This window comes from Bombina bombina, chromosome 2 (assembly GCF_027579735.1).
Source record: "Bombina bombina isolate aBomBom1 chromosome 2, aBomBom1.pri, whole genome shotgun sequence".
In the NCBI taxonomy this organism is placed as follows: Eukaryota; Metazoa; Chordata; class Amphibia; order Anura; family Bombinatoridae; genus Bombina; species Bombina bombina.
The window spans coordinates 991892044-992036222 of NC_069500.1; positions in this window are offsets into that span (position 1 = coordinate 991892044).

A 144179-nucleotide genomic window follows, 5' to 3' on the forward strand; every position below is an offset into this window, starting at 1 on the left:
GGAATTAGAGTTTTTATAATTTCGTCATTCTGGGCATAAGTGTACGTGAAACATGCCCCCAAATGACCATGACTAGTCACTTTTGTTTAAGCCAGAGAGACTATTTTAATGTATATTTTATGTTAATATTTTACAGTTACATAAACTGATTTACTAGAGCTTTTTGCGTTTGTAATTATTAATTTCCCGCATTGTTAGCAGTTCGCGTTTGATGTGTGAGATATCACACGCAGCTATAGACGTTAGTCTTCACGATACTCAATGAATGTTAAACACAATCACTCTTACAATGAAACACATCTCAAACCTCACAAGCGTCTATGAATCCAAGTGTTTTCAATAAAAATCACACTCACTTAGAACCTACCATATACTACAAACAATTCTGTATACTGTACAACTTTGAGCTTGAAATCAAATTTTGTAGCATTTTTATTTATTTAATTAGCTTCTGAATGGAGAATAAACTACTATACTTAGGAGAGACAACATATAATATCCCTGTGTTACTAAAACTCAGAGCCACGCACAAGTAAAATGTTTCCTAATTCTATCTTGATAGAGCCATATCTCTAGCGAGACCACGGTAACCGTATTGAAAGCTCATATGGCCTGGGGCAGGAATTACTATATTCTATTCCCCGAATACCTGAACCAACCCTCTGAGTAATCTGTAACGCATTCCAAGTTTGTGTCGGGTGATCCTAATTGGTCTTATGAAAATAAAGCAAATGTTGTGTTGCTTTGTTAATTAGAACTCTTTCTCAGGCATGCCTTACGGCTGTCTCTGAGCTATAGTACAACCTAAATTCCTAAGAATAACATGTCTTGAATGGCTGCTCATAAAAAGATCAAAACACAGCCCCTATTTTTTCTGTTTTTCTTCCATATTAATGTATGTAAGTCAGGGTTTGTTCAGTCGGATAGATATCTCTCACAGCTATGTAGAAGTCAAATTTAATCTGTTATTATCTAGTGGTCCTTTGTTGTTATATATAATTTATTTGCTATTAAAGACCATAGAAGCCCCTGAGCTGGTATAAAACACTTAGGGCTAGATTACAAGTGGAGCACTAATTTATTGCACGCCCATTTATGGGCACACAATAAATCCCCAGCCATTACAAGTGGCTGGTTATTGCTACCGCAAGCTCGCGGTAGCAATTAGTGCTCAAAAAATTAACCAGAGGTCAGACCTCTGATTCATTTTTTAAATGTGCCCTATTCCCCCCCCCCTCCTAAAAAAATGTGTAGTGTAGTGATTAATAATTAAAATAAAGGAGCATTTTTAATTTTAAAAATAAAAGTTGCCCTACACAGTTTTTAGGGGTTAAAAGTGGCGGGTGTGGAGTGTTAGAAAAGAAACGGCACTGAAAAGTGCATTTACATTGCAGTCTATGGGGACTGTGTGTTTGCTATAAATATATATATGCATATGATTATATACATATATATTTATGTGTTAATATCTGTATATACACATATTAACACTTAAATATATATGTATATATTCATATACATATATATTTATATTTGCTGCCCATCGCTGCGCAACTTACCCCCTTTGCTGCGCTAGTTCTCATACCGTGTCTGACGTCATGAGAACAAGGCTCCCATTGGAGCCTATGGAAGCTCGCTCTATTGAGCGCAAAACTTCCATTCAATGCGAACATGAGGTCACATTTGCATTGCGGGCCACTTCAGATACCAGCGCACATGCAGGTATTAAGAGTGTAGTGCAAATATTGTGCTTGTGAAAGCGCAATTTTGCGTTGTACTCGTAATCTAGCCTTTAATACAATTTTTTTTAATTATTGAAGGGACATTATACTCAAAATGTTCTTTGTTCCACAAGAAAAAGATTATTTCAAAATATATTACTTTTTTTTTTTAAAACAATGGATGCTCTTGTGCTAAATTGTTACTGACAGCCAGTGAGCAGTAGATACATAGGTATCAATTGCTCTTCCTATATATACAGTCATTTCTACATTTTTTTTTTAATTTTAAACCATAACAAATGAAGTCTTTTTAATACATTTATTACAATGATATTCATTTTCTGCTAAAGTGTATAGACAGCATTTATCTCCCTCTTACATGATGCAAAGAGTGTAGACAAGGGCAGGCTCAATCTAAGGCAGCAGAGGCATGAAAAAACTGTCTAGCATCCAATTTGCCTTTTTATTTAATTTTACATGGGTCGTAACCAGGACAACTAACCATGGGTGGCCTTCAGCGTGATAAAAGGGATAGCCAGTGAAAATAGCCGAAACTGACCTTGTCAATACTGCAGTATTTGTTATGGAAAAAATATGTAATCTACAGGTAGTGCGGGTAGAAGAAAGACCTCAGCCAATTTAAAAAAGTGCCCCTGCAGGTACTGCTTGCTTGAGTACATATCCCTTTATTCATAGCTGCTACTTCATTGGTACTGAAGGCAAATCAACCTTCTCTATTTACCCCACTCATTTTGTATTTCCTACATACCTGGGCCCTCAGCCACACTCCTGATGACAACACAACATTCACTGACTTTTTTTTCACTACTCGCCCCTGTTCAATCTGAGTGGAAATTTTGAGCCCAGTATAAAAGCTTCTCTTTCTGTATATGTTTGTAATATAACCCTAAGGGTCATATATATATTATTACAATATTTTTAACTGTTGCTCTTTAATATACGTGATAGTAAAAACTCGAGTTCAACTATAAACTCCTCACCAGTTGGTATCTTACACCTAATAGATTGAAAAGCATTTTCCCATCCTCTTCGGATCTATGCTGGAGGGGATACGGGAAAAAAGGTACACTAATACACATCTGGTGGGAATGTCCCAAATTGAAACATTTCCGGGAAATTATCCGAAATAATATTAAAAACATAATAGGGCAAGATGAACACTTTATACTCGAACCAACGATTTGTTACCCCAGTGCAAATGCAAACTCAGACTCCGTCTAATTCAATTGACTTTAAATTCTGCCAGATCCTTGATTGCCAAGTTATGGAAATCCCAAACGAGTATTCTTTCATGATATGAAATTAATTTAGGAGGACATCCAACACGAATTGCTCCTCAACTCACAAAGTTTCTCACAGGATTCTAGTGTAACGTGAAGGTTTCACAATATTAATATCAGAAACTCCAGGTGGAGTTGATGTTGTGGTCTCGCCTCTGTCCCTTCCCCTTCCCCCCCCCCCCTCCCCCTACCCCAACGCATCCCATAGCCCTTAATCAAAATGACACAGAACTAAGATGATAAAATGTCAAGCTCTTTAATCATCTACCTATAGATCCGGTAGTATTTTTGTTATGTTTTGTTTTTTTTCGTTGCCTTTATCTACATATGGACATTTAAAGTGAACAGATTTAACAGAAAGATACGATTCAGCATTTAAAATGAGTTAAAATCTAAAATAACATCACTTGTTTGGAAGCTTTTTGTTTTGTAACAATCTTATCTGTATCACCTGTGAATAAAAATAAAACAACAATAAAAACAAAAAAACAAAACTGGAGTTCAAAGTCAATTGAATATTTTTGTAAACATTTATTTCAATTGAACAAAGAACATTACTTTTTTAAAAAAAAAAATGTAATTCCATAGCCAACTATGATTGGATTGAGCTGGAAAATTTGTACACAAGAGTCTGCGAATGCTCTAGGTGGGTATTGGCATAACCCCTCCTGTCAGTACTGTTACTCCCAAAATGTCAAAGGTGCCAGCTGCCCCTATCTGTAGTGCACATCCTGCAACCCTGGTGTTGAGCTTTGTCATCAGTTTTCCAAAGACACTGGGGTAGGGGTAGTGTTTACAATTTGAATGACAAAGATTGAAATGCATTGGCATCTAAGGAGTTAACAGGATTTTGTCCCCAGTATCAGGATCACTATTGGGACCATCATGGTCACATTTTTGTGTGTAACATCAGTCGATTATGCACTTTTATTGACGGTGTTATTTAATTCAAACTGTATTGGATTTGTTTGTGTGTTTTCTAGGTGCGCTGTTTCGTGTCTGATCCTCGGTTGCTGACTTTGCTTACTTTTGACCTGCTGGTTTCTGATTGGCATCCGTTCTGCAATGATATGCTGCCATTCTGGACTGATTGCTGTGTATAAAGTTTGCCTGCATGTGACCCTACAACTATTTATCCACTTGCTATAGACTGATTGCTGTCTATGACCTTGGCCTGTAACTGACCTTGCAACTTCTTTTCCAATCACTACAGTTCTGGACTGATCGCTGTACATGACTTTGGCCGGCACTTGACCGTGAAACTGCCTATTCCTTGTTACCATTCTGGGCTGACTGCTCTATATGACCATTGGCCTTAATCAGTCAAGCCCCTCTCTCCAACTTACCCTATGCTTCTAGTGTGTCACATCCTGAAGTATATTCAGGGGCTATGCTCAGTGTATTCCTCTTTCTCAGGTCTATTTCTGGACTGACATATTTTTATTTGCTTTGATATCCAGCAGCAATGTAGCCAGTGACATTGTTATAGCAATGTTGTCTCCATGGTGACTCCGCGGCCATGTCAAATCGACAGCATCTGCAATATTGCTGACTGACATCAGCTTGTTACAAGGACCAATAATATTCCTAATGGTAGCTCCTGGAAAAAAAAAACAACAAAAAGAAAAACTAACAACTAACAAATTATATTTCACCACATTGGGTAGTTCAGTTTTTCAAATGAAGTAAAACATAGCCCTATTTAATAACTACTCAGCTAGTAATATGGCTTAATTTAAATGGAGGGTTAGTGAGCCGTGTGCTAAATATCAATCTAACTGGTGGTGGAGGGCAGTGAAACAATAGATAAAAGGGTGGAACAGGAGGAGAGACATGAGCAAGTAAGAGAAGAAACGGAGAAGAGTGGTGAGGTAAATATGAGAGATTTAACGTGGTTGAGGGAGAACTAGAGAATGAATGAATAAATGAATGAATTAATGAAAGAATGAATGAATGCAGACAATAGAAAGATGACTGGTCTCTTGTTAAATCCAGCCCAAGTTATGCTTCATAAACAAGATACAATTCTGAAAACTTGTCACAAATTATAAATACATGGCATATCCTAATTTTCTACTGCAAATGTAGTTAAGCTGCTCTAACTGAAGTGGATATAACAAACTGAACTCAGGACACTGTGCATAACAAATCAAGACATGCAAGTCAATAGAACTAATTACTTTCCCTTTGGTGAGAAAACTATGCCAAACTCAGTTAAGTGCCAATAGCCTTAAGCAGCAGGAAATTCCCTCTCATATCTGTTACAGAGCCTGGCCTACATCTCACAGCTCCACTGCACATATTTCCTAAACCCACTGCTAGTGATGGTGAGTCTCCACAGATATAGATATTGAAATACAGATATTTATGCATAGATATGTATGTTTATAAAGAGGATAGGCTTATTTGTGTGATGATTTTACTTCTTGAGAGAACAGAGAGTTATTGTCCTAGATTTAATAAAACCTGTTAATGAAACTAATATCTCACCACAGCATTGTGTTATTCATAAAGATTTGTACCGCTCCTTGTCACAGCGGCGTGTTGCAAGTTTAGCTCCTTTATGATCAGTGAAGCTGCATTTATTTTGTAACCGTTCACTTCCTGCAACATAGAAGAAGCACCACTGTCACACAAAAATGCATTTGATACCTTACAAAACAAATTAAAATGGGGGGAACAAATAAACCAGCTATAAAACAGTCCATTCCATGCACAAAAGAAAATATTTAAAAAGCAAAAGAAAAATGAGACAACCTCATCAGATTTGAGATAATAACAAGATACTGAGGCAAGATACTTAACAGGGCAAAAGAGTCTTTATACATTCTGCATGCTTGGCCATGGTTTAGGTGAGAAATCCCGATCATGGCCAAGGAATATCTACATTCAGCCCTTTATTCTGTCCGCGAGCTAGCCAAAATGCCTGTACTTCTAACTAGTGAGATTAATTTTTTTGTTACAAGAAAGAATTTAGAATATTTTTCATTTACAGTCATTTACATTAAGATTTCAAGAGTGTTTCTGAAAGTTGTTGCAAATGTAGTTATTATTATAATTATTATCAGTTATTTTTAGAGTGCTAACAGATTCCACTGCGCTATAAACATTGGGGACAAATGGGTAGCGGGCCCTGCCAAGAGTTGCAGTGTTGTAAATCAGCTCTCATGATGGTGATCTACAAAACATCTGGGCTTGTAGGCTTACATGCCAAGGGGTTCAAGGAGATGAAAAGAGGAGGAGAAGAACTAAGGTAAGAAAAGGTTTGTGTGCATTGTATGCATCCCTGAACAGTAAAGTTTTTAAGGAGTACTTAAAACTGAAAATTAGGAAAGAGTTTTGTGGATTGAGGCCGAGAGTTCTTCTAAATAGGGGTCATTGTAGATGGGAATATGAGGAGGTAACAAGAGAGGAGGAGAGCAGGAAGTCAGGAGCAGAGCAAAGTGGATGGAAGGGAGAGTATCTGGAGTTGAGGTCTGAGATAAATGGGGAGCAGTGTTATTGAGGGCCTTGAATGTTAAAGTCAGGATTTTGTGTTGAATTCTGGAGGCTAGAGGTAGCCGGGGAAGGGATTGGCAGAGAGGTGGAGCAGATGAAGATCAGCCTGGCATTCATTATTGAATACAAAGGAGATAAACTGCAGCTAGGGAAACCAGAGAGGGTGGGGTTCAATAGTCAAGGAGGGAAATGACTAGAGAGAGAATTAAAATCTGTGCTGTGACTTGTGTGAAGAGGTGGCAAATTTTGCAGTTATATGAAAATTGGTGTATGCTGTCCCTTTAAAGTGGAAACAGCAGGACTTGGCTAAAGACTGCATATGAGGAGTGAAAGAAAGATCTGAGTCAAGTATTATTATCAATAGTTTTAGAAATATGGGGGGTAGAGATTTTGGAAGAAGAGTGGGGGGGATAAGGAGCTTGGTTTTGGAGAGATTTAGCTTAAGGTATTGAGAGGATATCAAAGATGAAATATCAGAAAGACAGTTAGTGACACAAATTAGAAATTAGAGGGATAGGTCTAGTGCAGAAAGGTATATTTGGGTGTCATCAGCATACAAATTAAATTGAAACCCGGGGGACTTTATTAAGGAACCTAAGGATGACAAATAAATTGAGAAGAGAAGGATATGAAGGACAGAGCCTTGTGGTACCCCAACAGAGTATTACAGGGGCAGAAGTTGCACCTGGGAAGGCTACACTAAAAGTATGGTAAGGCACGTAGGAGAAGAACCATGAGAGGACTGTGTCTCAAATGCCGAAGGATTGGATGGTGTGGAGCAAGAGAGTGTAGTACCAAAGGCTGCAGACAGATTGAGAAAGAGGGACAGAGATAAGCGGCCTCCCAATTTCGCTGTAAGTAGGTCATTAGTAAACTTAAGGATTGCTGTATCTGTGGAGTGTTGGGGGCAAAAATCCAGATTGCAATGGATCAAGGAGGAAGTTCGACCTGAGGAAATGTGATAAACGTGTATATACAAGCTTTTCCAGAAATTTTGAGGCAAGGGGGAGTAGGGAAATAGTTTGGTAGTTGGATGAGGAGGTTTGGATTGAGAAAAGGTTTTTTGAGGACAGGTGTGACTAGTGCATGTTTAAGAAATGAGGGGAAAATACCAGTGCTGAGTGAGAGGTTGAAAATATGTGTGAGGAATGGAGTAGGAGAAATGGAGAAGAGTAGTTGTGAGGGGATTGGATAGAGGGGACAGGTAGTGAGGTTAGAGGAAGATACAAGGGCAGAAACTTCTTTCTCAGTAACAGAGGCAGAGTTTGTGACTTTGTAGGCTTTGGATGATTGCAAGTTGTTGAGGGGGTTGGAGACTGGTAGTATGTTGAAAGATGATTTTGTTTCTGACAGAATCTATTTTGTTTTTGAAGCGGCTGGCAAAATCTTGAGCTGAAAGAGCATTGAAAGTGGAGAACAGATGGTTTGGGTTTGAAGAAAGAGTAGAGATAAGAGTAGAGAAGTAATCCTGCTTAGAGAGGTTAAGGGCAGAAAAATAATGGTTCAAGATGAACTTGTAGTGAAGAAAGTCAGCTGAAAACTGAGACTTTCTCCAAAGTCTCTCAACAGTGTGTGAACATCTGCTTAGGTAGCGTGTCAGATGAGTATGCCATGGCTGAGACTGAGTGTGTCACTTCTGAGCTATGGTAGGAGGGGTCAAATTGTCAATGACCAATATAAGTGAATTATATAAGTGTAGTGAAAGATAGATTGGTCAGGGAAGGAAAAGGAGGAGATGGAAGAGAGAAGAGGTTTGAGAGAGTTTGAGAGATGTTGCTGATCTAGGGACTTAATGCTTCTGTGGAATTTGGAGTGAGGGTTAGCGTGAGGGAGAGTAGTAGGAAGTGCTGTGATGTTGCAAGTGAGGAGATTATGGTCAGAAAGAGGAAAAGGGGAATCTGTAAAGTTTGAGAGAGTGTATCGAGGGGCAGTGGGATTGTCAATATAATTAGTTCTTGTTTCATTTGTGAGATTTCATGTATTATGTATCTTAATGCAAAGGTAGATGTTAATGGAAGGAACCCCCACTAACAATATGCTAAGAAAGATGAGTGACGCGAATCTCAATGACATTTACAACAAGGGTTCTCGGGAACATCACAAGCATCTATGAATCTAGCCCATTTGTAAAAGGTACAGGCTTATTTGTTTGATGCGTTTACACCTTGAGGAACAGGGAGAGTAATTCCAAATGTAACATGAGAATAGAAGAACATCTAAGAGAATTATATATACTAAAATACTGAACTTGATTTCAAGCTTTCCAAAATTTGAATTGGCCATTTTTAAAATTATTTTTATTAAAATAATCACCCTTTTTGAGTTAAACACACCTGGGTTTGATAACTCCCACAATATTAAATTCCCATTTCCACACATTAGCACCTTTTACTAGCGATAATGGCTGTTGAAAACTGAATTGATCCACAAAAAATATAAATGCTCTTCATGCTGCCCAGCTGCTCTCACCAACTGGCCAGGCATCTCATCCTTATTTTGCAGGTCCAGCATTTTCTCTGATAGTCTCTCTCTCTCCTCATGTTGCAGCTGTCAATATCTTGTATATATATTTTTTCTTTGTTTTTGTATTAAATTGAAGATGATGATAATGATTTGTTCAATCAATTTTTTATTTGGTGTGATTGAATTGTTATCAAAAAAGGCAGTTGTCCTGGGCAGCAACATTTTGTTTTTTCAGGTCTGAGCATAGGTAGAAAAGTTGCCGATATTGTGTCAGATTACGTGGAGCGGTATTTTGTGCTCTCGCTCTAACTCCGCTAGAAGTAAGCTTTTTGCAAGCGTCGGGTAGCACTCGTATTACAAGTTGAAGTAAAACATTTTCACACATGAGCTAAGCCAAAATTAAGATATAACAAGTGCATTAATGTAAATCAATATAAATTGTTGCATAAGAAATTAACACATCTAGGCAAGTATCTCTGCTTGCTTTTACCCAGTAACACTCCATATACACTGTTGCCAATGCACAAGAGGATTCTGGGTAAGATATGCAAATTAGATATCCAATGTCTCAGACCTTAGAGTCTTAAGATCGCTGCTTCTTAACTGCTGTTTCTGGCGAGCCTGAAGGCTCACGCGGAAACAGATGTATTAGGCACCATACGGTGCTTAAAGGGACAGTTAAGAAATTTTTTTTTTCATGATTTAAATAGGGCATGTAATTTTAAACAACTTTCCAATTTACTTTTATTACCAATTTTGCTTTGTTCTCCTGGGGCGCGATCCGATATATGGCGTAGTTTGCGGCGCAAGCGAGGGAACCCGCGTCGCCCGCAGTTTCAGCTCGCAACTCGAGCTATCCAATATACGGCGCCGTCAGATGCTAACATGCCATAAGTCGGATAAACCAGCGATGTCCAGAAATCTGCGCAAGTACAAATTTCTGGCGTCGCCAGTGACTTGCGCCACGTTAGAAACTGCCGGCGCCTACAAAACCTGACTAAAGTATGAAATCACCCGCACTGTCTAACACGCCTCCTAAACATAGCCCGACACGTCTAACCCTCTATCCGCTATCCCCCCTGACTAGCCTAAAAATAAAAAATGTATTAACCCCTAAACCTAAGTCTAACCCTACAAATAGCCCTGAAAAGGGCTTTTTGCGTGGCATTATCCCAAAGTAAACAGCTCTTTTGCCAGCCCTTAAAAGGGCTTTTTGCGGGGCTTTGTCACAAAGTAATCAGCTCTTTTGCATCTAATCTAAATCCCCCTACACCGCCGCCAGCTATATTAAATACATTAACCCCTAATCTAATCCCCCTACACCGCCGCCAGCTATATTAACTATATTAACCCTAATTATATTAGGGTTAATATAGTTAATATAATTATTATATTATATATATTAACTATATTAACCCTAATTATATTAGGGTTAATATAGTTAAAGGGCCATAATACCCAAATGTTTAAACACTTGAAAGTGATGCAGCATAGCTGTAAAAAGCTAACTAGAAAATATCTCCTGAACATCTCTATGTAAAAAAGAAAGATATTTTATCTCAAAAGTTCCTCAGTAGCCACCTCCCATTATAAAGGATTTCTAAGCAGCATTTTAGTGTGTTTGTCCTGGGACATCTGAAGGGACTAGCATCGTGCACTCTCATATTATTTCACCAATCAGGTAAAGGAAGCTTACTATGAAATCTCATGAGAGTTAAGTCAAATCTCATGAGATCACAGTAAGAGTTCATGACCTCAGCACTGCTGATGCTGATTGGCTGCTGTTCATTTCTTCATTTTTTTTAATTTTTTTACCTGCAGCTGAGAGCAGCTGAGTATAACTTTTTACACAGAACTTACTCTGCTGAGCTGAGGAAATTGTGAGGTAAAATATCTTCCTTTTTTACATAGAGATGCTCAGGTGATATTTTCCTGTCAGCTTTTTACAGTTATACTGCATCAGTTTCAAGTGATTTAGCATATGAGTATTATGTCCCTTTAATATCGTTATTATATTATATATATATTAAGTATAATAACCCTATCTAACTCTAACATCCCTAACTAAACTCTTATTAAAATAAATGTAATATTAATATTATTAATTAAAATATTCCTATTTAAGTCTAAATACTTACCTATAAAATAAACCCTAAGATAGCTACAATATAATTAATAATTACATTGTAGCTATGTTAGGGTTTATATTTATTTTACAGGTAAATTGTTAATTATTTTAACTATGTATAATAGCTATTAAATAGTTATTAACTATTTAATAGCTACCTAGTTAAAATAATTACCCAATTACCTGTAAAATAAATCCTAACCTAAGTTACAAATACACCTACACTATCAATAAATTAAATAAACTACAAATATCTATCTAAAAATACAATTAAATAAACTAAACTAAATTACAAAAACAAACAAACACTAAATTACAAAAAATAAAAAAAAGATTACAAGATTTTTAAGCTAATTACACCTATTCTAAGCCTCCTAATAAAATAATAAACCCCCAAAATAAAAAAAATGCACTACCCTATTCTAAATTAAACAAGTTCAAAGCTCTTTTACCTTACCAGCCCTTAAAAGGGCCCTTTGCGGGGCATGCCCCAAAGAAAACTGCTCTTTTGCCTGAAAAAAAAAACACAATACCACCCCCCAACATTACAACCCACCACCCACATACCCCTAATCTAACCCAAACCCCCCTTAGATAAACCTACTACTACCCCCCTGAAGATCTTCCTACCTTGTCTTCACCCAACCAGGCCGAACTCCTCATCCGATCCGGGCGATGTCCAATAAAGCGGCAAAGAAGAAGTCTTCATCCCGGCGATGTCTTTCTTCAAGCGGCAAAGAAGAATTCTTCATCCCGGCGATGTCTTTCTCCAAGCGGCAGCAAAGTCTTCTTCCATCCGGCAGCATCTTCAATCTTCTTTCTTCGCTCCTCCACCGCGGAGCATCCATCCCGGCCGACGACTGAACGACGAATGAGGTACCTTTAAATGATGTCATCCAAGATGGCGTCTGTCGAATTCCGATTGGCTGATAGGAGTCTATCAGATTCAAGTTCAATCCGATTGGCTGATTCAATCAGCCAATCAGATTTTTCTACCTTAATTCCGATTGGCTGATAGAATCCTATCAGCCAATCGGAATTCGACGGACGCCATCTTGGATGACGTCATTTAAAGGTACCTCATTCGTCGTTCAGTCGTTGGCCGGTATGGATGCTCCGCGGCGGAGGAGCGAAGAAAGAAGATTCAAGATGCCGCTTGATGGAAGATGCTGCCGGATGGAAGAAGACTTTGCTGCCGCTTGGAGAAAGACATCGCCGGGATGAAGAATTCTTCTTTGCCGCTTGATTGGACATCGCCCGGATCGGATGAGGAGTTCGGCCTGGTTGGGTGAAGACAAGATAGGAAGATCTTCAGGGGGGTAGTGTTAGGTTTATTTAAGGAGGGTTTGGGTTAGATTAGGGGTATGTGGGTGGTGGGTTGTAATGTTGGGGGGTGGTATTGTGTTTTTTTTTTTCAGGCAAAAGAGCAGTTTTCTTTGGGGCATGCCCCGCAAAGGGCCCTTTTAAGGGCTGGTAAGGTAAAAGAGCTTTGAACTTGTTTAATTTAGAATAGGGTAGGGCATTTTTTTATTTTGGGGGTTTATTATTTTATTAGGGGGCTTAGAATAGGTGTAATTAGCTTAAAAATCTTGTAATCTTTTTTTTATTTTTTGTAATTTAGTGTTTGTTTGTTTTTGTAATTTAGTTTAGTTTATTTAATTTTATTTTTAGATAGATATTTGTAGTTTCTTTAATTTATTGATAGTGTAGGTGTATTTGTAACTTAGGTTAGGATTTATTTTACAGGTAATTGGGTATTTATTTTAACTAGGTAGCTATTAAATAGTTAATAACTATTTAATAGCTATTATACCTAGTTAAAATAATTAACAATTTACCTGTAAAATAAATATAAACCCTAACATAGCTACAATGTAATTATTAATATTGTAGCTATCTTAGGGTTTATTTTATAATTAAGTATTTAGATTTAAATAGGAATATTTTAGTTTATAATATGAATTAGATTTATTTAATAAGAATTTAGTTAGGGGTGTTAGATAGAGTTAATATAGTTAATATAAATACTATAGTAACTATATTAACTATATTAACCCTAATATAATTAGGGTTAATATAGTTAATATATATAATGTAATAACTATATTAACTATAATATACTTAGGGTTAATATAGATAATATAGCTGGCGGCGGGGTAGGTAGATTAAATTAGGGGTTAATAATTTTAATATAGATGGCGGCGGTGTAAGGGGCTTACATTAGGGGTTAATACTATTAATATAGGTGGCGGCGGTGTAGGGAGGGCAGGTTATAGGGCAAAAGAGCTGTTTACTTTGGGGCAAAGCCCCGCAAAAGGCCATTTTAAGGGCTGGTTATAGAGCTTATTACTTTAGGGATATTAGATTAGGGGTTAATAATATTAATATAGCTGGCGGCGGTATAGGGGTATTAGATTAGGGGTTAATCATTTTTATATAGGTGGCGGCGGTGTAAGGGGTCAGATTAGGGGATAGATAAGGTAGATGGCGGCGGTGTAAGGGGTTCACATTAGGGGATAGATAAGGTAGATGGCGGCGGTTTTAGGGGTTCACATTAGGGGATAGATCAGTTAGATGGTGGCGGTTTTAGGGGCTCACAGTAAGGGTTTAGTTTATGTAGATGGCGGCGGGGTCTGGGAGCGGCGGTTTAGGGGTTAATAACTTTATTAGGGATTGCGGCGGGGGATCGCGGTTGACAGGTAGCTAGACATTGCGCATGCGTTAGGTGTTAGGTTTATTTTGCAGGTAGTTTAGGGAGTTACGGGGCTCCAATAGTCAGCGTAAGGCTTCTTACGGCTGCTTTTTGTGGCGAGGTGAAAATGGAGTAAGATTTCTCCATTTTCGCCACGTAAGTCCTTGCGCTGTATATTGGATACCAAACTGCGCTGGTTTGGTATACCTGCCTATGGCCCAAAAAACTACGGGCGACGGCAGAAATATACGCGCGTAACTTCTAAGTTACGCCGTATATAGGATACCAAACCAGCGCAAATATTGGCGTCGCCGGCTTTTGCGGGCGACGATTTTTATCGGATCGGGCCCCTGGTATTCTTAGTTGAAAGCTAAACCTAGAAGGTTCATAAGCTAATTTCTTAGACCTTGAAGGCCGCCTCTAATCTGAAAGCATTTTGACAGTTTTTCACCACTAGAGGGCTGCTTCATAACTGGTGTTTCTGGCGAGCCAACACGGGCCCTCAAGCTCCGTACGGAGCTTGATAGATAGGCCCCAATGAATTAGATTAGAATAAACCATATAATGTTCACGCACCTATACAAGATACACCATTACTATCTAAATATACAGTATCCCACAAAAGTGAGTACAACCCTCACATTTTTGTAAATATTTTATTATATCTTTTCATGTGATAACACTGAAGAAATAACACTTTGCTACAATGTAAAGTAGTGAGTGTACAGCCTGTATAACAGTGTACATTTGCTGTCCCCTCAAAATAACTCAACACACAGCCATTAATGTCTAAACCATTGGCAACAAACGTGAGTACACCCCTAAGTGGAAATGTCCAAATTGGGCCCAAAGTGTCAATATTTTGTGTGGCCATCATTATTTCCAGCTCTGCCTTAACCCTCTTGGCATGGAGTTCACCAGAGCTTCCCAGGTTGCCACTGGAGTCCTCTTCCACTCCTCCATGACAACATCACAGAGCTGGTAGATGTTAGAGACCTTGCACTCCCCCACCTTCCGTTTGAGGATGCCCCACAGATGCTTAATAGGGTTTAGTTCTGGAGACATGCTTGGCCAGTCCATCACCTATACCCTCTGCTTTTTTAGCAAGGCAGTGGTCATCTTGGAGGTGTGTTTGGGGTCGTTATCATGTTGGAATACTGCCCTGCGGCCAAGTCTCTGATGGGAGGGGATCATGCTCTGCTTCAGTATGTCACAGTACATGTTGGCATCCATGGTTCCCTCAATGAACTGTAGCTCCCCAGTGCCGACAGCACTCATGCAGGCCCAGACCATGACACTCCCACGAACATGCTTGACTGTAGGCAAGACACATTTGTCTTTTGTACTGCTCACCTGGTTGCCGCCACACACGCTTGACACCATCAGTCTCATCAGACCACAGGACATGGTTCCAGTAATCCATGTCCTTAGTCTGCTTGTCTTCAGCAAACTGTTTGCAGGCTTTCTTGTGCATCATCTTTAGAAAAAGCTTCCTTCTGGGACGACAGCCATGAAGACCAATTTGATGCAGTGTGCGGCGTATGGTCTGAGAACTGACAGGATGACCCCCCACCCCTTCAACCTCTGCAGCAATGCTGGCAGCACTCATACATCTATTTCCCAAAGACAACCTTTGGATATGATGCTAAGCAAGTGCACTCAACTTCTGTGGTCGACCATGGCGAGGCCTGTTCTGTGTGGAACCTTTCCTGTGAAACCACTGTATGGTCTTGCCCACTGTGCTGCAGCTCAGTTTCAGGGTCTTGGCAATCTTCTTATAGCCTAGGCCATCTTTATGTAGAACAACAATTCTTTTTTTCTGATCCTCAGAGAGTTCTTTGCCATGAGGTGCCATGTGGAAATTCTAGTGACCAGTATGCGAGAGTTTGAGAGCGATAACACCAAATTTAACACACCTGCTCCCCATTCACACCTAAGGCCTTGTAACACTAAAGAGTCACATGACTCTGTGGAGGAAAAATGGCTAATTGAGCCCAATTTGGACATTTCCACTTAGGGGTGTAGTCACTTTTGTTGCCAACGGTTTAGACATTAATGGCTGTGTGTTGAGTTATTTTGAGGGGACAGCAAATGTACACTGTTATACAGGCTGTACACTCACTACTTTACATTGTAGCAAGTGTCATTTCTTCAGTATTGTCACATGAAAAGATATAATAAAATATTTACAAAAATGTGAGGGGTGTACTCACTTTTGTGGGATACTGTATATTAACATACTTTGCATGTATGCACAATTTGTTCCTAAACTATTTGTTTCATTGGGGCCGAATTATCAAGCCCATTTTTCCGTGCGAACATTCAAGTTTGGCCAGAAACAGCAGTTATGAAGCGCGGTCTTAAGACTGCTGCTCCATAACTAGCCCGCCTGCTCTGAGGCTGCGGACATCAATCTGCCTGATCCAATACGATCGAGTTGATTGACCCCCTTCTGCTAGTGGCCAATTAGCTGGGAATCTGCAGGGGGCGGCATTGCACAAGCAGAACTGCTTGTGCAATGATAAATGCCGACAGCGTCTGTTTGTTGGACATGATCCGCTGATAAAGGCACTGCATGTTGTAAGTAACTGATGGTTTGAATAAAAGTTGACTTTAAAGCTTAAAAGGACTCTAAAGTCAAAACTAAACTTTTTATGATTCAGATAGATCATGCAGTTTTAAGAGACTTTCCAATTTACTTCCATTATCAAAGTGTGCCCAGTCTTTTAACATGCACACATGCTCCTACTGAGCATGTGCAAGAGTTCATAGTGCATATGAGTCTGTGATTGGCTAATGGTAGTCACATGCTACAAGGGGCCAGTAATTTGAAAAAGATTTTAAGCTTTTTTAGAACATCTACTGCTAATTTAAAATTTAGAGTAAGTGCTATTGCTTTTTTATGTGTTCTTAAATTAAACGTTACATGATTGAGATAGAACATGCATTTTATAAAACAGACTTTCCTATTTAAAGGGACAGTCTACCATAGAATTGTTATTGTTTTAAAAGATAGATCATCCCTTTATTACCCATTCCCCAGTTTTGCATAAACAACACAGTTATATTAATATACTTTTTACCTCTGTGATTACCTTGTATCTAGGAACCTTCTTCCAGCCCCCTGATCACATGACTGTGACTGTATATTATCTATTGTCTTAAATTTAGCATTGTTTTGTGCTAAATCTTAAATAACCCCCTGTGCCTGAACACAGTGTTATCTATAGGGCCCACGTGTACTTTCTGTCTCTTTGTGTTGAAAAGAGATTTAAAAAGCATGTGATAAGAGGCAGCCCTCAAAGGCTTAGAAATTAGCATATGAGCCTACCTATGTTTAGTTTAAACTAAGAATACCAAGAGAAAAAAGCAAATTTGATAATAAAAGTAAATTGGAAAGTTGATTAAAATTAAAAGTCCTATCTGAATAATGAAAGTTTAATTTATACTAGACTGTCCCTTTAATTCCAATATTGAATTTACTTTGTACTCTTGGTATCTTTTGTTGAAGAGAATATCTAAATATGTTCAGGAGTGTCTTGAGCTCTATATGGCACATGTGTTTCTTCTACCTTTTTCCACTATGCCTTGGTGCCCATGTACCTTTTAATTGGATTCATTAAAGTCTACCGGTTAGATTGCGAGTTTTGTGTTAGAGGCTATGCGGTGTTAACGAGCAGTTTATGCTCACCACTCACTTACAGACAGCGCTGGTATTACGGGTTTTTCCAAACCTGGCGTTAACCGCAAAAAGTGATCGTAGAGCAAAATTTTGCTCCACATCTCACCTCAATACCAGTGCTGCTTACGTTAGCGGTGAGCTGGCTAAACATGCTTGTGCACGATTTCCCCATAGGAATCAATGGGGCAGATTTGGCTGAAAAAAAAACCTAACACCTGCAAAAAAGCAGCATTCAGCTCCTAACGCAGCCCCATTGATTCCTATGGGGAAATAAAAGTTATGTCTACACCTAACATCCTAACATGAACCCCGAGTCTAAACACCCCTAATCTTACACTTATTAACCCCTAATCTGACGCCCCCGACATCGCCGCCACCTGCATAATATTATTAACCCCTAATCTGCCGCTCCGGACACCACCGCCACCTGCATTATACTTATGAACCCCTAATCTGCTGCCCCCAATATCGCCGACACCTACATTATATTTATTAACCCCTAATCTGCTGCCCCCAATGTCGCCGCAACCTACCTACATTTATTAACCCCTAATCTGCCGCCCCCAACGTCGTCGCCACTATATTAAAGTTATTAACCCCTAAACCGAAGTCTAACCCTAACACTCCCTAACTTAAATCTAATTTAAATAAATCAAATTAAAAATAACTATCATTAACTAAATTATTCCTATTTAAAACTAAATACTTACCTATAAAATAAGTATACATAGTTACATTGTAGCTATCTTAGGGTTTATTTTTATTTTACAGGCAAGTTTGTATTTATTTTAACTAGGTACAATAGTTATTAAATAGTTATTAACTATTTAATAACTACCTAGCTAAAATAAAGACAAAAGTACCTGTAAAATAAAACCTAACCTAAGTTACATTTACACCTAACACTACCACTATAATTAAATTAATTCCCTAAATTAAATAAAATTATCTAAAGTACAAAAAAACAAAACACTAAATTGCAGAAAATAATAAAAAACATTACAAGATTTTTAAACTAATTACACCTAATCTAATCCCCCTAACAAAATAAAAAAGCCCCCCAAAAATCAAAAAGCCCTACCCTACACTAAATTACAAATAGCCCTTAATAACTATTTAATAACTATTCTACCTAGTTAAATAAATACAAACTTGCCTGTAAAATAGGAATAATTTAGATAATGATAGGAATATTTATTTATATTTATTTAAATTATATTTAAGTTGGGGGGGTAAGGGTTAGACTTAGATTTAGGGGTTAATTTAGTGGCAGCGACGTTGGGGCGGCAGATTAGGGGTTAATAAATGTAGGTAGGTGTCGGCGATGTTAGGGACAGCAGATTAGAGGTTAATAAAATGTAACTAGTGTTTGCGAAGCAGGAGTGCGGCGGTTTAGGGGTTAATATATATATATTATAGTGGCGGCAATGTCCGGTTCGGCAGATTAGGGGTTAAAAATTTTATTATAATGTTTGCAATGTGGGAGGGCCTCGGTTTAGGGGTTAATAGGTAGTTTATGGGTGTTAGTGTACTTTTTAGCACTTTAGTTAAGAGTTTTATGCTACAGCGTTTTAGTGTAAAACTCTTAACTACTGACTTTTAAATGCGGTACCAGTCTTGACAGGAGAGGGTCTACCGCTCACTTTTTGTCAGACTCGTAATACAAGTCCCATTGAAAAAAGAGGATACGCAATTGACGTAAATGGATTTGCGGTATTTCCGAGTCTGGCCAAAAAAGTGAGCGGTACACCTGTACCTTCAAGACTCGTAATACCAGCGGGCGTTAAAAAGCAGCGTTGGGACCGGCCAACGCTGCTTTTTAAGCCTGACGCAAAACTCGTAATCTAGCCGTACTTTTTTTACATTTTTTTTTTTACATTTTGTTATTTTTGTTATTATATTATTGGAGGGAGAGGGGCCTTCCTATCTGTTATACCTACTTTTCTCCAGCTAATAATCGTCTCTAAGATACCCTTTCAGCGTAATTGTGGAGTAAGCCTGGTTACTTGTTCAAGCCATCCTGATGTGGCACCTGACGTCACCAGGAAGCAACAACTACATGTGCTGAATGGCAAATACTATTGGAGGAGAACCCATTGATCGCAGCAGAACCGGAGGTATATCGGAGCGTAAGGGGTAGGGTTGACTACTTGCCACATTCCCCCGCTGGCTGTAGTTAGTTCTACTGACTTCCTTGGGGTGGTGAGTCGGGTTCCATTACACGCCATATTCTATACGCTAAGCACTTTATATTATATGCAGTTATCAAGATTTTACTGGGACTGTGTTTGCTACTCAGCTTCATATTCTACATGTGGATAATTGTTCTTGTTTGGGCACTATATGGCAGCAATGTTTTCAACAATGTTTGTGATAGTGTTATACACACTTCCGATAGCCGCATTTACTGGCGATGTGGGCGGATTGTTGAACAGGCAGCAACCCCTATTGTTTCCTATGGATAGAGTGGCATTTGTTATTAAAATAACGTTTTAATTAGGGATGTGCATTCGGATCCTTCATGAGAATAAAAATGTAGAAGTAAGCAGCTGCTCGTACCCTTCGGATATTTATAGCTGGATTGATTCCTGTAAAAGATCCTCACTTTGTGCAAATCCAAATCTTAGAGTTGGGATCTTTTACAGGAATACCTATTTTTAATGCAGTTTACTTATAGGTATACATTGGTATTGATTTTGCACATATGGCGATACTGGTGAAATATTGTATATAGGTTTCATTTATGTTTTTACAGTTAAATATTGATAATGATGACATAGTCAGTATTGTTTTTTATTTGTTACGCATCTATTGTCATCAAAAGGCTGTTACCGTTGTTGGCATGGCTGCGCCATCTTGTTTTTACGGTCCCAGCATGTGCAGTCGATAACTTGTGGTCAGGTGAATCCTGATCAACAAAGTTGATGCTATCCATGCATCATATGGGTTAATTTTCCCATATCTGCTCAGATCTTTCTTACAATATTGAAATGGTGTTATTGTTTGCATTGTAATCACACCAATGACAAATAAGGCATACAATTCACACAATACAGTCACAAATATGTATAGACAAACTAATATAGGCTTGCTATTCTCACCTTATTTTTTAAAAACATCTTTGCTATGGAAGTAACTATATTAGAGACATTTGTTCTAAAGTTAATATTTATGTAAAAAATGTCAATATAAATATTGTTTTTTAATGTTGTGGCTGCAAATCAGCTCCTAATATGTTCTTAAATACTTTGTATTCTTTATACTACCTATATTTATGTAGGCTATTGTGGTAAAATTATAAATATCTGATTTATTGTCTTTGTTCATTCATATTTCAATTTCTTAAACTGATATGAAACCCAACAATTTGCTTTTGTGATTTAAACAGAGCATACACTTTTTAAAACGTTTCCAATTTGCTTCTATTATCAAATTTGCTTTGTTCTTAGAGTATTCTTTGATGAAGAGATAGCTAGGTAGGTTTCTGGGGCACTACATGGCAGGAAATAGTGCTACCATATAGTACTCCAGACACGTGCACGCTCCAGATCTTATGTCCCTGCTTTTTAAGAAAAGATATCAAGAGAAGAAGAAAATTTGATAATAGAAGATGATTAAAATTTCACACACGGGGGGGCGGAGCCTACAGCTGTTGCGGCAGGAAGTTTGTGTGAAGAGCTCCTGGACTCACTCAGCTTATCTAGAATTATTTTCTAAAATTCACCTACATTTCTTGACTACGTAAGTTACAAAACCTTGGATGACTTAAGAGGAGTCTGGAGATATCAAACATAATACAGACCTGCCTATGTTCCTCAGCTAACTCCACAGCGACCAGCCACGAGGTTGTGAGGCCTTACTTGTAAGTCTAATTGTCTGTGTTGTTAGGGCTGCCGCATATATTCATACCCCCCCCAGGACCCTGGGTTACCAAACCAGTTCACTTGTAACTGGATAGTTCTCTGATACACTCTAAACTCTGCTAATGAACCATGTCAAGCCCCTCTGAAGCAATGGAGGTGTGCCTTTTGATGGAGATCAACAAATTATTACAAAGCTATCAAGCTGCATTCCTTGAAGATTGGCAAAGTTCTCTGCCTACCCTGAGACAAGAACATCCAGTCTGCTCTGATACTACATGTTCCGGCAGCGGAGATGCCTTGGGACCCTGGCGGACCATGCCGCATGACGATGTTGCCAAGACAGCTCTGGATCCTATGCACACCATGCACTTTGAGAAAGGAGGATGCTCTCTGCTGGTGCCGAGTAATGGCGGGGAGAAATTTGAGCTTCATAGCAATGCTAGTCTGCCTCCTATACAACTAGGCGGTCTGAGAACAGGAGCCTATGGAAACACCCCTACGCTTGCTAACCTCTCCAGACCATGCCATGCAATTGCCAAGTCTTCTGAATACTTGCTCGCTCTCGATGTACAGAAGCCTTTTTCAGCCTGCGACCTGTTTCTTGCCCTCCTTGGAGAGGAGGATTACTTAGAGACACTCTATTATCAGGGGGAAATCCGGCTGGCACAAATACCTTACCTGTAGCTGATCCTGGAGAGTCTGGACACTTGTGAGCGCTTCTGAGGCAATATGATGCAGAGTGGCACTGCCTGGAATAGCCGGCTTTTTATGGATCGACTTTCAGCGATGCATCTCTGGAAATGCGCACATCAACAGAATAGCCTTACTAAACAAGGTATAGGCTAATGTCACTGTGCCCTGACTTTTTCTAAGCGCTCTCCGGATCGCTTCTTTATAAGACATAGTTCCTCCTCTTTGATGGCATGTAAGCCTCGACCTGGGACTGATTAGGTTTTTAAGAGGGCTATAACTTACCAACCTTACCTGCGCTCTATTGTATTGTTTTATACTGAATGTCTGAACATGATACATAACGTTTTTATTGCACCTTCTACCACTCCAATAGCATTGAACTTGCCACAGCGTCTGTTAGTGCCCTCTCCCAGTAAAGTGCTAAGCATGTTAATGTTACATACCTATTCTAGTTATGTCTATAATTAATTCTCTACATGTAGGATTGCATGAGGTAAATAGTAAGCACCCAACAGTGGTATTAGTTTTTCAGCTTAGGCCAATCTGCTTGTTGGTCTCTGATGTTACATGCAAATACAGTTTAACATATAGTCTAGGTAATAGAAGGGAAATGGTATTTGGTCTGGGTGATGATTGGACAAAGGCGTAGCCCACACAACATTTGAATATATATCTTATTTTCTTTTCTGTTTCTAGCGCTTACTAAAAAGTAGGATTAACCACTTAGATCCATAGTAAGATTATTTACAGGGTGAAACTTCCCCCCTCTACTTAACTTGTGCTTTAAATTCTTTTAATTTGCCATAGCTGTCATTGTCCTATGCATAAGAGACCATGTACCGTTGTTTAAATGACTAATTTGTGCACCCATCTCCCTCATGATGATTGTAAGCCTGTTATGCTCCCTCACTTGCTTACCAGCTACAGTTATTTTATAATCCTTTATGAATAGCCTCCATTGCAGCTCCACTTTTAATATTTGTTTATTGGGTTAGCAGATGTCACAGTCTGTCAAACACTTTTCACTTTACTCTCATGGATAATAAGCCTATTATATATATAACCAAATGGTCCAAAAATGACCTCCAGTGTAACTACCATGTACGCTATAATACTAAGTTTCCAGGTGGTCCATTAGTGTCCACTAAGGTAGTTACTCAAATGCTAATGTTTTCCTATAACACAAAATCGAGGTCTCTGAGATATGTCGTAATGGCTATAATTGAATGCCTATATTGTTCACGTGTTCTAAAGTTTGTCATTACCTTTATCATTTATGTGCATGACACTATTTTCTAAGTGGCCCTGTAGTGCCTTTTCCCTTACATTCCCCGCCCCAATCCTACCTGGTTGCCAGCGACCCAAAAGTGTCCGTTTTCTTTCATTAAAGGGAAGTTGTTTATTACCAAGTTTATAAATACAAAAAATGAGGTCTTTTAATGTACACCTAACTTTTGTTATATAACATCAAATAATAATGTTAGTTTTTGTACAATTGTTATGTCATGCCTCTTTAATGTCTGGAATTCTGTTTATTTGTATCCGCATGATGCATGTTCATGAAATTTTCATTCCTCAATAAAAAAAACTTTTTTTTTTTTTTAAATAAAAAAAATTCACACACAATCTAAATCATGAAAGAAACATTTAGTGTTTCATGTTCCTTTAACCCCTTAACTGCTGAACCATATCCATCCCTGTGCTGAGCTGCTTTGGAGTTTTTAAATGCTGATCATAATTAAGCCCTACTTTAGAACATTTTTCACTGAGAGACCCACAGATATTATATATTGCTTTGTTTTTTTCAGCAGGCCCAGCAGATTCAAGCCATACCATTATTTCATGTGTATATAATTACATGTAAGAACTCTACATCAAAATGTGTGGAAAACTTATATTTTCATTAAAGTTTTATTAAACAAGGTTATAAAAAATTGTGTTTCTGTTTTTTTTTTTCTTCCTCCAAACAATATAGTACAAAGAAGAAGTGGTTAAACATAAATAAGCGGCTTTAGGTATAGTTATTTAACTTCTACCTTGAGCCTCTACTTAAATAAATGCACATTTATTCACACCAGGTGATTTCTATTACCATGGTTATCACCTGGCTATTAAAACTTGTATAGAGGCTTTATTTTAAAGAGGAGCTTTTGGGCTTTAAAACAAGGGGTTTTGGGGGTCTCTAGGCTTTTTGATGACCTATTATAAGCATGGTGAGACCCCCTCATTTAAAAAAATAAAAAAATAATATATATATATATATGTATAACATTTTAAAAAACAAGGTTGCAAATGATGATGTGTGTATTTTTTCAAATAAACTTTATAGTAAAATAAAGAAAGGGTAATCCTCATATAAATTAGGGCCTCTGCATATTTCTTTAACACTTTGATGTGCACATAGGGGCACCAATGAGCCTCTATTAAATAAATGCACATGTATTCATGCCAGGTGATCACTATTACTGCAGTGATCACCTGGCGATTAAAACTTATATAGGGTCTTTATTTTAATGAGGGGCTTATTGGCTTTATAATAAGATATCATGTGGGTCTTTAGGTCTTTTTGATGGAGAGGTATTAGTAGCTGAAATAGCAAGGTTATTATGCCACTTTAACCCCTTAACGACCAAGGACGTACGCCACACGTCCTCAAAAAAAATACACTTAATGATCGAGGACGTGTGGCGTACGTCCTTGGTCTGGAAAGCAGCTGGAAGCGATCCTGATCGCTTCCAGTTGCTTTCCGGTTATTGCAGTGATGCCTCGATATTGAGGCATCCTGCAATAACCTTTTTTAGCAATCCGGTGCAGAGAGAGCCACTCTGTGGCCCTCTCTGCACCGGACATCACCGGCTAAATTCGTTGGTGGGTGGGAGCCGGTTCGGGAGGCGGGTGGCGGCCATCGATGGCCTTGATGATGTGTAGGGGGGGCGGGATCGTGGGCGGGGGTAATCGGAGGCGCGCACGTGCGCGCGTGTGCACGGGAGGGCGCGGGCGCATGCACGGGGAGGGAGCGGGTGGGAACCGCTACACTACAGAAAAAAAGTTTGTATTAAAAGTTATAAAGTTAATAAAAAATAGTTTTTATATATATAAAATACTTTAATCAGGGGGTGGGGGATTGGTCTGTGGGGGGGGGGGGGGGGGAAGCTACACTACAGAAAAATAACATAATCATTAAAAAAAACCAATTTTTCTTGCAAACTGGGTACTGGCAGACAGCTGCCAGTACCCAAGATGGCCCCCAATAAGGCAGAGGGGGGGGGGGGGTTAGAGAGCTGTTTTGGGGGGGATCAGGGAGGTTGGGGGCTAAGGGGGGATCCTACAAAGTAGCATATGTAAATATGCTAAAATGTATTTTTTTTAAAAAAAAAAAACACTTTTATTTTAGTACTGGCAGACTTTCTGCCAGTACTTAAGATGGCGGGGACAATTGTGGTGTGGGGGAGGGAAGGGAGCTGTTTGGGAGGGATCAGGGGGTCTGATGTGTCAGGTGGGAATCTGATCTCTACACTAAAGCTAAAATTAACCCTGCAAGCTCCCTACAAACTACCTAATTAACCCCTTCATTGCTAGCCATAATACACGTGTGATGCGCAGCAGCACTTAGCGGCCTTCTAATTACCAAAAAGCAACGCCAAAGTCATATATGTCTGTTATTTCTGAACAAAGGGGATCCCAGAGAACCATTTACAACCATTTGTGCCATAATTGCACATGCTGTTTGTAAATAATTTTAGTGAGAAACCTAAAATTGTGAAAAATTTTGCGTTTTTTTTCATTTGATTGCATTTGGTGGTGAAATGGTGGCATGAAATATACCAAAATGGGCCTAGATCAATAGTTGGGGTTGTCTACTACACTACACTGAAGCTAAAATTAACCCTAGAAGCTCCCTACATGCTCCCTAATTAACCCCTTCACTGCTGGGCATAATACACGTGTGGTGCGCAGTCGCATTTAGCAGCCTTCTAATTAGTAAAAAGCAAAACCAAAGCCATATATGTCTGCTATTTATGAACAAAGGGGATCCCAGAGAAGCATTTACAACCATGTATGCTATAATTGCATAAGTGTTTTGTAAATAATTTCAGTGACAAACCTAAAGTTTGTGAAAAAAATTGTGAAAAAGTGAACAATTTTTTTTTATTTGATCGCATTTGGTGGTGAAATGGTGGCATGAAATATACCAAAATGGGCCTAGATCAATACTTTGGGATGTCTTCTAAAAAAAAATATATGCATGTCAAGAGATATTCAGGGATTCCTGACAGATATCAGGGTTCCAATGTAACTAGCGCTAATTCTGAAAAAAAGTGGTTTGGTAATAGCAAAGTGCTACTTGTATTTATGGCCCTATAACTTGCAAAAAAGCAAAGAACATGTAAACATTGGGTATTTCTAAACTCAGGACAAAATTTAGAAACTATTTAGCATGGGCGTTTATTGGTGGTTGTAGATGTATAACAGATTTTGGGGGTCAAAGTTAGAAAAAGTGTGTTTTTTTCCATTTTTTCCTCATATTTTATAATTTTTTTTATAGTAAATTATAAGATATGATGAAAATAATGGTATATTTTGAAAGTCCATTTAATGGCGAGAAAAACGGTATATAATATGTGTGGGTACAGTAAATGAGTAGGATGAAAATTACAGCTAAACACAAACACAGCAGAAATGTAAAAATAGCCTTGGTCCCAAACGGACAGAAAATGGAAAAGTGCTGTGGTCATTAAGGGGTTAAAGATCATTAGTTATGCCTCATCTGGGATATTGTGTTCAGTTCTGGAGACTATGGGGTCAATTTATTAAACCCCGGGCAGACATGATTCGCTATAGCGAATGATGTCCGCCCTGCATCACATACGCTGTCGGCAGTTATCATTGCACAAGCATTTCACAAGAAATGCTTGTGCAATGCTGCCCCCTGCACATTCATGGCTCATTGGCCACTAGCAGGGAGTGTCAATCACCCTGATCGTATCTGATCGGGATAATTGCAGTCTGCCACCTAAAAAGTGCAGGAAACTTTGGGCGGATTAAGCAGCATCCGCTGCTTATTTATTCGGCCCCCATATCTCAAGAAAGATATAAATAAACTATAAACTGTCCAAAGGAGGGCTACTAAAATAGTACATGGTCTAAATTATAAAACATACAAAGAAAGACTCTATGGCCCATATTTATCAAGCTCCATACGGAGCTTGAAGGGCCGTGTTTCTGGCGAGTCTTCAGACTCGCCAGAAACTCAAGTTATGAAGCAGCGGTCTAAAGACCGCTGCTCCATAACCCTGTCCGCCTGCTCTGAGCAGGCGGACAGGAATCACCGGAAATCAACCCGATCAAGTACGATCGGGTTGATTGACACCTCCCTGCTGGCGGGTCAGCAGGGGGCGGCGTTGCACCAGCAGCTCTTGTGAGCTGCTGGTGCAATGCTGAATACGGAGAGCGTATTGCTCTCTGCATTTAGCGAGGTCTTGCGGACCTGATCCACACTGTCGGATCAAGTCCGCAAGACCTTTGATAAATAGGGGCCTATGAATTAAATATGTATAGTTTAGAGGAAAGAAGGGAAAAAGATGACATGATAGAAATCTTCAAATATATGAAGGGACTTAAAAAAGTGGAAGTTGAAAGCATTTCCATATAAAAAACAAATACCAAAACAAGGGGTCATGGGTAGCAAATTCAGGAGAAATGTGAGGAAGCATTTTTTTACAGAAAGGGTGGTAGATGAATGGAACAAACTTCCAATAGAAGTGGTAAGCGCAGGGGCTCTAAAAAAATTAAAAATGCCTGGGACATGCATAAGGCTATCCTAGAAAACAGATATATATATAATATGGGTAGACTTGATGGGCCTTTTGGTTCTTATATACAGTCAAATTCTATAATTCTGTTACACTTTTGAGCCCTTCTCAGTCAAATACCCTGAAAAATGCAATATCATTTTAAATGTATTTTTGGTTTAGTGAATTGATCTAGCGCAAGTGATCACTGATAGTTTTTTGTAGCACACTCCATAGACGTATATGGGGATTAACGTTGATGCGATACACAAAGTCCACTTGTAATCTGGCCAATAATGTGGATAACAGACACGTGTTGTCATCCACGCCCAAAGGGTTAACATTTTAATGCACATCTTACTCTGGGTACATAGATTTATGGTACATATCTTGGTAAATTATTATTTTAAGTTTGTTTCCCAACATTTTTCTTTTTTGGATTCTTATGAGCTACTTTTTTGATTGTCTGATTTATTCCTACACTATCCCAACTTGTTTCTCATGTGCTTTTATTACAGTTAATTTACCTGCAGGCGACACAGTAACTGAACATTTATAATGACTAAAAGAGTTAGTTTAACATTAAAAGGGGAATCCCAAAAATATGTAGGTCCTCGAAGCATGTGTAAAATATATATGGATCAGGAATCTAAAATCACACAGTGATAAAAAAAGGAAGAAAGGCTGTCTCTGGTGTGTTACGCTCCATGCTACATAGTCACAAAGCTCTAGGAGTAAAGCCATTTTATATCCCCCTTTTGATGTTTTATTCCTGAAGAAATCAATTATATATTTCTATGCAAAATGTATTTTAGGTCTTTGGTTTTGGTGGACTGGTGGACTGTGAGACCATGTGTTATGACAGCACCCTGGTGAAGAACAGAGAACCACTTTACCCCTGAGGAGCTTGCGTATGATGTAAAATGAGTTGACTGTTGAACTAACAGAGGAGTGTTCTGAAACAGCATTCTGTAACTGATTTTTTAATATATATATATAGATGGTTAGATATAGATAGAAAGACAGATATATAAAGATACATAGATAGTTATAGATATATAGATGGATTAATAAAGATAAAGATACATAGATTTGAATATATTAAGTGCAGTATGGCATTGGTTGTTTGTCACAGCTTTTAATAAAGGACCAGTAAATACAGTAGATTTGCATAATCAACATATGCATGATAAAAGGACAATGCAATAGCACTTAGTCTGAACTTCAAATGATTAGTAGATTTTTTTCTGACAAATGTTTAAAGTTATGTCAATTTCCACTCCTCCTGTATCATGTATCAGCCAATCACAAATAAATGTACGTATATTCTGTAAATTCTTGCACATGCTCAGTAGGAACAGGTGACTCAAAAAGTATAATGGGCCTATTTATTAATGTGTGAGCGGACATGATCCAATATTGCGAATCATGTCCGCCGCACATCGATAAATGCCGACAGCATACGCTCTCGGCATTTATGATTGCACCGGCAGTTCTTGTGAACGGCTGGTGCAATGCTGCCCCCTGCAGATTCGTGGCCAATCGGCCGCCAGCAAGGGGTGTCAATCAACCCGATCGTATTGAATCGGGTTGATTTTCGGCGATGTCTGTCCGCCGCCTCAGAGCAGGCGGACAGGTTATGGAGCAGCGGTCTTTAGACCGCTGCTTCATAATTTGTGTTTCTGGCGAGCCTGAAGGCTCGCCAGAAACATGGGACTTCAAGCTCCATACGGAGCTTGATAAATATGCCCCTAAGTATAAAAAGACTGTGCACATTTTGTTAAAGGAAGTAAATTGGAAAGTTGTTTAAATTTGCATATTCTTTTTGAATCATGAAAGTTTACGTTTGACTTGAGTGTCCCTTTAAGTGAAAATTAAAGGGACACTAAATCCAAACATTTTCTTTCGTGATTCAGATAGAGAATTCAATTTTAACCAACTTTCCAATTAACTTCTATTATCTAATATGCTTTATTTTTTAGATATCCTTTGTTAAAGAAATAGCAATGCGCATGGGTGAACCAATCACATGAGGCATCTATGTGCAGGCACCAATCAGCAGCTACTGAACCTATCTAGATATGCTATTCAGCAAAGAATATCAAGAGAATGAAGCAAATTAGATAGATAATAGAAGTAAATTAGAAAGTTGTTTAAAATTGCATGCTCTATCTAAATCATGAAAGAAAAAATGTGGGTTTAATGTCCCTTTAAGGAACAACAGGAAAACTGCACATTTCATGCCCATAGGTGCTTTTTCAGAGACAGATAGATAAATGATAGATAGAAAAATTGATGGATAGAGATAGATAGATGATAGATAAAAATAGATTAGATAAACTGCTAATTATTTTTATACAAACATACTATATTGAATAAGTGAGGCAAGAGTGTGTGTGTGTTAATGGATTTAGAATAAAGTAAATGCACAATAACTTTACACATCAAGCACATTTTAAAGTTTAACTAGGTGTATAATTGAATCTGCTTGTTAGAAATTTCCCAGTTATCAGCATTCTGGTGTAAAATTGTAGCTAACAATAATGTAGGCTCTGTTACAGTATTATGTACACATTATTACTTTATTTCAAAACGCGATACACTTGTTAGCGCACTTGTTACTAGAAGCACAAATTAATTACACCTTTTGGCAAGAAATCTAAATACTGATGACGGTTGCATATGTATTTTAATTGGTTTTCATGCTTCACTTTTTTGCCATATATTAGATTATTCACAAACAAAATAAATAACCATTTTTATAGATTAATTAAAGTTGGAATCATACTAGATGGTGTGCGTTTTAACTCCAGGGACAAACATTTTAGATAAATGCCCATTCTTAATATCTTTTTTATTTTTGATGACTGTAAAACACATTTTTTTTTGGAATGATAAAAACCATATAATTATATATAAGCAAACTCTAAAATGTAACAATGTTTTAGCAATATATATATATTACATTGTTTTTCTTAATACTATTGTGAATATCTTCCTTGTAATGTGAAAAGAGAGAGATAAAAAATTAATAGATATAAATAAAAAGAAGCAAGACTAAAATAATTAAAACATTTTTTAGTGTTCTACTTCTTTGCATCTAATCTTTCTCAATATTGAGCATATACGATTCCCTCCAATCCCATAAGCAATGGTTTTGTTTATTGCCAATGGAAAGAGGCTGAGGCTTTGTATGACTGTGGGAGTGGTGACTATTTACATTGGTTTTAGTCACATTCCGGGTGTAAAAACAACAGAAATAAGTTAAAATGGGCACTATAAAATGGTCTCCAAAAAATCCCCCCGGTACTACTAGAAATGAGGAAGTGCCTCTGCCCCTTCCTGTGTGATGCCATCAATATCATTTAAAGGGACACTCAGGTTAAATTAAATTTTCATGATTCAGATACAGCATGTAATTTTAAACAACTTTCCAATTTACTTCCATTAAAAAAAATGTGCACAGTCTTTTATATTTACAATTTTTGAGTCACCAGATCCTACTGAGCATGTGCAAGAATTCACAGACTATACGTATATGCATTTGTGATTGGCTGATTGCTATCACATGGTACAAGGGGAGTGGAAATATATATAACTTTGAAATTTGTTATAAAAAAATCTACTACTCATTTGAAGTTCAGACTAAGTGCTATTGCATTGTCTTGTTATCTTGCATTTGTTGATTATGCAAATCTAATGTGTTGACTGGTCCTTTAAGTGTAGCTATTTAGTGAAAGAGTTAACTGTAATATTCTAATGTTTTTATGTGCAGTTTAGGTCAGACAAAAATCTGGCCTTCATTTCTGTTGTAAATGTGATATATCAATAAGATGACTTAAAATTGTATTCTCATTATCATCAAGCATGCAGTTGACAATAACGTTTCACAAAAAGCAGTTCAAAGTATTAGACATATTCTAGAACTCCCCTTCATGATTTATAATGAGCTTCTGGCCTTTCTGGTATCCAAGGTGATAACCCTAACACTTACCCTAGGCTGATCTCTAATGTTTCCCCTTATCTGTTATCGAGAAAGGTGCTCTATGAAATTTTATAATGGGTTGATAATCTGCATGTTGTACTAAATGTCAGGATAAAGGTGGAGCTAGACACTGGGATCAAAATGGCACAGTACGGCATAATTGCCAGTCAGTGTTTCAATCACTTACAAAAGGAGAATTTACAGACTTTGTTAAATAATAAAAAAAAAAAGTTGCAGCCAAACTACTGAGGATATCCCTATAGTGGGACATTGCACAGCAGATCTTGAAATTAAAGCCGAGGAGCTTTGTGAATCCTAAATTAACTCAGATCTTGGTATTCGAGTGCTACACACAGAACTAGAACTTCAAACAGAAGACTATGAAGACAAAGACAGGTTGAACCAATATAATACTTTATCTCAGTGGTTGCTGCTGATTTACATGGATATCTTCAGAGACTGCGGTTATTTACTTAAATGTAATAGTGGCCAAACAAGAAATAGACAAGGCACATGGATAAGGCAGACTCCTCCAAAATGCCAAATATCACAGGGGCATTCCGCTCTCTAACACAGGGGTACAAGGGGGAGTGTGGTGGGGGGCTAGTTTGTAAAACAATGATGGGCAGCAACTGTTTGTGTGTTCTATGATGCTGGACTGGATAGGTTTCCTGAAGGTTGGTTTGGGCAAGTGCCTCTTAGGATGTGCCTTAGGTAGACTTCACTTAGCACTGAGTCTGTACTACTGGAGATAACAGACCCTCTGTTCAGTATATAAACACATACTCACACTGTGGGGCTGATTTAAGAAGCTGCGAATGCAGCTGTTTCCATGCGGGCCTTCAGGCTCGCCGGAAACAAAAGTTAAGATATAGCACCTTAACTCATCCGCCACCTCTGAGGTGGCGGACAGCAATCATCCCGATCATATACTATCGGGATGATTGACACCCCCTGCTAGCAGCCGATTGGCTGCGAATGTGCAGGGGGCGACATTGCACAAGCATTTCACTAGAAATACTTGTACAATGAGAAATGCAGACAGCGTATGCTGTCGGCATTTAGCGATGTTGGGCGGGCATGATCCGCTACAGCGGATCATGTCTGCCCCACAGTTGATAAATCTGCCCTTGTGTGTTCTCACTAACTTTCTAATTTGAGCACAACTATACATATTCTGATAAATCCTGTATATTAACCAATAGTATATACATGTGAAAATTCCTATTTCTATGGAGAATAGGGTTATGGGAATACAAGTCAGACTCACAAAAGGTTTATGTAAATATTGGTAATTTAGTTCCCAAGGCTGCTGAGTGCAGTATGTGGCACCATTGTACTATATTTCCATAATATAAACATAGTTTTAAAGTAAACTAAAGAAGCTAAATAGCTGTTTAAGAGTAGTCCGCTATATGCTGTGTCACAATGTTTACCAAGATGCAACCATTAAAATGTCATCCTCAGTAATATCTAATAATGTAAGGTGAGGTATATACTACTATATGAACCACCTATAGAAATGTCTTTTCTACAAATATATAAAATGTCCATATTTTGCTTGCAGGAAATGTGTTTAACAAATCTCTCCATAGTTACTGTTACATGGCTTCATCTAAACATACTGTGCATTAGACATGTGCAGCTCCGAAAACTTCAGTTCGTTTCGGATCGATTCGGACCGAGTCGAATTTCGGTTCGGATCGATTAGAATTCGGAAGAAATCGAATGAATTCGTTTCGGATTCTTTCGGATTCGTGAAAAATTCGGTTCGATTCGGTTCGAACCGATTCGGAATTTCTGAATTTCGGTCAGTGTTAAGTGGGATGTGCTGTGTATTACACTAGTATACTGTACAATACTAGTGTAATACACGGCCATCCAAATCCATCCGAATCTACCGAATAAATTCAAATCGATTTGGATTTATTCGGTAGATTCGGCACTACCGCAATTCGGAAATTCGAATCGATCCGAATCTCCGAATTCGACAAATTTGTCCGAATTTCGATTCGGACCGAATCGAATCGCACATGTCTAATGTGCATTCACTTCAGGCAGAGCTAATGGAATCCTCATCCACAAATCCTTACCCTTTATACATTAAAGCACTCTAAGAGACCGATATTAAAAATATCAACAATAAATTTCCTGTTTGGAATCACCAGGGCTGGCAGACAGTCGGTCTGGTGATATATTAAAAAAAAAAGGGCTTAACTTCGCTGTGCTAACAAGTCGCAATGTGTCTCCCATAAGATATAATGGTGAACGCAACTTCAACAAAAGTTCAACGGCTTTCTCAACATCGCAATGGATCCCTTTTATATATCTTGGCGGAAATGGAGACTTCTACCTAAATAAAATCTGTTTATGTACTAAATGATCAACAAAAGAAATTGACTAAAATCCTTCTATTAAAACTTGCATGGCCAATGTATTGTACTAGGAAACTTTTAATCAAATGATAGATTATCAGTTAGACTATTCCACACAGGGAGATATCATGAGATCACAGAGCCACCACATAATTCCTCTTCTGGATGCACTGTTGTATGCATTCTCATTGGTAGAAGGTTGTTGTGTTTTTCTTAGAAATCCAGGAAATACTGTGAAACACTTATAACTCATTCACACAACAAATCAATTGCACCTCATCTGGAAAAGTGTAGCTCATACAATTATTGCTATTTTCTTAGCAAAGATTAATTGTTTTGCAGCATCTTATCTAGTTCTTTTTTTTACTGTGCATAATTAAACAGTTTATATTAGAATCTCAGCATGTTGCAGGTCTCTTTAACCCCCTATGTGCCTTTATGTCTCATGAATCTGGATTTTTTTAAAATCTGGGTTTAGCAATCTATACTTGGTTTCTTAAAGGGATTGAAAAGTCAAAATTGAAATGAGCATGGGTACATTTAAATTTTAATTAGATGCATCTTTATAATATACTTCTATTAGCAAAAATGCTTCTAGTAAAAGCTATTGCTGTTTTTAAGCTACATTTGCTGTGAGGGCCCGGCCTGCGCAGACTTGTATGATTTGTATGGGATAAATTAAGTCTCCACAGGCACAATAAACATCACTTAAATCAGTCTATGAGCCACTAGATGACGTAAAACGCGTCAGTATTTTTGTCCGTGTTTTGTACTTTATTTTTAATATGTTGAAATATATATTTTTTTTAATACACTGATGTGCTGCTGGATATTGTTCTATTTCACAATACACATCACTGCCAGCTTTTTGTGATTGAATACTGGTGCACGGGTCCTTACAGCAAATGTTGTGTATGGCACTAAAAAACAGTAGTACATTTTACTAGAAGAACTTTTGCTAATAAAGTACATTGCAAAATACTTCTATTTACAAGTGAGATGCACCTATGTATATTTTAATTCTGACATTTGTATCCATTTAACAATATTAGCTTTTGAAGATTAAAGGGACAGTCTATACCAGAATTGTTGTTTAAAAACATAGATAATATCTTTACTACCCATTCCCCAGCTTTGCACAACCAACATTGTTATATTAATATACTTTATAACATTTAAACCTCTAAATTTCTGCCTGTTTCTAAGCCACTAAAGACAGCCTCTTAATCACATGCTTTCTTATTTGCTTTTCACAGCAGGGGAGTGCTAGTTCATGTGAGCCATATAGATAACATTGTGCTAACGCCCGTGGTTTGTGGAAGGCACTGCACTTATTGGATAAAATGCAAGTCAATAGATAATAAATAAAAAGGCATGTGATCAGGGGGCTGTCAGAAAAGGATTAGATACAAGGTAATCACAGAGATAAAAAGTGTTTTAATATAACAATGTTGGCTGTGCAAAACTGGGGAATGGGCCTTATCTATCTTTTTAAACAATAACAATTTTGGAGTAGACTGTCCCTTTAAGCACAGTTTTAAAACTAGTCAAAATGGAAAAGAATGTTGATAGTTCCTAAATATTTTTAAGGATTTGATGCTACAATATTAGTAAGCAGTGTCTTTGCTCACTGTTAAGCTTGGTGATTTCATTTATCTACATCTGTCATCTCTTCTTATTATATTTTACATTTATGTCTGACATGGCCTTTTTTTTGCTGTAGTAATTGGCTTGAAGTTCATAGCCAATTTTCTACTCTCCTTTAAATCTCCAGCAGCCATCACATTGATATTCCATGCAGTCATGGTACACATAGCACCTGCATTAAGGGATTATTCAAACCAAGCATCACACAGGTTCAGTTGTTAAAAGTTAAACTCTACACAGATTTAACTTGTTAAAATTAAAGTATTTACTTATCATGCTTGCTACATATTATTTGTGTAGAAATATTTAATTTATCTGAGTGCTCTAGACTGGATCAAAATCAAATTGAATTTATTGTCAGTTTACACAATATAATAATGTTTTATTCATCTCTGTATTTGACATTGTTAACTTTGATTTTATATTTTGTAGACAGTTAAAATCCAAAGACTTACATAGAATCAATCAAAAATATACCTCTCACATTTGTGATAGAGAACGACAATACATATCCAACTAGAATTTGCCATTTTTTTATGATAATGTGGTTGAAAATATGAGAGGTACTGAAATAGTAAATTTAAGACCAGATATATTTAATTAAATGTATTCAGTAAAAGGGACAGTCTACTCCAAAAATGTTATTGTTTAAATAGATACATAAACCAGAGATAGGAACGGACCAAGGTTGTGGCGGACATTTTCCAAAGTACAGACCTTAGTGAAGGACACCAAGGTACATTTCAAATTAAAAACATCATTATTGTATTATTGTACTGATGCAGATACCACTGATCTTATAACCAGCCCTCCTCTGGCTATACCCATGTGCCAGTGTCACTACTGTGTCATTATATAGTGCTGGGTGTTATTATACTGATGCAGATACCACTGATCCTATAACCAGCCCTTCTCTGGCTATACCCATGTGCCAGTGTCACTACTGTGTCTTTGTATAGTGCTTGGTGTTATTATACTGATGCAGATACCACTGATTCTATAACCAGCCATCCTCTGGCTATACCCATGTGCCAGTGTCACTACTGTGTCATTATATAGTGTTGGGTGTTATTATACTGATGCAGATACCACTGATCCTATAACCAGCCATCCTCTGGCTATACCCATGTGCCAGTGTCACTACTGTGTCATTATATAGTGTTGTGTGTTATTATACTGATGCAGATACCACTGATCCTATAACCAGCCATCCTCTGGCTATACCCATGTGCCAGTGTCACTACTGTGTCATTATATAGTGTTGGGTGTTATTATACTGATGCAGATACCACTGATCTTATAACCAGCCCTCCTCTGGCTATACCCATGTGCCAGTGTCACTACTGTGTCTTTGTATAGTGCTTGGTGTTATTATACTGATGCAGATACCACTGATTCTATACCCAGCCCTCCTCTGGCTATACCCATGTGCCAGTGTCACTACTGTGTCATTATATAGTGTTGGGTGTTATTATACTGATGCAGATACCACTGATCCTATAACCAGCCCTCCTCTAGCTATACCCATGTGTCAGTGTCACTACTGTGTCTTTGTATAGTGCTTGGTGTTATTATACTGATGCAGATACCACTGATTCTATAACCAGCCCTCCTCTGGCTATACCCATGTGCCAGTGTCACTACTGTGTCATTATATAGTGCTGGGTGTTATTATACTGATGCAGATACCACTGATCCTATAGCCAGCCCTCCTCTGGCTATACCCATGTGCCAGTGTCACTACTGTGTCATTATATAGTGCTGGGTGTTATTATACTGATGCAGATACCACTGATCTTATAACCAGCCCTCCTCTGGCTATACCCATGTGCCAGTGTCACTACTGTGTCATTATATAGTGCTGGGTGTTATTATACTGATGCAGATACCACTGATCCTATAACCAGCCCTTCTCTGGCTATACCCATGTGCCAGTGTCACTACTGTGTCTTTGTATAGTGCTTGGTGTTATTATACTGATGCAGATACCACTGATTCTATAACCAGCCATCCTCTGGCTATACCCATGTGCCAGTGTCACTACTGTGTCATTATATAGTGTTGGGTGTTATTATACTGATGCAGATACCACTGATCCTATAACCAGCCATCCTCTGGCTATACCCATGTGCCAGTGTCACTACTGTGTCATTATATAGTGTTGTGTGTTATTATACTGATGCAGATACCACTGATCCTATAACCAGCCATCCTCTGGCTATACCCATGTGCCAGTGTCACTACTGTGTCATTATATAGTGTTGGGTGTTATTATACTGATGCAGATACCACTGATCTTATAACCAGCCCTCCTCTGGCTATACCCATGTGCCAGTGTCACTACTGTGTCTTTGTATAGTGCTTGGTGTTATTATACTGATGCAGATACCACTGATTCTATACCCAGCCCTCCTCTGGCTATACCCATGTGCCAGTGTCACTACTGTGTCATTATATAGTGTTGGGTGTTATTATACTGATGCAGATACCACTGATCCTATAACCAGCCCTCCTCTAGCTATACCCATGTGTCAGTGTCACTACTGTGTCTTTGTATAGTGCTTGGTGTTATTATACTGATGCAGATACCACTGATTCTATAACCAGCCCTCCTCTGGCTATACCCATGTGCCAGTGTCACTACTGTGTCATTATATAGTGCTGGGTGTTATTATACTGATGCAGATACCACTGATCCTATAGCCAGCCCTCCTCTGGCTATACCCATGTGCCAGTGTCACTACTGTGTCATTATATAGTGCTGGGTGTTATTATACTGATGCAGATACCACTGATCTTATAACCAGCCCTCCTCTGGCTATACCCATGTGCCAGTGTCACTACTGTGTCATTATATAGTGCTGGGTGTTATTATACTGATGCAGATACCACTGATCTTATAACCAGCCCTCCTCTGGCTATACCCATGTGCCAGTGTCACTACTGTGTCTTTGTATAGTGCTGAGTGTTATTATACAGATGCAGATACCACTGATCATATAACCAGCCCTCCTCTGGATATGTGCCAGTGTCACTACTGTGTCTTTGTATAATAACACCCAGCACTATACAGAGTCATTTACAACTGGTCATATAACCAGCCTTCCTTTGGCTTTACAAGGTGTCAGCAATCTTGGCTCTCAAGATGTTTTTGAACTACATTTCCCATGATGCAAAGACATTATTTATGCTGTCTGAGCATCATGGGAAATGTAGATCCAAAACATCATGAAAGCCAAGGTTGCTGACCCATGGGCTATACGAATGTGCCAGTGTCAATACTGTGTCTTTGTATAGTGCTGGGTGGTGTCTTACAGATGCAGATACACTCCAGTATTTCACTCAGGCTTTATTTATTCCATAACTTATCACCCAATATCGCTAGCAGTCTCTTGACAAGCCACTAACATTATTCACACTACATATTTTTCCTTCCCTATTATTTAATCAGGAAGAAAAATTATACTAAGGTCGTGAATCACAACCTTAGTATATTTTTTCTTTCTAATTAAATAATAGAAAAGGGAAAACATGTAGAACTTAATAATTAACCTCAGGTGCCTGTTAAAATGCTTTACCTTTGCATATAAAGCTCCAGGAACACACATGCTTCTTGAATCTCTCTCAGTCTCACTCAGAGTCACTTTTTCCACTACTGAGTGGCGCCACATGCGTCAAGGAGGAGTCAAGACCAGCATTCATCTGTCCTACTCCTCCCTCCTTGCCAGAAAACAGATGGCGGACACTGCATGGGTTAGTCACGGACACCAGTGTCCATGTACGGACATCTTGCCTATCCCTGACATAATCCCTTTATTACCCATTCCCCAGATTTGCACAGCCAACATGTTTATATTAATATACTTTTAAGCTCTGTGATTACCTTGTATCTAAGCCTCTGCAGACAGCCCCCTTATCTCAGGTCTATTTATTATCTATTGACTTGCATTTTAGCCAATTAAGGCTGTGTCCTGCACAACCCACGGGCGGGGGCACAATGTTATCTATATGGCTCACATGAACTAGCAGTCTCCTGTTGGGAAAAGCAAATACAAAAGCATGTGATTAAGAGGCTGTCAATAGAGCCTTTAAAACAGGCAGACATTTAGAGGTTTAAATGTTATAAAGTATATTAATCTAACAATGTTGGTGGTGCAAAGCTGGGGAATGGGTAGTAAAGGTATTATCTATCTTTTTAAACAATAACAATTTTGGTGAAGATGATTTTTAGCAAAAAGAAGGTTTAAACTAATTCAGCTTATATAATAATAATAATAATAATAATAATATAGTCAGCTCCAACAAAGCATCAATACACTCCTTGGACATAGATGAGGCATAATATGTGTGTAGCCACCAATCACAAGCTACATTATATCATTTTCATTTTGCACTTGTAAAGTGATAGTATATTGTAAAATTATTTTATATTATTATATTTATATTTCATAAATTATATTATTTTATATTTCCAATTACTTATGATACCAGCTGCAGAGTAAAATGTATGAGAAATTGCATTTTAAGGTTTATTTGTGTATATGAAATAGCTGGTTTTGTGTTTTGAAACCACAGTCTATATAAATGGGTAGAGCTTGTATGTAAAATCTGATCTCTTTATTGTATCATTGTGTACACACACATGCTTATTTTCTTATCTTATATCCATCTGTAAAACAAAGTTTAATACTTAGAGAGAACAATGGAAAATTAAAATTGTATTACTTAAATGGGTATAAAACCCAAATTTTTTCTTTCATGATTTAAAGGGACAGTCAAGACAAAACTTTTTATTTTTTAAAAGATAGGTAATGCCTTTACTACCCATTCCCCTGCTCTGCACAACCAACATTGTTATATTAATATACGTTATAACCTTTAAACCTCTAATTCTTTGCCTGTTTCTAAGCCACTACAGACAGCCTCTTATCACATGATTTTTTATTAGCTTTTCACAGGGGAGGGCTAGTTCATGTGAGACATATAGATAAAATTGTGCTTACGCCCCATGGGTTGTGGATGACACTGCACTAATTGGCTTAAATGCAAATCAATATATAATAAATAAAAAGTCATGTGATCAGGGTGCAGTCATAAGAGGATTAGATACAAGGTAATCACAGAGGTAAAATGTGTATTAATATAGCCATGTTTTCTGGGGAATGGGTAATAAAGGGATTATCTATATCTTTTTAAACAATAAACATTTTTGAGTTGACTGTCCCTTTAAAGTACATAAGAACTTTTAGCATTTTCGCTATCACTCCATTTAAACAGAAATAGAGCCTTTTTTATTTACCTATCAAAGCTATATATTTTTTTTAAGTAGACAACCCAAGGTGTTGATCTTGTCCCATTTTGGTATATTTCATGCCATCATTTTGCCGCCAAATGCTATTATATTAAAAAAAAATGTTTACTTTTCCCCAAACTTTGGATCTTTCACTGAAATTATTTACACACAACTACTGTAGTCATAAGTCAAATGGTTGTAAAAGGTTCTTTGGGGTCATTTTTGTTCAGAAACAGCAGACATGCATGGCTTTGCAATTAGTTTTTGGTAACTAGAAGGCCACTAATTGCAAGTTCTGCACACTAGATTTCTGAAATTCCCGGCAGTGAAGGGGTTACTTAGTTAGCTAGAAGGGTAATAGTATTTTAATGCAGGGATTACACTCCCACCTGACACTTTCCACCTCCCTGATCCCTCCCAAACAGCTTTCCCCCCACACTCAAACTTCTGACCACCATCTTAGGTACAGGCAGACAGGATTAGTTTTTTTAAAAAAAAAATAATTATATTAATTAATTTATTTTCTGCAGTGTAGGATCCCCGCTTACCCTTTCACCTCCCTGATATCTCCCAAAAAAGCTCTATAACGCTCCCCCCTCCCAATGGCATTTGCTATCTTAAGTACTGGCTATCTGCCTGTCCCCATTTTATAGCTTTATTTTTGTTATTTATTTATTTATTTATTTATTTATTTATTTATTTATTATTTTGTATTTTTTTTCCTGTAGTGTAGCAGTTCTAAAATAAAGTTTCAAGCCTGGCTTTATTAGTTAATATACAGTTAGCCAAGGCATAAAACCCAGGTGCAAAATAAAAGGCTGTTTTTCATTAATATTAACATCATTTTAGAGTGAACAACTGTTCACTTAAGATTATAAGTGCAAACATACTTTTAACACTCTCACCTCAAAGATTTATTTGATTGGAAGCCATGGAAAAATTGATTGGTTCACATGTAGCAATGGAGACTTTCCTAATAAATGCTTCATTTTACAATTTTATTGCGGTTAAAACCACCTAAAAAATAATATCAAAGGCTTTCATCTTTACCAATAGTAATTCATAAATTATTACAGAAATCTCTGCACTATTTAATCTTCAATATGTGTCTGTATTTTTTTAATAAAAAGGTTCTGATGAGAAACACAATACATTTAAATAAAAATGCTTTAAGATTTAGCTATACTGTATATAATACTAATCATAGTCCATTTTTCTGCAAAAATAATACATTATAATATATTACAGTATTTAGAGATAATATAGGTTGAAATAATATTACATGTTGAAGGTAGTCATCTTTTCCTTAAAGGGGCATTAAAGTAATATTTTTTTTAAATATAAGCATCAGAAATTAATCGCTGGACTGCAAAATATCTGCATATAAAATGTATGTTTTACAAGTCTTTAAAACTGTAATTGTATGTCTTTTTCATACTAGAGACACGCCCTTTAAGAACCCTCTTTAGTTTTGTAAATCTCCTTAAAGGGACAATCAACACCAGAATTTTTGTTGTTTTAAAAGATAGAAAAACCCTTAATTACCCATTACTTAGTTTTGCATAACCAATACAGTTATAATAATACATGTGTTACCTCTGTGACAACCTTGGGGTCGATCCGATAAAAATCGTCGCCCGCAAAAGTCGGCGACGCCAATATTTGCGCGGGTTTGGTATCCTATATACGGCATAACCTAGAAGTTACGCGCGTATATTTCTGCCGTCGCCCGTAGTTTTTTGGGCCATAGGCAGGTATACCAAACCCGCGCAATTTGGTATCCAATGTACAGCGTAAGGACTTACGTGGCGAAAATGGAGAAATCTTACTCCATTTTCACCTTGCCACAAAAAGCAGCCGTAAGAAGCCTTACGCTGACTATTGGAGCCCCGTAACTCCCTAAACTGGCTGCTAAAATAAACCTAACACCTAACGCATGCGCAATGTCTATCTCCCTGTCAACCGCGATCTGCTAAAATAAACCTAACACCTAACGCATGCGCAATGTCTATCTCCCTGTTAACCGCGATCTGCTAAAATAAACCTAACACCTAACGCATGCGCAATGTCTATCTCCCTGTCAACCGCGATCCCCCGCCGCAATCCCTAATAAAGTATTTAACCCCTAAACCGCCGCCATCTACATAAACTAACCCCCTACTGTGAGCCCCTAAAACCGCCACCATCTAACTGATCTATCCCCTAATGTGAACCCCTAAAACCGCCACCATCTAACTGATCTATCCCCTAATGTGAACCCCTAAAACCGCCACCATCTAACTGATCTATCCCCTAATGTGAACCCCTTATACCGCCGCCATCTATATTAAAATTATTAATCCCTAATTTAATCTACCTACCCCGCCGCCAGCTATATTATCTATATTAACCCTAAGTATATTATAGTTAATATAGTTATTACATTATATATATTAACTATATTAACCCTAATTATATTAAGGTTAATATAGTTAATATAGCTACTATAGTATTTATATAAACTATATTAACTCTATCTAACCCTAACACCCCTAACTAAATTCTTATTAAATAAATCTAATTCATATTATAAACTAAAATATTCCTATTTAAATCTAAATACTTACCTATAAAATAAACCCTAAGATAGCTACAATGTAATTAATAATTACATTATAGCTATGTTAGGGTTTATATTTATTTTACAGGTAAATTGTTAATTATTTTAACTAGGTATAATAGCTATTAAATAGTTATTAACTATTTAATAGCTACCTAGTTAAAATAATTACCCAATTACCTGTAAAATAAATCCTAACCTAAGTTACAAATACACCTACACTATCAATAAATTAAATAAACTACAAATATCTTTTTAAAAATACAATTAAATAAACTAGACTAAATTACAAAAAAACAAACAAACACTAAATTACAAAAAATAAAAAAAAGATTACAAGATTTTTAAGCTAATTACACCTATTCTAAGCCCCCTAATAAAATAATAAAGCACCCAAAATAAAAAAATTCCCTACCCTATTCTAAATTAAAACAAGTTCAAAGCTCTTTTACCTTACCAGCCCTTAAAAGGGCCTTTTGTGGGGGCATGCCCCAAAGAAAACTGCTCTTTTGCCTGCAAAAAAAAACACAATACCACCCCCCAACATTACAACCCACCACCCACATACCCCTAATCTAACCCAAACCCCCTTAAATAAACCTAGCACTACCCCCCTGAAGATCTCCCTACCTTGTATTCACCCCGCCGGGCAGAACTCCTGATCCGATCCGGGCGATGTGTTCCAGCAAGCGGCAGTGAAGTCTTCTTCCATCCGGGCGATGTCTTGAAGCAAGCGGCAGAGAGTCTTCTTCCATCGGCGACGTCTTCAAGCAAATCGGCATCTTCAATCTTCTTACTTCGCTCCGCCGCCGCGGAGCATCCTTCCGGCACGACGACTTCCCGACGAATGAGGTTCCTTTAAATGACATCATCCAAGATGGCGTCCGTCGAATTCCGATTGGCTGATAGGATTCTATCAGCCAATCGGAATTAAGGTAGAAAAATCTGATTGGCTGATTGAATCAGCCAATCAGATTCAAGTTCAATCCGATTGGCTGAACCAATCAGCCAATCAGATTGAACTTGAATCTGATTGGCTGATTCAATCAGCCAATCAGATTTTTCTACCTTAATTCCGATTGGCTGATAGAATCCTATCAGCCAATCGGAATTCGACGGACGCCATCTTGGATGACGTCATTTAAAGAACCTCATTCGTCGGGAAGTCGTCGTGCCGGAAGGATGCTCCGCGGCGGAGGAGCGAAGTAAGAAGATTGAAGATGCCGATTTGCTTGAAGACGTCGCCGATGGAAGAAGACTCTCTGCCACTTGCTTCAAGACATCGCCCGGATGGAAGAAGACTTCACTGCCGCTTGCTGGAACACATCGCCCGGATCGGATCAGGAGTTCTGCCCGGCGGGGTGAATACAAGGTAGGGAGATCTTCAGGGGGGGTAGTGTTAGGTTTATTTAAGGGGGGTTTGGGTTAGATTAGGGGTATGTGGGTGGTGGGTTGTAATGTTGGGGGGTGGTATTGTGTGTTTATTTGCAGGCAAAAGAGCAGTTTTCTTTGGGGCATGCCCCCACAAAAGGCCCTTTTAAGGGCTGGTAAGGTAAAAGAGCTTTGAACTTGTTTTAATTTAGAATAGGGTAGGGAATTTTTTTATTTTGGGGGGCTTTATTATTATATTAGGGGGCTTAGAATAGGTGTAATTAGCTTAAAAATCTTGTAATCTTTTTTTTATTTTTTGTAATTTAGTGTTTTTTTTTTTTTTGTAATTTAGTTTAGTTTATTTAATTGTATTTTTAGATAGATATTTGTAGTTTATTTAATTTATTGATAGTGTAGGTGTATTTGTAACTTAGGTTAGGATTTATTTTACAGGTAATTGGGTAATTATTTTAACTAGGTAGCTATTAAATAGTTAATAACTATTTAATAGCTATTATACCTAGTTAAAATAATTAACAATTTACCTGTAAAATAAATATAAACCCTAACATAGCTATAATGTAATCATTAATTACATTGTAGCTATCTTAGGCCTAGATTTGGAGTTTTGTCGGTAATGACCCAAAAAACTAACGCCGGCTTTTTTCTGGCCGCACCATAAAAATAACTCTGGTATCGAGAGTCCACATAAAGGCTGCGTTAGGCTCCAAAAAGGGAGCGTAGAGCATTTTTAACGCAGCTTCAACTCTCGATACCAGAGTTGCTTACGGACGCAGCCATCCTCAAAAACGTGCTCGTGCACGATTCTCCCATAGGAAACAATGGGGCTGTTTGAGCTGAAAAAAAACCTAACACCTGCAAAAAAGCAGCATTCAGCTCCTAACGCAGCCCCATTGTTTGCTATGCGGTAACCTTTCCTACGTCTGCACTTAACACTCTAACATGTACCCCGAGTCTAAACACCCCTAACCTTACACTTATTAACCCCTAATCTGCCGCCCCCGCTATCGCTGACCCCTGCATATTATTTTTAACCCCTAATCTGCCGCTCCGTAAACCGCCGCTGCTTACATTATCCCTATGTACCCCTAATCTGGTTCCCTAACATCGCCGACCCCTATATTATATTTATTAACCCCTAATCTGCCCCCCACAACGTCGCCTCCACCTACCTACAATAATTAACCCCTAATCCGCCTCACTAACCCTATATTAAATAGTATTAACCCCTAATCTGTCCTCCCTAACATCGCCGACACCTAACTTCAATTATTAACCCCTAATCTGCCGACCGGAGCTCACCGCTATTCTAATAAATGGATTAACCCCTAAAGCTAAATCTAACCCTAACACTAACACCCCCCCTAAATTAAATATAATTTAAATCTAACGAAATAAATTAACTCTTATTAAATAAATTATTCCTATTTAAAGCTAAATACTTACCTGTAAAATTAATCCTAATATAGCTACAATATAAATTATAATTATATTGTAGCTATTTTAGGATTAATATTTATTTTACAGGTAACTTTGTATTTATTTTAACCGGGTACAATAGCTATTAAATAGTTAAGAACTATTTAATAGCTAAAATAGTTAAAATAATTACAAATTTACCTGTAAAATAAATCCTAACCTAAGTTACAATTAAAACTAACACTATACTATCAATAAATTAATTAAATAAAATACCTACAATTACCTACAATTAACCTAACACTACACTATCAATAAATTAATTAAATAAACTACCTACAATTAACCTAACACTACACTATCAATAAATTAATTAAATACAATTCCTACAAATAAATACAAATAAATAAACTTGCTAAAGTACAAAAAATAAAAAAGAACTAAGTTACAAAAAATAAAAAAATATCTACAAACATAAGAAAAATATTACAACAATTTTAAACTAATTACACCTACTCTAAGCCCCCTAATAAAACAACAAAGCCCCCCAAAATAAAAATGCCCTACCCTATTCTAAATTACTAAAGTTAAAAGCTCTTTTACCTTACCAGCCCTGAACAGGGCCCTTTGCGGGGCATGCCCCAAGAAGTTCAGCTCTTTTGCCTGTAAAAAAAAAACATACAATACCCCCCGCCCAACATTACAACCCACCACCCACATACCCCTAATCTAACCCAAACCCCCTTAAATAAACCTAAGACTAAGCCCCTGAAGATCATCCTACCTAGTCTTCACCTCACCAGGTATCACCGATCCGTCCTGGCTCCAAAATCTTCATCCAACCCAAGCGGGGGTTGGCGATCCATCATCCGGTGCCTGAAGAGGTCCAGAAGAGGCTCCAAAGTCTTCATCCTATCCGGGAAGAAGAGGCGATCCGGACCGGCAACCATCTTGATCCAAGCGGCATCTTCTATCTTCATCCGATGACGACCGGCTCCATCCTGAAGACCTCCACCGTGGACCCATCTTCTTCCGGCGACGTCCAACTGCAGAATGACGGTTCCTTTAAGGGAGAAGATGGCGTCCCTCGAATTCCAATTGGCTGATAGGATTCTATCAGCCAATCGGAATTAAGGTAGGAATATTCTGATTGGCTGATGGAATCAGCCAATCAGAATCAAGTTCAATCCGATTGGCTGATCCAATCAGCCAATCAGATTGAGCTCGCATTCTATTGGCTGATCGGAACAGCCAATAGAATACAAGCTCAATCTGATTGGCTGATTGGATCAGCCAATCAGATTGAACTTGATTCTGATTGGCTGATTCCATCAGCCAATCAGAATATTCCTACCTTAATTCCGATTGGCTGATAGAATCCTATCAGCCAATCGGAAGTCGAGGGACGCCATCTTGGATGACGTCCCTTAAAGGAACCGTCATTCTGCAGTTGGACGTCGCCGGAAGAAGATGGGTCCGCGGTGGAGGTCTTCAGGATGGAGCCGGTCGTCATCGGATGAAGATAGAAGATGCCGCTTGGATCAAGATGGTTGCCGGTCCGGATCGCCTCTTCTTCCCGGATAGGATGAAGACTTTGGAGCCTCTTCTGGACCTCTTCAGGCACCGGATGATGGATCGCCAACCCCCGCTTGGGTTGGATGAAGATTTTGGAGCCAGGACGGATCGGTGATACCTGGTGAGGTGAAGACAAGGTAGGATGATCTTCAGGGGCTTAGTGTTAGGTTTATTTAAGGGGGGATTGGGTTATATTAGGGGTATGTGGGTGGTGGGTTGTAATGTTGGGGGGGGTATTGTATGTTTTTTTTTTACAGGCAAAAGAGCTGAACTTCTTGGGGCATGCCCCGCAAAGGGCCCTGTTCAGGGCTGGTAAGGTAAAAGAGCTTTTAACTTTAGTAATTTAGAATAGGGTAGGGCATTTTTTATTTTGGGGGGCTTTGTTGTTTTATTAGGGGGCTTAGAGTAGGTGTAATTAGTTTAAAATTGTTGTAATATTTTTCTTATGTTTGTAGATATGTTTTTATTTTTTGTAACTTAGTTCTTTTTTATTTTTTGTACTTTAGCAAGTTTATTTATTTGTATTTATTTGTAGGAATTGTATTTAATTAATTTATTGATAGTGTAGTGTTAGGTTAATTGTAGGTAGTTTATTTAATTAATTTATTGATAGTGTAGTGTTAGGTTAATTGTAGGTAATTGTAGGTATTTTATTTAATTAATTTATTGATAGTATAGTGTTAGTTTTAATTGTAACTTAGGTTAGGATTTATTTTACAGGTAAATTTGTAATTATTTTAACTATTTTAGCTATTAAATAGTTCTTAACTATTTAATAGCTATTGTACCTGGTTAAAATAAATACAAAGTTACCTGTAAAATAAATATTAATCCTAAAATAGCTACAATATAATTATAATTTATATTGTAGCTATATTAGGATTTATTTTACAGGTAAGTATTTAGCTTTAAATAGGAATAATTTATTTAATAAGAGTTAATTAATTTCGTTAGATTTAAATTATATTTAATTTAGGGGGGTGTTAGTGTTAGGGTTAGACTTAGCTTTAGGGGTTAATCCATTTATTAGAATAGCGGTGAGCTCCGGTCGGCAGATTAGGGGTTAATAATTGAAGTTAGGTGTCGGCGATGTTAGGGAGGACAGATTAGGGGTTAATACTATTTATTATAGGGTTAGTGAGGCGGATTAGGGGTTAATAACTTTATTATAGTAGCGCTCAGGTCCGCTCGGCAGATTAGGGGTTAATAAGTGTAGGCAGGTGGAGGCGACGTTGTGGGGGGCAGATTAGGGGTTAATAGATATAATATAGGGGTCGGCGGTGTTAGGGGCAGCAGATTATGGGTACATAAGGATAACGTAGGTGGCGGTCGGCAGATTAGGGGTTAAAAAATTTTTTTCGAGTGTCGGTTAAAAAAATTTTTTCGAGTGTACTTTAGAGTACAGTAGTTAAGAGCTTTATAAACCGCCGTTAGCCCAGAAAGCTCTTAACTACTGAATTTTTTCCTGCGGCTGGAGTTTTGTCGTTAGATGTCTAACGCTCACTTCAGACACGACTCTAAATACCGGAGTTAGAAAGATCCCATTGAAAAGATAGGATACGCAATTGACGTAAGGGGATCTGCGGTATGGAAAAGTCGCGGCTGAAAAGTGAGCGTTAGACCCTATTTTGAGTGACTCCAAATACCGGCGGTAGCCTAAAACCAGCGTTAGGAGCCTCTAACGCTGGTTTTCACGGCTAACGCCAAACTCTAAATCTAGGCCCCAGGGTTTATTTTATAGGTAAGTATTTAGATTTAAATAGGAATATTTTAATTAATAATATTAATATTAGATTTATTTTAATAAGAGTTTAGTTAGGATGTTAGAGTTAGATAGGGTTATTATACTTAATATATATATATAATATAATAACGATATTAACTATATTAACCCTAATATAATTAGGGTTAATATAGTTAATATATATAATATAATAACTATATTAACTATATTAACCCTAATATAATTAGGGTTAATATAGTTAATATAGCTGGCGGCGGTGTAGGGGGATTAGATTAGGGGTTAATACATTTATTATAGGTGGCCGCGGTGTAGGGGGATGTAGATTGTAGGCAAAAGAGCAGTTTACTTTGTGACAAAGCCCCGCCAAAAGCCATTTTAAGGGCTGGCAAAAGAGCTGTTACTTTGGGGCATGCCCCGCAAAAAGCCCTTTTAAGGGCTGGCAAAAGAGCTGTTACTTTGGGGCAATGCCACGCAAAAAGCCGTTTTTAAGGGCTATTTGTAGGGTTAGACTTAGGTTTAGTGGTAGGGATAGTTTAGTATTTTAGGGGTTAAATAATTTAATATAGATGGCGGCGGGGTAGGGGGATTAGATTAGGGGTTAATAATTTTAAAATAGCGGCGGGGTAGGGGCTCACTTTAGGGGGTAGGTAAGGTAGATGGCGGCGGTGTTAGGGGCTCACTTTAGGGGGTTATAGATTTAATATAGCTGGCGGCGGTTTAGGGGTTAATAACTTTATTAGGTAGCGGCGGTTTAGGGGTTAATACATATTTTATTGTTAGGATAGTGAGGGGGGATAGCGGATAGAGGGTTAGACGTGTCGGGCTATGTTAGGGAGGCGTGTTAGACGTGTCGGGCTATGTTAGGGAGGCGTGTTAGACAGTGCGGGTGATTTAGACTTTAGTCAGGTTTTGTAGGCGCCGGCAGTTTCTAACGTGCCGCAAGTCACTGGCGACGCCAGAAATTTGTACTTGCGCAGATTTCTGGACATTGCTGGTTTGTCAGACTTACGGCACGTTAGCATCTGACGGCGACATATATGGGATAGCTCGAGTTGCGAGCTGAAACTGCGGGCGACGCGGGTTCCCTCGCTTGCGCCGCAAACTGCGATCTATATCGGATCGCGCCCCTTGTATCTATAAGGCTCTGCAAACTGCCCCCTTATTTCACTTCTTTTGACAGACTTGCATTTTAGCTAATCAGTGCTCACTCCTCTGTAAATTCCTGTGCATGAGCTCAATGTTATCTATATGAAACACATGAACTAACGCCCTCTAGTGATGAAAAACTGTCAAATACAGAGGCGGCCTTCAAGGTCTAAGAAATTAGCATATGAACCTCCTAGGTTTATCTTTCAACTAAGAATATCAAGAGAATAAAGCAACATTGGTGATAAAAGTAAATTGGAAAGTTGTTTAAAATTACATACCCTATTTGAATCATAAAAGTTTCTTTTGGACTTGACTGTCCCTTTAACTGTGGCTAGTTGAAGGGACAGTCTACTCCAGAATTGTTATTGGTGAAAAAGATAGATAATCCCTTTATTATCCATTCCCCAGTTTTGCATAATCAACACTGTTATATTAATATACTTTTTACCTCTGTGATTACCTTGTATCTGAGCCTCTGCAGACGCCCCCCCCCCATTTCAGTTCTTTTGACAGACTTGCATATTAGCCAGTCAGTTCTGACTCATAGATAACTCCATGGGAGTGAGCGCAATGTTATCTATATGACACACATGAACTAGCACTGTCTAGTTGTGACAAACTGTCAAAATGCCCTAAGAAAAGAGGTGGCCTTCAAGGGTTTAGAAATTACTATATGAGCCTACTTAGGTTTAGCTTTCAACAAAGAATACAAAAAGAAGAAAGCAAATTTAATTAGAAAAATAAACTGGAAAGTTGTTTAAAATAGCATGCCCTATCTGAATCATGAACGTTTAATTTTGACTAGACTGTCCCTTTAAGGACAGATATAAATTTGATCTTGCAAATATTAACCAATATATTTGCTACATGTAGAAAAGTCAGGAGCCTTCAATCCTCAGAATGACCTCCAGGCTCTCTGTAGGGCAGTGGAAAAACAAACATTTTTAGATTTAAAGGAAAGGAAAAGCAGGCAAAATAAATAATGAAAGTATTCTGTATCACTGTGCATAATTAAACATTTCATTAAATATTACATTACCGGCTATATTACAGTGGCACACTCATTTTTCCCCCCGCTTGAGCGCTAACTGTGTTCAAAGTAAATAACTATGTATTACAAGTTGAAAGTAAAATGTTAGCGCGCAAGCAAAAAACTCAGGTACGCTAACTTCAGGACTTCAGATATCACGACAGTGCTAGCTCCTCCCCCTAGACTTCTATGGGGCATGCCACAAAAAGGATTATTAGTTATCTTCTGCAGGTTAACCCTACACTTCACTAGATCACTGAGATAAAGCTGAAGGGGCGTTAGGAATACTTTACATTCCTACGTTCTTCACATAGAATAAAATGTTATTTTTGTATATATATATATATATATATATATATATATACATACACACTAGTCCTAAAGCCTGTGTACACGGATCATTTTTTGCAGTACAGCGGTTCCACCCCTTGCTCTCTCTCTATCCCCCCTCTATTTTGCTCTCTCTGCCCCCTCTCTTTTGCTCTCTCTCTCCCCCCTCTCTTCTGCTCTCTCTCTCTCTGCCTCTCTCTAATTTGCTCTCTCTTTCCCCCTTCTTTTTTGATCTCTCTCCCCTCTCTTTTGCTCTCTCTCTCTCCCCCTCTCTTTTGCTCTCCCTCCCTCTCTCTTTTGCTGTCTCTCTCCCTCTCTTTTGCTGTCTCTCTCCCTCTCTTTTGCTCTTTCTATCCCCCTTCTTTTGCTCTCTCTCTCCCCCTTTCTTTTGCTCTCTCCCCCCTCTGTTTTGCTGTCTCTCTCCCCCTCATTTTCTCTCTATCCCCCTATTTTGCGCTCTCTCCCCTTTCTTTTGATCTATTCCCCCCTCTCTTTTGCTGTTTCTCTCCCTTTCTTTTGCTGTCTCTCCCCTCTCTCTTTTGCTCTATCTCTTCCCCTCTCTTTTGCTCTCTCTAACCCCCCTCTTTCACTCTCTCTCTCTCTCCTCCCCCCTTTTTTTTGCTCTTTCCCCCCTCTCTTTTGCTGTCTCTCTCCCACTCTTTTGCTCTTTCTATGCCCCCTTTTGCTCTCTCTCCCCTCTCTTTTGCTCTCTCTCCCTCTCTTTTGCTCTCTCTCTCCCCCCTCTCTTTTGTTCTCTCCATCCCCCCTCTTTTGTTCTCTCTATCCTCCCATCTTTTGCTCTCTCTCCCCCCTCTCTTTTGCTCTCTCACTATCCCCCTCTTTTGCTCTCTCTATCCCCCCTATTTTGCTCTCTCTCTCTCCCCCCTTTCTTTTGCTGTCTCTCTCCCCCTTGTTTGCTCTCTCTATCCCCCCTCTTTTGCTCTCTCTCTATCCCCTTTCTTTTGCTCTCTTTCCCCCTCTCTTTTGCTGTTTATCTCCCGCTCTTTTGCTCTATCTCTCCCCCTCTCTTTTACTCTCTCTCCCCCCCTTTTTTTTTGCTCTCTCCCCTCTCTCTTTTGCTGTCTCTCTCCCTCTCTTTTGCTCTCTCTATTCCCCCTCTTTTGTTCTCTCTATCCCCACTCTTTTGCTCTCTTTCTCCCCCCCTCTCTTTTGAGACTTCTTTGAGACTTCTATGAAACTCCTATGGGGCATGCCACAAAAAGGATTATTAGTTATCTTCTGCAGGTTAACCACCCTACACTGCACTAGATCACTGAGATAAAGCTGAAGGGGCGTTAGGAATACTTTACATGCCTACGTTCTTCACATAGAATAAAATGTTATTTTTGTATATATATATATATATATATATATATATATATATATATATATATATATATATATATATATATATATATATATATATATATATATATACTTACTAGTCCTAAAGCCCGTGTACATGGGCCATTTTTTGCAGTACAGCGGTTCCACCCCATGCTCTCTCTCTCTATCCCCCCTCTATTTTGCTCTCTCTGCCTCCTCTCTTTTGCTCTCTCTCTCCCCCCTCTCTTCTGCTCTCTCTCCCCCCCTCTCTCTAATTTGCTCTCTCTCTCCCCCTTCTTTTTTGCTCTCTCTCCCCTCTCTTTTGACCTCTCTCTCCCCCTTCTCTTTTGCTCTCTCTGTCTCCCCCTCTCTTTTGCTCTCCCTCCCTCTCTCTTTTGCTGTCTCTCTCCCTCTCTTTTGCTCTCTCTATCCCCCCTCTTTTGCTCTCTCTCCCCCTCTGTTTTGCTGTCTCTCTCCCCCTCTTTTTCTCTCTATCCCCCTATTTTGCGCTCTCTCCCCTTTCTTTTGATCTCTTCCCCCCTCTCTTTTGCTGTTTCTCTCCCTCTCTTTTGCTGTCTCTCCCCTCTCTCTTTTGCTCTATCTCTCCCCCTCTCTTTTGCTCTCTCTAACCCCCCTCTTTCACTCTCTCTCTCTCTCTTTCCTCCCCCCTTTTTTTGCTCTTTCCCCCCCTCTCTTTTGCTGTCTCTCTCCCTCTCTTTTGCTCTTTCTATCCCCCCTTTTGCTCTCTCTCCCCTCTCTTTTGCTCTCTCTCTCCCTCTCTTTTGCTCTCTCTCTCCCCCCTCTCTTTTGTTCTCTCCATCCCCCCTCTTTTGTTCTCTCTATCCTCCCATCTTTTGCTCTCTCCCCCCTCTCTTTTGCTCTCTCACTATCCCCCCTCTTTCGCTCTCTCTATCCCCCCTCTTTTGCTCTCTCTCTCCCCCCTTTCTTTTGCTGTCTCTCTCCCCCTCGTTTGCTCTCTCTATCCCCCCTCTTTTGCTCTCTATCTATCCCCTTTCTTTTGCTCTCTTTCCCCCTCTCTTTTGCTGTTTATCTCCCGCTCTTTTGCTCTATTTCTCCCCCTCTCTTTTACTCTCTCTCCCCCCCTTTTTTTGCTCTCTCCCCTCTCTCTTTTGCTGTCTCTCTCCCTCTCTTTTGCTCTCTCTATTCCCCCTCTTTGTTCTCTCTATCCCCCCCTCTTTTGCTCTCTTTCCCCCCCCTCTCTTTTGAGACTTCTATGAGACTTCTATGAGACTCCTATGGGGCATGCCACAAAAAGGATTATTAGTTATCTTCCGCAGGTTAACCCTACACTGCACTAGATCACTGAGATAAAGCTGAAGGGGTGTTAGGAATATTTTACATGCCTACGTTCTTCACATAGAATAAAATGTTATGTTATTTTTGTATATATATATATATATATATATATATATATATATATATATATATATATATATATATATATATATATATATATATATGTCCTAAAGCCCGTGTACACAGGCTATTTTTTGCAGTACAGCGGTTCCACCCCTTGCTCTCTCTCTATCCCCCCTCTATTTTGCTCTCTCTGCCCCCTCTCTTTTGCTCTCTCTCTCCCCCCTCTCTTCTGCTCTCTCTGCCCCCTCTCTAATTTGCTCTCTCTCTCCCCCTTCTTTTTTGCTCTCTCTCCCCTCTCTTTTGACCTCTCTCCCCCCTTCTCTCTTGCTCTCTCTCTCTCCCCCTCTCTTTTGCTCTCCTTCCCTCTCTCTTTTGCTGTCTCTCTCCCTCTCTTTTTCTGTCTCTCTCCCTCTATTTTGCTCTCTCTATCCCCCCTCTTTTGCTCTCTCTCCCCCCTCTGTTTTGCTCTCTCTCTTTTGCTCTCTCTATCCCCCCTCTTTTGCTCTCTCTCCCCCCTCTGTTTTGCTCTCTCTCTCTCACCCTCTTTTGCTCTCTATCCCCCCTATTTTGCACTCTCTCCCCTTTCTTTTGATCTCTTCCCCCCTCTCTTTTGCTGTTTCTCTCTCTCTCTTTTGTTGACTCTCCCCTCTATTTTGCTCTATCTCTCCCCCTCTCTTTTGCTGTCTCTAACCCCCCCTCTTTCACTCTCTCCCCCCCCCCTTTTTTTGCTCTTCCTCCCCTCTCTTTTGCTGTCTCTCTCCCTCTATTTTGCTCTTTCTATCCCCCCTATTTTACTCTCTCTCTCCCTCTCTTATGCTCTCTCTCTCTCCTCCCTCTCTTTTGTTCTCTCCATCCCCCCTCTTTTGTTCTCTCTATCCTCCCATCTTTTTCTCTCTCCCCCCCTCTCTTTTGCTCTCTCACTATCCCCCCTCTTTTGCTCTCTCTATCCCCCCTCTTTTGCTCTCTCTCTCCCCCTTTCTTTTGCTGTCTCTCTCCCCCTCTTTTGCTCTCTCTATTCCTCCTCTTTGTTCTCTCTATCCCCCCCTCTTTTGCTCTCTTTCTCCCCCCTCTCTTTTGAGACTTCTATGAGACTTCTATGAGACTCCTATGGGGCATGCCACAAAAAGGATTATTAGTTATCTTCCGCAGGTTAACCCTACACTGCACTAGATCACTGAGATAAAGCTGAAGGGGTGTTAGGAATATTTTACATGCCTACGTTCTTCACATAGAATAAAATGTTATGTTATTTATATATATATATATATATATATATATATATATATATATATATATATATATATATATATATGTCCTAAAGCCCGTGTACACAGGCTATTTTTTGCAGTACAGCGGTTCCACCCCTTGCTCTCTCTCTATCCCCCCTCTATTTTGCTCTCTCTGCCCCCTCTCTTTTGCTCTCTCTCTCCCCCCACTCTTCTGCTCTCTCTCCCCCCTCTCTAATTTGCTCTCTCTCTCTCTCCCCCTTCTTTTTTGCTCTCTCTCCCCTCTCTTTTGACCTCTCTCCCCCCCTTCTCTTTTGCTCTCTCTCCCCCTCTCTTTTGCTCTCCTTCCCTCTCTCTTTTGCTGTCTCTCTCCCTCTCTTTTTCTGTCTCTCTCCCTCTATTTTGCTGTCTCTATCCCCCCTCTTTTGCTCTCTCTCCCCCTCTCTTTTGCTCTCTCTCCCCCCTCTGTTTTGCTCTCTCTCTCTCACCCTCTTTTGCTCTCTATCCCCCCTATTTTGCACTCTCTCCCCTTTCTTTTGATCTCTTCCCCCCTCTCTTTTGCTGTTTCTCTCTCTCTTTTGCTGACTCTCCCCTCTCTTTTGCTCTATCTCTCCCCCTCTCTTTTGCTGTCTCTAACCCCCCTCTTTCACTCTCTCTCTCTCCCCCCCTTTTTTTGCTCTTCCCCCCTCTCTTTTGCTGTCTCTCTCCCTCTATTTTGCTCTTTCTATCCCCCCTCTTTTACTCTCTCTCTCCCTCTCTTTTGCTCTCTCTCTCTCCTCCCTCTCTTTTGTTCTCTCCATCCCCCATCTTTTGTTCTCTTTATCCTCCCATCTTTTGCTCTCTCTCCCCCCTCTCTTTTGCTCTCTCACTATCCCCCCTCTTTTGCTCTCTCTATCCCCCCTCTTTTGCTCTCTCTCTCCCCCTTTCTTTTGCTGTCTCTCTCCCCCTCGTTTGCTTTCTCTATCCCCCCTCTTTTGCTCTCTCTCTCTATCCCCTTTCTTTTGCTCTCTTCCCCCCTCTCTTTTGCTGTTTCTCTCCCTGTCTTTTGCTCTATCTCTCCCCCTCTCTTTTACTCTTTCTCCCCCCTTTTTTTGCTCTCTCCCCTCTCTCTTTTGCTGTCTCTCTCCCTCTCTTTTGCTCTCTCTATTCCCCCTCTTTTGCTCTCTCTATCCCCCCTCTTTTCCTCTCTTTCTCCCCCCTCTCTTTTGCTCTCTCTCTCCCCCTCTCTTTTGCTCTCTCTCCCCCCTCTATTTTGTTCTCTCTCTCCCCCCTCTTTTGCTCTCTCTATCCCGCATATTTTGCTCTCCCTCTCCCCCTCTCTTTTGCTCTCTCTCTCCCCCCTCTTTTGCTCTCTCTATCCCCCCTCTTTTGCTCTCTCCCCCTCTCTTTTTCTGTCTCTCCCCCCTCTCTTTTGCTCTCTCACTATCCCCCCTCTTTTGCTCTCTCTATCCCCCCTCTTTTGCTCTCTCTCTCTCCCTTTCTTTTGCTGTCTCTCTCCCCCTCGTTTGCTCTCTCTATCCCCCCTCTTTTGCTCTCTCTCTATCCCCTTTCTTTTGCTCTCTTTTCCCCTCTCTTTTGCTGTTTCTCTCCCTCTATTTTGCTCTATCTCTCCCCCTCTCTTTTACTCTCTCTCCCCCCTTTTTTTTGCTCTCTCCCCTCTCTCTTTTGCTGTCTCTCTCCCTCTCTTTTGCTCTCTCTATTCCCCCTCTTTTGCTCTCTCTATCCCCCTTCTTTTCCTCTCTTTCTCCCCCCTCTCTTTTGCTCTCTCTCTCCCCCTCTCTTTTGCTCTCTCTCCCCCCTCTATTTTGTTCTCTCTCTCCCCCCTCTTTTGCTCTCTCTATCCCGCATATTTTGCTCTCCCTCTCCCCCCTCTATTTTGCTCTCTCTCTCCCCCCTCTTTTGCTCTCTCTATCCCCCCTCTTTTGCTCTCTCCCCCCTCTCTTTTTCTGTCTCTCTCCCCCTCTTTTGCTCTCTCTATCCCCCCTCTTTTGCTCTCTCTCTCCCCTTTCTTTTGCTCTCTTTCCCCCCTCTCTTTTGCTGTTTCTCTCCCTCTCTTTTGCTGTCTCTCTCCCCCTCTCTTTTGCTCTCTCTCTCCCTTCTCTTTTGCTCTCTCTCTTTCCCCCTCTCTTTTGCGCTCTCTCTCTCCCCTCTCTTTTGCGCTCTCCCCCCTCTCTTTTGCTCTCTCCCTCCCCCCTCTTTTGCTCTCTCTCTTGTCCCTCTCTTTTGCTCTCTCTCTCTCTCTCTCTCTCTCTCTCTCTCTCTCTCTCTCTCTCTCCCCTATCTCCCGCTCTCTTTCCTCCCTATCTTTTGCACTCTCCCCTTCTCTTTAGCTCTCTCTCCCCCCTTTCTCCCCCTCTCTTTTGCTATCTCTCTCCCTCTCTTTTGCTCTATCTATCTCCCCTCTTTGCTCTCTCTCTCTCTCTACCTTTTCTTTTGCTCTCCCTCCCCCCTCTCTTTTGGTGTCTCTCTCCCTCTCTTTTGCTCTCTCTATCCCCCCTCTTTTGCTCTCTCTCTATCCCCCCCTCTTTTGAGCTCTCTCTTTCACGGCCGCACGGCCCTGTCCAGCCTCGGCCACGTCATGCCCAGTTGGCCCCAGATGCCAGGAGGTTAGTCTGCTGAAGGCCAGGTGTGTTTGTCCTCGCACAGTCTCTACTGCACATGACAGCTTCGGACAAATACACTTGGCCTTTTATATTATAGGATATATATATATATATATATATATATATATATATATTTATATATATATATATATATATATATATATATATATATATACAGTTGCAATCAAAATTATTCAACCCCCATTGCAATCCAGGTTTATTGTAAAAATTTCAGCTGTTTGCAATGAACAAATCAAACAAAGCAATTAAAATAGCTCAACGCAACAAATGCGTCAAGTGGTTTTCCCAAATTCAACTGAAAATGCAACTTTGAATTAATTCTGCAGTCTCAAAACTATTCAACCCCTCACAATCCCTCACAACAGCACAAATATTCAAAACATATACATTTATAAAATATTTATCTATACCTATAAATGTGAATATATACAGATATAGCTACATAGATATTGTAAATATATATATATATATATATATATATATATAAATATCTATTTAATAAAAAAAAAAAATTCTAAGTGAAGACCATAGGAATTTAAAGTATTTATATAAAACACATTAAAAGGTGTTAAAAATGAATTTGCCTGTGTAAAGATATTTGACTGGGAAGGGCTCAAAAGTTTATAAATACACAGTATATGTATACATGTGTTTACATACATATTTACACATATAAACAAACATACACATATTTATTTACTTTGGAGCCCTTTCCATTCAAACACTATGAGGGGTAGTTATCAACGTGTCTACCTCAAATACGCTGGAATTCCGCAGCGTATTTGAGGCAAGGCTGATTTGCCTTAGTTATCAAGCCCTAGACACCGGCAAAAGTAGAATTGTGTGACGTAAGCTTCGATCCGCTGGACTCAGTCCGACACAGATCGATTCTTACGTCACTCCAGATGTTCCGCACACAAGTTCGGCACAATCTGACTACTTTTGCTAGTTATCAAAAAACTAGCAGGTACACTCGGCACTATTCCGGCCCAGCGTACCTGTTTTTCAAACCGCCGCCCTGGAGGCGGCGGATCCCATAGGAATCAATGGGAGTCTGACCATAGCGAAAGTTCATGTTCGCTGCTGCCAGACATCCCATTTATTCCTATGGGAGCTGTCTACACCTAACACCCTAACATGTACCCCGAGTCTAAACACCCCTAATCTGTCCCCCCCTACACCGCCGCAACTAAATAAATGTATTACCCCCTAAACCGCCGCTCCCGGAGCCCACCGCCACTATAATAAACTTATTAACCCCTAAACCGCCGCTCCCGGACCCCGACGCAACTATAATAAACTTATTAACCCCTAAACCGCCGCTCCCTGTCCCCGCCGTAACTATAATATTTGTATTAACCCCTAAACCGCCGCTCCCTGTCCACGCCGCAACTATAATATATGTATTAACTACAATTAAATAAACTAACTAAAGTACAAAAAATAAAAAAGCTAAGTTACAAAAAATAAAAAAAAAATAAGTTACAAACATTTAAAAAGATTACAACAATTTTAAGCTACTTACACCTAATCTAAGCCCCCTAATAAAATAACAAAGCCCCCCAAAGTAAAAAAATGCCCTACCCTATTCTAAATTAAAACGTTACCAGCTCTTTTACCTTACCAGCCCTTAAAAGGGCCTTTTTGCGGGGCATGCCCCAAAGAAAACAGCTCTTTTGCCTGTAAAATAAAAATACAACCCCCCCAACATTAAAACCCACCACCCACATACCCCTAATCTAAAGCAAACCCCCCTTAAATAAACCTAACACTACCCCCCTGAAGTTCATCCTACCTTGAGTCGTCTTCAGCCAGCCGACCACCGATGGAACCGAAGAGGAGATCCGGAGCGGCAGAAGTCATCATCCAAGGGGCGCTGAAGAAATCTTCCATCCGATGAAGTCATCATCCAGGCGGTGCTGAAGAGATCTTCAAACCGGGCGATGTCATCTTCCAAGCGGCATCTTCAATCTTCTTTCTTCCGGATCCATCTTCATCCCGCCGACGCGGAACATCCTTCTTCCCCGACGGCTGACAACTGAATGAAGGTTCCTTTAAGGAACGTCATCCAAGATGGCGTCCCTTCAATTCCGATTGGCTGATAGGATTCTATTAGCCAATCGGAATTAAGGTAGGAAAAATCTGATTGGCTGATGCTATCAGCCAATCAGATTGAAGTTCAATCCGATTGGCTGATCCAATCAGCCAATCAGATTGAGCTTGCATTCTATTGGCTGATCGGAACAGCCAATAGAATGCAAGCTCAATATGATTGGCTGATTGGATCAGCCAATTGGATTGAACTTCAATCTGATTGGCTGATGCTATCAGCCAATCAGATTTTTCCTACCTTAATTTCCGATTGGCTGATAGAATCCTATCAGCCAATCGGAATTGAAGGGACGCCATCTTGGATGACGTTCCTTAAAGGAACCTTCATTCAGTTGTTGGCCGTCGGGGAAGAAGGATGTTCCGTGTGGGCGGGATGAAGATGGATCCGGAAGAAAGAAGATTGAAGATGCCGCTTGGAAGATGACATCGCCCGGTTGGAAGATCTCTTCAGCGCCGCCTGGATGATGACTTCATCAGATGGAAGATTTCTTCAGCGCCCCTTGGATGATGACTTCTGCCGCTCCGGATCTCCTCTTCGGTTCCATCGGTGGTCGGCTGGCTGAAGACGACTCAAGGTAGGATGAACTTCAGGGGGGTAGTGTTAGGTTTATTTAAGGGGGGTTTGGGTTAGATTAGGGGTATGTGGGTGGTGGGTTTTAATGTTGGGGGGGGTTGTATTTTTATTTTACAGGCAAAAGAGCTGTTTTCTTTGGGGCATGTCCCGCAAAAGGCCCTTATAAGGGCTGGTAAGGTAAAAGAGCTGGTAACTTTTTAATTTAGAATAGGGAAGGGCATTTTTTTTATTTTGGGGGGCTTTGTTATTTTATTAGGGGGCTTAGATTAGGTGTAAGTATCTTAAAATTGTTGTAATATTTGTTAAATGTTTGTAACTTATTTTTTTTTATTTTTTGTAACTTAGCTTTTTTTATTTTTTGTACTTTAGTTAGTTTATTTAATTGTATTTAATTGTAGTTATTTGTAGGTAATTAATTTAATTAATTTAATGATAGTGTAGTGTTAGGTTTAATTGTAACTTAGGTTAGGATTTATTTTACAGGTAATTTTGTATTTCTTTTAGCTAGGTAGTTACTAAATAGTTAATAACTATTTAATAACTATTCTAACTAGCTAAAATAAATACAAAGTTACCTGTAAAATAAATATAAATCCTACAATAGCTACAATGTAATTATTAATTACATTGTACGTATCTTAGGGTTTATTTTACAGGTAAGTATTTAGTTTTAAATAGGAATAATTTAGTTAATGATAGCGTAGTGTTAGGTGTAATTGTAACTTAGGTTAGGATTTATTTTACAGGTTAATTTCTCTTTATTTTAACTAGGTAGCTATTAAATAGTTAATAACTATTTAATAGCTATTGTACCTAGTTAAAATAAAAATAAATCCTAAAATAGCTACAATATAATTGCGGCAGGGTCTAGGAGCGGTGGTTTAGGGGTTAATAACTTTATTCAGTTGCGGGGGGCTCCGGGGGCGCCGGTATAGGGGGTAGAACAGTGTAGTTAGTGTGGGTGCTTAGTGACAGCTTGTCAATAAAGCTGTCAAAAAGCCGAAGAGCAGCGAGATCGTATGAGTGATAACTATCACAGTCCGCTGCTCATCGCCCCGTACTTGGTGCGCGGCTTTTTGACAGCTTTTTTGATAACTTAGGCGAACGTATTGAGGTCCGCGGCGGCGATGGTAGGCGAGCTTAGGCAGGCGTATTGGGCCGGTGAAGGCAGGTAAAGTAGACGCGTTGATAAGTACCCCTCTATATACCATATCCGTTTTTAACCCTTTTAAACCCTTTTTAACAATATTAAAATTTTATTTTTTTATTAAAATGATTATATATGAGTGCAATAAAAATATTTTAACCCTTACACTTTAAATCTCAAGCTCAACGTATAACTTTCAACTTGTAATATGAGCGCTATTTAGCGCAGCCCCAATATCCATTGAAATTATAGGTTGTGCTAGAGCAATGTCGGCCATACTAACCCTTCTCTGGTAAATGGGATTTACCATAGACTTTTAATATCAAGTTGCACATTTATGTTAGCGTGGTCCAGCAATACTGCTTATCCCGACCCACACTATCATTTGCACTCCACTTGTAATCTGGCCTAATGAGTTTAATGCTCCTTTAAAGGGACGTTGAACTGTAAAATCTTCTCAGCTTTGTGATACAATGATTCATTTGACCTGTTGGAATGTATCAAATTTTTTATAAATAGTGCCTTTTATTTTGTAATTAAAATTTTGTTTTCCTGTTACAACTGACACCTATACTGAAAATAAGAATACTTTAAAATTCTCTATAGAAAAGTGACGTAAACATAAGACAGCAAGCAGCAGTCAAGTTCTCAGTGGGAGGTGGAAGAGATAGGAAAAAAGACATCCACAGAAAATGCACAAAGGCATACACACCCACCCTCACAGAGACCCACAGAAAAAAAATACATACACACTCATAGAGACACAAGCAAAAGCACAAAGACATAAACACAGACACCCACAGAAACACTCACAGGAGGTGAAATTTCTGCACATTGCATCCCCTAAATCAACAGTGTGTGACATGCATGCTAAAAAAAAATTGCAGAAATTAAGAGATCACTTTTTAAAGAATCATATTTGTAAATATGCAAACAAAAATACTTCTGTGAATTCAAAATTGTACATTAATGATCTGGGTAGATGTCTAGATGAAGAAAAGTACTTTTGAAAGGTTGACATATGTTTGTTCCCTCCCCCCCCATTTTCCCCAACCATGAGCACCACTTCAAATATGGTGTACAAATGTTCCCATCTGTCAAGCTGTACTTATGGATTTTGAAAAAGCTGTACTCTATATGGTCTTGATGGAACCATAGGCTGTGGTACTCAGTTTCATACCATTAGATCTGGTTAAATGCTGGATTTAGGCTTGTTTGTATGTATTTCAAAATTAAGTCAGCTGTAGTGTAAACTGAACAGTGTTAAGTTAACCTGTCTCATTTCAAACACTGAGCAATCTTAGTCTGAGAGTATAACATTTTATGCAGATGTAAAAATCTTAGATAAAATGCTTCCTTGCATCTGGAAAGTCCTTGCATAAAGGGGCAGTAAACTGGAATGTAATTAAAATATATCTATTAATTTAAAAAAAAAACTCATATCTGCCAAAGGGCACCTACCATTTGTGTATTGAGGAGGAAACATTTCTGCATGACTTTAAATATAGAATTTATACAGCATTGTCAAGTAATCATAAATACACTGCTGCATATTGCTAAAAAAAATTTGTTTTTATGGACCCCTGGCCCCACCATACAACTACTACCACACTGAAGTTACAATCCGAAACTGCACAAAGAAATAAAAAACATTTACTAAGTAAGTCCTACCTCCACTGCAAATGAAAGTGATCTGCCGTGTGACCCAGGCACACACTGTACATACTGAAGTGCCAAGTCTGTTTCTCACTGTGCATAGTGGTTTAGTGCACACTCAGAAATCTTCTCAAATGCTAATGTGTTACTCCTTGTAATAACATTTCCAACACTCAATAGCACTCTGCTGTAGTACCCTCTGGTGGCTGTCAAAATGTAAAAAAAATATATATATATATATTTTTTTTAAATAATAGTTGTTCTTGCCTCATTGGGCCCCCTGCCCCATTGGGCCTCTGCCAGGAGTCACCCCTTTTACGACCTGATGACGGCCCTGCCGACAAGACTTGTAATGGCTGCGGTGCTGTTTTAATGCTGAAATTACCATTTTTTCAGCGTTAAAACACCAACGCACAACTTGTAAACTAGGTGATAGGCAATACTGCTCCATCTTGTTGGCCTGCTCTGTCCTATGGAAGCCAGACCCAATACTCTTTCCTCCCTTTCCTAAACCCCCCACCATGCTGCAATGTATAGTAGCACACTGATCACAGGTGATAATAGCAAGCAGGCAGCTTTAGGTAAGGGGTGGAAAAAAGGTTTAAAGTGGGCTACAAATGGGCTGCTGGTGTATGTTGATGTATGAAGCTCTGTGTAGGTGTAGGTTTGTGTGTGTGTGTCTGTGTTATTTGTTTGGCTGGTTGTTCTTCTCTAACCCTGATTGGCTGAATGTTCTCAGATCCTCCAATTAGCAACATTTTGTGCCTCCCTTCCCTTTTTTATTCACCCTCCTATCAACTAAGTTCGGCAGGACATATAGTTAGTTTAAACAAATTAACATCCTTTTTACTGCAATTATTTTTCAGTAGCCAAACTCCTTCCACCATTTACCTTATTTGGAGGAGCCAGTCTGTGCTTTAGTCCACAGAGAACAAAGCTAGCCTGTGTCGTAAAGTTAGTATAACATTTTTTTTTTGCAGTTGTTATCTGATAAAGCCAATTAAAGATAGATATGTAGCAGAGTTAACTTTAAGAAGTCAGCATTTCAAGGTCTGAGAATTAGAAATTGCTCAATTTTCAGAGCTAAATTATGAGAAAAGGGGACAAAACAAATAATGAAAATCTATTGCAACGTTGTTTCATTATGTGTAAATAAACATTTTATATAAAAAGTTTTTTTTCCCCAATGTCTCTTTAATGGATTAATAAACCTTAATACCCTGCATATGAAAAAGCACTATTAAATATGAATTTATACATAGAAAAGTAAGAGAGCCAATGGCACTACCTATGGTGTACTACAAACTTATTCCCTACATATAGTATTACTGATAGTAATTAGAGAAGGGAGAGGTGCTGTGTAATAATAATCATGCAAAAACAGAAGAGTGGGTAAAGAATCCCCTCCAAAAATTACACATATGGGGCCCCATCCGATATGCAGCGTCGCCCGCAAAAGCAACCGTTTTTTGCACTAGTTTGGTATCCTATATACAGCACCGCATATAAATACGGCACGTAAATTTCACCCTTCGGACGTAGTTTTTTCCCCCATAGACTAACATATAAAACCTGCACAATTTGGTATCCAATATCCAGTGCAAGGCCTTACGTGGCAAAAATGGAGAAAACTTACTCCATTTTCACCTCGCCATAAAATGCAGCTGTAGCAGGCCTTGCGCTGAGTTTTGGAGCACCGTAACTCCCTAAAATGCCTGCAAAAAAAAAACCTAACACCTAACGCATGCGCAATGTCTATCTACCTGTCAACCGCAATCCCCCACCGCAATACCTAATAAAGTGTATTAACCCCTAAACCACCGCTACCGGAGCCAACCACCACCTACATTATATGTATTAACCCCTAAACCACCGCTCCCGGACCCCGCCGCTCCTAAATAAAGTGTTTAACCCCTAAACCGCCGCTCCTGGACCCCGCCGCCACCTACATTAAATGTATTAACCCCTAATCTGACCCCCTACACCGCCGCCACCTAATTAAATATATTAACCCCTAATCTGACCCCCCCCTACACCGCCTAACAACAATAACTCCCAAGGAAGCAAACCCTTCCGCAGGCAATTCAATTGTATGGATACTTCAGTGTTTAGAAAATGAAAGTATGTATTTGACTTACCCCCGTCTTCACGGCTATACTTTCCAAAGCGGTTACCTGATCAAGAGCCGCTGGTGGAGTGACTTGGTTCTTGGGCGGTTACAGTGCCGTGCACCTAGCTTGGAGCCTCCACGCTCAAACAAGCCGCCTCGTCGGACGCCGCCTGACTCACACGCTCCCTGGCTCATAGGTATGACGTCACCGCTGGTTGGCGACTCATGGGGGGTAAGAAGTTCCCGGGGGGGTGTTAGGGTTAGACTTAGGTTTAGGTGTTATACATTTAATGTAGGTGGCAGCGGTGTAGCGGGGTAAGATTAGGGGTTAATATATTTAATGTAGGTGGCGGCGGTGTAGGGGGGTCAAATTAGAGGTTAATATATTTAATGTAGGTGGCGGCAGTGTAGGGGGGTCAGATTAGAGGTTAATATATTTAATGTAGGTGGCGGCGGTGTAGGGGGGTCAGATTAGAGGTTAATATATTTAATGTTGGTGGCACCAGTGTAGAGGGGGTCAGATTAGGGGTTAATAAATTTAATGTAGGTGGCGGCGGAGTCCGGGAGCGGCGGTTTAGGGGTTAAACACTTTATTTAGGTGCGGCGAGGTCCGGGAGCGGCGGTTTAGGGGTTAATACATATAATGTAGGTGGCGGTGGGCTCCAGAAGCAGCGGTTTAGGGGTTAATACTAGGATAGGTTTATTGCGGTGTGGGATATGGCAGTTTAGGGGTTAATAATTAGGCTTATTGCGTTGTGGGGGGTTGTCAGTCTAGGGGTTAATACATTTATTATTAGGAGTGAGAGGGGCGATTGCGGATATAGGGGTATACATGTCGGGCTGATTTTTGGGAGGCGTGTTAGACAGTTACGGGAGATTTAATATTTTAGTTAGTTTTTTTAGGCGCAGGCAGTTTCTAAAGTGCCGTAAGTCACTGGCAACTCCAGAAATTTGTTGTTACGCTTATTTCTGGACATCGCTAGTTTGTCCGACCTACGGCACTTTAGCAACTGCCGGCGGGGTATATGTAATACCCCAATGTGCGAGGTGAAACTACAGGCAGCGCGGGTTAACTCGCTTGCGCCGAAAACTACGCCGTATATCAGATCGCGCCCATAGCACTCAACAAGTTTGTGTGATCCTAATTGAAGGAAAAATTAGCACCAAATGATATCAATGACGGCTTGCAACCAAAATAAAATAAAACGTAACTTTTATTAAAGCGCAACCATAAAGACTGGGCTAGTTAAATTAAAATAACAACTAGTGGGTAGGATTGAGTCAGTAAACAAAATACAGGTATACCCCACTTTACAGCGCTTCACTTTACAGCGCTTCGCTAATACAGCGCTTTGTGGAGCTAAAGTTAATCCTCCAAGGATTTTGAAACAGTACCGTAATCATGGTGAGATTGCGAGAAAAGTGACTGGCACCATTTTGTTATGCTAAGTTCACTCTGTTTACAGCATTACAGTGCAATCTGTGTCTCAGTGCTATAATCTGGCAAATTTTACTATAGTCATTGTCACTATTTTACAGGTACAGTATTTATTGAATACTAATTGAATACTGTGATGTGCTAGTGTTAAACTAAACATAGCATTATTGTACCCCTAATATATGTTAGTTCAAACATGTTTTCAAGTTTTTAAACACACTGGCAAGTGAAAAGAAAGCTAAAACTGCCTTGTTTCACTTTAAGGCGGTTTTCACTTTTCAGCGGGGCTCCGGTCCCTAACCCGCTGTATGAGCGGGGTATACCTGTACTGACATGCAAATTATAAAAGAGCAGCAACTGGGATCTAATAGGGGTTGGGTCAGTGTGATTGGTGTATACTGCAGAATGGTAGTAAAGCAGAGCAGTTATAGTGGGTCTGGTACGTGCAACAATGGAGTGCTTCAAAGAGTAACCAATAGTATACAGTAATGTTATCAGAAACACTCAGACCTAGATTTGGAGTTTGGCGGTAGCCGTGAAAACCAGCGTTAGAGGCTCCTAACGCTGGTTTTAGGCTACCGCCGGTATTTAGAGTCACTCAAAATAGGGTCTAACGCTCACTTTTCAGCCGCGACTTTTCCATACCGCAGATCCCCTTACGTCAATTGCGTATCCTATCTTTTCAATGGGATCTTCCTAACTCCGGTATTTAGAGTCGTTTCTGAAGTGAGCGTTAGACATCTAACGACAAAACTCCAGCCGCAGGAAAAAAGTCAGTAGTTAAGAGCTTTCTGGGCTAACGCCGGTTTATAAAGCTCTTAACTACTGTACTCTAAAGTACACTAACACCCATAAACTACCTATTTACCCCTAAACCGAGGTCCCCCCACATCGCCGCCACTCGATTAAATTTTTTTAACCCCTAATCTGCCGACCGCCACCTACGTTATCCTTATGTACCCCTAATCTGCTGCCCCTAACACCGCCGACCCCTATATTATATTTAGTAACCCCTAATCTGCCCCCCACAACGTCTCCGCCAGCTACCTACACTTATTAACCCCTAATCTGCTGTCCGCACGCCGCCGCCAGCTACATTATCCCTATGTACCCCTAATCTGCTGCCCCTAACACCGCCGACCCCTATATTATATTTATTAACCCCTAATCTGCCCCCCACAACGTCGCCTCCACCTGCCTACACTTATTAACCCCTAATCTGCCGAGCGGACCTGAGCGCTACTATAATAAAGTTATTAACCCCTAATCCACCTCACTATCCCTATAATAAATAGTATTAACCCCTAATATGCCCTCCCTAACATCGCCGACACCTAACTTCAATTATTAACCCCTAATCTGCCGACCGGAGCTCACCGCTATTCTAATAAATGGATTAACCCCTAAAGCTAAGTCTAACCCTAATACTAACACCCCCCTAAATTAAATATAATTTAAATCTAACGAAATAAATTAACTCTTATTAAATAAATTATTCCTATTTAAAGATAAATACTTACCTGTAAAATAAATCCTAATATAGCTACAATATAAATTATATTTATATTATAGCTATTTTAGGATTTATATTTATTTTACAGGTAACTTTGTATTTATTTTAACCAGGTACAATAGCTATTAAATAGTTAAGAACTATTTAATAGCTAAAATAGTTAAAATAATTACAAATTTACCTGTAAAAGAAATCCTAACCTAAGTTACAATTAAAACTAACACTATACTATCAATAAAATAATTAAATAAAATACCTACAATTACCTACAATTAACCTAACACTACACTATCAATAAATTAATTAAATACAATTCCTACAAATAAATACAATTAAATAAACTTGCTAAAGTACAAAAAATAAAAAAGAACTAAGTTACAAAAAATAAAAAAGATATCTACAAACATAAGAAAAATATTACAACAATTTTAAACTAATTACACCTACTCTAAGCCCCCTAATAAAACAACAAAGCCCCCCAAAATAAAAAATGCCCTACCCTATTCTAAATTACTAAAGTTAAAAGCTCTTTTACCTTACCAGCCCTGAACAGGGCCCTTTGCGGGGCATGCCCCAAGAAGATCAGCTCTTTTGCCTGTAAAAAAAAAACATACAATACCCCCCCCCAACATTACAACCCACCACCCACATACCCCTAATCTAACCCAAACCCCCTTAAATAAACCTAAGACTAAGCCCCTGAAGATCATCCTACCTTGTCTTCACCTCACCAGGTATCACCGATCCGTCCTGGCTCCAAAATCTTCATCCAACCCAAGCGGGGGTTGGCGATCCATCATCTGGTGCCTGAAGAGGTCCAGAAGAGGCTCCAAAGTCTTCATCCTATCTGGGAAGAAGAGGCGATCCGGACCGGCAACCATCTTGATCCAAGCGGCATCTTCTTTCTTCATCCGATGACGACGGGCTCCATCCTGAAGACCTCCACCGCGGACCCATCTTCTTCCGGCGACGTCCAACTGCAGAATGACGGTTCCTTTAAGGGACGTCATCCAAGATGGCGTCCCTCAAATTCCAATTGGCTGATAGGATTCTATCAGCCAATCGGAATTAAGGTAGGAATATTCTGATTGGCTGATGGAATCAGCCAATCAGAATCAAGTTCAATCCGATTGGCTGATCCAATCAGCCAATCAGATTGAGCTTGCATTCTATTGGCTGATCGGAACAGCCAATAGAATGCGAGCTCAATCTGATTGGCTGATTGGATCAGCCAATCGGATTGAACTTGATTCTGATTGGCTGATTCCATCAGCCAATCAGAATATTCCTACCTTAATTCCGATTGGCTGATAGAATCCTATCAGCCAATCGGAATTCGAGGGACGCCATCTTGGATGACGTCCCTTAAAGGAATCGTCATTCGGCTAGTAGGCGTCGGGAGAAGAGGATGTTCCGCGTCGGAGGTCTGCAAGATGGATCCGGAAGAAAGAAGATTGAAGATGCCGTTGATAGAAGACTTCATCCGGATCATGGACCTCTTCAGCTCCCGCTTGGATGAAGACTTCATCCGGATCATGGACCTCTTCAGCTCCCGCTTGGATGAAGACTTCAGCCGGATCATGGACCTCTTCAGCCCCCCGCTTGGGCTTGGATCAGGACATCGGAGGAGCTCTTCAGGACGGATCGGTGAACCTGGCAGGGTGAAGATAAGGTAGGAAGATCTTCAGGGGCTTAGTGTTAGGTTTATTTAAGGGGGGTTTGGGTTAGATTAGGGGTATGTGGGTGGTGGGTTGTAATGTTGGGGGGGTATTGTATGTTTTTTTTTACAGGCAAAAGAGCTGAATTCTTTGGGGCATGCCCCGCAAAGGGCCCTGTTCAGGGCTGGTAAGGTAAAAGAGCTTTGAACTGTAGTAATTTAGAATAGGGTAGGGCATTTTTTTATTTTGGGGGGTCTTTGTTATTTTATTAGGGGGCTTAGAGTAGGTGTAATTAGTTTAAAATTGTTGTAATATTTTTCTTATGTTTGTAAATATTTTTTTATTTTTTGTAACTTAGTTTTTTCTTTTTTTTGTACTTTAGCTAGTTTATTTAATTGTATTTATTTGTAGCAATTGTATTTAATTAATTTATTGATAGTGTAGTGTTAGGTTAATTGTAGGTAGTTTATTTAATTAATTTATTGATAGTCTAGTGTTAGGTTTATTTGTAACTTAGGTTAGGATTTATTTTACAGGTAATTTTGTAATTATTTTAACTAGGTAGCTATTAAATAGTTATTAACTATTTAATAGCTATTGTACCTGGTTAAAATAAATACAAAGTTACCTGTAAAATAAATATTAATCCTAAAATAGCTATAATATAAATATAATTTATATTGTAGCTATATTAGGATTTATTTTACAGGTATTTATACAGTACAGTATTTATCTTTAAATAGAAATAATTTATTTAATAAGAGTTAATTTATTTAGTTAGATTTAAATTATATTTAACTTAGGGGGGTGTTAGTATTAGGGTTAGACTTAGCTTTAGGGGTTAATCCATTTATTAGAATAGCGGTGAGCTCCGGTCGGCAGATTAGGGGTTAATAATTGAAGTTAGGTGTCGGCGATGTTAGGGAGGGCAGATTAGGGGTTAATACTATTTATGATAGGGTTAGTGAGGCGGATTAGGGGTTAATAACTTTATTATAGTAGCGCTCAGGTCCGCTCAGCAGATTAGGGGTTAATAAGTGTAGGCAGGTGGAGGCGACATTGTGGGGGGCAGATTAGGGGTTAATAAATATAATATAGGGGTCGGTGATGTTAGGGCAGCAGATTAGGGGTACATAGGGATAATGTAAGTAGCGGCGGTTTACGGAGCGGCAGATTAGGGGTTAATAATAATATGCAGGGGTCAGCGATAGCGGGGGCGGCAGATTAGGGGTTAATAAGTGTAAGGTTAGGGGTGTTTAGACTCGGGGTACATGTTAGAGTGTTAAGTGCAGACGTAGGAAGGGTTACCGCATAGCAAACAATGGGGCTGCGTTAGGAGCTGAACGCAGCTTTTTTGCAGGTGTTAGGTTTTTTTTCAGCTCAAACAGCCCCATTGTTTCCTATGGGGGAATCGTGCACGAGCACGTTTTTGAGGCTGGCCGCGTCCGTAAGCAACTCTGGTATCGAGAGTTGAAGCTGCGTTAAAAATGCTCTACGCTCCTTTTTTGGAGCCTAACGCAACCTTTATGTGGACTCTCGATACCAGAGTTATTTTTATGGTGCGGCCAGTAAAACGCGGGCCTTAGTTTTTCGGCTCGTTACCGACAAAACTCCAAATCTAGCCGTCAGAGTTTAAACCTAACCACAAATATACTGCTTATAAAAACTGATAGACAATCAGATCATATGTATTGAAACTGGGTATATAACAATGTAACAACAGGTAGCAAATTGTCATAATAGTAACCAGTGGTTAATAACAGAGGGTTAGGTGTAAGTATCTTATACATGGGTAATTCCGGTGAATAATGTAGTTCCCCAGTGGTGAAAGATATTTATCTTCCTTGTAATGCAACCTCAGACTTAAACAGAGTTAGCAAAGCTTAGTTTAGTTTTTAGGGAGTAACATAATATTTCTGCTCCCAGTGACCAATTACATTTGGCTCAACAGAATGTGTGTTTCATGAAAATACATTGACACTTTCAGGCTTTATGTTAGTGTGGTATGACCATAGTATGTTTTTCTTCCACATAGTATGTTTTTCTTCCACATTAGCAACTGAGTGGCGCATTAAATGTTACTTGAGCGTTAACACGTGCCAGGTTAGCGCGGCCTCAGAGCTCTGGTTAACTGTTTCACAAAACAAAAAAGTGTCATTAAACACATGAAATATACACTTACACTCATAATAACACCATTTAAAGGGGCATTGAACCTACATTTCTTCTTTCACGATTTAGATAGAGCATGCAATTTTAAGCAACTTTCTAGATTACTCCTGTTATCAATTTTTCTTTGAGCTCGTGCTATCTTTATTTGAAAAAGAAGGCATCTAAGCTAAGGAGCCAGACAATTTTTTGTTCATTCCCTGGACAGCACTTGTTTATTGGTTGGTGAATTTATCCACTAATCAGCAAGAACAACCCAGGTTGTTCCCAAAAAATTGGCCGGCATCTAATCTTACATTCTTGCTTTCAAATAAAGATAACAAGAGAATGAAGAAAATTTGATAATAGGAATAAAGTAGAAAGTTGCTTAAAATTGTATGCTCTACCTGAATCACGAAAGAAAACAATTGGGTTCAGTGTCCCTTTAATAAAAATTATTAAAAAAAATAACCGCACAAAAAATTATAAAAGCTCAAAAATATGAGGTCTCAGGTGTTAGAGAAAAAAGAAGGCAAAGGGCTTTAATATTGAGATACATACATATACATGTCTAAGGATGGATATATATATATATATATATATATATATATATATATATATATATATATATATATGTGTGTGTGTGTGTGTGTGTGTGTGTGTGTGTGTGTGTGTGTGTGTGTACATATGTATGTATGATTTATATGTGTATCTATTTATTTACAGACATATATACACACATGTAAACACATAAATACATATGTACAAATATATAGACATATAAGAAGATAAAAACATTTAAAACATATTTATGCAATATTCATATTTAATAAAGTGTTATTGTGTGTACTATTTACTGTAAATATTTCACATTCTAATGTTCTGCACATAGCAGAATATGTTCTATATATTTATAAATATAGATAGATATATATCTGTATATATATATATACCTATATATATATATATATATATATATATATATATATATATATATATGTGTGTGTGTGTGTGTGTGTGTGTGTATACATACAGTATATATTGTACCAAAATACTGTCAGATATATGTAGAAATATGTATTTATGAATAAATAGAACATATTCTTGTATGTGAAGAATATTGGAATGTGAAATATTGTTATGTTGGGTTAGCGCACTTGAGAATATGTATAGGTTTTTTCCCCCACGTTTTTGCTCCATTGACTTCTATGGGGGAATTTGTTATCACAAGTGCAATATTCTAAGTTCGGGTTTTTACGCGTGTCAGGTTAGCGAGTGAAAACAGTTTATTTTTAACTCATAACACGAGTTCAACCCAACGTGCTCAAAAAGCTTTCTTCAAGTGCAGTTAAGGCTCGAGCGGGAGCGTTTAATAACGATTCAATTGTAATCGAGCTCTAAGTAAATTAAAGGAGTAGTCTAGTCAAAGTTAAACTTTCATGATTCAGATAGAGGATTTTCCTTATTCTCTTGGTATCTTTATTTGAATGTAAGCTTAGAAGCCGGCCCATTTTTGGTTCAGAACCTGGGTAGCGCTTGCTGATTGGTGGCTACATTTTAGACACCAATCAGAAAGTGCTACCCAGGTTATGAACCAAAAATGGGCCGGCTCCTATGCTTACATTCTTGCTTTTTCAAATAAAGATACCAAGAGAACGAAGAAAAAATGATAATAGGAGTAAATTAGAAAGTTGCTTAAAATTGCATTCTCTATCTGAATCATTAAAAGTTTAATTTTGACTTGACTATTTCTTTAAATAGAGGGAATTAGATGTGTATTAAAAAAATAAAAAATACTAATATTATAAAAAGTGCAGAAAAACAAAACAAATATATAAGACTCAGAAATATTTGAGATATTGTTAACAGCAGAATATCAAATCTTGCAATATGCTTATTGAATGTTATATATACAAACCCACATTCCATACACACTGAACCCAAACTTTAAAAAATGGCTTTTTGTTGACACAATAATGAAATGATGCTTTGAAATATTGTTTTATGACAATTTTGAATACAAATATAATTTTTTTGCATGCAGAATCTAGCAAAAATAATCCACCTGCAGGAAGCAACTGTCTATGGCCCTTATGCGTTTATCTGTAAACACGGCAAATAGAGAGCTTACAAGCTACCTGGTAAGAAGATGTGGGCGATAGCAGCGTGTTTCCTTTGTAAACCCAGTCTAGCTTTTGATATAATCTGAAAAGGAATCAGTTGTCCCCTGACAAACATGTCAGAGACAGTGAGACTCTTATGTGTGTGCTGGATTTGTACTATGGGGACGCGTGCACATTGTAAAAATGTATATATATAAATAACTCTATGACTAGGACACAAAGGACTGTAGATTATTATTACTAAATGTTCAATTACCAGAAAAGACTAAATAAATGTGACGTCATTATTATGTTGTTGTTTAGGGTACTTTGCACCTGTGTATTCAGGCTACATGTATTGAGAGTTTGCTGCTCTAAACCCATTTAGTTTTTTTCCTTTGTTGCATCTCAAAGATGGCATTTAAAAAAAATAATAATAAAAATAATAATATATATAAAATACTTTTTAACAGTATATATATAAAAATAACATACAGAAATCAGTTTAATAAATAGTCCTAAAAAATGCATATAAATGATTCATAGGGCTAGATTTCTTAAGCTGCGAATGCAGCTGTTTCCACGCGAGCCTTCAGGCTCCCCGGAAACAAACGTTAAGAAGCAGCGGTCATAAGACTGCTGCTCCTTCTCCACCTCTGAGGTGGCGGACAGCAATCATCCCGATCGGATACGATTGTGATGATTGACACCCCCTGCTAGCGGCTTGAATGGCCGGCGAATGTTCAAGGGTCGACATTGCACAAGCATTGCACCAGAAATGCTTGTGCAATGTTAAATTCTGACACCGTATGCTGTCAGCATTTAGCGATGTAGGATGGACATGATCCGCTACAGCCAGGTAGTTAATAAATCTACCACATAGAATAAAATACATCATATCACTGACTTATTCATTGATGTTTAAGCTCGATCTTACCCAACTGTGGTCGTAGCATAAATAAAATATTTTTTAAGTGAGTTAAATGTGATTTAATTAAAACCATATACAATGTAGCACCAGTAACTACACTATAAAGTTGGTTGTAAAAATTGTATTTCTACACAATGGCAGTTAATGAATAATACATCTCTTAAAATCTTGTCCTTAAATAATGCAAGTGATTTAACAAATCCCTGGGGTAAAATAAGAGTGTTCATCACATGTATCATGTGCATTCTTTCAATACTGTCACACATTCAGCAGCACTAAAGCAGGCGTTCTAACCATAAAGCTTTCTATTTTGCATGTTGCATTTCATAAACAAGAAAACTGCTTTGTTCTGCTGCTAATACGTTTAATTGAGTATAGCACACATTGGAGGCATGTTTTGCTTTGAATGCCATAAACCTTTCTGTTGCCATAAACCTTTCTGTTGCCATAAACCTTTCTGTATGGAAGGCAAAAAGTTATTTTATTTGCTGCAGTGGTTATCCAATTATTCACTATAGCAGTTCAAAGCTGTCTTTATCAACAGGTGCTACTCTATAAAAATGAGATGAAGATGGGCATTTCTTACATATTCAAAACCTAATTTTATTCTCATAATTCCAGTACTAAATTCTATATTATTTTTACAGTTTGCAATGTGTTTATGAATATATGTATGTATATATATATATATATATATATATATACTGTATATATTTAGAAAAAAAGAAAAGAAAAACAAGTGATTCTTAACCAGCACAAGGTTATTTATTGACAATCAAAAAGCATAGGTAATAATGATCGAAGACCCTCTCTCAGTAATACAGGGGGCGAGATTACATATAAGTAATTTCACCTTGCACATCGAGGTATTACATAAACCCTGCCGGCAGTTCATAAAGTGCCGTAAGTCGGATAAACTAGCGATGTCCAGAAATAAACGTAAATACAAATTTCTGGAGTCGCCAATGACTTACGGCACTTTAAAAACTGCCAGCGCCTAAGAAAATAAAAGAAAACATAAAATCTCCCGTAAAAGTCTAAAACGCCTCCCAAAAGTAAACCCGACATGTAAAACCCCTTATATCTGCCATCAAACCCACATCGGAACTAATAAAAAAAAAATTAACCCCATAACCGACAACCCCCCACAACACAATATGCCTAATTAAACTATTAACCCCTAATCCGCAATTCACCCACTTCACGATCTATCTAATAAACGTATTAACCCCTAAATCTGCCAACCCCAACATCACAAACTACCTATTAAAACGATTAACCCCTAATCAGCCATTAACCTACAATGCAATAAACCTATTAAACTATTAACCCCTAATCCGCCAAACCTACACAACGCAATAATGCTAATAAATCTATTAACCCCTTAACCGCCAAAGCCCACAACGCAAATAACTAATCACTAAGCCCCTAATCTAACACCCCCTAAATTAACCCCATTACATAAATTAAAATAAAACTAAGTTTAAATTAAGTTAAAATTACAGAAAATAAAAAAGCTAACATTACAGAAAATAAAAACCAAAATTATCACAAAAAAAATAAATTATACCTTATCCCTATGAAATAAAAAAAGCCCCCCAAAATAAAAACACCCCCTAATTTAAGAATAAACTTCCAATAGCCCTTATAAGGGCCTTTTGGCCTTTTATAGGGCATTGCCCTAAGTTAAACAGCTCTTTTCCTTAAAAAAAATACTAAGTCCCCCTCTAACAGTAAAACCCCCCCACCCACCAATCCCCCCCAAAACACTATAAAAACTAAACTACCCATTGCCCCTAAAGGGACATTTGTATAGGCATTGCCCTTCAATGGGCATTCAGCCCTTTTACTGTCCTTAAAAGGGCATTCAGCTCTTTTAAGAGTGCCCATAACCCTAATCTAAAAAATAATAAAAACCCAAAAGTTAAAAATAAAAGCATAACGCTAAAACCCAGATAGGTACTCACAGTTCCTGAAGTCCAGCAGTGAAGTCTTCTTCCGAGTAGCGACCTCTTCTATCTTCATCCAGGACCATGGAACTGAAGACCAGCGACCGCTGAACTGAAAACCTGCGACCGCGGAGCCATGGAGCGTGGAGGATCCTCTTTGTACGATTGCCACCGTACACTGAATAGTAAATTCAAGGTACGCAATTAAAAATGGTGTCCCTTGAATTCCTATTGGCTGATTTGATTCTTCAAATTCAAATCAGCCAATAGGATGAGAGCTACTGATATCCTATTGGCTGATTTGAACAGCGAGTACCTATCTGGGGGTTAGAGTTAGGCTTTTTTTTATTTTTATTTTTTTATTTTTTTTAGATTAGGGTTATGGGCACTCTCAAAAGAGCTGAATGCCCTTTTAAGGGCAGTACAAGAGCTGAATGCCCTTTTAAGGGCAATGCCCATAAAAATGATCCTTTAGGTGTTAGGTTTTTTTATTTTAGGTGTTAGGTTTTTTTATTTTGGGGGGTTTGGTGGGTGGGGGGTTTTACTGTTAGAGGTGGGACTTTGTATTTCTTTAAGGAAAAGAGCTATTGGTAGTTTATTCTTAGAATAGGGGGTGTTTTTATTTTACTTTTAATTTTAGCTTAAAGTATTCTCTGCACGTGCATGTGAAGCATAGCTAGATATTTTTTTACTGCACCCACATTTTAAATAATGCAGCTGCTCAGATCATCACTGGGGCTTGTATCATGTCAGCAATTAACAAATTGAGTCATTACCATATGGTACAACCACCTTAGGCTCTCCGAACAAGTCTTGTGTTTAAAATGCTGGTGCACGGTGCATACTTAAATATACTTTTGAAACAGCTATAGCTTTTATTAGAAGCATTTTTGCTAATGCATGTATATTACAAAATTTCTTTTGTTCAATACCGAAATGCACCCATGTGGTTTTCAATTTTGCCTGGAATATCCCTTTAATTTAAACTTATTTTTTATTTTTAAAGTAATGTTATTTTTTTTTTATTTTAATTGTAATTTAGTTTTATTTTAATTTATGTAATGGGGTTAATTTAGGGGGTGTTAGGTTAGGGGGCTTAGTGATTAGTTATTTGCGTTGTGGGCTTTGGCAGTTTAGGGGTTAATATATATATTAGCATTATTGCGTTGTGTGGGTTTGGCGGATTAGAGGTTAATAGTTTAATAGGTTAATTGCGTTGTTGGTTAATTGCGGATTATGGGTTAATAGTTTTAATAGGTAGTTTGCGATGTTGGTGTTGGCGGATTTAGGGGTTAAAACTTTATTAGGTAGATTGCGATGTGGGTGAATTGCGGATTAGGGGTTAATAGTTTAATTAGGCATATTGCATTGTGGGGGGTTGTCGGTTTAGGGGTTAATACTTTTATTATTAGTTCCGATGTGAGTTTATAGCGGATTAGGGGTTAATATACTTTTATTAGTTATTGCGGTGGGGGATTGCAGTTGACAGGTATAGATATTGCGCATGCGTTAGGTGTTAATTACTATTTTCAGTGAGTTACAGTGCTCATATACTCAGTGCAAGGCTTGCTGTGCCTGCCTATGTGTGGAGAGGTGAAAATGGAGTAAAAGTTCTCCATTTTTGCTGCGCAAGTCCTTGTGCTGAATATGTGATACCGATTTGCGACGTGGTTCTATGTTAGCTTGTGGGAGTAAAAATAGGGGCCGACGGGTGAAATATACGTGCCGCATTTATATGCGGCGCTGTATATATAATACCAAAATCAGATAAAAAAGACAGCGCTGGCTTTTGCGGGCGACGCTGCATATGTAATGGAGCCCATTGTATAAAAGATAAAATTGGCAACAAATTTATTCAAAGAGCCTTGGGATATTAAAGTGCAGTATGAGAGATTTTGCTAGTATGAAACGTGAGGCAGATAGGCTTTGAACTTCTAAATCTTAATATAAGTTCAAAATAAGAGAATATTCAAGTATGACATCTTAGTATCAAAGTTTCTACTTATACCACATACATACAATAAGCATTTGCTAAACTTCTGTGCAGTGTTATTATGAGGAGATAGTTCTGGGGCTCACAGTTTACGATATGTAAATATATCAGGGCTCAAAATTTCCACTCACCCACATGCCATTGTCGAGTAGAAATTGAACGGTGCCAAATATGGTAAGTAAATGTTAAATCAACATCTATGCAAATGGAAAGCATATATATATATATTTAATAATTGTATAATTGTATATATTTTATAATTGTATAAATTGTATAAATTGTTTAATAATTGTATATGGTTTAAAATACCAAATATTAAAAATGAATAAGCAATAAGGTATTTCACAGTGGCTAAACATATGCAAAAGAGGGGGTGGGGTAGTGGGTGTGTGTGGGCAGGTGATGGGTGGGATCAGTGGCGAGTAACATTTTGGCCCTGTAATATAAATAAATATATTGTTTGGCCATTATTGCTCATTATAACAAGTGTACATATTTGGGTAATTTGAACATTTATAAAGCTACAATTAAATATATATATATAAATGAAAACAAGAAAACAACACAGTATGATTGTATTTACTTCATGTGGAGAGGTACAGTTTACTCCTGCAGGAAGTGCTTTAATTTACTGTATAGCTTGATGACTGCTTATGTGAGGTCTGCAAGGTGGTCAGAGAATATTAATAAAGTTAGTTCAGTTTGAGATAGTCTTTTATCTCATTCTTTTCCCATGAGCAACAGACATTATTATATTAAAAAAAAAAACACACATAAATGGAATGACATGTAATTTACTTCTGTAATTATATGCATTATGAATACACATAGCAAAGGGATAGGATTCTCACATTGTTTTTGTAATGATTTCTGTTCTTGTGCGCAAGTAGAATGAGAAAAAATGGTTAAGCTCTAAATAATACAAAACAAAAAGAAAGAAATCAGATTGAAAGCATTTTTTCCTTTTGATATATATTTTTTTGTGTTTTTCTCCTCTGATTTTCAGCTGGAAGTCTTTAGCAAACAGCCCACATAACCATTATTTATGCTGTGAGTTGTTTATTAAATGTCTCAAAATCAAAGTGGTTGTGAATGCTATATGCAGTTAAGGTGACAGCTTTCTCTAGAGTGTGAGAAATCATTCTTAATCCTTCCCTATTCCACAGAGACCCCATTTAGTTCATTGGCTCCAAAGGGTTAGAGAGGAACTGGAAAACTTTAACTGTCAGGGCCGGTAATCTAAAGCTCCTCATAATATTGCTATATAGTAAAGCTATCAGCATTGTGAATCAAAAGTGAATGCCAAATGTTTGAAATTGTGTGTAAAGGTTATTTTGTAAAGAGGTGAGTTAGTAGCCTCCACTGTGTGATGTGACGATCTCTTCTATTTGCAGAATGTTCTATTCAGTCCCACTGATGTAAGAAGTGCAAATTACTAATACTATGGGGTAGATTTATTAAGCAGCGGATGATGCAATCTACCCCCGATGTTTCCGGCTTGCTCCTCAACTCATCCGCCACCTCTGAGGTGGCGGACTTCAATCATCCCGATCAGATACGATCGGGATAATTGACACCCCCTGCTAGCGGCCAATTGGCCATGAATGTGCAGGGGATGGCATCACACAAGCATTTCACCAGAAATGCTTGTGCAATGTTAAATGCTGACAACGTATGATGTTGGCATTTAGCGATGCCGGGCGGACATGATTTGCTGCAGCAAATCATGTCCCTCCGGCATTTGATAAATCGGCCCCAAAGTATCCCTTACATTACTGGTGTTTGTATTGATCCCTTTATACAATGTGTAATAAAATTAAAGGGACAGTATACACCAATTTTCATTTAACTGTAAATAATAGACACTACTATAAAGAATAATATGCGCAGGTACTGATATTAAAATCCAGTATAAAACCTTTTAAAAAATGTAAAAGCTCCCCATTTAGCACTTTTGATGAAGTTAAGCTGGGACACCCACTGAAAGGCGCTGAGATCAGGCCCTTCCCCACTTCCCTGCATATGAAAAGAACCATTAAACAAACAGAAGCAATCTGGAATCTGTAGACATCAGTATACATCTAAAACTTTGGGGCTTGGCTAGGTGTCTGAAAATCAGCACAATGTTATTTAAAAATAAGCAAAACGATATACATTTTTACAAAAACACTCCCAGATGGGCTATATAAATGGATCATTTAAAAAATGTTTATGCAAATAAAAACCTAGTGTACAATGTCCCTTGAAACTCAAAATGCCTTCAATACAAATTTAACTAAAAATGGCTGCATAACCTCACCTAAGAGCTAGTCATTTAACAACAGAAGGTTAAAACAGTGTGCAGCATTTAACCTGAACTGCAAGTCTCTTTAAACGTTTTGGACGTTTGTGTGTATGAGCTCTAAATATGAAAAAAAGAGAAAGTGGACTCTCTTGGAGGTGCGCAAACAGTGAAGTGGAGCTTAACCAGGAATGATCGCAAAGTTGAAGAGGTTCTTGAACCAGCAAAACACTCGGAAGACGAGGCAGCACTCTTAGATGAGAAGACAAAGTGGAGATCTGTGGGGACAGAGAGAAGAGAGGCGCCTTATGGGACAGTATCACTCGTCATAAGAAGGATATAAACAAACAGCCCAGAGCGGAGGTACTCACAAGAGTGGCGGCATAGAGGTATGCCTCACAACGCAGGACGGGACCTTAGTCGCCCGACAGACAAGCCATGCTGCTGGCTTGTCTGTCGGGCGACTAAGGTCCCGTCCTGCGTTGTGAGGCATACCTTTATGCCGCCACTCTTCCGTTGATTGGACGTGCCACGGACGGTTTCTCTGTGACGCATTGCAGTGAGCGGTTGCTGATTGGGTCCTGGACTCCTGGGATTTTTCCTGCTGGCTTGTCTGTCGGGCGACTAAGGTCCCGTCCTGCGTTGTGAGGCATACCTTTATGCCGCCACTCTTGTGAGTACCTCCGCTCTGGGCTGTTTGTTTATATCCTTCTTATGACGAGCGATACTGTCCCATAAGGCGCCTCTCTTCTCTCTGTCCCCACAAAGCTCTAAATATGCCTAATAGAGATAAGAAAATACAGGTTAACGTTCTTGAGTGTGATTCAAACCTGCAGACTTCAGTATAGCAATGCAGTATTCTATCTTCTGAGTGATCTAGACTGTTGGTAAGTCCCTTAGCAGTTTTATATGATAATACTCCAGATCAATGTAACATTTTAAAATTGATCTATGTTAGTTGATATTGTTATAAACCAAATATCAATATAAATGTTAGAATAAACCAGTATTGAAAACATGATCTGTGCATGTGAGCATTCAGTTCTATTTTCATGCATGCTCATAAAAGATTGAAATAACTCAACTTTAAAGCTTAATAACTCCGGAACGAATGAGAAATGTTTTTCCAACCCATGCTAGGAATATTATGCTCTATAACAGTGATTTTTAACCTTTTTTTGCCGTGGCACACTTTTTTACATTAAAAAATCCTGTAGCACACCACCATCCCAAAATTTTAAAAAAATCACACATTGTAGCCTAATACAGCATATATATATATATACACATAATCACAAACACACACATATTGTATGTATTGTGCTGTTATGCCATGCCTCCTACAAACTACCCCTGCACTGGGATTAAAAAACAAGCAAAGTTTAAAAAATATGTCACACTGATGTCAGTCTGCCGTGGCACACCTGAGGATCTCTCACGGCACACTAGTGTGTCACGGCACACTGGTTGAAAAACACTGCTCTATAAGATACATATAACTAACAATCTTATGAATACTGACACAGCAGGTTTTGCTGTAGCTTGTATACATTTTTTTTTCTAGTTTTCTCCATTAAAACAAAAATCATAAATGACTCTCTTAAAATATTAAACTAATTTACTTACAAATGTCGAATCTTATAGTGGTTAGGTTGATAAACATTTCAGCCAAATTAATTCATCCATTAATATAAAATTATCATTTCAACTCAGACTATAGCTACAGTGTGTGCATGTGTGTGCATGTGTACGTTTGTGTGTGTGCATTTGTACATGTGTATGTGCATGTTTATGTGTGTGCATATGTACATGTGTGTGCATGTTTATGTGTGTGTGCATGTGTACAGTACATGTGTGTGTGCATGTTTGTGCGTGTGAATGTTTGTGTGTGTGCATGTGTACATGTGTATGTGCATGTTTGTGTGTGTGCATATGTACATGTGTATGCATGTTTATGTGTGTGTGTGTGCATGTGCACAGTGCATGTGTGTGTGCATTTTTGTGCGTGTGAATGTTTGTGTGTGTGCATGTGTACATATGTATGTGCACATGTGTGTGCATGTGTACATGTGTGTGTGCATGAAGGTATATGTGTTTGTGCAAGAGAGCGTGTATCTGTGCATGTAGGCACAAACATGTGTAAATGTGTGTGTATGTGTACATGTGTACATGTGTGTGTGTGCATGTGTGTATGTATGGAGGTATATGTGTTTGTGCAAGAGAGCGTGTATCTGTGCATGTAGGCACAAACATGTGTAAATGTGTGTGTATGTGTACATGTGTGTGTGTGCATGTGTGTATGTATGGAGGTATATGTGTTTGTGCAAGAGAGCGTGTATCTGTACATGTAGGCACAAACATGTGTAAATGTGTGTGTGTGAATGCGTGTGAATAACTAATGTATGGCTAGAAACAATATACAGTCATAGCCAAAAATATTGGCACCCCTGCATTTCTGAAAACAGACAATAAGGTGAGCGCTAAATTAATAGCAAATTGAGAAAATAAAATATGTGATAACGTATAAAAAATGTATATGATACCTAATATATAAGGTGATCACTAAATGAGATCGTATAAAATGTAATAATTTATGATAACTGTTATACTATATAAAGGACTAAAAGAGACCTAAAGCTCTGTTTAAAAATGTAAACACTTTAATATGCAGGTGAGTAAATTCATATAAACATTAAAAACACTAAACCTTGCAAGGTATTAGCTAACAACTCAAATGGCATTGAGTGGGATGCAATATGTCAGGAACAATATTTTAAGAACAATATGTACAAACATTTAAATATTTTATTGCTATGTTTGCAAGCTTTGCAAGTGTAACAAGGGTAAAAAACCACTAATTTTGTTCCTAAAAGATCAGTATCAGAATTTTTATTTTTATATTCACTGGGCGATAGGTAGTTTTTTAAATTATTTGCTTTTTTAAAAAATATTGTCAGGGTTATTTTTTACTCTATTACCCACAATTTGGTCATCTTTAATAAAGTGCCAATGTTACTTCAAAAATGTTTTAATTTCAAAGTGCTGAGTGCTATATTTGGTAATAAAAGGCAAAAATAAAGGGTCCTCCTTATTGGATGTTTGTAAAATGTGTTTTTGTCTGGGATTAAGTAGCGTGTTTCTATCTATGTGTTTAACTTCTTGTTTGGCATTTTGTATAATTTGCATGTTATATCCTTTCTCTTTGAATCTTTCCGTGAGTATTTCTGTTTGAGATTCAGATGTATCCATATTTGAACAGTTTCTTTTAATACGTAAGTAGTATCTGTAGCAAAGGAAAGAAGGCGCCAAATAGGGTGATATCGCTACAAACAAATATAGTGGCAAAGTGATATAGAATATTACTCACAAGCCAAGCGGCACTGAATTGTGCCTTCACAAGCGGACCGGGACCTCAGCGTCGCCCGGAAGACCAACCAAGGCAAAATCCAATCGATGGTCAGGAACACGCTACCGACAGCCAATCAGGGCCCGAAGCGGCAACACACCTTCCTTTCAAAACCTACGGGTCTCTACACTCCCAGCTGGGAATAGATGATACACCACAGGTGCCGGGAAATTACTCCAGTTGCTCGGTAGTCGTAAAGGAAATGAAAAATGGATAAAGGGGAGAACAAACTCCAGCAGGATATATAAAAACAAGTTTATTAAAATGTTTTTAAAAAGCAACGCGTTTCTCGGCTACACAGAGCCGTTTCATCAGGCTATAATGTGGAGAGATCTCAAAACAGCAGTTGGGGAAAGGAACCCTTCCAATCTGAGAGACCTGGAGCAGTTGGCGAAAGAAGAATGATCCAAAATTCCAGTAGAGATGTATAAGAAACTCATTGATGGTTACAGGAAACGATTGATTTCAGTTATATTTTCCAAGGGGTGTGCTAATTATAGTTGAGGCTCATACACAAATCTTTTTCTGCAGTTTTTATTATGACTAAATGTAGGCTTAGGCAGAGCTTTTTATAGTACCACATGTTTTTCACTAAAAGTTGAGTTTTAAAACATTCTCCTGCATTTTGCAGCTGTAAATTCATCTATCACCCATGAATAATTTATTTTTGAGGCCATATTGTGTTCAATTGACAAAGTTGCCAGAGCAGATAATCTTTCTTAGTTTATAGTTGATCTTAGGTATGTTTTTATTAATTTTAACTTTAAAAAGCTCCTCTCGGCTGATGCAACCATAACTGGAATTGTTAAGATCGCTCTTAACGCGACATAAATGTTTGAATAGACATAAGTTAAGTTATTGTCAATGAGGTATTTTAGGGAGCTAAACATATCCAATTTTGGAGGCAAAGTACGGGCACACATTCGTAACACTTCATAGAGTTCTAGACCACTTATGTCAGAATTAGAAGAATTGGGTAAAGTAAGCAGAGCTTCTAATTATTTGCAGTTTTGCACAAGGTCCTTATCAGATTTCACATGTAAGGATGATATATCATATAAAAATTTAAAATTGTTAACATATCTTTTTAAACCCTCTAAACCGAGGCACAGCACTTGCATGAATCTTGTCAACAATAATGTTGAAATATTCTGCTCTAAACCTATCTGCAGGGTTAACAACGGCTTCATCTGGGCCCTCATAGTCAAACATTCTTTTGGCCCTGCGTATACTGCACTGTTGAAATTCTCTGGGAATCTGCTGTTCCTCTGCTATTTCGTTTGCTGCAACTAGGGCAGAATTAAATTCATTTTCTCTGTAGTCATCCAATCAGAATAGAATTTCTTCTAAATGTCTCAATGCTGTATCCAATTGCATATTGGATTATTTGCCATACTTTGCTGATTAGGTTGATTTTCACCAAAATCTTATATCATATACCAAGTGATAAAACAAACTCGTATGAGAGCATTTCTTCCTGTAGTGAATTACATTCACTACAGAATGCAGGATCATTGTTTTCCGTTATCTCTTCCAGGCACTCAGCGATTTCTTTCAGTTGGTAACGTATAACCTTCACACTCTCCACTCTGCATTCCCATTTAGTGTCTCACAATGGCTTGAGAGTAATATTTATCTTCCCCTTTAAAACAGCCCATCTATTGCATGAGCCAGAAAATATTGTGTGCAGTCACTGCAAAATACCAAAAAATAATTTTGCTTTTAAACAAGATTCTGCTGCATCTCCTAGTATCAAATTCCAACTATGACAGCCACAGGGTATAAAAAAAGCGAAAGAATTGATATTTAATATTCTGTTTTTTACACCACTTTTCTCTCCCCGCATGTTAGCGCCATTATCGTATCCTTGCCCACTGCAGTTTTTTATGTCTAAACCAAATTCATCAATTTCAAGCAGTATAGTTTTTGTTAGTTCTTCAGCTGTAGTTTTCTCAACTGGTATAAATCCAATGAAAAGCTCTTCAATATCTCCTGACTTTTCATCAACATGGCGTAATATCACAGTCATCTGTTCGATGTGGCTGACATCTCTTGTGCAATCAAGAATGATAGCGTAATACTTTGCATGGAGAATCTTTTCAATAACTGTCTGCTTGACGAGCTTAGTGATCAAAGCAATTAATTTGTTTTGAATGTTTTTACCCAAGTAATGGTTATGAACATGCTTTTCTTCTATTCTCTGTTAGTGTTCACAAAGAACAGAATCGAACCTGGCGCCATGCTTGATGAGGTCTATAAAATTGCTACTTTTCTCTTCTTCTAAATTTTCTCTGTGACCTCTAAAACGTAAGTTATGAGATGCAAGGTACTGAATTATGGCTAAAAGCCTTTCTAGACTTTCTCACCAACATTGCTTTTCAAGAAGTATTTGCTTTTGAATTGATGAGTCTATAGTTTCTCCACATCTGAATCGCTTCTCAGCTTCCATCCATGTAACAATGCTCTCTAAGTGGTCAGAACTGTTTTCATGAAGACAAAGTCGATTACTCAGGTTCTGTAATGCTGAGAATAAATGACAGGCAAAACAGAAAACACAGTCCTTGTTTCTAGAATAAACTAACCAGCGCCTATCTTGTTTCTCTTTGTTGCGCAAAACCCATGTGTAATGAAAGGTAGAAAAATTTATTTTTGCACTGTCTAATGGGTAAGTTACATTTTTCTCCCTTATTGGTCCTTTCTGGATATAACAGACTCTGTCTTTATCTTCTACTGGGAAAGTCCATTCTCCAGGTTCATAACTAAGAGGCTGATAACCAGACTCTGAATGGTTAGAACCTGAATCTCCAGGATTTTCTGTAGCTCCTTCTTCAGTGATACACAAAATGTTATATTGTTCAGCCTGAATAGAAGTGCTTGGATGTGAATACTCTTCTCTTTCAGTCAAAACAGACTCCCCTTTCTCATGTTTATGCTCGGGTACTTCTTCACATGCAGTTATCTTCATTGTCTTCAAATACTTCTGCATAGAGCAACGTAATTCTTCTTTGCACTCTTCAAAAGCAGAGTTCTTTTTTCTTTTGTTGTGGCCGGATCCAAATTTTCAACCCCTGTCATGTTCTCTTCCACTTTTATGCATATTTCTGTGAAAAGGTAAAAACTTAAATTCTACTCATTTTTATTATTAACTACACACGACAGTGTGGTAACACACAGAGTTTTAGAACACTAAAATTAACAGTATTGAAGGATCAATGCAGCAACAGAACTTTTGACCGATTGATGTTGGGTGTCTTTTATATATTGACACAATATAAAAATAAAACTCCTATTTATCTAAACTGTAGAAGCTGCAGATCACTCAATAGGTTGGAGACTCTATTCTCAACACCTCACCCCAGGTCTTGGGGTCACACTTGACTCAGAACTCTCATTCAACCCACATATACAAGCACTTACCAAATCCTGCCATTCACACCTACAAAACATTTCCAGATTTCGTCCCTTCTTTACTCAAAAAACTAAAAAATACTTATTCATTCCCTCATCAGCTGCTCCTCTCTGCCAGTCTCTACACTGGCTCCCCATACACTCCAGAATACAATTTAAAGTAACTAGTAAGTAGTTAACCCTAACTTACAAAGCACTCAACAGCCTAACTCCCAACTATATTTCCTCTCTCATCGTGAAATATTCCCCATCCCGACCTCTTCGATCAACCTCTGACCTATGTCTCTTCACTCCTGTTATCTCTACATCCCACTCCCATCTCCAAGACTTCTCACGTGCTGCTCCAGTCCTCTGGAACTCACTACCCCACTCCATAAGACTTTCTCCAACCTTGTATAGCTTCAGACGCTCCTTGAGAACCCACCTATTGAGAGAGGCTTACCATCTCTCCTCCATCCCTCATCCTAACCAAACTAATATATGAACTGCCTGACTCACTGCTGCAACTACAACCAATGTAACAAGCTACCCCAACCTTATGTCTCTGCACCCTTAACCTGTAGACTGTGAGCTCTCCGGAGCAGGGCCCTCTTCCTCCTGTAGTAGATTTGTTTAGTTCTATGTTTTGTATTTTATCACAAATCCTTGTCATTGTATACCCCTTTCATTGTACCCAGTGCTGCGGAATTTGGGGGCATCATATAAATAAATGATAATAATAAATAGGTTCACCACTACCTGTTAAACATAATCAGAAAGACCAAGACAACAAATTACTGCACTGCGCTATCCTAGAAACTTCTAGCAGTCTTATTCACTATCAAACAAATTCACCCAACATGCAGCCAAACTGATGGAGCTCTATGTTAAAGTAAAAAGCTCCATCAATTTCACTGCAAGCTGGGTAAATTTATTTGGTAGTGAATTCTGTAAGTCTCACACAAAATGAAACACTTTAAACAATGCCTTAGTCATTGTGAAATCTCTTTAAATGCACTATTGCTTGCATTTGCAAATGGATTCACACTTCGGGGTCAATTTATCAAGCTCCGTCTGCACTTTAATAAATTTACCCCTTCAAGTCATCTCAAGAGCAGCAATGCTCTACTGGGACCTAGCTGAACACATCTAGTGAGCCAATGACAAAGGGCATATATGTGTAGCCACCAATCAAAAGCTAGCTCCCAGTAATGCATTGCTTCTCATAAGCCTACCTATATATGCTTTTCAACAAAGGATACCAAAATAAAAAAAATATTGAATAATATAAGCAAACTGAAGTCTCTTAAAATGACATGCACTATCTGAATCATGAAAGTTTAAATTTGACTTTACTGTCCCTTTAACAAAAACAGAGAACCATATGAGGACAACATTGTGTTCTCATTTGCATGCCCCTCCCAGAATGCAATAGTCAATTACAAACAGAGTAGATGTTGTGACTTTGTGCTTGAGACAGGAATTTTCTCTTGTTTCAGACATTTTGATAAATATACAAACATACTATATGCTTGACATATTGACATATAGTTGAAGGCTTCCTTCCCTCTTCTACACACCACAAGCTTAAAGGGACATTAACCACTAAAAAAATGCTGGATAGAAAGATGTATTCAAAGAAAATATTAGTCTGAGAATAACATGTAGATGTATTTTTTAAAGTTTTATTAGTTGTTTAAAAGGACAGCACACCCCAATATTTTATTTCATGAATAGTGAGACATAACAAGAGAACTCATCCTGGAAAGTAGCCAGGTTGAAAAAAAGACAGGGAAACAGCACTCTTTTAAAGTAATTAATATTTTTTACTAGCACAATATAATATACATAAATGGTAAAGGAGATGGCATACGGGTGTCCTCCCTCCGCCTTGGCACTGCAAGGATAGGCAGAATCCACCGTGTGTGAAAATACAGAATCTGATTGCAACAAAAATATATTACAAAGAAACAATACTATAGGACCTATCGAGTCCAATAGACAAAACCTGACCGCTCAGGGGATGTGCGAAACAAATTGCCCAAAAATAGTAAATGCAGCAAGATGCAGAGCTGGCTAAAGTAAAGCCTGTCACACTTCCTACACCCGCCTGCACACAGCACCCCTGTGAAGAGGTAATTGCTGGGCAGGTAAAACGGAATGTGGGATCTAAGAAAGTAATGACAGCCTTATGACAATAATATGTAATATTTTCACCCGTCAGTAGGGGCGCTAACCATACTTCGTATAAATACAGTGACAAGTGCACCATGGATATTACGCCCTGACGAAGCCCGTAAAGCAACTTGGACGCACGGGTGAAACGCGCGTCGGCATAGGTCCAGCCGACCGGATCACGTGATGTGCGTGTGAGGATTTCAAAGTAAAGAACTTACAACAAGCCCAGCGGTTACTCAACAGCCACATTCAAAAGCAAAGTCCGGATAAACTTCTGGCATTTACTGTCATGGACTAACAGCAACCTGGCACGGCCGACAAACCACTGAATCTAACAGGTCGTATGGTTCCTTACTGTTATTAGATTCCTTGCCGCTAACTGTACTAACCAGCTCTGGCTTATGTGCGTGAACCTTTGCACCTGGCAAACGCCACTCTGTCGAGAGGGGGCACGGCTCTCCTTAAGAACTTACAAGGATCATAGCTCATCTAATAACAAATGGATGGATGCATGCTGAGTACTAACATATTCTTTTGCTTCTCTGCATAGCATATACTAACGCTGTTTGCTTTAATGTGTCAATTGGTCATTTCAGACATTAACCTATGCCTTGTTTTTGAGTTTACTTATGTCATTTCCATATGAAGATTGAAATGTATGGCTCATTAACCCATGTACATATCCTGAGGGCGTGTCTCCATTTGATCACTTAGATCCCATTACACAACCTGCCCGACCTGTCATACCTCCTGAGAGAGGTGTCGGATGCAGCAGGGAGTAGTTGATCTTTGGTACACACTTTCCCTCTGTATATATTTTCTATATTGTACATATTGCAAGGTATGCCTGATTATCATATTCCGCTTGTCATAAGGCTGTCATTACTTTCTTAGATCCCACATTCCGTTTTACCTGCCCAGCAATTACCTCTTCACAGGGGTGCTGTGTGCAGGCGGGTGTAGGAAGTGTGACAGGCTTTACTTTAGCCAGCTCTGCATCTTGCTGCATTTACTATTTTTGGGCAATTTGTTTCGCACATCCCCTGAGCGGTCAGGTTTTGTCTATTGGACTCGATAGGTCCTATAGTATTGTTTCTTTGTAATATATTTTTGTTGCAATCAGATTCTGTATTTTCACACACGGTGGATTCTGCCTATCCTTGCAGTGCCAAGGCGGAGGGAGGACACCCGTATGCCATCTCCTTTACCATTTATGTATATTATATTGTGCTAGTAAAAAATATTAATTACTTTAAAAGAGTGCTGTTTCCCTGTCTTTTTTTCAACCTGGCTACTTTCCAGGATGAGTTCTCTTGTTATGTCTCACTATACATTACTATATAAGGGTCTGCACCAAATTTATTTATAAGCTATATAAGGGCCGATTACGGCACCCTTCGCTTCACTAGCCCATAGCAATTGCTTCTCTCCCGTATTTATTTCTTGATAAATTTTATTTCATGAGTTGGATAGAACATACAATTTTGAACAACTTTCCAATTTACTTCTATTATCAAATGTGCTTCATTCTCTTGTCAACATTTGCTAAAGGAACAGCATTCCACTACTGGCAGCTAGCTGAAAACATCTAGTTAGCCAATCACAAGAGACAATGGGGTCATTTTATTATTGTGCGGACGGACATGATACGATATAGCGTATTATGTCCGCCGCACATCGATAAATGCAGACAGCATACGCTGTCGGCATTTATCATTGCACCAGCAGTTTTGGTGAACTGCTGGTGCAATACCGTCCCCTGCAGATTCGCGGCTAATCGGCCACTAGCAGGGGGTGTCAATCAACATGATCGTATTCGATCGGGCTGATTGCTGTCCACCACCTCAGAGGTGGCGGACGAGTTAAGGAGCAGCTGTCTTAGGACCGCTGCTTCTTAACTTCCACTTCAGGCGGAACTGAAGCGGAGTGGTTCGGAAGCAGCATCCGCTGCTTCATAAATCGACCCCAAAGTGTTCAGGCACCAATCAACAACTATCTCCCACTAGTGTAGGATATGTGCGTATTATTTTTCAGCAAGGAATACCAAGAGAACAAAGAACATTTGAAAATATAAGTGAATTTAAAAGTCTCTAAAAATGACATGCTCTATCTGAATGACAAAATAAGTGTAAAGCTTTATTTATTAAACTTCATTCACAAACACATATTTCACCATTGTACATACAAAAACATACATTCTATCCACAAAGAAAATATACAAAAAGGGGGAAAAGCAAACTTTAATTTTACACTTGCAATACAAACAGCCCCAGGCTACAATAATCTAGCCAGGCTCAGATTCACGTATTTTAAGGCCGAACCCTTTTTTTTAGAAATTGTACTGAGGCTGAAAGGAAGGGTATTTTTAAATGCTTTGTGAAGTCCAACATTCTACTAACTCCAAGATTCTTGAAGCTAAATACCACATAGAATGTGCTTTATCACAATAATATGAGGAAACTCTCCTTACATATAAAGGGGCCTATTTATCAAGTTCCGTATGGAGCTTGAAGGCCCGTGTTTCTGGCAAACCTTCAGTCTAAAGACCGCTGATCCATAACCTGTCCGCCTGCTCTGAGGAGGTGGACAGACGTCGCGGGAAATCAACCCATATGATCGGGTTGATTGACACCCCCTGCTAGCAGCCGATTGGCCGCAAATCTTCAGAGGGCGGCGTGTATGTGTCAGACAGAGGGTTGATAAATCGGCCCCAAACTCTCTTCCTTCATTTTACATAAAATAAAATACTGTATTTTTATTTGTAAAAATCAAGAAATAAATAATAAATACTATATAGCACAAAAAAATAGGGACAAGGTAGTTATGGTAAAGGTAACCTCCTTAGGTTTTAGAAAGTAGATAGATATTGGTAATAATTTTTGTCAACCTTTTTTATCCCCTGCAATATGGCATTTATCAAACTGATATGGAATCAGTTATCTCTAGTTGGGTAGGAAATGAATCAGTTAGTTTATAATAACTTATTTATTTAAAACAAAAAAACATTAGCAAAACGTATTAATTCAATTAATACTTTTTACTAATGTTTTTATTTTAAATAAATAAGTTATTATAAACAAACTGATTAATTTTTCTTATATTATTGTTATTATAATACTTGCTGCATTCTTCTTGTTTTTAAATGTCCCTTATTCTCTTATCCCTCATAACCTTAATCCACAAACCTCTCACACTTAGACCTGGCTGGCTACTAAGTTAATTTGAGTCAAGAATCTTGACTTTCCTCCTGAGCGGTGCCTCTCTCCGTCCTCGTCACTGCCACTCAGACTCTGCCAGTCCCAGATTAAAATTCCTGGTCCTGTCCGGTTCACTCAATACTGCAAATTTGAATTGAGCGCGCTCAGAACTGCATTATGTGACCCTGATGTGGGCGCAGCCCGCCCCCAACCAACAAACATGGCAGCAGCATCGGTGACGTAACGGGTCAAGGGGGTGGGAGACGGAGACCCATTGGAGAGTTACTCCTCCCTTAGAGACTGAGTCCCTGTTGACCAAACACCGTGAAACTGGGCGGGCACCCCCGCAAAGGACACCAGTCTAATCTGACTCGCTCATATCCAGAAACGAAGGCGGACACCGCCGCAAGGGACACCAGCCTAATCTAATTAATTAAATTAACTAGTTGGCCGCCCCGCGAGGCCCCCAGTGAGTGCGAGGCCTAAGGCAGCCGCCTAATTGGCCTAATTAGAGAGCAGTCACTAAGAATGCCTAAACATTTGTATTGCAACACTTTTCTGGGTGAAGTGGTGCATTATCTGACAGAAATGCAGGGGTGCCAATATTTTTGGCCATGACTGTATATATAGTGTAGCAAAATGTTTCTTCTTCATAATACACAGAAAGCTTTAAATATCAAGGTATCACGGTAACCATACGTAATAAAAAATAATAACTTACATTTATTATTTTACTAGAAGTAATGTATCACTTTCTTCTTTTTTTTATCAAAATATGTTTTTTTTCTTGAATCTGCAGATGGCTTTAAAGATCAAGGTAACCTTCATTGTTAAAGCTACTTGTAAGGAAATTCCTAGCAGGTTTAGACACCTAATATGTAATATTATACTTTACATAAGAATTAGAAAATGTGGTCATGGTATGCAGTTTGGCTAATAAGAAAAGCATACCAGATGTCAGAGCTGCAGAAGGGCTTGACAGCTGCACAATGAATTTGGAAATGTAACCACCTATTGCAGGATCCATGTGGCAAACACATTTTTTTCTACGACCCACACTTTCATCAGTTACAACTGTTTTATTACAGGGAGGCAGATGTTTTCTGTTAGCAGGTGCCATAGTGTGTGCAGAGCATTGACAACTGAGTACTCCTAATGTATTGCATCCCTGATGGATGATGTACACTTTATGTTATGTGGTACCAGTGTCTGACACCTGCTAGTATTTCATTGTGAGATCTCAATATCAGAGATGTCTCCACTGACAAATTTACTTCAGAATATAAAGAAATTATTTGTTTTCTCTATTTTTAACTAAACAGCGTGCACTTAAAGGGACAGTCAAGTCCCCAAAAAAACTTTTATGATTCAAATAGAGAATGTAATTTTAAACAACTTTCCAATTTACTTTTATCACCAATTTTGCTTTGTTCTCTTGGTACTCTTAGTTAAAAGCTAAACCTAGGAGGTTCATATGCTAATTTCTTAGACCTTGAAGGCCGCCTCTAATCTAAATGCATTTGAACAGTTTTTCACCACTAAAGGGCGTTAGTTCTTGTGTTTCATAAAGATAACATCTAGCTCATACACGTGAATTTACCATAGAGTGAGCACTGTTTGGCTAAAATGCAAGTCTGTCAAAAGAACTGAAATAAGGGGTCAGTTTGCAGAGGCTTAGATACAAGGTAATTACAGAGGTAAAATGTATATTATTATAACTGTGATGGTTACGCAAAACTGGGGAATGTGCAATTAAGAGATTATCAATCTTTTAAAACAACAAAAATTCTGGTGTTGGATGTCTTTAAATGGATATACAACATTTATGTGCATTGTTGCAATAAATTAACATATCAGATGAGAGTAAAATGTTTCTGAGTAAGATATTGTTTGCATATTGTTGTTAATGGATTTCAGTACTCGCTTATTTAGAGAAGGCAGTTTGGACTTCTTACTGCAGTAGACAAGACTAGCCAGCGTCATTTTGTTAGTAAAACTTGCATTGTTGTGAAGTATCATATCTGATCACTTTGTTGAGGCCAGTTAGGGTTAGGCTTGTAAATTCTGAAATGTCCACTTTCAGTTCACATTTGGGCAGACGTGACTGTGCATGGGGGATACATTTGTATGCCACGTGCCCTCACATTCAAACATCAATCCTGCCCAAGGATGACTGTACTGGTGCACTGCTTTTTTCTGTTTCTATTATTGTTTTTTCACTCTGCGTATTGCCAAGATCTGGGATTTTAATATACAGTATTTAATATATAATGGGTAGATTACAAGTGGCTTGCTAACTGTTGCGTACGAGCGATATTGGTTTTTTGCGCTCGTCATAAATAATTTTAACATTAAAGTTACACTCATTTAAACACTACCTGATAAAAATTCTTCATGTAAATATTACATTATATGAATGATATAAATATATTTAAATTAAGTTAAGGGTTAAAATGTATATGGTATATAACAAGGCGGTTTGACTACAAAGGGCTATTATATATATATATATACACATGTCCAGTATGTGTATGTATATGTGTATATATTTATATATATATATATATATATATATATATATATATATATATATATATATATATATATATATATATGTGTGTTCAAATGGATTTACGTTTACTGTATTTACTGTATATTGAAGATTCCAATGTTCTTCACATACCATATAATGTAATTGTTTTTGTAAATACATATTTCTCTATATATCTGTAAATACCTATACCTGAATATTTATTCCTAAAGATATATAGGTAGAAATATATATTTAACATTATTATAAATATATATGTCAAAATATAAATTTAATAATAAAATTTAACAAAAATTGCTATGTGAAGAAAATATGAAAGTAAAATATGCGTAACGTGCATCAGGGTTTGCACTTTAGGTCTAACGTGGTGTCAGGTAAGAGCACATAAAGAATTACTTATCTTATATCGCGTTATTCAAGTAGTAAATGTAAATTATTAAAAAAAAATATTAAAAATTATTTTAGATACTGTAAAAAATCTAAATAATGTATAGGATATGTATATATATATATATATATATATACATACATATATATTTACAGCAACTATATTAATTTTAAATAATTATGATTATTTTTCTTAATACTTTATATGAAATATTTCAAATATTTCAATAACATGATGTAAGATTAGTAATTCTTCATGTGCGCTTCACATAATTTTTTTACATTTTTTTTATTATTAAATATATCATTTCTATATATATATATATATATGTGATAATGTTAATATAAAACAGGTATCTGAACCTATTTATCTATAGGAATAGACATACAGTTATAGGTATATACATATACTGTATATATATATATATATATATATATATACACTCACTGGCCACTTTATTAGGTACACCTGTTCAATTGCTTGGTGACACAAATTGCTAATCCGCCAATCACATGGCAGCAACTCAATGCATTTAGGCATCTAAAATATTTTTGCTGACCATGTCCATCCCTTCACCAGATCTCAATCCAATAGAGCACCTTTGGGATGTGGTGGAATTTGCATCATGGATGTGCAGCCGACCAATCTGCAGCAACTGCGTGATGCTATCATGTCACTATGGACCAAAATCTCTGAGGAATGTTTCCAACACCTTGTTTAATCTATGCCACAAAGAATTAAGGCAGTTCTAAAGGCAAAAGGGGGTCCAACCCGGTACTAGCAAGGTGTACCTAATAAAGGGGCCAGTGAGTGTATATATAATAAAAAATAGATGTTAGTTTACTTTCTTCTGCGCTCTTCATTCACTACTATAGAGAGAATACGTTAAAATGGTTGCGATATTTGGTTAGTGCACATTGGGTTTCGCTTGTGCGCAAACTTTTTACTTTAATTTTGTAATATTACCGCAATCCGACACTTACTTTTAGCGAAATTTACATTAGAGCGATATCGCTAAATATCGTAATAGCCATATAGTTACAAAGGTTTTTACATGCGACAAATTGTAACTGTTTCCATAAAAAAATGCTGTCATAATGTTGCACTAGTTACTAGACTTGTACGTGGTGGAAAAATTTGTTTCGGTTTGGGTCAGACCAATTCACATTTTTTCTAATTTAGTTTTCGGAGCAATTCAAATTTGTATACATTTGAATGTATTTGTTTCGGATTCATTCAGATTCAAATAAATTTGGATGTATTCGGTTTGGATTTGATTCGTAAGTTCGTAAGTTCGGTATGTGTTAGGTTGGATGTGCTGTGTATTAGACTAGTATTATGTACTGTATATTAGGTGTAACCCATCTGAATCAACATAAGTACCAACCTCACAGGTACCAGCTACACAATATGCACAGAGCTAGCAGAGGTATATAACCTAATATACAGTACATAATACTAGTGTAATAAACAGCACATCCCACCTACGTACCAACCTCACAGGTACCAGCTACATAATGTGCCCTGCACAGAGCTAGCAGACTGATATAACCTAATATACTGTACATTACTAGTGTAATTGTGATTAGTCCATGGCCATTCAAATGTATTGAATAAATCCGAACTAATTTAGATTAATTTGTTACAAATGCATTTGGATTAATTTAGTTTCGTTACTAGGGTAAATCGGAAATTCGAAGCTCTGAATTTGATAAATTCGTCCGAATTTCGATTCGGAACAAAACGCATATGTCTACTAGTTACTTGTACACCACTTTAATTGCAGTATTTACCATATTTACTATTACTTGTAATCCAACCTTTAGCTGGCGGTAACTTAAAACTTTCTGTTCAACACCATCTTGTTCTTCCATTCTCTCACAATGAGTGATTAAAGTGTTCTAGCTTCATTCAGTGAAATAAGAGAATCCTTTAAGTGTGTTTTTATAATACTGAGGTATGAAAAACACAAAAGTATCAGAAATGATCTTACATAGCCTACATTTACAGTTTGGCAAATATCTGCCATGAATACCTCAGGTAGCTCAGTTGGTAAATTCCCTTATTACAAAAAAGCCTCTTTAAAAGATCCAAGGTCACAGGTTCAAATCCCGGCAGGGCAAGCCCTTCATCCTTCCGAAGTCAATAAAATGAGTACCATTAAATTGGGTAGTAATAATAACAACTATTACTATTCAGCTGCCGATTTGGTTAATTCCGAGAGTGAGCGCTGAAAAAGCGTTTTGAGTCCCACTGGGAGAAAGGCGCTATATAAATACTAGTTATTATTATTATTATAGCTCAAATGATTTTACAGAAATAAAGTAACCACTAAAACACAAACAGACAGATATGTGAAAATCTACCTTGTGAATCAATATAGAAACCACAGATTGTAAAAGTTTAGTAAACCAGTATGACTCACAGTAAATAAGTCAGAAGTAGATACTGATCCAAACCCCTCCAGCACTTAGGAGTAGATGACTCAAACTATTGCTTATGTAATCCACAGTAAAGGACAATTATTAAAGGGACAGTAGAATTTGTGTTGTTAAAAAAGAAAGATAATCCCTTTATTACCCATTCCCCAGTTTTGCATAACCAACACTGTTATAGAAATACACATTTTACCTCTGCGATTACCTTGATATAAGCTTCTGCTGACTGTCCCCTTATTTCAGTTATTTTGACAGACTTGCATTTTAGCCAATCAATGCTCACTCCTAGGTCACTTCACCTGCATGAGCTCAATGTTATCTATATGAAACACATGAACTAATGCCCTCTAGTGGTCAAAATGCATTCAGATTAGAGGCAGTCTTCAAGGTCTAAGAAATTAGCATATGAACCTCCTAGGTTTAGCTTTCAACTAAGAATAACAAGAGAACAAAGCAAAATTGGTGATAAAAGTAAATTGGGAAGTTGTTTAAAATTGCATGCCCTATTTAAATCATGAAAGTTTTTTTGGACTTGACTATCCCTTTAAATAATGATATTTAGGCCCATGCTATAAAGGGCTAGTTATATTACCAAGTTAAAACATAGCAGCAGTGAAACAGAGATTATGGGGATGAATACAGAATTTACCTCAAAGTAGTTGCTCAAACCTAACTTGGTGGAGGCCTCCTGAATTATTAAGAGGAGGGCACAGCTGCTCTAGATCTATTATGGGTATAATTGCAGGCAAATAGTTGCTTAACCCCTTAACGACGCATCTCGTACAGGGTACGTTGCACACAACCTGGTCTTAAAAGACCAGCGACGTACCCTGTACGACATTAGGGGTTTAAAGTGGCTGGAAGCGATCCCTTTGGCCATCCGATGCAGAGAGAGCCACTCTGTGGCCCTCTCTGCACCGGACATCGATGGCCGGTATCGTTGGTGGGTGGGAGCCGACTTGGGAGGCGGGTGGGCGGCCATCGATGGGCCGGGTAATGTAGAGGGGGGCGGGATCGGGGGCGAGGCCGATGGGGGCACGCACGGGTGCGCGCGTGCACGGGAGCTGGCGGGCGCGTGCACGGGGCGGGAGTGGGTGGGAATTGCTACACTACAGAAAATATATTGTTATAAAAGTGGGGAAAGGGGTGTTTTAAGTTTTAAAAAAAATAAATCGAAGGTATCTAGGAGGGGGTCGGGGGTTGGTCTTTGGTGGGGGGGGGATCTACACTACAGAAAAGGGGAAAAAAATAAAAAAAGCAACTATTTTATTCTAAACTGGGTACTGGCAGACAGCTGCCAGTACCTAAGATGGCGCCCATTAAGGCAGAGGGGGAGGGTTAGAGAGCTGTTTGGTGGGGGATCAGTCAGGTTGGGGACTAAGGGGGGTCCTACACAGCAGCATATGTAAATATGCTTAAAAAAAAAGCCTAAATATACCTTTTATTTTAGTACTGGCAGAGTTGCTGCCAGTACTTAAGATGGCGGGACAATTGTGGGGTGGGGGAGGGAAAAGAGCTGTTTGGGAGGGATCAGGGGGTCTGATGTTTCAGGTGGGAGGCTGAGCTCTACACTAAAGCTAAAATTAACCCTGCAAGCTCCCTACAAGCTACCTAATAAACCCCTTCACTGCTAGCCATAATACATGTGTGATGCGCAGCGGCATTTAGCGGCCTTCTAAGTACCAAAAAGCAACGCCAAAGCCATATATGTCTGCTATTTCTGAACAAAGGGGATCCCAGAGAAGCATTTACAACCATTTGTGCCATAATTGCACAAGCTGTTTGTAAATGATTTCAGTGAGAAACCTAAAATTGTGAAAAATGTAACGTTTTTTTTTTTTATTTGATCGCATTTGGCGGGGAAATGGTGGCATGAAATATACCAAAATGGGCCTAGATCAATACTTGGGGTTGTCTACTACACTACACTAAAGCTAAAATTACCCCAAAAAGCTCCCTGCATGCTCTCTAATTAACCCCTTCACTGCTGGGCATAATACACGTGTGGTGCACAGTGGCATTTAGCGGCCTTCTAATTACCAAAAAGCAACGCCACAGCCACATATATCTGCTATTTCTGAACAAAGGGGATCCCAGAGAAAAATTTACAACCATTTATGCCATAATTGCACAAGCTGTTTGTAAATAATTTCAGTGAGAAACCGAAAGTTTGTGAAAAAATTTGTTAAAAAGTGAACTATTATTTGTATTTGATCGCATTTGGCGGTGAAATGGTGGCATGAAATATACCAAAATGGGCCTAGATCAATACTTTGGGATGTCTACTAAAAAAAAATATATACATGTCAATGGATATTCAGGGATTCCTGAAAGATATTAGTGTTCTAATGTAACTAGTGCTAATTTTGAAAAGAAAATGGTTTGGAAATAGCAAAGTGCTACTTGTATTTATGGCCCTATAACTTGCAAAAAAAAGCACATGAACATGTAAACATTGGGTATTTCTAAACTCAGGAAAAAAATTAGAAACTATTTAGCATGGGTGTTTTTTGGTGGTTGTAGATGTGTAACAGATTTTGGGGGTCAAAGAAAAAGTGTTTTTTTTCCCATTTTTTTCTCAAATTTTTTTTTTTTTATAGTAAATTATAAGATATGATGAAAAAAATGTTATCTTTAGAAAGTCCATTTAACGGTGAGAAAAACGGTATATAATATGTGTGGGTACAGTAAATGAGTAAGAGGAAAATTACAGCTAAACACAAACACCTCAAAAATGTAAAAATAGCCTTGGTTCCAAACGGACAGAAAATGGAAAAGTGCTGTGGTAATTAAGGGGTTAACAATCAAGCCCTGACAATGCATTGTCTCTCATTCTTATATTTTATACTTCATGCACTTGTACATTATAACTATAAGGGGAAAGCTATCTTAATTCACTGGAAATAAGGAATAAGACACACTCTAATTTGGTCACTTAAAAACTCAAAACGTGACACAAATACAAGCTACAACACAGCGTTTAGTAGTATGGTCAGGTTGAAGGCATTAAATGTCCACAACTTGTTTAAAATTTGAGTTTATCAGATTCAAGTGTAACTTTTGAAACAGCTTCTTTATTTTGGAAAGAGTAATTGAGGTATGAACAAAATCCCAATTGAGTTCTTGTCAGCATATTCATAATTTGAATTAGATTTTGACCGCACAGAGAAAAAATTTTGAGACCTACCTATGCTGATGTCTATTTAAATATACTGCTGGAAGTAACTAATAATTCATTTATATTTCAGTAAAATGTTTTACTCTAAGTACCTGGATAAAAACATCTGACCTCCTACCAAATAAGTACAATATCTGGGAAAGATTTGGTACTTTACAATGGACTGTACGCTCCTGGAGACGGGGGACATCATTTATTTTAATGTCTACTTTTCATTTATTTTTCATACTTGCAAAGAAGTTCAAAATAGAAGATGGGGCCTTGAATAAAAATTTGAGAAATTAACCCTTGCTACCCATTTACCACCAAGCCGGTGGAAAATCCTGGAATTTGCTAATATTCTACTTATCATTTTTCTTTCTCTGGCTGCTAAAAAAAAGCAGGTTTCAGAAAAAGAAAAACAAGTGCTCTTGTATTTTGTGTATAACATGGCCTTTATTGATATTAACTATTTTCAGTCCCACACTTCTGCCATCTGGAGCTGTGGACGAATTAGCATCTGCAGCCCTGACACCCCTATGAAAAGAAAAATCACAATTGGTAAATGCTACATTTCACTGATAGTTTCCATTTAATTTGAAATAAAATGGGGATCATTTTTGAGTATCATATTCCTTTAAAGGGAAAGTATACACCAATTTTCATATAACTGTAATAGACACTCCTGTAAAGAAGAATATGCACAGATACTGATATAAAAATCCAGTATAAAACCATTTAGAGCTCCAAGTTTAGCACTGTTGATGAGGTTTGGCTGGGACACCCAGTGAAAGGGTGTGAGAAAACAATAAGAGCAGATATTCCCCCTCCCCCTTCCCTGCATAGGAAAAGACAGATTACACAAACAGGAGCCAACAGGAGTCTGTAAACACCTGTATTCATCTGACAATGTGGGGCTTGGTTAGGAGTCTGAAAATCAGCACAATGTTATTAAAACAAATTCAAAACTATACATTGTTACAAAAACACTCCCAGACGGTCTATATAAATGGATCATCTACAAAACATCTATGCAAAGAAAAATCTAGTGTATAATGTCCCTTTAAGTGCCCCTATGTTTTATTTTATTGCTATTATGGTTGGCTAGGCTGAGGGTAAATGTAGTAAGGACTGGGAAAGGTTTGATTAGTTATAGTTATATAGTTAAATATAAAAAGTAGTACAGTTGCAAGTAGGCTTTTTTTTAGAGGACAGGTTTACTCAATCATTTACTTCTGATTGTGCATATTACCTTGTTTAATCCTATTCCCCTCATTACATACGTTTGACTGCTTTCCTATCACCACAGAATATCAGTACAGTGAACGCTGTAAGGCAGCCATGATTGTGTAGCAACAGTATTTTGGTGCTTGCTTAATATTCTGTACATGCTCTCATAGTTATAAATAGCTGTGTGTTCACAGACACTAATTTTACCAATTGCAGGTCACTAGTAAACAGCTATATTGTGACACGTTATGTGTCGCACATTTTAGCATCAAGTTTTTTGCTATGTAAGGATCCTATCATTACAACATGTAACTTGAGTCACTGAAGAAATTCAATATTCAAATCAAAATGTTTATCTCAAATCACTAACGTCAATTACCATATAGGGCTCGATTTATCAAGCGAGGGCGGACAGGGGCATACATATTCACCCCTGTCTGCCCCAGCTGGCTTCTGGAGGGCAGCAATCTGCTGCCGGAATTTACCATTGCACGCAAGTGCTAATTTGCACTCGTGTGCAACACTACCCCCAGCCCGCGCGTGATTGGCTGTGAATCTCCTCAGTCGGAAGAGACTGGGAGATTACAATTCTGCACCTAAGAGGTGGAGAAGAGGGTATTGATAAATACTGACTGTCGGTTCTTTTGAGAGAACCTGCAGTCGTAGGGGAGGAGAAGGCTTGATAAATCGAGCCCTTAGTGTATCTGTCCTAAATGACTATAACTTTTGTAGCATTTTCCCAAAAAACAAATGAATTAAACCTGTAAAAGTATAAAATAATTAGTAATTGAAATAGAACAATAATTTAGAGTGTGTTTTATTGCATCTGTTTGCATAACATCTATTCCAGCCAACTAAGCAGTTTTATTTCCTGGTTCTTCTTAAATGTTTTTGATTTTTGTTATGGGAATAAATATAATTATTTACCTGTCTCCTTGTAAAGGTATATAAAAGCTGATGTAGCAGATTTTCTGTAGAACTAGGAAAAGTTGATTTATCTATTCAATGACTAAAAAATACCAAACCACTTCAGATTTGTTTGAAGAAAAAGAGAAAGAACAAAGAGAGGGGGAGAGAGAGAAGAAGGTAAATGAGTTATTCATTTGTTATTAATAATATCCATCTAGCACTCCCTATTGCATAAAATATACTACTCTCCGTATTACATAATATATAGCTGCCCAAGTTAGCTACAAACCATTGGGCCCTTAATGGGACATTCAATGCCTCTCGCTTTCTCTACTCTCCCTGCAGAAGCAGAAAGGCAAATTCTGTAACTTAAGTTTGTACAATGCTGCAAATTACCTAAAGTAGCTATCTGTTTTGCAGTATTAAAAAATGCTGCAGAATTAGCTTTTTTGGGCTCCATGTACTAAGCAGTGTAAGCTGGTTTTTTTGCCCTTGTGGGGTAGATTGCTTCCCTGCTTCTAACAATCTCTGCCCCAACTTTGAGTTGGCATAGAGAAATCACCCTAAACATGCTCACTCGGGGTGATTGACAAGTCCTTCTCTTGTGCGAGGGAAGGGGAGGCATTACTCACTCACTTGAATGTAAACTGGTAAATAGGGTCTGCTGCTTGTACGCCACAAAGCCATGTGGGCAGGTCCTCATGTTGAAAACCTTGTCTACACTGTGTTTAATACAGGGGCCCTTTCTTACCAAAAAAGAAAGAGAAAGATGTCCCTTTAAATTCTCTTTTGCTCTTTTTGATTCTTTGTGCCACCTACAGAATTAAAAATAGGTAATACTGCTAAAGCGTAAAAGAAATCCACAAGTAGTACATTAGATAAATATATTTAAGACATTAGCAATATTACACACACAAAAAATAAAATAAAAAAGCTAAATTGTTAGGTGCCTTCTCCTCATTTGCAGCATTTTGGAAATAAAACATGTGCTTGTATTTCTACGCAGTGTACAGACAGGTATGCACATTTACATCATTGTATCTGTCTGGAGAATCTTATCACTTTATCACTAATCTACTTTAAACACAAACCTTTTAAGCTAACAATATTCTATGTTTACCTCTCGTGGCTCTGAAGCAGCTAATTTGTTTATAGATAATTTCTTGTTAACCTCTTTTATGTTACATTCCACAGCACCTGAATCACTTCAGAAACACACCTGTCAGTATGAGTCACCAAGCACCCTTCTTCTCTGTCACAGACACTTCTTCAAACAGAATCTAAATCCATCTGTCTTTACACTGATACCATCTTGTCAGACCAAGCCATTGTGTCTCTTATACTCTATACTTTTTCATTCCACACCAGTGCCTTTTCAAGCTAAGATTATTTTGTTTTCTCCCAAGCTTTAGGTTGTTAACCGATATGGTAGAATTTACATATTTCTCCAACATGTCTAAAACAATGATTTTCAAATAGTTTCATTCTTACATCACTGTAAAAAACAGATATGTTCTGAATAGTCTGTCAATACACTGGAAAAAAATCACTAAGTTTTCTTTTCAACCTCTTTAACCCCTTAAAGGGACAGTCTAGTCAAAATTAAACTTTCATGATTCAGATAGGGCATGCAATTTTAAACAACGTTCCAATTTACTTCTATTATCTAATTTGCTCAATTCTTTAGATATCCTTTGTTGAAGAAAACATAATTTATGCTTACCTGATAAATGTATTTCTCTTGTGGTGTATCCAGTCCACGGATCATCCATTACTTGTGGGATATTCTCATTCCCAACAGGAAGTTGCAAGAGGACACCCACAGCAGAGCTCTCTATATAGCTCCTCCCCTAACTGCCATATCCAGTCATTCGACCAAAAACAAGCAGAGAAAGGAGAAACCATAGGGTGCAGTGGTGACTACAGTTTAAAATTAAAAAATACCTGCCTCAAAATGACAGGGCGGGCCGTGGACTGGATACACCACAAGAGAAATAAATTTATCAGGTAAGCATAAATTATGTTTTCTCTTGTAAGGTGTATCCAGTCCACGGATCATCCATTACTTGTGGGATACCAATACCAAAGCTAAAGTACACGGATGAAGGGAGGAACAAGGCAGGTACTTAAACGGAAGGTACCACTGCCTGTAAAACCTTTCTCCCAAAAATAGCCTCCGAAGAAGCAAAAGTATCAAATTTGTAGAATTTTGAAAAAGTATGAAGCGAAGACCAAGTCGCCGCCTTGCAAATCTGTTCAACAGAAGCCTCATTTTTGAAGGCCCATGTGGAAACCACAGCTCTAGTAGAATGAGCTATAATCCTTTCTGGAGGCTGCTGGCCAGCAGTCTCATAGGCTAAGCGGATTATGCTTCTTAGCCAAAAAGAAAGAGAGGTTGCCGAAGCCTTTTGACCTCTCCTCTGTCCAGAGTAGACAACAAAAAAAGCAGATGTTTGACGAAAATCTTTAGTAGCTTGTAAGTAAAACTTTAAAGCACGAACCACGTCCAGATTGTGTAATAGACGTTCCTTCTTTGAAGAAGGATTAGGACACAAAGATGGAACAACAATCTCTTGATTGATATTCTTATTAGATACCACCTTAGGTAAAAACCCAGGTTTGGTACGCAGGACTACCTTATCCGCATGGAAGATCAGATAAGGAGAATCACATTGTAAAGCAGATAACTCGGAGACTCTACGAGCCGAGGAAATTGCTACCAAAAACAGAACTTTCCAAGATAAAAGTTTGATATCTATGGAATGAAGAGGTTCAAACGGAATTCCTTGAAGAACCTTAAGAACCAGATTTAAGCTCCATGGTGGAGCAACATGTTTAAACACAGGCTTGATTCTAACTAAAGCCTGACAAAATGCCAGACGCTTGTGCAAAAGAATAGACAGGGCAGAAATCTGTCCCTTTAAGGAACTAGCTGACAATCCTTTTCCAAACCTTCTTGGAGAAAGGACAATATCCTGGGAATCCTGACCTTACTCCATGAGTAGCCCTTGGATTCACACCAATAAAGATATTTACGCCATATTTTATGGTAAATTTTCCTGGTGACAGGCTTTCGTGCCTGTATTAAGGTATCAATGACTGACTCTGAGAAGCCACGCTTTGATAACATCAAGCGTTCAATCTCCAGGCAGTCAGTCTCAGAGAAATTAGATTTGGATGATTGAAAGAACCTTGTAGTAGAAGGTCTTGTCTTAACGGCAGAGTCCAAGGTGGAAAGGATGACATGTCCACTAGATCTGCATACCAGGTCCTGCGTGGCCACGCAGGCGCTATCGAGATTACTGATGCTCTCTCCTGCTTGATCTTGGCAATCAGACGAGGGAGCAGAGGAAACGGTGAAAACACATAAGCAAACACCTCCGGATGGAGCTCCCATTCCCCCGGAAAAAAGTCTGTCGGCTTAGAAAATCCGCCTCCCAGTTCTCTACACCTGGGATATGGATAGCTGATAGGTGGCAAGAGTTAATCTCTGCCCAGCGAATTATCTTTGAGACTTCTAACATCGCTAGGGAATTCCTTGTTCCCCCTTGATGATTGATGTAAGCCACAGTCGTGATGTTGTCCGACTGAAATCTGATGAGCCTCAGAGTTGCTAACTGAGGCCAAGCCTGAAGAGCATTGAATATCGCTCTCAGTTCCAGGATATTTATTGGAAGGAGTGACTCCTCCTGAGTCCACGATCCCTGAGCCTTCAGGGAGTTCCAGACTGCACCCCAACCTAGAAGGCTGGCATCTGCCGTTACAATTGTCCAATCTGGCCTGCGAAAGGTCATACCTTTGGACAGATGGACCCGAGATAGTCACCAGAGAAGAGAATCCCTGGTCTCTTGATTCAGATTTAGTAGAGGGGACAAATCTGTGTAATCCCCATTCCACTGACTGAGCATGCAGAGTAGCAGCGGTCTGAGATGTAGGCGTGCAAACGGCACTATGTCCATTGCCGCTACCATTAAGCCGATTACTTCCAAGCACTGAGCCACCAAAGGGCGAGGAATGGAAAAAAGAACACGGCAGGAATTTAGAAGTTTTGATAACCTGGACTCCGTCAGGTAAATTTTAATTTCTACCGAATCTATCAGAGTCCCTAGGAAGGAAACTCTTGTGAGGGGGGATAGAGAACTCTTTTCCTCGTTCACCTTCCACCCATGCGACCTCAGAAATGCCAACACTATGTCCGTATGAGACTTGGCAACTTGGAAGTTTGACGCCTGAATCAGGATGTCGTCTAAATAAGGGGCCACTGCTATGCCCGGTGTCTTAGAACCGCCAGAAGCGACCCCAGAACTTTCGTAAACATTCTTGGGGCTGTAGCTAACCCAAAGGGAAGAGCTACAAACTGGTAATGCCTGACTAGAAAGGCAAACCTGAAAAACCGATAATGATCTTTCTGTATCGGAATGTAAGGATAAGCATCCTTCAAATCCACTGTAGTCCTATATTGACCCTCCTGGATCATAGGTAAGATGGGACGAATAGTTTCCATCTTGAATGATGGAATTCTGAGGAATTTGTTTAAGATCCTTAGATCCAAAATTGGTCTGAAGGTTCCCTCTTTTTTGGGAACCACGAACAGATCTGAGTAAAAACTCTGTCCCTGTTCCTCCTTTTGAACTGGATGGATCACTCGCATAACTAGGAGGTCTCGTACACAGTGTAAGAATGCCTCTCTTTTAATCTGGTTTGCAGATAATTGTGAAAGGTGAAATCTCCCCTTTCTTGGGGGGAAAGCTTTGAAGTCCAGAAGATATCTCTGGGATATAATTTCCAACGCCCAGGGATCCTGAGCATCTCTTGCCCACGCCTTGGCGAAGAATGACAGTCTGCCCCCTACAAGATCCGTTACTGGATAGGGGGCCGTTCCTTCATGCTGTCTTAGAAGCAGCAGCAGGCTTTTTGGCCTGCTTACCTTTGTTCCAGGTCTGGTTAGGTCCCCAGACCGTCTTGGACTGAGCAAAAGTTCCCTCTTTATTTGCATTAGAGGAAGTTGATGCCGCACTTGCCTTGAAGGAATTTGTTTAAGATCTTTAGATCCAAAATTGTTCTGAAGGTTCCCTCTTTTTTGGGAACCACAAACAGATTTGAGTAAAATCCCTGTCCCTGTTCCTCCTTTGGTACTGGATGGATCACTCCCATAACTAGGAGGTCTTGTACACAGTGTAAGAATGCCTCTCTCTTTATCTGGTTTGCAGATAATTGTGAAAGGTGAAATCTCCCTTTTGGGGGGGAAGCCTTGAAGTCCAGAAGATATCCCTGGGATATAATTTCCAACACACAGGGATCCTGGACATCTCTTGCCCACGCCCGGGCGAAGAGCGAAAGTCTGCCCCCTACTAGATCCGTTACTGGATTGGGGGCCGTTCCTTCATGCTGTCTTAGAAGCAGCAGCAGGCTTTTTGGCCTGCTTACCTTTGTTTCCAGGTCTGGTTAGGTCCCCAGACCGTCTTGGACTGAGCAAAAGTTCCCTCTTTATTTGCATTAGAGGAAGTTGATGCCGCACTTGCCTTGAAGTTTCGAAAGGCACGAAAATTAGACTGTTTGGCCCTTGATTTGGACCTATCCTGAGGAAGGGCATGACCTTTTCCTCCAGTGATATCAGCAATAATCTCCTTCAAACCAGGCCCGAATAGGGTCTGCCCCTTGAAGGGAATGTTAAGCAGCTTAGACTTAGAAGTAACGTCAACTGACCATGATTTAAGCCATAGCGCTCTGTGCGCCTGGATAGCAAAACCAGAATTCTTAGCCGTTAGTTTAGTCAAGTGAACAATGGCATCAGAAACAAAAGAATTGGCTAGCTTAAGTGCTCTAAGCTTGTCAAGTATGTCATCCAATGGAGTCACTACCTGTAAAGCCTCTTCCAGAGACTCAAACCAGAACGCCGCAGCAGCAGTGACAGGAGCAATGCATGCAAGGGACTGTAGGATAAAACCTTGTTGAATAAACATTTTCTTAAGGTAACCCTCTAACTTTTTATCCATTGGACCTAAGAAAGCACAACTGTCCTCGACAGGGATAGTAATACGCTTTGCTAGAGTAGAAACTGCTCCCTCCACCTTAGGAACTGTCTGCCATAAGTCCCGTGTGGTGGCGTCTATTGGAAACATTTTTTCTAAAAATAGGAGGGGGAGAGAACGGCACACCTGGTCTATCCCATTCCTTAGTAATAATTTCTGTAAACCTTTTAGGTATTGGAAAAACATCAGTGTACACCGGCACTGCATAGTATTTATCCAGTCTACACAATTTCTCTGGCACTGCAATTGTATCACAGTCATTCAGAGCAGCTAAAACCTCCCTGAGTAACACGCGGAGGTGTTCAAGCTTAAATTTAAATGTAGAGATATCAGAATCAGGTTGCATCATCTTCCCTGAGTCAGAAACATTACCCACAGAAAGAAGCTCTCCTTCTTCAGCTTCTGCATATCGTGAGGCAGTATCAGACATAGCTCTTAAAGCGTCAGTATGCTCTGTATTTCGTCTAACTCCAGAGCTATCTCGCTTTCCTCTAAATTCAGGTAGTCTGGCTAATACCGCTGACAGTGTATTATCCATGACTGCCGCCATGTCTTGTAAAGTAAACTCTATGGGCGCCCTAGATGTACTTGGCGCCATTTGAGCATGAGTCCCTTGAGCGGGAGTCAAAGGATCTGACACGTGGAGAGAGTTAGTCGGCATAACTTCCCCCTCGTCAGATTCCTATGGTGATAAATTTTTTAAAGACAGAATATGATCTTTATTGCTTAAAGTGAAATCAGCAAATTTGGTACACATTCTAAGAGGGGGTTCCACCATGGCTTTTAAACATAATAAACAAGGAGTTTCCTCTATGTCAGACATGTTTGTACAGACTAGCAAGCTTGGAAAACACTTTAAATCAAGTTAACAAGCAAATATAAGAAACGGTACTGTGCCTTTAAGAGAAACAAATTTTGTCCGAATTTGAAAAACAGTGAAAAAAGGCAGTAAATCAAATGAAATTTTTACAGTGTGTATAATAAGCAGAGCATTGCACCCACTTGCAAATGGATGATTAACCCCTTTCAAAAAACAGATAAAAAAAACGATATAAACGTTTTTTTAACAGTCACACCAACTGCCACAGCCTTGCTGTGGGCCTACCTTCCCCAACAAACGATTTTGGAAAGCCTAAGAGCCCTCTAGAGATGTCCTATAGCATTCAGGGGACTCCTGGAGGAAGCTGGATGTCTCAGTCTGTAAAAGCTACTACGCAAAAAAGCGCTAAATTAGGCCCCTCCCACTCATAGTAACACAGTGGAAGGCCTCAGGAAACTGTTTCTAGGCAAATTTAAGCCAGCCATGTGGAAAAAACTAGGCCCCAATAAAGTTTTATCACCAAAGTATATATAAAAACGTTTAAACATGCCAACAAACATTTTATATTGTAAATATAAAAGAGTATTACCTCAGAAAGTAAGCATGATACCAGTCGCTATTAAATCACTGTATTCAGGCTTACCAGGCTGGTATCAGCAGCATTTTCTAGCATTTCACATCTTCTAGAAAAAATCTTAACTGCACATACCTCATAGCAGGATAACCTGCACGCCATTCCCCCGCTGAAGTTATCTTTCTCTTCAGTCATGTGTGAGAACAGAAATGGATCTTAGTTACAACCTGCTAAGATCATAGAAATCGCAGGCAGATTCTTCTATTTTTCTGCCTGGAACAAAATAGTACAACTCCGGTACCATTTAAAAATAATAAACTTTTGATTGAAGCAAAATAACAGCTACATTTCACCACTTTCTCTCTTACTACCTCCATGCTTGTTGAGAGTTGCAAGAGAATGACTGGATATGGCAGTTAGGGGAGGAGCTATATAGACAGCTCTGCTGTGGGTGTCCTCTTGAAACTTCCTGTTGGGAATGAGAATATCCCACAAGTAATGGATGATCCGTGGACTGGATACACCTTACAAGAGAAATAGCAATGCACATGTGTGAGCCAATCACACAAGGCCTCTAGGTGCAGCAACCAATCAGCAGCTACTGAGCATATCTAGATATGCTTTTCAGCAAGTGATATCAAGAGAATGAAGCAAATTAGATAATAGAAGTAAATTAGAAAGTTGTTTAAAATGACATGCTCTTCCTAAATCACAAAAGAAAAAAATTGGCTTTCATGTCCCTTTATTGACCACAATATACCCTGTATGTCACTGGTCGTTAAGGGTTTTTTCAGGACATAATAGCACAAGTCTAGCAAGAACACGCTATTAATGCCCTCCCTCCAAAAGGCTTTGTGGAATAGAGCAGTCTCAACGCTGGTGGCAAGACCACGGTATAAAACAATCAAGTCCCAAAAAAAAGGCCAGCGACATACAGGGTACGTCGCTGGTCCTTAAGGGGTTAATGCTAGAAGTAAACTTTTTGTGCTTGTTGGGTAGCATGTGAAATACATGTTTAAAGTAAAAACATTTTGCATGAGCGCGAACACAACACCTGCAAAAAGTCAAACTTCTAATATTACGAACACTTTAACGTATTTCCCCATAGACTTCAATGGAGCATGAAAAGTGGAAAAAAACTTAACTTCCCTGGTTTTTGCCACTCATCAGCTGGGAGTAGGTTGAATCACTGCTGGGTAAAGTTGATTTCTGGGAGAAATACAACAACAATTAAAATGATGAGCTGATGAGTGGCAAAAACCACGAAACAGCTGTCCTGGGATTGGTCTGAATCACTGTACTAACCCTAGCTAAGCTTAAAAGCTGTGTAATATGGCAATGCTATGGCGTAAAGGGAAGTCTGACTTAAAAAGCAGGCTAAAAGTAAAAAAGTGAGTAATTGTAAAACTCATATGCATATCTTACCCAGAATCCTTTGCTGCATTGCAAACAATGTATTCATATAGTTTCTGTGGGAAAAACAAGTATTCTGACTTGTCTAGAGTAATATATATATATATATATATATATATATATATATATATATATATATATATATATATATATATATATATATACTGTATATATATGATGTTTTTTTGTAAAATACTCTCTATGTGAATAACATTGGAATGTGGCATATTTACAGTAAATACACAGTTAAACATTATTAAATATGAAAATTGCCTAAATATGATTTTTTATGCTTTCAGCTACTTGACTGCATGGGCTTGTATGCGCTTTTATATATGTCTATATATGAATACATATGTTTTTATGTGTTTATATGTGTATATATGTCTGTAAATACATACATATATACACATATAAATACATAAATACATATGTACACACATCTATACAAATAGAAACATATACATATTTATACAATTATATGTATGTTTCTCTATGTTAAAGCTTTTTTTCTAACACCTGAGACCTCATATCTTTGAGCCCTTTTTTATGCATTTTTTTCAAATCATTTTTATCAGATAGTGTTATTATGAGTGTAAGTGCACTTCAAAATGTATATATTTTTTTTACTTTAAACTGGTAATAGGTGCTCTACTTCCAATGAGCATAAGGAGCTAGGGCGCAACAGTTAGCGTGCCATTCATAATCTAGCCCTAAATGAGTAGCACTGCAGAATCTGTTGGCGCTCTACAAATATCTGATAATAATGATAATAATAATAATAATGACTAATGCTCACGCACCATGCCACTGTTTAGTGAATTGGCCACAATAAATAAAAGCAAAGATATAACTTTGGAGGTGCTGAAGCTGGAAAAATGAGAGAGAGCTTTTAGTGAATTTAGACCCTTTTGGCTTATTATTAAATACTCTTACAAAACCTCAGTAACTGCCAAGTATTATCCAGAACCCAGAACCAGTTAAGGTTAAAAACGGTAAAAAAGTGCAAAAGAAAAAGGATATAATGTGTTAAAGGGACAGTAAACACCTTGTAATTATAAGACATTTCTGTTGTGTGGCTATAGAATAACAAATCAGCCAAGTGATAACATTTTTAAAGCAAATTAACATCATTTTTATTGCAATTATTTTAATAGCCAAATACCATTCACCATTTCCTCATTTGGAGGAGACAATCTGCAGACAACAAAGATAGACACAGTCTAAGGGGTCAGCATACGCTGTCGACATTCAACATTGCACAAGCATTTCTTGTGAAATGCTTGTGCAATGCCGCCCCCCCCTGCACATTTGCGGCCAATCGCTAACCTAATAGGTGACGGACAAGTTAAGCAACAGCGGTCTTACAACCGCTGCTTCTTAACTTAAGTTTCCAGTACTTGTTAAATCTACCCCATAATGTTAGTTTAAAGTGTATTGTTTTGAAATTGTTATCTTATAAAGCCAATTAGAGACAGATATTATGAAGCAGTTTTAGCCTTGAGAAGGCAGCAGGGTGCATTTCAAATTCTGAAATTGCTACATTTTCAGAGCTAAATTATATGAAAAGGATGCAAAATATATTGCAGTTATGTAATTATGCATAACAAAATCTTATATATAACAATCTCAAGGTGTTTACTGTCCCTTTAAACATCTAGTTAAAGGGACAGTCTAGGCCAAAATAAACTTTCATGATTCAGATAGAGCATGTAATTTTAAACAATTTTCCAATTTACTTTTATCACCAATTTTGCTTTGTTCTCTTGGTATTCTTAGTTAAAAGCTTAACCTAGGAGGTTCATATGCTAATTTCTTAGACCTTGAAGCCCACCTCTTTCAGATTGCATTTTAACAGTTTTTTTACCACTAGAGGGTGTTAGTTCACGTATTTCATATAGATAACACTGTGCTCGTGCACGAGACGTTATCTGGGAGCAGGCACTGATTGGCTAGACTGCAAGTCTGTCAAAAGAACTGAAAAAAGGGGCAGTTTTGCAGAGGCTTAGATACAAGATAATCACAGAGGTTAAAAGTATATTAATATAACTGTGTTGGTTATGCAAAACTGGGAAATGGGTAATAAAGGGATTGTCTATCTTTTAAAACAATAAAAATTCTGGTGTAGACTGTCCCTTTAAAGTCAGTTCCAGAGCAGAGCTAAACACTTCTAGTGAGCTAATCTCAAGAGGGATCTGTATGTAGTCACTCATCACAGCCAGCTCTTGGTAGTGCCATTACTGCTCCTAAATTTGATAATAGAAGTAAATTTGAAGGTTTTCTAAAATTGCTTACTCTCTCTAAAGACTGAAAGTAGGGTCAGATTTATAATAAGGCAGAGTATGCATGTGCCTACAGGCACCCTCTGTAGAGGTGCACCTGTCTCTGGCTATTATAACTACCGGTAAGCCAGAGACCTTAACTAAGATGGCCACCGGCAGTAAAATAATAGCACTGTGCATGTAAATTGGCCATCTTTGTTAAAGTTGTCGCAAATATTAAGCATGTGCAGCATTTGACTTCAACACATGCATGCGCAATGCTTGCGACCGCCTTAACAAAGATGGCCGCCACATAATACACGGTGCTGTTATTTCACTGCCGGTGGCCATATTAGTTAAGGTAAGCAGTGAACGGGGAGCGTGGGAGAGCACTTCAGATTTTGTTGCTCACAGGCACCGCTCTGAATAACAGTTACATTTTTGTTTCCATGTCTATTTAAACTCCCTTTGAAAATCATTAAAAATACAAAAACATTAACTAAAAGTTAAAAATATATCATACTTGACAGTTAATAAAAATTACATTTATTAGAAATACATAAATATTTTAGCAGATGATCTACTGTAGCATCCCCCATAGCATGGCCTTTGTTATTTGATGAGACATGTTGCAGTTGGTAATTGTCTGCAAATCCATATCAAAAGAACATTTTCATGTCTGGTTAGCCAACTGTACAATATAATAGTATATGCCCAAGCCACAGACATAGGTCAAAAGTTCTATCTTTATTGATGATATATTTATAAGCACTCAAGTGCCATTGGGGAAGTTAATGTTCAAAATGTCCATGATTTTTAATAATTTATTGGAAAATGAATATCTGCTAATAAAGGGACATTAAACACTTTGAGATTGTAATATAGAATGTTTAATCATGTGTATTTAAACAACTTTGTAAAATACTTCCAGTATTTATTTTGTTCCCTTTTCGTGCAATTTAATCCTGAAAAATGTGTGTTTTCCAATTCCTGTTAAAAGTGGAAGTGCAGACTCCAAACTTAAAGAGAAAGTGTACTATAAAATTGTTTTCCCCTTAATGTGCTTCTGATGACTTGTTATACCAGCAGCAGAGTATAAAAAGTATGATGAACTGTTGTGGGTTTTTTTGTAAATAAAGTAGCTGTTTTTGTTCCTTGGCACCACAATTCATTAAGTGGTATGCTAACATTAGAGCGGGAGCGATATTGCAATATCACGACTGAAATAACTTGTGCGTGTATTACAAGTTGAAAGTAAACATGCACCACTGAGCACAATCTAAGTTTGTGCTCGTCGGGTTAGCATGAATGAAGATCTTTAGGTATAGGGCTAAAATAAATGTGCACCAAACACAATATAAATACATTAAATTAAAGTGCTACACTCATATATACATTATGTAATAAAAATAATTCATATAAATATATATTTTTTGATAAGGGTTAAAAGTTATATGACAAGGTGTTTGAATGGAAAGGGCTATATTGTCTAAATATGTGTGTGTATATATATATATATATATATATATATATATATATATATATATATATACACTCCACACTTCATGCATTCAATCCCAGCTGTTTCACTTTTTCTGAGCCCGGGTGTCTCCAGTATTCACAAATTTTTAAAAATATGAGGGCATTCACAGGTCTTATTTTTCACAAAATATTCTAAAATGTTATTTAGCATATTAGAATACACATTCCATCCACAAAGTTAAGTCGATGTTTTGGGTTTTCAATTAAGCCTTTTTCAAGAACATATTGTCTTTATTGGATGAGACATTACCTTCTGCCATCATTCCTGAGAAATCTTAGCCCATTCCTTGTGAGCAATAGCCTCCAATTGAGTAATATTTTTGGGTTTGCATGCTGCACTGCCGTCTTCAAATCCCACCAGAGATTTTCTATGTGGTTCAAGTCAGATGACTGTGATGGCCACTGTAGAATCTTCTGGGACTTCTTCTGCAACCAAGCGTTGGTGGAATTTGAGGTATGTTTGGGATCATGTCCTTCATTTCCCACATCCAATTGCTCTCTTCATCCTGCTGCAACCACCTACGCAATATCTCCAAAATTCGTCCATTTCTAAGTTCTGAAACTACTAAACAGCTAATCCACTCCCTGGTAATTTCCCGACTTGACTACTGTAACAACTTACTAACTGGCCTCCCTCTCTCCCGCCTCTCTCCCCTCCAATCCATCCTTAATGCATCTGCCAGACTAATCCACCTCTCTCGACGCTCTGTTTCTGCTGCACCTCTCTGTGAGTCCCTTCACTGGCTCCCCATTCACAACAAAAGTTAAATTAAAAATTCTCACCCTGACCTACAAAGCTCTCACCAATGCTGCCCCACCCTACCTGTCCTCACTCATCAACAAATACACTCCTGCCCGCCCCCTAAGATCCAACAATTACCTGCTTCTTGCGTCCTCTACCATCACCTCCTCTCATGCCAGACTACAGGACTTCTCTCGTGCAGCACCAACCCTCTGGAACGCACTTCCTCATGCTGTCAGACTTGCCCCTAACCTCTCCTCCTTTAAACATTCCCTAAAGACCTTTCTGTTCAGGGAAGCTTATCACCCGACTTATTAACATACTAACTTCACTTAACTAACAGCTGCCTTCTATCTCCTCACTAATCTCATTCTCACCTTTGCAGTCCCCACCTCCTGTTTCCCATCCTACCCATCTAGATTGTAAGTTCCCATGGGAATAGGGCCCTCAATTCCCCCTGTTTTTGACTGTAAAATTTTGTCTTATCGTATTGTTTCCCCATTGTACTGTTATCCTTGTACCCATGGGCAGGCCTGCGGAATCTGTTGGCGCTTTATAAATAAAGAATAATAATAATAGTAATGGAAGGTTCAATAACGCCCAAGCTTCAGCTTCCTTTGCAGGTTTCCAGTGCCAGAGGATGCAACCAGCCCCAGAGCATTACCAAGCCACCGCCATGCTTAACTGTAGCCACTTCTTTCAAGCATATGCTTTATTCTTCTTTCTCCAAACATACAGCTGATCCATCGGCCAAAAAATTCCAATATTTCATTCATCGCTCCACAGAACAGAATCTCAAAACTGTGACTTATTTATATGATTTTGAGCATATTGGGGCAGACTTTTCTTGTGCTTTTGGGTCAGTAGTGGTGTACGTCTAGGAGTGTCTGTTGCTACCAAGTCTTGCTGCAGGTCTTTTGCAGTCACTCAAGAGTTTTTCTCAATCTGCTTTCTCAGAAATCTGGTTGCAGCCGTTAATAGCTTCCTTTTTCTGCCCCATCCAGGTAGTGTAACCACTGTTCCTTTAACTTTGAACTTCCAATGGTGTCTCTAGGAACATTCAGTACCTTCACTATCTGTTTGTATACTGCTCCTTGTTTGTGAAGGGTGATTTTCTCTTCTCTTAACTTTTTGGACCATTCTTTTGACTTAGCCATATTTCTAACATGCAGTAAACAGTGACACTCAACAAACCCCTAGCCAGTTCAGGTTTTTCATGTGTTGTAGCTCAAGCACACCTGGTGCAACTAATGAAGCCCTTGATTAGTTGCATCAGGTGTGCTTGAGACAACACCTGTTTTGTGCTGTTGTGAGATATTCTATTCTGGGGGTTGAATCATTTTGAGACTGCATTAAAAGTTGAATTTTCAATTGAATTTGGGAAAATAACTTAAAGCATTAGTTGTTCAATTGCTTTTGTTTGATTTGTTCATTGCAAACAGATGAAACTCTGTAAATTTTGACAACAAACCTGCTTTGCAATAGGGGTTCAATAATTTTGTGTATATATATATATATATATATAAATATATATATATATATATATATATATATATATACACTGTTTATATAAATGTGTGTGTATATATATATATATATATATATATATATATATACGTATTAATTATGTCGTAAATGTTGAGTAGGCATTTAATAAACATCCCATCAATTCTAGAATATTATACCAATATTATTCATGTAATAAAATATGTAGAGATTTATTTTTTAATATTAACCTGACAGAAAACTTTGGATGTCATTTCTGTCATTTTATATGCAAGAAATCACAGGGACACTTTCATATTTACACAGTGATCATTTTGACAAACAGAATTTCAGCCTATTTCATGGTTTCTGACACACAAATGGAATTTTATTAATCCTTTTGATACAAAAAAACCCAAACCATAACGTGGAATAAACTAAGTCTGTAAACTAAAAAAACTAAACCTATATAAGAAACTTTTGGCTAGATTGCGAGTCTTGCGTTAGGCTTAAAAAGCAGCGTTGGCCGGTCCCAACGCTACTTTTTAACGCCCGCTGGTATTACGAGTCTTGCAGGTACAGGTGTACCGCTCACTTTTTTGGCCAGACTCGGAAATACCGCAAATCCACTTACGTCAATTGCGTATCCTATATTTTCAATGGGACTTGCATAGCGCCGGTATTACGAGTCTGATCAAAAGTGAGCGGTAGACCCTCTCCTGTCAAAACTGGTACCGCATTTAAAAGTCAGTAGTTAAGAGTTTTACATTACAAAGCCGTAGCATAAAACTCTTAACTAAAGTGCTAAAAAGTACACTAACACCCATAAACTACCTATTAACTCCTAAACCGCTGCACTCCCGCCAAACACTAGTTAAATATTATTAAGCCCTAATCTGCTGTCCCTAACATCGCCGACACCTACCTACATTTTTTAACCCCTAATCTGCCGCCCCCAATGTCGCCGCCACTATATTAAAGTTATTAACCCCTAAATCTAAGTCTAACACTAACCCTAACTTAAATATAATTTAAATAAATCTAAATAAAATAACTATCATTAACTACATTATTCCTATTTAAAACTAAATACTTACCTATAAAATAAACCCTAACGGCTAGATTTAGAGTTTTGTCGGTAACGACCCGCGTAGCTAACGCTGGCTTTTTTCTGGCCGCACCTTTAAAATAACTCTGGTATTGAGAGTCCACAGAATGGCTGCGTTAGGCTCCAAAAAAGGAGCGTAGAGCATATTTAACGCAACTGCAAATCTCGATACCAGAGTAGCTTACGGACGCGGCCAGCCTCAAAAATGTGCTCGTGCACGATTCCCCCATAGAAAACAATGGGGCTGTTTGAGCTGAAAAAAAACCTAACACCTGCAAAAAAGCCGCGTTCAGCTCCTAACGCAGCCCCATTGTTTGCTATGGGGAAACACTTCCTACGTCTGCACCTAACACTCTAACATGTACCCCGAGTCTAAACACCCCTAACCTTACACTTATTAATCCCTAATCTGCCGCCCCCCGCTATCGCTGACCCCTGCATATTATTATTAACCCCTAATCTGCCGCTCCGTACACCGCCGCTACTTACATTATCCCTATGTACCCCTAATCTGCTGCCCCTAACACCGCCGACCCCTATATTATATTTATTAACCCCTAATCTGCCCCCCACAACGTCGCCTCCACCTGCCTACACTTATTAACCCCTAATCTGCCGAGCGGACCGCACCGCTATTATAATAAAGTTATTAACCCCTAATCCGCCTCACTAACCCTATAATAAATAGTATTAACCCCTAATCTGCCCTCCCTAACATCGCCGACACCTAACTTCAAATATTAACCCCTAATCTGCCGACTGGAGCTCACCGCTATTCTAATAAATGTATTAACCCCTAAAGCTAAGTCTAACCCTAACACTAACACCCCCCTAACTTAAATATAATTTAAATCTAACGAAATTAATTAACTCTTATTAAATAACTTATTCCTATTTAAAGCTAAATACTTACCTGTAAAATAAATCCTAATATAGCTACAATATAAATTATAATTATATTATAGCTATTTTAGGATTTATATTTATTTTACAGGTAACTTTGTATTTATTTTAACCAGGTACAATAGCTATTAAATAGTTAAGAACTATTTAATAGCTAAAATAGTTAAAATAATTACAAAATTACCTGTAAAATAAATCCTAACCTAAGTTACAATTAAACCTAACACTACACTATCAATAAATTAATTAAATAAAATACCTATAATTATCTACAATTAAACCTAACACTATACTATCAATAAATTAATTAAATAAAATACCTACAATTACCTACAATTAAACCTAACACTACAAAATGCGAGCTCAATCTGATTGGCTGATCGAATCATGCAATCGGATTGAACTTGAATCTGATTGGCTGATTCCATCAGCCAATCAGAATTTTCCTACCTTAATTACGATTGGCTGATAGAATCCTATCAGCCAAACGGAATTCGACGGACGCCATCTTGGATGACGTCATTTAAAGGAACCGTCATTCAGCTAGTAGGCGTCGTTAGAAGAGGATGGATCCGCGTCGGCTGGGAAGAAGATGGCTTCGCTCTGGAAGAAAGAAGATTGAAGATGCTGCTTGATAGAAGACTTCATCCCGATGATGGACTTCCGACTTCAGCCCGATGATGGATTTCTTCAGCCGCCGCTTGGATCCAGATTTCAGCCCGAGGATGGACGTCACTCTTCAGCCCCCCGCTTGGGCTTGGATCAAGACATCGGAGGCTCTTCTGGACAGATCTGGACCCGGTGAAGTGAAGACAAGGTAGGGAGATCTTCGGGGGCTTAGTGTTAGGTTTATTTAAGGGGGGTTTGGGTTAGATTAGGGGTATGTGGGTGGTGGGTTGTAATGTTGGGGTGGGGTATTGTATGTGTTTTTTTTACAGGCAAAAGAGCTGAATTCTTTGGGGCATGCCCCGCAAAGGGCCCTGTTCAGGGCTGGTAAGGTAAAAGAGCTTTGAACGTTTTTAATTTAGAATAGGGTAGGGCATTTTTTTATTTTGGGGGGCTTTGTTGTTTTATTAGGGGGCTTAGAGTAGGTGTAATTAGTTTAAAATTGTTGTAATATTTTTGTAATGTTTGTAAATATTTTTTTATTTTTTGTAACTTAGTTCTTTTTTATTTTTCGTACTTTAGTTAGTTTATTTCATTGTATTTATTTGTAGATATTGTATTTAATTAATTTATTGATAGTGTAGTGTTAGGTTTAATTGTAGGTAATTGTAGGTATTTTATTTAATTAATTTATTGATAGTGTAGTGTTAGGTTTAATTGTAACTTAGGTTAGGATTTATATTACAGGTAATTTTGTAATTATTTTAACTATTTTAGCTATTAAATAGTTCTTAACTATTTAATAGCTATTGTACCTGGTTAAAATAAATACAAAGTTGCCTGTAAAATAAATATTAATCCTAAAATAGCTATAATATAATTATAATTTATATTGTAGCTATATTAGGGTTTATTTTACAGGTAAGTATTTAGCTTTAAATAGGAATAATTTATTTAATAAGATTTAATTTATTTTGTTAGATTTAAATTATATTTAACTTAGGGGGGTGTTAGTGTTAGGGTTAGACTTAGCTTTAGGGTTTAATCCATTTATTACAGTAGCGGCGAGATTCGGTCGGCAGATTAGGGGTTAATAATTGAAGTTAGGTGTCGGCGATGTTAGGGAGGGCAGATTAGGGGTTAATACTATTTATTATAGGGTTATTGAGGCGGGAGTGAGGCGGATTAGGGGTTAATAACTTTATTATAGTAGCGGTGCGGTCCGCTCGGCAGATTAGGGGTCAATAAGTGTAGGCAGGTGGAGGCGACCTTGAGGGGGGCAGATTAGGGGTTAATAAATATAATATAGGGGTCGGCGGTGTTAGGGGCAGCAGATTAGGGGTACATAGCTATAATGTAGCTTGCGGTGGTGTACGGAGCGGCAGATTAGGGGTTATTAATAATATGCAGGGGTCAGCGATAGCGGGGGCGGCAGATTAGGGGTTAATAAGTGTAAGGTTAGGGGTGTTTAGACTCGGGGTTCATGTTAGGGTGTTAGGTGCAGACATAGGAAGTGTTTCCGCATAGCAAACAATGGGGCTGCGTTAGGAGCTGAACGCTGCTTTTTTGCAGGTGTTAGGTTTTTTTTCAGCTCAAACAGCCCCATTGTTTTCTATGGGGGAATCGTGCACGAGCACGTTTTTGAAGCTGGCCGCGTCCGTAAGCAACGCTGGTATCTAGAGTTGCAGTGGCGGTAAATATGCTATACGCTCCTTTTTTGGAGCCTAACGCAGCCATTCTGTGAACTCTAATTACCAGCGGTATTTAAAAGGTGCGGGAGAAAAAAAGCACGCGTAGCTAACGCACCCCTTTGGCCGCAGAACTCTAAATCTAGCCGTTTGTGTTTTGTTAATATTTTTGTTTTGGAATGTCCTCCATGGGCTTTGTACCCAGGCCGGCCTGGAATTAACTGCCTGAGTCTCTAAGAGCTGTGCATCTGGCTGTGTGTGCTGGTGGTGTGTGTGAGTGCCCAGGGCTGTGAGTTCTGCACTGGCATTTATGTGATGTGCACTCAGCCCGTTTTAAGAATGCAGTCCATTTCCGTGTTTTGTATGTGTCTAGAGAAATTACAAAAGGCCTTTGTCACCCTTGTTTGTATCTTAGTATGTTTGATTAAAAGCATGTATTATGTGGTTGGTGACCAGGGAGGAAGAGACCTTGACATGGTCCTAAAAAATAGCTTAGTCATCATGGCTTCTCTATTGGTAGCAAAACATGTTAAGGTTCCTCATCCTCCGCAACACCATTCTCTCTTACCGCTACAATTTAAGGCCTATTGCGGTAGAGAGAACTTCTGTTCGGTAATGATAATTTAATCATACAGACTATTTTTAAATGTATTTTATGAACTATTAATTTAAATATTATTTACTAACTTGATATTTTTGCTTTATGTCCTGTTTCATTGCAATTTAGAGCAAAAATTTACAGCTACCCAGAACTTCTGGAAGCGTACAGAAGGAAGGAGAGAGGTCAGGGGTTGAAGAGGTTACAGCAAGAGTAATTAACAAATATATAGTCTATAGCAGGTGTGCCGCGGCAGACTGACAAAAGTGCGGGGGTGTCCTTCTTTCAAATTTTGAAATATTGGGAGGTATGTGACAGGCTCATCAGGCATCATTTACAACCATGAAATTAACATTCATTCACAGGCAATCATGATGATTGTTTGTAAATGAATGTAAATATGTCATGTATATTATTATTATTATTATCATTTATTTTATAGCGCCGCCAAATTCTGTAGCGCTGTAGGAGTTTGTAGGAGGCATGGCATGACAGCACAGTACTGTGTGTGTATTAATATATATATATATATATATATATATATATATATATATATATATATATATATATATATATATATATACTGTATATATATCCTGTATTAGGCTACAATGTGTGATTTTGTAAAATTTTGGGATGGTGGTGTGCCACAGAATTTTTTAATGTAAAAAAGTGTGCCACGGCAAAAAAAAGGTTGCAAATCACTGGTCTATAGGAACACCCAACAGCGTTAGGAAGTCTACACAAGCACTCACAAGTCCTTATACACAGTCAGTAAGTCATTCAGTCTCTACTATAGGATAATTTGTCAATAAAACTAAGATATACCCCTTGTTTTGAGACATGCTCATTTCATGTCATCGGAAATACAAGCAAAAAGTATACACAATATAAATAAATATACAATGTTAATGGATAAACAGATGTGTTCACAAACTAAGAACTAATACTCTCCTTTTAGGGTAGACCGCAGCCTTCTTACAGTCTCTCCTCTAGGACTGTGTGGATAAAACGTTGTTGGAAGATAGATGGCGCTGGTCTGTAAAGTGATTTTTTCTCTGATAATAAAGAGAAAAAAGGGCTTGAGGTGAATATAGCTACCAGATAAATATGGGTGCAGTATACTCACTTCATATGCTGCAGCAGTTCAGCTCCCAGAACGTATGTCTCCAAAGTAGGATATGTGGTGTTCCTGTGAAGCCTGCTATTTGGCATTAACAATCTGGTACTGTTTGTTAGCTCTGCCAACTCTACGCCTTCTGAGATGGGTAGCGGGAGATAACGTAGGGCTTCTCTCCTTAAACAAGGGAAACGGGCTGGTAATCTTCAGCAACACAGCACAAGAGGAAGCAGGCACCCTGTCATATAGTGTGGCTAAGTAAACCCGATGACTGTGTGCAGAGAAATGATCCTGTCCGCAAGCTGATAATGTGCCTCTCGCCCCCTTGTTTTGAGACATGCTCATTTCATGTCATGCTTCCTTTACATTTCCAGATATCAAAAACGAAAACAAAAATGGTAAAATCAAGAAAACTGAAGATCTGACAAAAAACATTATCGGCTAGATTACGAGTTTTGCGTTAGAGGCTATGTGGTGCTAACGAGCAGTTTTGTCTCACTGCTCACTTTCCTACAGCGCTGGTATTACAGGTTTTTACAAACCCGTCATTAAAAGACAAGAAGTGAGCGTTGAGCAAAATTTTGCTCATTACCGCACTCCAATACCAGCGCTGCTTAAGTCAGCTGTGAGCTGGTCGTACGTGCTCGTGCACGATTTCCCCATAGGGATCAACGGGGAGAGCTGGCTAAGAAAAAGTCTAACACCTGCAAAAAAGCAGCGTAAAACTCAGTAACGCAGCCCCATTGATTCCTATGGGGAAATAAAATTTATGTCTACACCTAACACCCTAACATGAACCCCGAGTCTAAACACCCCTAATCTTACACTTAACCCCTAATCTGCTGCCCCCGACATCACCGCCACCTGCATTATATTTATTAACCCCTAATCTGCCGGTCCGGACACCGCCGCCACCTACATTATATTTATGAACCCCTAATCTGCTGCCCCCAACATCGCCGCCACCTACATTATATTTATTAACCCCTAATCTGCTGCCCCCAATGTCACCGCAACCTACCTACACTTATTAACCCCTAATCTGCCGCCCCCAACGTCGCCGCCACTATATTAAACATATTAACCCCTAAATCGCCGCACTCCCACCTTGCAAACATTAGTTAAATATTATTAACCCATAATCTGAGGTCCCTAACATCACAGCCACCTACCTACATTTAGTAACCCCTAATCTGCCGCCCCCATCGCCGCCACTATTCTAAATGTATTAACCCCTGAACCTAAATCTAACCCTAACACCCCCTAACTTAAATATAATTTAAATAAGTCTAAATACAATTCCTATCATTAACTACATTATTCCTATTTAAAACTAAATACTTACCTATAAAATAAACCCTAAGTTAGCGACAATATAACTAATAGTTAGTTTTTATTTTACAGGCAAGTTTGTATTTATTTTAACTAGGTAGAATAGTTATTAAATAGTTATTAACTATTTAATAACTACCTAGCTAAAATAAATACAAAAGTACCTGTAAAATAAAACCTAACCTAAGTTACACTAACACCTAACACTACACTATAATTAAATATATTTACTAAATTAAATACAATTACCTAAATTAAATTAGCTAACGTACAAAAAACAAACAAACACTAAATTACAGAAAATAATAAACAAATTACAGCTAAAATTTGTATTGGACACAGCACCATCAAGTGAGGAAGATACACTTCAACATGGTGAAGAACTTATTAAAAATCTACATTAAGACACAGCCTCCCCTAAAGAACAGAACAAACAGTAACCTCAATAAAGGGGAGACCCTTTTGAGAAGCAAAAAGTCCCTCCCGTGGAGTGAATACGGGAACTTCATGCTAAATGCACCCGGTGTTCAACAAGCAAGGTAATTGACTCCAAAACCCCACTGCTACTTCTTATCCCTACAGGGACTTACCCTCTCTTCACGGCTTTTCAGCAGACACCCGATGTGTGTAGAGCCGTTCGGGAGACCTCTCTCCTAGGCTCAAAAGCGGTTCGCCATCCCTTTGCTTGGAGCCGCACCTCTCCCACAAGATAGCTGCTGCTACGCGCAGCACAGGTATCCGCCTCACACTCAAGGGCTCCGAATGACGTCAAAGGACGTGGCCGGCTTCCGAGGGGGAAATGTATCCAGGTAGTTGCAGTCACACAGCAATAGTGGGTATTATGGGATTACCTTGCACCTTCTCTCCTTTTCTCCAACACTTGACACACAGTGTATACGACCTCCAGAGATGCACCAAACTGCCAAAGTTCCAAGGGAAATGACCCACAGATACAAAAACAACAAAGTCCAGAGCTGCAGTTAAAATTTGCACAGGTACATAGCATGCCCTTCGTGTACAAAGCTTACGCGTTTCAGTAGTGTCCTGAAGAAAGCTATTGAGACCACTTACTAGTGGCTGAAAGATGCTATCCAGCCACTGTGAAGTACTCTCAAGGAGTGACCCTATTCCACTTACGATAGGTCTACCTGTGACTCCCTCCAGGGACTTGTGAACCTTCGGTAGATGGTTAAATATTGGTATCATTGGGTTTCCTACCAGGAGGAAGTCACAGGTAGAATCATCCAAGATCCCCAAATCTTTACCATCATCAAGAATATGTGCTAGTTCTCGTTTATACCTGATGGTAGGATCTCTGCTCAATTTCTGATAGAATTTCTCATTCAACAGTTGTCTTTCTGCTTCCTCCACAAATTGAGATCTGGACATCACTACAACAGACCCGCCCTTGTCGGCAGACCTAATTACCAAGTCTGTATTCTCCTGTAGCTTCTTCAAAGCCTTTCTTTCCTTATCATTCAAATTGTATTGTCCAACTTGGGTGATCTGGTGTAGCAATGTTAGATCTATTTCAACCCTCGCCTTGAAGGTTTCCAAGATATTCCCCCTATATTGAATTGGGTTAAACTTAGAACTTTCTTTAAATTTAGGTACATTATCAACTGGTGCATTTTAATCCACTATTCCTTCTTGCATCAAGCCTTCCATTGTGGCTATATCACAAGCCTCCATGAAAGCCAGTGTTTTACTAGTGTCTATCCTGTTATCATCCTCTACACCTGTAAGGTGTCCATTTTCCTCAGAATTCTTATTAATGTGCTGCTTTTTACTGTAATTAGTATACAAAGTGTGTTATATGTTTTGCTTTGTTTAGCCCCAATTGATTTGTAGGGTTAAAAAGCCTGAGGTTTTTGTGGCTAGACAATTCAGCAATGAAGCAGTTAAAAGTAAGCATGAAACCTTAGCGAATCAGATGATTTTAATCCTTTTAAATAGCCCATTAGTGAGAGGGTGGTCAGAGAGCTATAAGTACGGCGTTCCAGCCGAAACGCGTAAGCTTTGTACACTAAGGGCATGCTATGTACCTGTGCATTTAACCACTTTTAATATGATTTAATAAAGAAATAGAAATTTTAACTGCAGCTCCGGACTTTGTTGTTTTTGTCCTCTAAAGAACAGCCATTCTCATCTCAGCAGATAAATGTCCCTTTTATCAGATGAACTTATAAAAGAAGAGATACTTTACAGACACCGGGACTTATGATGATATCTACCCCAAAGGAATCACCCAAAAAGAGAAACATAAGAAAGAGAAGACTATCAAAACTGAGGTCAAAGTTGCGCTACACAGAAGAGAAGCTTCTAAAGAGGACAAAAGAGATTTGTCAACTTAAAAACAAGACTGAAAAGACTTGAGATTATAGTCAAGAGGAAGCAGATAATTGTCAACATGGAGGGCAGACAGGTCTAGAAGAAAACGAGAAAGAGTGGTCATCAGAGAACATTACCCAATAACATCCAGAGAATATTAATGTGCACACTTGTCAGCCATTTCCTTCATCAAGATGAAGGGGCATATTTATCAAAGTGCGAGCGGACATGATATGATGTAGCGTATAATGTCCGCTGCACATCGATAAATGCCGACAGCATACGCTGTCAGCATTAATCATTGCACAAGCAGTTCACCAGAACTGCTTGTGCAATACCGCCCAATGCAGATATTCGATCGGGTTGATTTCTGTCCGCCACCTCAGAGCAGACGGACAAGTTATGGAACAGCGGTCTTTAGACCGCTGCTTCATAACTTTTGTTTCCAGCAAGCTCCATTCAGTGCTTGATAATTCGACCCGATGTCTTCACTATAATAAATAGGAAATCTGGAGAAACTCAGAAAAGGGGCTAGATATTCGGTAAGAGAGCCTTAATGGACACTATGGCAAATCTTCATTAAAAGATTTCTGTCTGAGAATCTCAGGCACAACCTTTCAATGGCTAAATTCTGTAAACGTAAGCCATTTTTGATTGGCCAGCAAAGAATCACAGACAGAGATACATGTGCTTGAAAAAAGCATGAAAACTTTGGCTTGAAGATAAAGAAGCTGCACCAGCTTGCTGTTATAGAGACATTATCCCCAAGGAACATTGTATAGGCCAGTATGTGTAGTGCCAATGACATGTCATGCATGTACAGGACAGAAATTGCAAGATAAGATATTTCACACAATACTGGATCCCTCAGTAAAAAGGAAGCATCATCATATGGGAGGAGTGGGTCACTAAATCTGTACCAATTTTTTTTTTTTTTTTTTATATTTTTATTTTTATTGAAACTCACAAGTATACAAAGATCGCAGTCAAGTTACAGTGTCATATTACATAACTGATTGTCATTGTTCAAGATATCATATAAAACATACAAATTTTGCATAGATACCTAGTGAGTCTCATTATACATTTTTTTTTAAAACTTAACTTTTTGGAAAACATGACACCCTAGGCTAAACATTTGTCCTAGGATGGGGGGCTTTTTAGTTTGAAAATAGAGAACAAGAATAAACAGTTAACAACAAAACAAATTTTGCTATGCATCAAATCAGATCATGTGCCCAGTATGAAAAGAAACCAATTACATCTTAGGTCACAAGACATCTTCAGTTTAGTCTAAAGGCCTCCCTCGTGTGGTCCCTCTACCATATGTTCCATTCTCCCCTTATGGCTGCCTCCAACATGTATATCGTATTTTTAAAAGGGTAGAGCACTCTCCTCTGAGTGGAGAGATCTAGCGACTCCAAAAAGAGTCTCCATTTTACAATGAAACGAGCAACTCTGTTGTCAACATCATACAAAGTGTCACATTGTTCATACATTAAAGATTTCAGTAACGTTTGCTTTAAGAAACTAACAGAGGGGGGATTAACATTTAACCACTTACGAAAGATGCACTTTCTTGCCAAGAGTATGATATTAATCAAGAGTTTCCTATCTCGCCTTGAGACTTCTAAGTGCTCTAATAATATCACTTGATTGGGAGTAAGCGTGATGGGAGCGCGCATAATTCTAGAGAGCCAGAAGGATACCTGATTCCAAAATCTATGAATTTTGGGGCAGTACCACAGGTAATGTAAAAAGTCAGGATTAGGGTAAGAGCATTTTCCACACACATTTGAGAAATCTGCCCTCCATTTACTCAGTCTATTAGGTGTGAGGTAGTCCTGATAAATAACCCTTGTTTGGGATTCCCTAAGGTCGGCTGCCAAGGTTGCTGACCAGGTAAGGGTGAGGCTGTCTAGGATGGTCTTGTCAGAGGAGATCGTCGGTAATTTTTTACGCCAGTTGTCTAAAAGATGGGACAGGGTCGTGGCTGCTTTTGAGTTTATAAGTGCAGTGTAGATTGAGGAAATAGTGTAATTATGAGCTTGAAACTGCGCTATGGTACGCGCTAGCGGATGGGTGGCCCAGAATGTCTCGCAGTGTTGTAAAATGTGATTGATATAATGTCTGGCCTGGAAGTAGGCAAATCTATTGGTGTAGGGGATTAAGAACTTTCTGCATAATTCGTCAAAGGGCAAGACTGTCTTAGCTGAGTGACCTAACATTTTATCTAGATTGTCAACACCCAGAGCTTTCCACGTCTGGAAGACAGGGTATAGCGTACCAGGGTGGAATCGCAGGGTTTTGGTTAAGGATCTCCACCCAAGGAGCACATCTCTAAACATCGGGTGAGTAACTATACTCGCAGGGAGCTCTGATAGGGTGGCATGTGGGAGGAAAGCAGGAGATATTTGAGGTAAGGAAGCTTCTTCTAAGTGAGTGCTATAGAAATGCTGGGTGTTTAGTGCCCAGTCTAATGGCAACTTTGCCAGGGAGGCCCAGTTGTAATATACTAGGTTCGGCAACCCCAGTCCCCCACGCGAGTAAGGGAGATAGAGTTTATGTGCTCCAATACGTGGCTTACCCCCTTTCCATAGAAAGGTTCTGATTGTAGCATTTAGGAAGGCCACATCTCTCCGTGTGAGTAATAATGGGAGCATTTGCATGGGATATAGAATTTTGGGAAGGGTCATCATCTTGACAATGTGGACTCTACCCATGAGAGATAGCGGCAAGTTTTGCCATGCCACTAGCTCTGTTTTGATTTGGTGGACGAGCGGGGTTATATTTGTACCAATTTTTTTTTTAACGATGGGTCTACTTAAGAGAAGGAAGTGAGGAATGTGTTTCTTGAGAAGAGGCATACCTCCATTGAAAAGCTGGTTGAACTCACACAGGACCACCTCTCAAACTTCTCCAGACACATTTATAACATGAAGCATCAGTTTGAAAGACTGAGGAGATTGAGAGAGACCCTGACCCTGAATGATGTAGTGGTTCACAAAGATTACAGTGATAACTATGCTTGTAAATCCACCTGGGAAATAAAGAAACTTACCTTTGGAGGTGGCAACCAGCAGGTAACCCTCCATACTGGAGTTATCTATATATCGGTGGGGGCAGGGTGGAGTAATTTGCATCCCTGTCAGCCTGTCTTCAGCGTGGCACCACAGCCACATGGGTTCACCTTGACCCAGTACTGAGGAGTATATGAGAGGAGCATCCAAATGCCAGGAACATCCATCTCATCTCAGATGTGCCCACATCTCAATATCAGGGTAGAACCAACTTTTACCTCTCCTCAACAGTGCCATTAATGTGAGAATTTAAGCATGTAACATGGAATTTCACAGAGGCATCCCATGAAAAGGGTGCTCCTGATGGAATGGGTTGGCACCCTGAAAAACCTAGCTGATAGAATTGTGTCCTATGGTACCAGCATACCAGATGCCGATTTTATCTTGGAGCAGCTGAATCTCAATTCATCTGTGAGGCTCTTCAAAATAAGAGAGGAGGAAATTAAAATAAAGTGGCAAAATAGTACCGCCATACCTGAAGGCAATACCTGGGATGATAAAAATTCATCAGGTGAGTCAGTTCAAAACATCATTAAACTAAATTTCAACTTCTTTTTTGCTTCCGTCCTTTCCACCTGTAACACCTTTTTTTTCCCCTTTCTTTCTTTAAACCTTAAATTTTCAAGCTGATGAAACAGTTTCAAACTTTCAGGCCGGCTTTGTCAAGCCAACATCAGTTTGTCCTCAAACTTTAGCTTTTTAGTTGGATTCTTGAAGTTTTGTCAGTATATGAGGCCAATATATGCAAAACAGCACTAGCCTGTATTCTCTATTGGCTAGATTTAGAGTTCTGCGGCCAAAGGGGTGCGTTAGCTACGCTGGCTTTTTTTCTCCCGCACCTTTTAAATACCGCTGGTATTTAGAGTTGACAGAATGGCTGCGTTAGGCTCCAAAAAGGGAGCGTAGAGCATATTTACCGCCACTGCAACTCTAGATACCAGCGTTGCTTACGGATGCGGCCAGCTTCAAAAACGTGCTCGTGCACGATTCCCCCATAGGAAACAATGGGGCAGTTTGAGCTGAAAAAAAACCTAACACCTGCAAAAAAGCAGCGTTCAGCTCCTAACGCAGCTACATTTTTCCTATGGGGAAACATTTCCTAAGTCTGCACCTAACACCCTAACATGTACCCCGAGTCTAAACACTCCTAACCTTACACTTATTAACCCCTAATCTGCCGCCCCCGCTGTCGCTGACCCCTGCATATTATTATTAACCCCTAATCTGCCGCTCCGTACACCGCCGCCAGCTACGTTATCCCTATGTACCCTAATCTGCTGCCCCTAACATCGCCGACCACTATGTTATATTTATTAACCCCTAATCTGCCGCCCCGCTATCGCTGACACCTGCATATTATTATTAACCCCTAATCTGCCACTCCGTACACCGCCGCAACATACATTATAGTTATGTACCCCTAATCTGCTGCCCCTAACAACGCCGACCCCTATATTATATTTATTAACCCCTAATCTGCCCCCCACAACGTCGCCGCCAGCTACCTACAATAATCAACCCCTAATCTGCCGACCGGATCTCGCCGCTACTCTAATAAATGGATTAAACCCTAAAGCTAAGTCTAACCCTAACACTAACACCCCCCTAAGTTAAATATAATTTAAATCTAACAAAATAAATTAACTCTTATTAAATACATTTTTCCTATTTAAAGCTAAATACTTACCTGTAAAATAAATCCTAATATAGCTACAATATAAACTATAATTATATTGTAGCTATTTTAGGATTAATATTTATTTACAGGCAACTTTGTATTTATTTTAACCAGGTACAATAGCTATTAAATAGTTAATAACTATTTAATAGCTAAAATAGTTAAAATAATTACAAAATTACCTGTAAAATAAATCCTAACCTAAGTTACAATTAAACCTAACACTACCCTATCAATAAATTAATTAAATAAAATACCTACAATTATCTACAATTAAACCTAACACTACACTATCAATAAATTAATTAAATACAATACCTACAAATAACTACAATGAAATAAACTAACTAAAGTACAAAAAATAAAAAAGAACTAAGTTACAAAAAATAAAAAAATATTTACAAACATTAGAAAAATATTACAACAATTTTAAACTAATTACACCTACTCTAAGCCCCCTAATAAAATAACAAAGACCCCCAAAATAAAAAAATGCCCTACCCTATTCTAAATTAAAAAAGTTCAAAGCTCTTTTACCTTACCAGCCCTGAAAAGGGCCATTTGCGGGGCATGCCCCAAATAATTCAGCTCTTTTGCCTGTAAAAAAAAACATACAATACCCCCCTCACCACCCACATACCCCTAATCTAACCCAAACCCCCCTTAAATAAACCTAACACTAAGCCCCTGAAGATCTTCCTACCTTATCTTCACCATGCCAGGTTCACCGATCCGTCCACCGAAGTCTTGATCCAAGCCTCCCAAATCTTGATCCAAGCCCAAGCGGGGGCTGAAGAGTGACGTCCATCCTCCGGCTGAAGTCTTGATCCAAGCGGGCAGAAGCGGACATCCGGACCGGCAAACATCTTCATCCAAGCCGCATCTTCTATGTTCTTCAATCCGATGACGACCGGCTGATCTTCAAGACCTCCAGCTCGGATCCATCCATCTTCACCGACGACTTCCCGACGAATGACGGTTCCTTTAAGGGACGTCATCCAAGATGGCGTCCCTCGAATTCCGATTGGCTGATAGGATTCTATCAGCCAATCGGAATTAAGGTAGGAAAATTCTGATTGGCTGATGGAATCAGCCAATCAGATTCAAGTTCAATCCGATTGGCTGATCCGATCAGCCAATCAGATTGAGCTCGCATTCTATTGGCTGATCGGAACAGCCAATAGAATGCGATCTCAATCTGATTGGCTGATTGGCTGAGTTTTATGTTATGGCGTTGTAACATAAAAGCCATAACTACTGACTTTCAGTTTACGGTATGGATCTTGACGGTATAGACTGTACCGCTCACTTTTTGGCCAGACAGGCAAACTCGTAATACCAGTGCTGTGGAAGTCCCATTGAAAAAGTACTTTTTAAAAGCTGTGGTAGTTACGTTGCGTTATGGCCAAAAAAGTGTGCGGTACTGATATACCTGCAAGACTCGTAATGCCAGCGGTAGTGAAAAAGAGCCATAACGCTGCTTTTTTACTCATACCGTAAAACTCGTAATCTAGCCAAATGTTCTTTCATGTTTGCCACATAATTTTGAAAATATGTCAGGTTTCAATGAAATATTAAAAATATTACGGCTAGATTACGAGTTGTGCTAAAAAAGCAGTGTTAACAGGTCCTACCGCTGCTTTTTCCCTACCGCTGCTATTACGAGTCTTGCAGGTTTAGGTTTTATTTTACAGGTACTTTTGTATTTATTTTAGCTAGGTAGTTATTAAATAGTTAGGGGTTAATAACTTTATTTAGTGGCGGCGGGGTCCGGGAGCAGCGGTTTAGGGGTTAATAACTTTATTTAGTTGCGGCGGGGTCCGGGAGCGGCGGGATAGGGGTAAAACAGTTTAGTATAGTGTGGGTGTTTAGTGACAGTATACCAATAAAGCTGGGAAAAAGTCGAAGAGCAGCAAGATCGATGACTGTTAGTTAACAACAGTCCGCTGCTCATCGCCCCATACTTGGTGCGCGGCTATTTGACAGCTTTTTTGGTAACTTTGGAGAATGTATTCAGGTCCGCAGCAATGTTAGGTGATCTTAGGCGAGCGTATTGGTGCCGGCGAATGCAAGTAAGTTGACGGGTTGATAAATAGGGGCCTCAGCGGGAGCGAGCTGCATTGTGTCTAATGGCGCGGTCGGGCCGGGCTGTGACTATACATCTGGCCCGATGCGCTCAGTAAAAACAACAGACCCGCTCAGCAGAGCCCAGAGAGCGGGTCTGTAAAACGGCGATATTTTCTAAAAATAAAAAGGCAATATTATGATTTAAAAAGTTTGGCTAATGTAATGTTATATAATTCTGCACTATGTGCAGAATTATATAACTTTTTTTAAGGTTTACTGACCCTTTAAAAATAAACTTTCATTATTCAGATAGGGAATGTCATGTTAAACAACTTTCCGATTTACTTTTATCATCAATTTTGCTTTGTTTTCTTTGTATTCTTAGTTAAAAGCTAAACCTAGGTAGGCTCATATGCTAATTTCTAAGCCCTTGAAGGCCGCCTCTTATACGAATGCATTAGATACAAGGTAATCACAGAGGTAAAAAGTATATTAATATAATCGTGTTGGTTATGTAAAACTGGGGAATGGATAATAAAGGGATTATCTATCTTTTTTAATAATAACAATTCTGGTGTAGACTGTCCCTTTAATTTTCAATTGTTCTAAGTGTTGGGCTTTAGTTTACAGGAAGAGGCAAGTGGGTAGCTACCAATCACCAGCTAGCAGCACCCAGTAGGGCATTGCTGCGGTGCCTACCTTAGTATGCTTTTCAACAAAGGATACAAAGAATACAAAATAATAAAATTAAAATTGCATATCTGATCCATGAAGGTTTAATTTTGCCTTTCATGTCTCTTTTTAAAGGGACAGAATCACTTTAGCTAAGCAAACTACTACTCCATTAGAATACAACACTTCATTCAAGGGACATATTTATAAGACTTGTTCCATATTGGCTAAGAGGTAACCTCTTGATTGACAGTTCACCTCTGCCTCATTGTCTGTGGTTAGAGGTGGTGAGTTGCCATGGAGCCTGTGATGTCACAGAGGAGCTTTTGCTCACAAACAGGTATCAGCTCTTGAGTCAGTGATCACATCACACTTGCTCTGACAATGGATAGGAAATTAGTAGTTTATCACAGAAAAGCTTTTCAGCAGGCTGTTTTTTTTTTTTCTTCAGACCAACAGTTTGTGGTGTTTGAGTAGCAGATACTATAATTTGTCAATACTTTCTTTTGTGATGCTGTTGGGGAAATAATTTTCATCAATGCCAAAATGCAGCTTGTCCATTTTACCGAAGAGCCTGGTGGTTAAAATCTTGGTCGTCGGATATGGTTTGTAAAGGAAGATTTTGCTTCCTTCTTTTCAGGGGAAGATTTTATTTAAACCTGGACTGTACACATGTATTTCTACGCCTGCTCTTGAGGTATTTCTGATTCAGCCATGACACTCTTCTTCAAGGTAGGAATCCTTTGTCTAGGAAGATTTATCATAAGGCCTGGAAATGTTTTCTTTCCTGGTGTTACAGTAAGAGTTACCTTGGAAAACTGAAATATGTTACAGGTTTCAGAGCATCCAATACAGTAGTAGTAGATGACTGGGTAATCACAGTAATAGAAATCTGGTAACTGAGATATGTTGCAGGATCAGAGGATATAATACAGTTATGGCAGATGACTGGATAGTTGCTGTAATACCTGTCTGGTTACTGAGTTATGTTGCTGGTTCAGGTTATACAATACAGTTGTATACAGTTTTAGCAGATGACTGGATAATCATAATAATATTTATCTGGTAACTGAGTTATGTTGCAGGGTCAAGATATACAATACAGTTGTAGCAGATGACTGGGTAATCACATTAATACTTGTCTGGTAACTGAGTTATGTTGCAGGATTAGGGTAAAGAATTTACTTGTAGCAAATGGCAGGATGATCACAGTAATGGTTCTTTGGGAACTAAGATATGTTGCAGGGTTTAGAATATACAATATAGCGGTGTCCAGGATAAATACAGCATAATAAACACAAGAAAACACAGCAGGGTATGTGCGGGCAGTAAAACACAGGCAGAGGAAATTAGGCAGGATCGGAAATTACTTGAAATACACAGGGAAAAGGTAAGTTGTAACAGACACAGAGTAAACTGCAACTAAGATGGTGCATTGAGAAATTCCTAAATAGAAACTGAATCAGAGATCAGGTAGGAGATAACTAATCAGACAGGTTCCAGCAGAAGAGGTTAATGCTGAAAGCAAGCTGACTGAGAGGGAAGACCAGTGACATCCTTAAAGAGACAGGGGAATCAAGCAGGCAGGTATGACACAGGTGCTGTTTACCATTAGACAGGTGTTTAATCTGGCAGCTCCTCCTTGGAACCTTTTTGGCCCTATGGTTGTTATAAACAACATCCTTTACACTTATGCATGGTTTGGACACTCATCTTCTGTCTGGAAGATAATATCTTTACATAATCTGGATGTGATAAGGGCTCTAAAACTGTCTTTAGGGGCCACTAAGATTTTTTTGACAAACTTCTTGCTTATTTTTTTATGAATCTTATAAGGGTCAGAAAGCTTCAGCAATTACACTTGCTTCTTGGCTAAAGCAAATTATTAGAAAGGCTGATAGCAAGTTCTCTTTCTACTTCTAGGGCCTTTAGGAATTAAGTATCTGTGGAACAAATCTGCAAGACATTTATTTGGTTCTTATATTATTTACTACATTTTATCATTTTTATGTTTTTTGTCTCTTATGTTTTTAGTAGGAAAGTTCTCCAGGCAGTAGTATCTGGTCATTAGTTTTCGTATCTTAAGTTCATGTGCTGCGCTTTTCACAGTTATCTAGTGGACTCCACAGCTTGAGTATTAGATCACAGATGTGATGTCTCATGGACTCTCAACACTTTATGAAAGAAAAAACTTTATATACTTAAAGTTAATTTCTTTCATGGTGATGAGAGTTCACAAGACCCATTTTTATGCTCATTTGGCGGCAGTTCGCACTTTATTTACCCTTCCTTGCTCTTTCTTGCTTTTCTGTTTGTCTCCTTCCTTGGCCATATGTTTGACTGAGGTAATCAGTGAAATGGATGGGATTTAAAGCTCTTGGTATGTTAAGTATTTTTGCCTCCTCTAAGTGGACTGGACTATAATTCCACATGTGATGTCTCATGGACTCTCACCACCATGAAATAAATAAATGTATTAGGTAAGCAGAGATTTTTATTTTTTTAAAGCTCCTCTTTTGAAATCAAAATTATACAACTTTTATAAGTGCTTTTTAAAAGATTTGAACTAATTATGTAGAATTTTTCCCTTAACCTCTTTTTTTTAGCTGGTATATGTTTGTATATTAACGTTGTATGTTTTAATTTTTATTCAAGCAGGTCTCTTTACTTGAGCTTCCCAAGAAGTTTTTAATAGAACTGTTCATCAAACTATCGGAATGAAGAGGTAAGCATTTTTAATTACCACCTCTTTTGGGTTAAGCACTTTTTACATTTGTGTTTTTGATAAAAGTATTTTCTTTGAAGAGCTGCCTACACCTCTAGAGGACCTAAATGGAAGCCAAGCAGAGTGATATTCTCAGTAGGGAACTGGAATGGTAGTGAGTTTGTGGAGCTGGGAGAGGGAAGGGGATTTAGTTTAATACATTTTTCAGCTAGTGCTTTTCATTATTTGTTTTAATATTAGAATAAAAGTTTTATTTTGTTCTCAGAAGGACTGAAAAGGACACCAAGCAGAGTGACACAACTCCTCTTCCTCTATGGAGTATTGGATTAGTGGTGGGATGGTGTAGAAGGGAGAGATTTTCACACTGGTTGATGCACCTTTTTTTCTTTCTTTTTTTTAAAAAACCAGGAAATCTTAAGGAAAATATAGCAGTGGAATTAATAATGTTTTAATGTGTGTCTTCTATATTAAAGGGCCAGTCAATGTTCAAATGAATGTTACCTAATTATGTGTATAGTGGAAAGGATTTTAAAGATTTAACTCCCTAAACTCACGTTTCCTCCCTCGCCAGCCTCTTCTGCTCTTTCTGGTTTCTTCATCAGCGAGGTTTCTAATCACAGCGCAATCAGTCATCTTGTTGAATTACATGTAGCGGACTCTCACAATGGGTAAAGCTTCATCTGCTCTACCCAGCGCAGGAGCTCGCTACATGTAGTTCAACGGCACAACCTGGTGCACTGTGATTAGACAGCGTGCCCATGACGTACTGTTGAAGAAACCTGAAGAGCAGTAGAGGCTGGGGAGGAAGGTAAGGTGGGTACGGTTTGGGTGGGGTTAAATCTTCACACCCCTTTTTTGCATGTGTCGCTAGGTTAATGTGACATTAATTCGAACGTTGACTGGCCCTTTAATTTGTAATCTAGCCTGTCTGATTGTCTTTTTCTTTTATTATTTAAATATTTCTATTTATATCATTTTTTTTACCATACTTTTTAATTTACCCCATATATTATTCTATAATAAAAATAGTGTCTTTTTTTAACTTGCTAAAGAGATGTTAAAAAAACCAGCTTCATTATTTTCAAACATGAGGAGATTATTGTTTTTTTTTGTTTGTTTTTTTATTAAGTTCCTCTTTTGGAATCAAAATTATACAGATCTGATAAGTCCTGTTTAATACAACATTTTTGACATTGGTATAAATCTGTAGTGATCCTGAGAGGACACTAATCATGTAGCAATATTCTTCACCCTCTTTTTTATATTTTTGTAAAATAACTTTGTATGTTTTAATATTTTTTAAACAGGTCTCTACTCGAGCTTTACAAGAAGTTAAATAGAACTGTTCATCAAACCCTCGGAATAGAGGAAGGAGGTAAGTTATTTTATTTACCATCTATTTTAGGTTAAAACCTTTTTAAATTTGTGTTTTTTAATGAAAGCATTTAGAAGAGGTTGTCTAAACCTCTACATGACCCAAATGAAAGCCAAGCAGAGTGGCACTTCCCCTCATCCTCTAAGGGGAACTGGAATGGTAAAGAGCTTGTGGAGGTGAGAGAGGAAAGGGTATGGTCCCACTGTTTGGTCTGTCTTTGGGTTCTGTAGAAATCAGTAGGTGATCTTATAGAATTAATATAAATACAATTAGATAGATGAAAGTTTGATGCGTTTCCTTCCTTTAAATTTGTAATTTATATTGTATTTAGCTGTGTTTTATTGTTTTTGTATTTAATTTTTGTAGAATATTATACCTCCTTATTCGATTTAACATTTATTTTATTATTTTGTTGTTGTTATTACTTTTAAATTGTTCAAGATTAAAAAAATCCTGCTTTTACCTGAACCCTTAAAGGGATAGAAAGGTCAAAATTGAAATGTGCACGAATGCATTTCATTTTTAACTAGAACTACCCTTAAAGTTATATACTTCCCTAAGCTTGAGACCTATATATATATATATGTATTAAATAGAACTGTTCTTCAACCCCTTAGAATGGAGGAAGAGGTTAGTTATTTTATTTACCATCTCTTTTGGGTTAAACTGTTTTTTATAAAAGGATCTAGATATGTTTTATATTTAGCTTAACTAACCTTGTATGTTTGTGTTTTTATATTTTAAACAGGTCTCGAGCTTCCCAAGAAGTTTAAGACAGAACTGTTCATCAAACCCTTGGAATGGAGGAAGAGGTAAGGTATTTTATTTACCATCTCTTTTGGGTGAAACCGTCTTTAGATTTGTGTTTTTTTATAAAAGTATTTAGATATGTTGTATATTTAGCCAAACTAACTTTGTATGTTTTTTTAATATATTATAAACAGGTCTCGAGTTTCCCAAGAAGTTTAGGATAGAACTGTTCATCAAACCCCTGGAATGGAGGAAAAGGTAAGTTATTTGTTTCACCATCTATTTTTGGTTAAACCGTTTTTTTATTTTGTTTTTTGATTTAAGTTTTTAGATATGTTTTAAATTTTTGTAAACCAACTGTGTTTTTTTTTCCAAACAGTTCTCAAGCTATCCTTGAAGTTTTAAACAGAAATGCTCTTTAGTCGGAATGTAGAAAGAGGTAAACTACTTTATTTACCATCTCTTTTGGGTTTAACTGTTTTATTTGTGTGTGTTTTTTTTGTTTATTTTTTTTATAAAAGCATTAAGATATGTTTTATATTTTGTTAAACTAACTTTGTATGCTTTTTTGTAATAACAGGTCTTGAGCTTCCCAAGATGCTTTAAATAGAACTGTCCATCAAACCCTTGGAATGGAGGAAGAATTAAGGTATTTTATTTATCATCTAGTTTGGGTTAATCATTTTTCTTTGATAAGGTGGTGAGAGCACATGAGCCATCACATGTGGAATTAAAGTCCAGTCCATTTGGAGGAGGTAAAAAATACCCAACATACCAGGATCCTTTAACCCCTCCCACTTCCCAGTACACCTCAGTCTTATTTGCCTCCATAGGAGAAGGTAAAAACTGAAGTGCTCTTCAGGGGTTCTCAGACCTACATGAGATACATTATCCCATTTAGACAGCTGGGAATAGGAAAATGGGATGTACAGGAGTAAACTGGCAGTGATAGTAATTCTCCCTTGGGAGTTTGTCACTGGCCTGCCTCAGGTGTTACTGGGAATTATCCTTCATCCTCCTCCTGTTGACCTCTCGATGTACTCCTGCTTCAGATCTAAGCAGGATGGGCTATTGTGCTGGACATAGGTTTACTGCAGCTGAGTAAAAAAAATGGAGCGTGTTCTAACAGGTTGGTGAAGAGCAGCATTCAAATAGCCCACAGGTAGGGATGAGCGAATGTTTCTAAAAATTAAAAACAAATTTTGATACGTTAGTTCGAATCGAATTTCGAATGTTTATATAACATTCTAACATTCTATTTTCAAATTTTCGTTTTCACATTTTTCAATAACATTCGAAAATATTTCTTCGAATAATATAATGTTTAGCTATGTAATTTATATAACATTCAGTTTTGAAATGTAATATTCGAATTCGAAATTGAATGTAACATTCAAATTCAAAATAGTATTTCTAGTCTACAACTGTGTTTTATAAATGTAATATTGAAATTCGAAGGTGACATTCGAATGTCACTTTCAAATTCAAAATAGTATTTCTAGTCTTATATTGTGTTTTATAAATGTAATATTCAAATTCGAAATAATATTTCTATTCTACAACTGTGTTTTATAAATGTAATATTCGAATGTGACATTCGAATTCGAATGTCCCATTCGAATTTGAGATAGTATTTCTAGTCTACAACTGTGTTGTATAAATGTGATATTCAAATTCAAATATGACATTCGATTGTGACATTCGAATTTGAATGTAACATTCAAATTCGAAATAGTGTTTCTAGTCTACAACTGTGTTGTATAAATGTAATATTCGAATTTGAATGTCACATTTGAATTCGAATGTGGCATTCAAATTCAAAATAGTATTTCTAGTCTACAACTGTGTTTTATAAATGTAATATTCTAATTCGAATATCACATTCGAATTTCAAAGT